Genomic DNA, 113,642 nt, shown 5'->3' with positions numbered 1-113,642 from the left:
GAGAGAGGGAGATAGACAGAGGGGGAGAGGGAGAGAGGGAGAGAGGGAGAGAGGGAGAGAGGGAGAGTCTGCCTCTCTCTCACTTTGTCACTGTCTGCCTGTCTGCCTCTCTCTCACTCTGTCACTGTCTGCCTATCTGTGTGTCTGCCTCTCTCTCACTCTCTCACTGTCTGCCTGTCTGCCTGCCTCTTCCTGTCTCTGCCTTATCCCTCGAAACCGCTTATTGCTGCTTGCAGCTACATTTTGCATTGCAATTGATTTATATATGGTCAGGGTGTGTATGTGTGAAATGGTGTGATCTGCATTACCATTGATGGAATGTGGGCCTTTCTGTTGATATACTTACTACAGTTGATATGGAGATGTTATATACATAAGACGCAATATGCCTGAGACAGTGTTGATCTTTACAAATGTTCTGTCCAATACAAACTATATAGTAGCTACCTTAGCCCTACAGCTATGAAACTTCGTTACACATATGCATCTCCTCATGAGGAACACCTTTGTCTGTCTGACCTATGACCTTTGACCTTTAGAGGTCTGTTGGGTTAAACAAGATAACAGCAAACACAGTCATACTGGGTACTCATGGTTGAGTTTATTCATTTATTATGTTTTAGTCCATACTGTATATGTGCAACTAAACTGCCAAACATTACAGCAATCAAATATCAAATTGTAAAGTCAAGTCAAAATGTGTATTTTGTAGGCCTACTTGTATGGGGGAGTTTCATTTTGTTTAGATGTGCAGGGACTTGAAGGGTTTAGCTATTGGCCAGTTTCTGTCTATTATTGACCCACACCCCTCCTCCGATTGGGGACATCAGACTCTCTCTGAGTATTAGCAGGGATCTGTTTTTATGTTTGGTGACACTTTAGTCTCTACAAGTTGTTAATGGCTGAACTTGCGTTTCTTGGTTGGTGTAATTGTCTCAGAAACTCAGAGAGCTAGCTTTGAGAAATTACGTTAATACACACACTGAAGTCCTTGGTCAATGAGCGACTATCTGCAGCAGTTTAAATCCTAGCGTGACCTCAAATGAGTCAATACCATCATAGTCAGCACCATAGTCAGCACCATAGTCATGTCTTAGACAAGTACGATAGTTTATCAATTAGCAGCAGTTCCAAAAGAAAAGAAAATGTGCAGGAATGTGCACATAGCGCCACATACATATCTAAATGTGCAGGTAATGTGCATATACATATCTAAACAATAGCAGCAGTGTATCATTGAATGTGCAAAGGAGTAGACTATAGAATGAGAGTCATTGTCAGTACCATCACTTATTATTAGGGGACCAAGCACGTAGTGCATAGTGTGACAAGGTGGAAATAACCTTAGTAGCCGACTACGCCACCTGGAGGCTATGGAGCCTAGGACTCCACCTAAAACCACAATTAAATCACAATTAAATCAACAGGTTCTTTTACCAGGGGTTGAGCAGAATTGAACAACAAACCAAGGGTGCAATTAAACAGGTTTATTACAAAATGTACAAAAAGGATTAAAACATGATTATCAGGTATCACAGTCTTACTGAAGTACGGTCCTTGTTAAATAAGTAGACAGTGTTCATACAGTTTTCATATAGTCCATATAGCTTAAATCAAAACCCCCTCTGCTGAGTTGATTAAGCTTCCCCTCTTTGACTCCGATCTCCACACGTCCAACGCTGCTCTGCTGGAGCGGCTCGGTCCATTTAGTCTGCATTCTTTCGGGCCTTCTCTCCACTGGCGTCCTCCCTCAGCCACCCCACAGACGGGTCCTCACACAGGCGGACAGGGCACACCCCGCCTGGTGCCAAAAGCAACCATTTCCCCGGTGTGATGAATGATGTAATCTTTACAAAAAGTAATCTTATAATGTAACTGTCCAAACATACACATGTCAACACACAGTGAGCAGTTACACAAATCCCAACACTTTATTCATCATTATTGCATACAAAATAAGTTACTGTTTAACTAACAGCTTCTCACACATGAATCCTCATCTGTTAGCTGTGTTAACAAAGTTGTGTTAACAAAGCCTTTACCACACACTCTACAAGTAAATATCTTTCCCCTGTATGAGACCTCATGTGTATATTTAGATTAGACATTTCAGTACAGCCTTTGCCTATTCCCCTGTATGAGTCATCATGTGTGTTCTTAGCATCTGCTTGCTAATACAGCCTTTGCCACATACTGTACAAGTAAAGGGTTTTTCCCCGGTATGAGTCACCATGTGTTTTTTTAGACTACATTTTGTAATAAAACCGTTGCCACAAACTGTACAAGTAAAGGGCTTTTCACCTGTATGAGTCATCATGTGTATTTTTAGAGTATGCATGGTACCACAGCCTTTGCCACATACTGTACAAGTAAAGGGTCTTTCCCCAGTATGAGTCCTCATGTGTGTTTTTAGATTACTCATGTCAGTACAGCCTTTGCCACAAACTGTACAAGTAAAAGGGTGTTCCCCTGTATGAGTCATCATGTGTATTTTTAGAGTATGCATGGTACCACAGCCTTTGCCACATACTGTACAAGTAAAGGGTTTTCCCCCAGTATGAGTCCTCATATGTGTTTTTAGAAACTGCTTGCTAACACAGCCTTTGCCACATACTGTACAAGTAAAAGGGTATTACCCTGTATGAGTGATCATATGTGTTTTTAGAGCCTGCTTGCTAACACAGCCTTTGCCACATACTGTACAAGTAAAAGGGTATTCCCCTGTATGAGTGATCATATGTGTTTTTAGAGCCTGCATGGTAATACAGCCTTTGTCACATACTGTACAAGTAAAGGGTTTCCCCCCCGTATGAGTCCTCATATGTGTTGCAAAACGACCCTTTTGATTATACACTTTGCCACAATCTGTACAACTAAAACGTTTCTTCCCTGTGTGGGTCGACTTAGATGATTTTAGGTCCTGGGACAGCATGTTGCTCAATCTTTGTCCCTCCACATTTGGTGTTGTTTGGGATTTCAGTGGGTTTAAACCTGACTGAGCTTCTATGGTCTGCTCCCACTCAGTGTCAGATTCAAAACAATATGAAGAGATGAGTTGGTCATCACTTGTTGGTTGTGATGTTCCATGGTCCTCTACTGGAGCTTGTGTTTTCATGTCTTCAGTCGAGGTGTTGGCTACATGCTCGGTCTCTCTGTTTTCATCAGCACCTTCAATTTTCACTGCTAGTAATGTCAACCCCTCCTCTGGTCTTAGAAGAAGCTCTTCTTGTTCCTCTTTAATCTGTGGAGGCTGCGGTTCCTCTTGAACCAGACTGGGGTTACTTTCCTGCTGTTCAGAGGAAACCTCCTCTTTACACAATGGGAGGAGCAGGCTGTCTATGCAAAATAAAAAATTAAACAAAACCATTAAATGCTTGAAATGTATTCCATGCAATGTTTCCTCTGTTTTGTAGCTGTGGTATTTGGAGGAACTTCTGCGGTTGGAACCACACATGTCTTTTTTAATTCTAGTGTGAGCTTTCATATCAATGATATTCCACTTTAAATCAAGCTATGTAAATGTTCAAATTCTAAACCCTAGAACAAATCCCCACAGAAAACGTCATCATGGATATAGCAACCACAATGGGATCTCACTCTTAAATACATTTAAACCACATGTCTACTTTATTCTGAAACTCATTTTCTTGTGTTTTTAAATAATTGTACCAACCTGCTCTCTGTAAATTGATATCCAGTAGTCTGCGTTGGCGGATAATTTCTTGCTTCAAGGAGAAAGCTTCGTCCTCATACTCTGTTAGAATTCGTCCAATAGTCCCAAATATCTCTTTCGCAGCTACAGATAGTCGCTCATTGACCAAGGATGCCAGTGCTTGTAGTAAAGCCATTGCTGAAAGCTAGCTCTCTGAGTTTTCTTGTGACAAATAGACCAACATGCGAAGCAAGCAACAAGAGAAATAATACGTTGAGCTCTTAACAACCTAACAACACAGATTGAAGTGTCACCAAACAAAACAGAGCCCTGCTAAATACTCACAGAGGGTGTGTCTGATGGCCCAATCAGAGTGAGAGGGTGGGTGGGTGGGTGGGGCAACAATAGACAGAAACTGGCCAATAGCTACACCCTTCAAGTCCCCGCATATCTGAACAAAAGTCCCTCAAACAAGTACAAAATACACATTTTGACATGACTTCACAATTTGATATGTGATTGCTGTAATGGTTAGCAGTTTATGTTGCACATTATACAGTATAATGAACCATACTGTTTTCTTCAGTATGGGCACTGTCTGCAAAACATTATTTAGCTTGGACATGTTTGTGTTGTGACAGAGGTATGGCATCAAATTCATTCATTTAGGTTGGAAATGGAAATATACTTTAAATTGTTGAGACATTTATCCAATTTAGTACTCTAATTGTAGCCTATATATGTGTGTTTTTTTATTCAAAAAAATTGGATAAACTCATCCATGAGTATCCAGGATGATTGTCTGTGTTTGCTGTCATCTGCTAGTATAAGCCTGTATACATTTCTATTTTTTCATCACATCACAGATTGATGAAACCTATATTATCATAGCAAAGCTTCTTAAACAAAAGATTGATTGTGGGCTAAGATTTAATTGGAATAAATGTTATTTGTATAAGCTTGTGTCCCAGTCAGAGCAGTTGACTAAATATATTATTAGTTTTACAGAATTAAAATGTTTTGAAATCTCTGGCCTGATATTGATCAGTCATCAAAAGCTACTTTAACATATCCATTTGAGTGTAGGGTTAGTGAAAATGTTATGTTATACTAACTTCAGCTACAGTACACTGTCAGTCTATAGGTTATGCTGTATTTGGATTAAAGCTATTTTTGCATTGCCCAATTTAGACATTTGATATTTGTTCATGTCAAATAAGTATTATACAGAGCGATTCCATGCCTCTATGCATACATACACTGTGTGCAGTGAACATCCCAGCAGGCTTCAAATAGGCCTGTGTAGTAGGGACAAATTTTAACTCAATCTATTTAACATCCAAATAATTGTTTGTGCTCCCCCTCCATGATGGTAATATTGATGTCTAGTGGTTCATTTAGCACTGACAGGATTATGCGCAGTAAAGAATGATGGTCTCATTTGCATTGCAATTGATTTCTACTTGGACAGGGTGTGTATGGGTGAAGTGGTGTGATCTGCATTACCATTGATGGAATGTGGGCCTTTCTGTTGATATACTTACTACAGTTGATATGGAGATGTTATATACATAAGTCACAATATAACTGAGAGAGTGTTGATCTTTACACCTTTCCCTCATAGCTACACAATGTATGAAATTCATGAAAACTGACCAAAGTTAACACAAAAGCTAATATGTCTTATAGTGACAGCACATTTGCTGTCCAATACAAACTATAGTAGCTACCTTAGCCCTACAGCTATGAAACTTTGTTACATATATGTGTCTCCTTGTGAAGAACACATTCGTCTGTCTGACCTATGACCTTTGACCCTTAGATTGTCCACCATTTTGAATTATATGAAAAACAGTCATCTCAGTCTATCTCCTTCTGGGAGTTTTTATCAATCCACACGAAACTTTCTACGCAAGTGATGGACTTTGGACTAATATCTACAAACCCAGTTGGATAAAATGGCAATGGACATTTACAGGGGGAAAAGTACAAACTTTGGCAGGCTACTAGTCCTACATACTTACACCTAGAACCCCCATTCAAACTTTGAAATGTTCATCTTCATGTGGACATGTTTGCCTGAAGGAATCTTTGAAATGTTTAATAGTTTTAGAATTGTACTCCTTTAAAAGTTCAGAGATTTATAATGGAGGCAGATGGAAGATTTTGGGACCTAAAAAAAACACTTTCACCTAGAAACTCCATTCACAGTTAAAACATTCCACCTTACTGTGGACATGCATCCTTGAGATGTTTTACTTTGAAATGATTTGTAGTTTTTGAAATATTTAACTTTAAGTGCCCAATGCATTGTCAATGGCAATGGACATTTAAAGGGGGGAAAGTACAAACTTTGGCAGGCTACTAGTCCTAAATACTTACCTAGAACCCCCATTCAAACTTTAAAATGTTCATCTTAATGTGGACATGTTTGCCTGAAAAGGAATCTTTGAAATGTTTCATAGTTTTAGAATTGTACTCCTTTAAAAGTTCAGAGTGTTTACAGGGGGAACAGAGTAGGCCTACATCGATGAGTATTGGCTTCGGTGCCTAGGCTGTTCTTGAACCTGCTTTGGCCCTGTTTACAAGGTCGCTTAGGTAGCCACGTCTGACCAGCTTGCCTATGGTACCTCCACACACTGACACCTTTCTTTAGTGCTTTTAAGTGTGTAGTGTAGTCAAAAGATTAAGTCTTCAGGGGCCAATGAATATTGCAGTTTTATGAAAATTATTATTCTGCCCTATATGAATGCAGTGTCATATTTATACGAAACTGTATGGTAGAGGATCATGCCAAAAATATATACGTCTTGAGATAGCATGATGTATTCCTCATAGTTCAACATGTCCTCCACATGACTACATTAATATATTTTTGCAAAGTGTAAATTTACGTTTCTGGTAGAATGTCCGAGCTACGGATGTATGGTATGGCATGGTCTGGACTTTAACCTTTTAAACATGTTTTCCATATTTTACATGCAGGAAGTCACTTTGGCCACTAGAGGGTAATACAGGCTTTTGTGTGGTTGTAGCCTATGATACGCCGAGACTGCTGCATAATACAGCTGTGATAATAATCATTAAAAAAAGGTAATAAGACAAAATCCCACAATCTCATGGAATGCACATTTATATTTCATTACTATTTGATATTGACTGAGGTTATGACTTTCTCCCAAGGGTCATCAATATGGCCGTGGTAAGACTTGTCTGTGGCACATTTTAGATTTTTTTGTTTATTACACACCATTATAATTTTCTTATTTTGATCATAACACCCAATTACTGGATGTCTCCAGGTTTTCTTCAGAATTGTATGACACTTAATGATTTACTATGACACGTATGGCCATAACTCTGAGTGTGTATACATGGAATTGGTTCCATTTGTACACACCATTACAGACCTGTAATGGTCATTTAGGGCTATCTCTTCATGTGTTTGTCTACTCATTTCGTGTGTCCATGGTAAAAAATAGAATTTTGACAAAAATGTCCACCATAAGCCAGCATGGTGATGACCCCTGCTTTCTCCTAGTAGCTTTGTGTCTTTCCAGTTACAGTGGTGTCTTTTTCGTGTTACAGTTACACAGTAATTGTAGATGAAATGGTTTTGAGTTCCTGACTCACGCTCACAAGTTCTATACTTGTGAGCGTGAGTGTGATATAGGAAGATGAGTTCAACACTTAAGAGAAGTAGCAAATAAGCTTTCCATTTGCCAAGTGTGTGTGTGTGTGTGTGTGTGTGTGTGTGTGTGTGCCATCAAACCTCTGGAGCTTGTTCAGAAAGCTGCGGCTCGCCTGGTGTTCAACCGCCCCAAGTTCTCCCACACAACCATCCTTCTCCGCTCTCTACACTGGCTCCCCGTAGCGGCTCGCATCCAGTTCAAAACCCTGGTGCTAGCCTATAGGGCAGTGAAAGGAACAGCTCCTTCCTACCTCCGGGCTATGGTCGATGCCTACACCCCTGCCCGACCACTTCGGTCTGCCACCTCGGGGCGACTGATTGCCTCGTCACTCAAGGGTCCTTCTGGCCGATCCACACGGTCACGACTCTTTTCTGTTCTGGCCCCACAGTGGTGGAATGAACTTCCCACTGATGTTAGGACAGCAGAGTCACTGCCCATATTTCGCCGCAGGCTGAAAACTCACCTCTTCAGGAAACACTACCCTTCCTCTCTGCCTGACCTACTTGTTGTTAACTAGTTGTACGAACGCTTGTTTTCTATTGCTGTATTGTTTATTGGATTATTGGATTGTTTATTGGATCTTGTTTAGTCGATACACTTATTTGTTTTAGCTCATGCTCATTTGATTTAGCTATTTTGTCTCATCTGTTTAAGGAAATAGGTAGCTGATATATTGCACTTTTACCTTAGCGCTAGGTATACTCTTGGTTGCTTGTTTTTGCAGAAAATGCACTAAAGACTTCTGGTGATTAGTAGTTTTCGTTCCCTACCTATGTTGAATACACTTATTGTAAGTCGCTTTGGATAAAAGCGTCTGCTAAATGACTGTAATGTAATGTAATGTAATGTGTGTGTGTGTGTGTGACGTGTGTGTGTGTGTGTGTGTGTGTGTGTGTGTGTGTGTGTGTGTGTGTGTGTGTGTGTGTGTGTGTGTGTGTGTGTGTGTGTGTGTGTGTGTGTGAGAATATTCCTAGTTCAAGCTCTACATGTGGGCTTCCCTCTATCAATAATGCTTCCCCCCAAATAAAGCTTTCAGTGAAAGGGATCCATTGACCCCCGCCGTAACTGACTGACACCCCATGGCGTGGAGCCAGCACACAAATGGTTCATTTGTTTATAATCTGACAATCACAGACGGACCGGTGGGGTCCAGTGTGTGGGTCACACACACACACACACACACACACACACACACACACACACACACACACACACACACACACACACACACACACACACACACACACACACACACACAATACAAATAGATAGATATAACATAATATATATTCTTAATGTCTAAAACATGCAAAAGTTGTTCTGAAGATGATAATAGACTCCTACTGAGTACATCAGTAAGTGGAGTCCGGGGACCCCCAGAGGCCCTTGAGGTGCTTCCAGGGGTCCCCAGCGAAATGAGGAACAGTTTAACTATACTTTGGTTATTTGAAAATAGACGTTCTACAAGTTCACAATGCGCCGCAATGTGACGCGTTGTGAACTTGCAGATTGTCTATTGTAAAAACATTTTTTAAAAATCGTGATAATAATAATAATTTATAAGATTTGTAACAACACAAACGTTCTCTTGGCACATAAAGTATTTTCAGATGGGCGTCCTTGACCAAATGCATAAGAATTTGGGCGTCCTCCTTGACATGGAAATGTTTGAGAACCACTGGAGTAGTACATGGTTCCCCTGATGGTCTGTCTCCAGGTGTTGAAAACATCTGTGTCTCTCTTGGCAGTCACTTCTCTCTCCATTCAGTTGTAGCTATCCTGTTGTCCCGCCTTCCATTGATCTTTATTTAGATCTGTTGGTTGAAAAAATTAACATCATCAAGCGTGTGTGTGTGTGTGTGTGTGTGTGTGTGTGTGTGTGTGTGTGTGTGTGTGTGTGTGTGTGTGTGTGTGTGTGTGTGTGTGTGTGTGTGTGCGTGCGCGCGCTCGTGCGTGTGTGTGTGTGCGTGCATGATTATCAGCCCAAACCATTATGCATCATGAAGTATAGGCCTCCTATCTCCTGTGTTCCCACTTCCTTAGCCATTTCCAAAGAGAAAGTGAGTCAGAAAGTCTGTGTGTTTGTGTGTGATTCACTTTCTAGCATGCATGCGTGTATGTGTGTCTTTCTTCAGAGTGAACAGGCTGGAAACAACATGATGATAGAAACAGATAGATTTTTGTCCCTGATGAGTTCCTGTGAGTCAGCGGATTATATCAGTGAGGGTAAGGTATTATAGCCCTGGGGACGTTTTCATTGTAAATATACAGAGAAGTCACTTAGCACAGCACTAATTACTATTATTCACAACGCTCCAATGACCGCTAAACTTGATGCAGTGATAATGGTCTCGGCGAAAGGAGCAGACACACGTTTGCTTATTTATTCAAGACTGTGAGGGATCGGCCAGAGCTGTATCAAATAAACAATAACATGTTGCTCTAGTAGTTACCACTGGATTGTGATTTCACCTCATCTAGAACAGTGGATCTCAAATATTTTCATGTCAAGGACCCCCAAATTGATATATATTTGACCACAGATCCCCATTTGAAAGGATTTTGGGCCAGGGACCCACAAACAAGATAATTTGTAGGACGTACAGACGGAGATTCATTGGGAAATGGACTGAAATCTGACTGAAAGCAAAGAGGAAGTACCACTTGCAGCCAACAAGTGCCACCATGCCAAAATTGTATAGTTCTGTTTAGTTTCAATCGCTTTCAACACCTATTTTTTCTCTTTAATACTACTTACTGTAGCCTATATAATTTCTACTCAGCCTATTTCACTTTTAAATGGTCTTTTATAGAACATCTCAACAATATGTTTGGTTTTATCATAAATATTATGGGTTTCCTTTCTCACCTGCACTTATTTCTGTGTTGTTTTAATAATGTTACCTATCATCCAGTTTTTATTGTGCGAATAAATAAATAAAAAAATCTAATCAAATGTCACACTTAAGGTGGGTATTTTGACATAGACAGCAAAATCCACAGTATTCTTGTTATTCTTGCAAATGATTTAGGACACACACGCACACGTACACACACGCACACGTACACGCACACACACACACACACACACACACACACACACACACACACACGCACGCACACACACACACACACACACACACACACACACACACACACGCACGCACACATGCACACACGCACACACCCAAACCTAATTGAACATTCTTCTGTTCAGTCTGTCTATTTGCGTTCAGTTTGGAGTTAAAAATGCACACCATTGCTTATCCAACATGATTTCTTGCTCGTAAATGAGCTGCAACATCTGTCAGCGCCAGTGCTTATAGGAGGGATTTAAAAGAGTGACCTGCACCTTTGTTTATTTATTCTGGTAGGGAATGAATGAGTGACTTAAGGGGGTGTTGTTGGAGAGGGATTGTTTTACATGGAACGGAGAAACAATCGATTTGTAGACTGTCAAATATTTAAATGATGTGCGTTTCGGGGCTCTGTTCAGTTTGCTTGTTCTCACTCTCTCTCTCACACTCACCCACTCAAGTTGGGCCAGATCTGGATTTGTACTAATACAGGTCATTACTGTTATTGTCTCCGCCTGGCCGAAGGCTAGCCGGAATCGATGTTTTCGGCTGTCAACTATGTCCGTCCATCCGTCTGTGTGTTTGTTTGTCCGTCCGTCTGTCAGCAGCTAATCTCCGGCACCGTTGGACCGATTGGCGTGAAACTGTGCACATACACTCCCTGGAGGCCAGGGCAGAAACAGGCATCTAACCGTTTGTGTTTCTCTAACCAATACACACCAGCAGCAGGCATAATTAAAAACACAATTTTGAAACACTGGCATGTCCTACAAAGTGACCCTCATATAGCCAATATTTGCTCTGATTCATCTCTTTTCTCTTTCAGACACTCTCGCAGCCTGAGAGACTTTGTCCATTCAGACCAGAACACCCCCCCCAGGCGCGTATCGTCATTGGGGCCAACGAGGCCATGGCCCGGTCTGTAAACCCAGCTTGTCCCTGTGTAGGGGCAAGATCCAGGGGGAAAAAACTAAAAATCAACATTAGCAGCCCCTCACCCTATTCTGTTGTAGCCGACCACAGAAAGTTGCCTTTGTTTTCAAGTGGGGCTCATTTGCATTCGGCCGAATTGTTAATGAGTGGCCATTAAAAAACAGTTTAGCCGTCAAACCGGTTCTGGTCCGGTCAACGTTAGACTCCACCAAACGCCACTGCCCCCCCCCCAAGTGCTTCTTCAAATGTGGCAATTGTGCCAAGTGCTTCAAATCCTCCAATACTAAATATTTCACCCACCCCCGTACTGGCAGAACATACAAAATAAAATCCTTCATCAATTTCAACTCAACCCATGTATCTACTTAAATGTCCCTGTGGACTAGCATATTATATTGGTCAAACCAAACGTTCTCTCAAACTAAGGATAGGGGAACATAAAACCGCTACCCGCACAGGCAATCTCGACTATGCCATGGCAAGACATCAAAGCCAACCATGGCTCCCCAGCATCCTTAAGATTATGGGGAATAAAAAAAAAACTGCCATGTCACGAGGAGGTGACTTAATTAAAAGGATACTATGCAGAAAAGCATAGTGGATTTTATGAGAACACTTTCAGTCACTTTAAGTGGATAACATATTGAAGATGTCTTACTTTTATGTGGTTACACCACTTGACATTTTCAGACACATTCTGACATTTTCTTTGTAAACATGGCATGAAACCAAAATGTGTCATCTTGCCAGCCCCATTTTGTCACTAACCCAAACACATGTTTCACGTTCAGACATATTCTGTCTTTTAAAACAGCTAATGCTAAATACATACTGTACATGTACGGTATCTACACTGTCCTAAGCATCAAAGGTACACACACCTGCCATACACCTTCAAACTCACAGCATTAGCAAGTCAAATCATTAACATACAAATAGCAGCGGTGGAAAGTCACTAAGTACATTATACTCTGCACATACTGACTGTACATACTCAAGTACTCTACTTAAGTACACTTTTGAGATTTTACTTTACTTGAGTATTCCCATCTTTTGACTTTCTCCTCCACTACATCTCAGAGGCAAATATTGTACTTCTACTCCACTGCAATTATTTCACAGCTAGTTACTATTAACTTTGTAGATTTTGATTATTAATAATATAAAAAACACATGAACCACTTCAGCCATATTTTATATTTAAGCTATTTTTGAAAGTTGGACAAAAATACATACCTTACCTGTAACAGAGTATTTTTTATACCAGTACTTAAAAGTAGTCAGAGTACTTATTCCACCACTGCCAGTTAGTCAATTAGGTCTCCTTTCCTGTTGACAAAACAAATAAATTAACTCTCATTTCCCGTATATCTATAGGATCAATTAGCTCTGGTTTCCTGTTTACTTTCTCCTAAATCAATGTACCCTGACAGAGCAGCTGCGTTGTTTGTGGTGGACCACATATGCACATCAAACAGTTTCTAAAAAGCGCCCTTATCACACCACATTAACCTCACATAAACACACCATGAACCCTGAGTCAGGGCAGGAGGCTGAGTGTGCGGGATACATGTGTCAATGCACTGTAAAATCCTCAGCGTTATTTAATCCATTTGTAACTCTGAGAGTGTAGTTATATGGACCCTTGCACTTCAGTTACATTTGGACACTCAGTGTTAAAAGTAAGCCATGATTTGTGTGTTTTTAGTCTGAGGTTTTGCTAAATTGTGATAGCAGTAGCAGTCTTAAATAGGCAAGATAGTATACACTGCATTTTGACCTGGAATAGTCCCTCTGTATTGTAGAAATACAGTCGACATTACTGCCTCACAGATATGGACAAAAACATACATACACACATACCAGCTAAAGAGAACGACTGTGAGATTGTCCTGTCCTACTCCACTTGCTTTATCCACGTTTCTTGACCCAACACTGCAATTTCAGGGCTCAATTCCCCTGTATTTATTAGAGAAAGAAAACTTTTTCAGTTTGACATTTAATTGCTCGAAAATTACTGAGGACACGGTCTGTACATGTCTCAATTTAGTTTCAGATATCTTTAAAAAGTATCATTCCCATTTGATTCCCATCAATCATTTACATTTTTTGGTCTTTTTTCTTTCAATAATATTCAGGTGCTTTTTTTAAACTAGTGGATATCTGTTTGCTTTGCTTTAGTATGGGACATTAAAGTACAAATAAGATTTTTAACTAGATAAATACTTTATTGTTTTCAACTTTATAGTAGAAAATATTACGATCATCTCACCACATAACTGAAATGTGAATCACCTACATGACAAAAGTAAAAACAGAAATACCAATACTTTTTTTTGCTCCATATGTGACGATAGCGATGTGTTTGAAAATGAATAAATTATTACTGCTCCCTTATTACAGAAAACATTAATAGTGATGCTCCTTTCACAAAACAAGATGGATTTTCAAATTCCATTTCAAAACATGCATAGTGTCAAATGCATGTCATTTGACACCATGGACAACAACGGAATAGTTACTTGCGAAACAAATAACATTAGGAGCGATTTATGTGGCCTACAACTACTGTATAGTCAAATAAATTAAACAAATAATCTCTATGTGAAAACAAAAACAAAAACATCAACATAAATTCTTTTCACAATGCCATACAGCAAAGCCAATGGTAACACTGATATAATACAATACAATCGCCTCTCCCTTCCAAACGATTCACTTTGGAGAGAGACTTGACATGGGCTATGGTGGTTAGTTCCTGATGTAATCTCAAAAATATACTGCATATCTATTTATTTATTTAAAAAAACAAAAACAACACCTTTTGATAATTTTCTTTTTTATATATTTCTACAATAATCTATAATATGTAGATACATTATGTACAATTTCCCCCTACAGTGTTATGCAAAACTAAAGACATTCTTCTAAAACAGAAGAAAGTCTGCAGAAAACATCGCTGTTTGCAATGGCAGGGAGTTAAGAGCTGTTTTTATTGCCACACACACACACACACACACACACACACACACACACACACACACACACACACACACACACACACACACACACACACACACACACACACACACACACACACACACACACACACACAGAACATACTGATATGGTTGTGGCATTTAGTATTGAAACAGCAACATATTTTAATGACATTTTACCTAAACTGAGTTTACCAAGTTCCATGGATGTCACCACTACTTATAGTCCATGAGCCAGAGCCCCAAAATTGAGCAATGATTATCGAAAGAGTGGGCAAAACCAAACTTATATTAAATTGTTCATAGGGTCAATACGAGTAAATAAATATATGATAACCTTACCACAGGAGCAGCTTTTTCATGGTTATCACACATTTTGTTATGCAAATTAGGCATTAGGAAAATATGCCCAAATTTGCATAACTTTCCAGAATCAACATTAGAACATTGGACAAAGCCAGAGTCAACATACTTATTTCATTTTGTTAAGATGTTGGAGTCAAAGGTTTTTAACGAGGGAATATTCAATATTTGGGGGCTCTGGCTCTGGCTCATGGACTAAATGCCTAATTTGCATATTTAAATATACAATTTCAGAAAACTTGTAATACGATAAATCATTGTCTTCATGTAAGTAATCAACTCAGGAAGTTTCATTATGATAACTCTTTTTTAAATTTTGTAATTTTTTCACCTGTCATGTACGTATGGGGAAAATAACAAAATGTGTGATAACCATGAAAAAGCTGCTCCTGTGGAAAGGTTATCATATATTTATTTACTCGTATTGACCCTATGAACAATTTAATATAGGTTTGGTTTTGCCCACTCTTTCGATAATGAAATCTTGTCTGGCTCATGGACTATTAGTATTGGGCGAGACCTGTGTAGAATAGTAAATGTTAACCAAGTAAAAAAAAATACTTGGATGACCGGGGTCCCCTAGGGCTCTATAGTTGGTCCACTCCATTTTTGCCTCTACACCAAATCTCTTCGCCAAAAATAGCCGATCTACGAGATCACAAGCTTGTAGATCTGCTATTTTCTGCCCATTGTTCACCCCGGAATAGGGTCGCTAGATTTCTTGTCATTAGGCTAACATCATGTTAGCATTACAATTCGGACCTTCTGTAAGCATCCCTGAATGATTTATTATTTCCTGCTCAAAGACGAAATTATTGAGAAGGACAAATTGTTATTTTGAACTTTGCGTATAACTTTGTTGTCTGACCTGTATCCCCAGATTTTGGTGTCTATGGTAAGATCTAATATTCTGAGTCATGCTGGTGAATGGTGCATTCACTGTAATATAATATTCTATAAAATAATTGGAACCGCATCCTTGTTGAAACCTCCTGTTGTATGAAGAGTCACCTTTCATCTCACAATCTTACATTTTATAATGAACCCTTTTAAAACCTCGGGTTTTTTCCATGTTGCAGGAAAAGCTAATCTTATGAGACCATCAGACCTCATTTATGTTGGATGCCATTTTCTGTTCAGACCACTTCTCTGCTTCTCGGCAGCCTTGGGTAAATTCTCTGAGAACAAACGTCCAATCGTCCATGGACAGTTCTAGCACAATCCACATATCCTAAACATCAGGAGAGTCTTGTGTCAAGTCCTGCTGTATGAGTGTTTCACTGCGATCTAGTGTTCTTTGAAAGTTATAGAGCGAGAGTTCTTGGAGAATGCATGAGTCCAGATCTCCGAATGAGAGGGTCAAAACATTACGAGGTCTGTTCCAGGAGACCTCTTGGCTCTCCGAGCTGACACACGAGACGTCAATTTGCATGAGAATCCATGTTCCGTGGGACTTCTCGTATCAGAAACCACGTTCTATGACATTGTTCGCCCCCACTAATGAGAGTGCAGGGATCTAAGGGCGGCAATGTCCGTTGGTTCAAACCACACTGGTTCAAAACAGTGTAGGGAGCAGCACGGCCTCTAGGGGCCACCAGCGGGGTTTGTAGAATATAAGTCTTAGTTTAGAAATATGTAACACTCCACTGCTGAGACCTAGAGCAGCATAGTTGACATCTGTTGGAGAATTAGAAGGAATGTGAAGAGGAGGGGTACTAAGGTAGATGAGGAAGGTGATGACGATGAAGGTCTGTGGTGGTAATTGTAGGGACCATGGACTCTGTCAGGCGGCCGCACTGTGATGTATCCGTTGATGATGCGTACGAGAGGCGGAGGAGGGGACTGGACAGTCGTGCTGGAGAAGAGAGAGAGACAAATAATTATTATATATACATTTATTTATTTTCGGTTTTACTTTGCACAAAGTGCTTGACGATGAGCTCCTACTGTCTTCTGTGGCTTTTATATCCACCTTTGTGTAACTTTGCTTCTCTAATGACTGCCTTTCTCCCTGTCGGATAAATTAACTGCTATCCAATCAATTAACTGCTATCCAATCTAATTTGCTCATTAGGGGAGTGACATATTTAAATAGACCGATAGACCTTTATTGATCCCGAGGGAAATTCAGTTGTCATAGCAGCGCCGCGGTAAAGACAAGATACAGGTATGGGTAGAGAACAAGTACAGAGTAAGTAGTAACGCCAGTGAAAATAGGATAACAGTATAAAGACGACTCCACATCCGACCTGGCACTCTGCGGGCTGGGCTGGTCAGGTGTGCATAGTGTATAGGCCACCAGTTGGTCGAAATATTGTGTGCGTTCTATCACTAATAAAAATGGCATATAAATAGACTAGACAAGATTTCAACCAAAACATAACATGACATTGCTCCAATCAGAGCTACATGTATTAACTGGGCTGAAATTGCAATGTTTCTTCCCGCATTTCAGATTTAGAAATAGAAGCTACAATATTGTGGTCCGGCAGACATAACTGCAAGGTCTTTTTCCCTTCACTTGGCTTCCTGTCACTCTACATTGACCTGTCAAAACCCTGACCGTAACAAAATTTAAGCAAAGATATGCGTTAAAATAATAAAAAAAGAGGCTACAAGACAGTTCTCACTCTGCCTTTCTACCTGTCTCTTGTGTGCTGCTCTGCTTAAAGCGTAATGGCATAACCATGTCTTTCGCCCGGTTTAAACTAGGTACCGTGCCGGCATTGCCACATGATGTGAGCTTGTATATTTGCAATTTTCTGCGCGTGACACCAGCTTGTATATATATATATATATATAATAAAAAAAGTATAAATCTCTCGGTTTCTGTCTGCCTTTCTTTCCCCTCGTTTCATTTTCTCTCCTGCTAGGTCTGTCAGTTAAATAGTTTCTGCCTCTCTGTTTGATGCTGGGCCAATGGGGGCTATAGTGTGGTTAAGGCTGGGACACGGCCAGGCAAAACAAACACACAGGTTCCTGAAGTCAGGAGGAACTCTCTGCCTGCCAGCGCTCAGGCTAGAATGGGCACAGCAACTAGGACGAGGATTATAGATTGAGACAAGGTTTGAGGAAAAAAACGACATGATAGCATGTTAGCATTTCGCATTAAACTGACAGGTAACAGTAACTGCCCTTTCCCTTTAGATTAGGAATGCTAGCCAAGTTCAGAATGAACTTTCTCTGCACACGCACACACACACAACTCGCTATTTCTAGCTGAAAAATAGCCAGATAAAAAGTGCATTTGAAACGTATTCCCCTTCAAAATGGTGCACAGGTCTATTATCTTCACTGTTGCGATGAGAAAACCTATAGAACATATAAGCATCTAAAACCCTTTTCAGTGCCCGAATCGTTCCCCGTGCAATTTCCAAATTAGCCTCAAATTCAAGTGTTTTCATCGCTGGCATATGTTTGCAGTTAATAATATTTACTTTGCATTGATTGGTCTTGGCTTATGGCTAAACCGGTCTGTAGCTCTTGGCCCCAGTTCCTTAGATGGATTTTGATGTTGATGATTAGTTCAGACAGGCTACAGAACAGGTATTTACAAGTTCTATTTTGGTGTCCTTTTATTTTACTGATTTAAATATCTATACTTTTCATAAACCACTGAAACCCAGATGTATTTCATTGAATGGAGTCACCCCAGGGCTCTAAACTATAGATCCACTCCTTTCTTTTCTGTCTACAGCAAAATCTCTTCACCGACAATATCTACAGCTTAGATTGCTATTTATGCTGAATGTTTGCCCCAGAATAGTGACACGAGGGTTCGTGTGGTTGAATTGGATATAGATGTTTGGGGAAGGTACCAATATCTCTATGTAAAGTAATTGGTTATTCTCTCAGAATGTAATTAATGGAGTAAAATTTGACTTGTAAAGATGGACCCTCAGAACTAAACTAAAGTATGACGGGTCGTGCTGCAAAAGTAGTCCGATCTACAAGCTCACAACGAGTCACAATGCAGCACATCTGCTAGCTTACAGATCGGCTATTTTTTGGGAGTATGAATTAAGCATAACACTGGTGATTTGTCTGTGCATGTATCAAAGAGTGTAGAAACAGGACTGTAGTGTCCAACTCTCTCTCTCTCCCTCCGTCTCTCTTTCTGTCTCTCTTTAACCCATTAAGGCCTGAGGTTCTGATTCTACAAAAATGTCCTCTAATTCCTATTTATTTTTTGAAAAAACTTATGTTTCTATGTCAGTGGTTCTCAAACCTTTTCATGTCAAGGACCCCGAAATGTTTATGTATTTGGCCGTGGACCCCCATCTCAAAATATTTTGTTCCAGGGACCCCCAGAAGCAAAGATTTGAGTTACTAACGTTCACTTTAAAAAATATATATATTCAAAGGTTTGCACACATTTTCTCGATTTTTCAAAAATAGCCAAAGTGTAAAATAATGCTTGTTGGCTCAAATAAAAAAGTGACACAGATGCGTTCCAGGTCTTAATGGGTTAATACAGACACAGAGACCCACTCAACATTGATCTCTCTCGCTCCCTCTCTCTCTGTGTGTGTTAGTCAGTCACTCTCTACCTCATCCATCCCTTCGCGTCACAGTGGAAAGAATTAAGCCTGGAAGAACGCCTCACACAGTACAGCGCGCTCTTGGAAAACACTGAATATTAATACTAGAGCAATACCTTTTCAGACATTAAAATATACAAACTAGGTCCACAGTGTACACTCAAGAGCATGTGTCCACAAACAACTCCTTTCCTTCTGGTTAAAGCCCTAGTCCGAGATACTAAAAACAACAAGGTTTTCAGACATAATGTATACAACCCACGGGCCATAGACCCTCTCTGTTCATTTGGGACCGAGTTGTGAATATACAAAGTCAAATGCTCGGTGTTAATTGAACCCTGAGAGTGTAGAAATTGAACCTTTATGGTCCACTGGGTCTAATTTTCAGAGCCGCAGAGTTCCATTAACACCGAGGATTTTATTACATGACTTGATTGCTTAATATTTTCAACTCTTTGCCTACTGCAAACTGACCACATTTCAAAATCATATAGGCATGGAAAATAAAATTAAATAAACCTTGCCTGTACACCACAGAGTTATCCACTTTCAACCTGACGTGCCTATTTTGAACAGGTCATTAAACACATTGTGAGCTTATAGATCGGCTATTTACGCCGCACGGTGAGTGGTGAAACGTTACTTGCTTTATGGGGGCTTCAAAGGATTCACCGGTCCACGCCCCTCGCATGTCATTACTGAACTTTATAGTGACCTAATACACAGACACAAACTGATCTCCAGCCAGCACTCCAGGTTTCTGTAAGTATGGACTCAAAATTTTCGGATCCTGTGTAAACAGTCTGAGTCTCCATCAGTGTATGATCGCCTGAAGCTAGCCATGGTAAATAAGCTTTATGTTCCTTACAGAGTGAATAAATGCATAAGAGTCTGGATGGCAGGGCATACCCTGGCACGTAAATACTTCGACACACACATAGGCACAGACACCTACACCTACATATCGTTGCTGTTGAGCAGAAACCATCTCCATATTTCAACATTTTATGTTTTTTCTTTTTTGAGTGTCACCCAACATTTGTGAGAAGCTTGTAGATCGGCTATTTCTTTTATTAGATTTCGCCATTTCTGAAACATTTTGAAAGTGAAAATGGTTAAGTGTGTCTTGTATCCATTGGAACACAGGTTATTTTTTACATTTCCTGAAAAGTTTTGGACAAGAGGTTTCCGCCCGTGCTCTCAAAATATTTAAATAGGGAGAACGTAGAGACACAATTGCTTCACAGGTTTAATGTTTCTGTCTGATTATGTAGTTTGATGATGGGTAAAAAAAAGATGCATCTTAGTATTTGATTATGATCCTACATTTTAACACATTGATTGCCAAGATCGCATTGATGCGTTCTTTCAAATGCATCACTTGATGGCCAAGATCGCATTGATGCGTTCTTTAATATTTTTGGGAAAATTCCGCAAGGGGCGACCTAACACAGCTTTGGAATGATCGATCGTCACTCAAGAGAAGTAGAATGTGGATGTGACGTCGTTTCAAAAAAACAGGAAGCCATCCGCTTTCTGTTTGGGATTTTCAGAAAAACAGCTGTAACTCAGTTTCTTTTTTTGCATTGAGAACCACTAGTTTTCAGCGGGCCAAAGCCCCAAAATGGCGGATCGCGGTTGGAACGTTGTCGTTCCTATGGATACACAGATCCCTCCGCTAACCCACGGGGACTATTTTGTTTGTGTTTTTGGGACACAATGTCGGTTCCACAGCGTTTTAAATATAATCGGATTGGAGGTAATTATACGCTGGCATGGGGATAGAAAACGATGTTTAATATCTTGGCGATCAATGTGTTAACACAGGATAATCATTACCTGGCCATTCGTCATTGCCCGAGGTTCACTCACAATCTTCTTGTCTTTGTGAATAAATAAGGCTATGGCTGTGATAAACACATTATGCATTATGTGCCCCGAGGTGAGGATTTAATAGTCATAAATCACTTTATCAACTACTGTTTTCCACAGGCACTACAACATAAACGACTTCAAATCAAATTAAAAACGGGGACTGCCTGCACTATAAACCCCACATCGCCTTGTGGTTGCTCAATCCAAACAAGTCAATAATGGAGAGCGTGGTTGTCGACAGAGCAGACCACACCTTGTGGCGAGGGTCCCTTGTTTTCCTCGGAAAGGTGAGCTTATTTTGTTGGCTGGTTAGTCCCTGCCTGGAGCCATCGAGAGACCAAAAACCGGATGCTGTCTAAGATTTCCCAGGCTGCTATCTTCATAGCCAAGACACTTAAACCAGGATGCAACCAGTCTGGGCCTATACCACACTGGAGGGTTTTTCTTGAGTGCGTTGCATACGCACATACATGTATGTGTTCACACACACGCACACACACACACACAGAGTACGGTGATGTGATACACTGACTGTTTTAGCCTGCAGCACAACATCAGGAAGTGTCAGTTGTGTTCTATAGACAGACAGTCCAGCTTCAGTTACTGCCTCGCACATTTCCAACGTGCCCTCTCCTCTTTTTCTCTTCCGCCCAACTTTTTTTACTTTGCTCCCTTCTTCTCTTCTAAGGCTCTTCCCATCTCTCGTCTTTTCTTTCATCTTGTCCTCTACATTTCTTCTTCTCACATAATACAGTGGCCAAGGGGTGGAAAGCAGCACGAATCACGCTCAACTCGTGTCTCTTCTAAAAAACCTCTCTCTCATCTCACCTCTCCTCGATGCGGACCCAGAGGTCATTGAAGTGCCGGTGTCGCTGTTTCTTCTGCTTGTTTCTCCTCTTCTTCTTCATCATCTTCCTCTCTGCCTTTTCCAATTGCTCCAGGCTGTCCGGGGGCAGGAGCATGTGGGGCAGCAGGGGCTCCGTGTCCAGGGGGTGACCCAGGTCGTCCTCGTCGTGGTGGGGAAGCTCATGGAGAAAAGGCTCCAGGGGAGGGGATTCGTCGTGGTTGTCCTCCGTTTCTGGGGAAGCAGGCCTGGACCTCCTTGCAGATGAAGGAGACAGAGAGAGAGAGAGAGAGACAGAGAGAGAAGAGACAGACAGAGATAGAGAGGAGAGTTAAACTTCGTAGAGGCATTTGGAGATTCATATAAAATAGAATAGAACTGTATCATTCAACCGAGGTCGTGAGAGGAGGAGTTAATGTTATGTATGAATGCAATATTATGGATGTTACAGCCAACGTGATGCTCTATGATAAAGTAAGGTACTGTAAGGTAACTGAACCCCCCCCCCCCCCCCACACACACACACACACACGCAAACACACACATTTGTATTGCTATAGTTGTGTTGTGAAGACATCAAGATTTCAGGATTTTAGATTTTAATGAATGCTACTTTTGCAAAATATTTGTCGTTTTTGACCCTAACCCTAAAGCTGAAACTAGCGGATCTACAAGCTCAGAACGTGTCGCCCTGCAATACGTTGTGAGCTTGTAGATCCTGCTATTTTCAGTGCGCGACACCGGCACGCATCCGAGTATCAACCCACACAACCCCTAAAGCCCTAAATAGCACAAGCACACACACGAATCATGGACTCACTAGAAACAAGCACATTTAAGCTTTTGTTACACGTGTAATTTTTGCACATGTAATTCTTCTTGTGCTTTCCCCTGAGACAGAAACTTCCGAATGATCTGCAGCTTTCCAGTGTCTCCTCCAATATCCAAACCCATTCATCCTGAGAAAGTGTGTGTGTGTGTGTGTGTGTGTGTGGGAGTGAGATGTTTTGTTGTATGTGTGTTGTACACACACGTGCGTGCCTGAGGGATTCACATCTGCTTGATGGATGATGGCACCAATCACCCATCAGCCATAGTTCCTTTTCTCCCCATAGCACATAGACACACATGCTCGTACAACCAGACACACACACACACACACAAGCACGCGCACACAGATCTCCACAGGGAGATAGCCAGCCACCCATGGTGTGTGATAATACAGTATCACGGTAGAATGCACCAGCCATTCCCAACTTGTTGGTCGTGAGGATATTGCACGTGGGTCCTGAAATAACTGGCAAAACACTAAGAACTTTATGATAAAATATAAAACATTTTCTTTAAAACCATGACATTATTAACACATTGAATGCCAGTCGCGTAGATCTACGCGAACCTATTTAAAGCCGCAGCGTGCCAGTCGCGTAGATCTACGCGAACCGCCGATTCCCATTGAAATTGCCCCAGGTGCACTTTCCGAATTTTTTTGATCCATTTCCGTTTCCGGTCGGAAACGGAATTATTCGGGTTCCGGTTTTTTCGATCGTATCCGCTTCCTGTCTGGGATCCTGTTTAAAACTCGATTTTCTCGGTTGTTGTTTTTCTCCTCGCTGATCACTGTTTAGGCGTTGATCGGCTGTATCTTCAAGATGGCGGCTCGCATTTGGAAACTGTTTTCGCTGGCCGTTTCTCACAGATCCGCTGTGTGTTTAGAACCAAATGAACGCGCACTTTTAACTTATTTAGCGAGGTCTGTGGCGACATGAAAAAAACAAAAAAACAACAATAAAACGCTGGCACTGGTGAGTACATTATGAGATTAAACTCTGGCATGGAATGTGTTAACCCATTAAGACCTGAGGCCGATTCTTACAAATGCCTTCTAAAACCTAACAGTTTTTTGAAAAACGTATGTTTTTATATCAGTGGTTCTCAAACTTTTTCATGTCAAGGACCCCCAAAATTATATGTATTTGGCCACCGACCCCCATCTCATAATATTTTGTTCCAGGGACCCCCAGAAGCAAGAGTTATGGCAATTTGAAATGTTAGACACCACAGTAACACTGCTGTAGTGCCCCATATACAGTATGTTCAATTTTTTTTTCTTTGGTGTGACTATTGTCATGGTAGACCCTTGAACAGTGTTTTTGTCATGTTTGGTGCAGATTGGAGCAACAGTATGCCTGTGGCCCCTAACATGGCCCTTGGTGTGACTATTGTCATGGCAGACCCCTGAACAATGTGCCAAGTTTGGTGCGGATTGGAGCAACAGATTGCGTTGGTGAACTATTTAAAGGGTCAGGGTGAGAGAGTATCATTTATTATCACAATATTATTATATTATTCACCCTTCATGATTACTGGACATAATAGCAAGCTACCTATAGCTAACAGTTGACCAAAGAGCATGGAGTTATTTAATTTGGTATCCAGGACTGCAATTCGTGGAAGCTTGTATGGAAAATAATTTCAGCCACTGTTTTACACCTGTAAACTTGTGATGTGACAATAAAATTGAAACTGAGGTGTGTGTGTGTGTGTGTGTGTGTGTGTGTGTGTGTGTGTGTGTGTGTGTGTGTGTGTGTGTGTGCGTGGGCGTGTGCGTGTGTAAAAACTTGCAAATGAGGAGTTCTAGTCTAGTATATAATGTTGAAATGCCTGCTCACAGAGGGCCTCTTGTGAGCAAAAACAAAGGCAGAGTCAGAGGTTTATGGGTTTATAGCCATTATATGCAGGGGCATTATAACAGTCCATAAATGTCCAATATTACATGGGTCATGCACACAACAAAATCCTAAAAAGTGTTAACGCTTAAAAAAAGAAAGGTTCATTTTGACACTCTCCGATTGTACTCTGCAGTATTTTCTGTGGAATTAGTTAAGAAGAAAGTAATAATCTAAGCCACTAATGTAATTAACAAAATGTATTCAATTGCTATACTAATCATGCTGTCTACCAATAAAAAAAAAATAGCAGTAGACAGAAGTGGATAGAAGCAGCAAATAAAATGTGTAAGGAAAGGAGGCTAATTGATTTAACCAATAAAACCATATGAATGGATGAGAAAACATTTGGCTGAGTAAGAATTTCTTAATTTGAGGACACATGCACACTCACAACACACTACTTTCCCAAGACAAGCCATGGGCAAGAAGTTTGATTTAGACTGGGGTTTACATGTGTCAAGGGGGGGGGCATGGGTCCATTTAGGCCCCTTTTCAATTACAACAGCTTAAGAGGCGTGCAAATCAAACTCTAAACTCCACACAGAACTCTGAAGGACTGTGGTGTGCGAGAACGACAAAGAGAACGATTGACTGAAATGAGGAACCCAAGGGACATTGTACGCAGTCAAATCCTCACTGTTAATTTAACTGAGAAGAGTGTACAAATGGAACCAAAATAGTGTGTGTGTGTGTGTGTGTGTGTGTGTGTGTGTGTGTGTGTGTGTGTGTGTGTGTGTGTGTGTGTGTGCGTGCGTGTGCGTGCGTGCGAGCCTGTGTGTGATGTTATGCAGACTATTAATACAGCTGCAGTATGCTAGATTTCTTTTCATAGTTTACGACAATTTGTTTGCTGTGAAATTGTAAAAAAAGAACAAACATTGTTTATCTTGAATGATTTTCTAATCATTTGATATAATGAGTCTACTCTAAAATGTATGATTTTATAAAAAGGATATTTTGCATCGTAAATAAATATCAAAGTAATTGCACACCAGCTTGCACATGAACTGAGGGTAAGCAAACAAGCATAATATTCCGTATACAGTAACCTACTTTTCCTAAACAAGTGATGTTTGTTCTATTTTGCAACTGTGCATTTTTATTCCTTTGTTTGTCCTGGTTTTAACCAGTGTGCCCCTGTTAGCTGCTTCCACTTTGAGGATATGCCAGTTTGTATAAATGTTCCTATTAAAATGCCAGAAATAGTTACAGTTTCTCCTCACTGAATATTGTTTTCTATCCTGTTTTCATATCTCAATGTTCTTAAACATTTTATAAGCCAACAGCTGTCTGTCTTACACCTAGAGCTGAGGAAGACAAAGTTGAACACTTTAACCAAAAAATTTCTGGAGCTAATCACTTAAAGATAAGTGAAAGAGGTCAAAGAGATGGCTAATATTTTGCCTATTGCTAAAGCCTAAAGGCTTATTTATTTTCCCCCGCCAACATCCACATCAAAACATGGCTATTACACAATTAGCAGATTACTAGCAGTCTCTGGTTAGGTTTAAGTTGTTAGATCTGACATTCTGTTCCCACCACAGGGAAATTAGTAAAAAAAAGTAATGTAATAAAGAGGTGTCAACATAACACCTATAGTGAGACATGGGGAGACATATAGTCCTTGAGAAAAGCATAATCAATGAAGGGATTATTACTGCATGTAGCTTTTGATTATTTGCAGATGGTACATGTCTTTTTTTTTTCACCAGGGCTTAAGCCTGAACTTAAAACATCTGTTTTGGGTCTGCAGGATGAAATTAGACCAAACTACGGAGTTGCGCTTACTTGGAAAATGATTTCCATTTGAAATCCAGTCGAGCAAAAAAAAAAAAAACGGAGAGACAAAAATAAATAAATAAATACCCCCACCACCAGGGCCGCGGGGCAACAGTTGCAGCCAGGCCATGAAACCGTACACCAATTTAAGTGATAAAATATGGACCTACCAATTTCACAGACTCGTGTTTTCAGAAGAAATCATAATGTGTAACAACTTTGTGGCGGAATAGGATACTGTCTGCCTCACTCACTCTCTCTCTCATCCCTCCGTCTGCCTTTCATTGTTGTCTCTCTACCCAACAGGTCCCTGCATACCTTTTCTCTCTCGATTAAGGCTGCAACCATTGATTATCTTCAAAGCAATTATTCCATCGACTACTTTTTTGAGTAATTGAATAATCACAAAGCGTATTTCTAACAAATATTTATATCAACAAATCGATTAACCACTTAAGCATTATTTTATACTTCATCACATGACACCGTTGTGAAAAAAAGTGAATATAGCCATAACTATTGCACTGCGATGCGTTGTGAGCTTGTAGATTGACTATCTTAATAATTTTAGAATTTTCTTCCTATAATGAATTGCCCAAAATAGGGATTGATTATTTTATTAAAGTATTGCTCATCGGTTTTTAAAATATAATCAATTAGTTTGATTAATTGTTGCACCCCTACACTCCTTCGCCGTCCTTTACTTAACCCCATATACTTCATTGTACACCAAATAGCCTGATCTACAAGCTATGGCTGTGCATCGGCTGTTTCTTGCATATCTTTACAGAATGTTCACCTATTACGACATGCCCAGAAGGACGCTAGGGTTCATCCGTTTAAAGATTATGACATTATACCTATCCTTTCCTTTGTTCCATTGTGTCTTTTTCTTTTTAAAAACACATTATTCCAAATCGTATTCACTCCCATGTGGTACCAGGAAATGAGGTCACGTCCACTCCACTCTCAAAACAACCAATACCACATTGCGTGGTAGTTCACCGACTTCCCAGCTCCAACACCTCTGGCTTGCTTTCATCAGACACCACCTCTCCATTCTGCTCAAAGTCCCACTACAATATCCCCCTCCCCACAACCCCTCCTATACTGTCCACGGCTTTGTTCAGCTCCGACCTCAACCTGTGATGATGACATGTACCCCACTGTGCCCAAGCCAAAGAAAACACAGCCACTTATATAGAATAGGAATCGTATTGTTCCGACTAAAAGTCTTAAAGCAAGCATTTTAAACGAGGGAACAATTGGCCTTCTATCGTCGTGGCTTTTGTTCTGTCATACATTTCTATCTGCCTCTCTCTCTCTCTGTCTCTCTTAATCCCTCTCTGTCTGTCTCTCTCTCTGATTATATTAACACTCTTTGTAGCCGTTTCTATCCACACTAGGGTGACCAGATGGTAAGGGGAAAAACGTGTGACAACTGGGGGTTGTTGTGGGTTTTTGAGCCGTCAGGAACCATCAGCAGGCTGGGCAGTGGCAGCCATCACAGCTAAGTCCCATCTGTAGTTCTTTTATTTAATGTACAGCAAACACAATCCCTTTTTTCAATACACACTGTTTAAAAAAATACTACACGCAGCCGTGTTTATGCTAGAGGAAAGATTAGGTGCTGACATGTCCGTAACTCTTTTGAAGCTATATGCAATAAAAGTGAACATTTCACAATGAACACTTTTTATGACTTGAAGCTTGAAAGCTTGCATTAACGCAGCGGTTCTCAAAGTGGGGTCCGGGGGAAAAGTTGTGTCAAATGGGGGGCCGTAGCCCAATCCATATCAAAGGGGGGGTCCTTGAAATGAAATGGGTAGTCTATCATGTACTGTAGGTCAGTGGTTCTCAAACTTTTTAATGTCAAGGACCTCCAGATTGACACTTGTTAGCCCGCGGACCCCCATTTGAAAATATATGCCAAGGACCCCCATAAGAGAAGATTTGTTTTGGCTCTAGGAGTGATTTTCAACCATTTTAATTTCAAGGACCCCCAGTTTGACATGTATTTAATGGCATTTCTAACTCTGGGACCCCAATGTATATTGTAAAATCAATGTTAACTTAACTCTGAGAGTGTACAAATGGAACCAAATGGACCCGTTGGTTCCATTTGTACACTCTCAGAGTTACAGACCAATTTCCATTTGGTTCCAGTTGTACACTCTCAGAGTTACAGACCCATAAGGGTTCGTTTGGTTCCTAACTGTCCAAAAAAAGAGAAAAGTTAAGTGAAAGAGAGAGAGACCTTGAAAACCAAGGCGAAGGGAAATAAATTAAGAGAACGGCAATGGCATTGCAAGCCGAAAATAGCTGACCTACAAGTTCACAAAGCGGCGCGAACGCTACGCGTGCTGTGAGCTTGTAGGTAGGCCGTTTCCGGAGCGCGCTCCGCCGCCATGCGGCGGAGCATAAATTTGGCATCAAGAGACATGGAAGACAGCGACACGGGACAAAGAAAGAGAGGTGGAAAGAAAGATAGAAAAACAGAGAGAAAGAGAGAGAGAGTGCAGCGGCCTTCAAGTGGTAAGCCCGTTTCCCACATTGGAATCCAGCGAAGGCCGCAGCATTGCTCTAAACTATCACCCTTAAGAAGTCTGGCTTTTGCGGTTTAACTTGTTTATCACTTCAAGACACGGCGCTCCACGGCCCAAGAATTAGTCAAGGCCACAGCGGAGCCACAATCCTTTCTCTTACACTCTCGAAATATCACTTCCAGAACAGGCTGGACCGCGCGACTCAGCAGACATTTGTTGTCATGTCCCGGAATTCACATACTGTACGCCCATCATCCCTCATTGACATCAGGATAATGTTTTGTTATTTTTAAGGGGGTGTTAAATATACACTTTTTTTGTGCTTGTTGTGTTCATAACAATGCGTGAAATTTACATTATAAACAGTGAGCCCACCAATATGTGAGCGTGTCGACGGGTAGCTGTGCTGTCGGGGGGTGGTCTTAAAGGAGCACGTCACCCATTTTCAACCTATCTTCATATAATTGGTCCTCACGACACTAATGCTCGTTATAAGACGGCACCATTTCTGTCTACTCACGCTGTCTCTCAGAGTTGGGCTGTGGACAGTTCTGAATCCCACCTACCAGTGACATCATCAGGTTTGATCATTTCTATTTTAGATTTTTCTTTTAACTAATGCAAGAACAATGGCTTCTATGTCAGCATGCTAACTCTCCAGGAAGAGAAATGCTGTAGTTTCTGTTAGCTTGGAATCCCCATTAGATGATGTCATTGGTAGGCACTGGGCAGGTTTTCTGAACTGCCCACAGCCCACCAATGAGACGTGAGAGTGAGTAGACGGAAATTGTGCCATCTTATAATCAGAATTAGTGAGGACCAATTATATGAAGATAGAGTTGAAAATGGGTGAAGTGCTCCTTTAACCCATTCAATCCGGGAACACGTCAATGTCATTTTTTATTTCAAGATACAAGCTCATAGAGTGCCACGCTATGAGCTTGTAGATCTGCAACTTGTGCAAATCTTTGAATAAAGCGAATATTTGTCAAATATTTTGTTCCAGGGACCTCCAGAGGCAAAAGTTTTAGTTACAAACGTTCGCTTTAAAAATATACATATTCAAAGATTTGCACATATTGTCACGATTTCCCAAAAATAGCAGAACTACAAGCTCATAGCGCGGCACTCGGTGCCGCGCTATGAGCTTGTAGATCTGCTATTTTTGAATAGCCCAAAGTATAAAATAACGGTTAAAGCTAAAATCTAAAATGACTCAGATGCGTTTCCCGGATTGAATGGGTGAAGTGTGTGCGTGTGTGTGTGTGTGTGTGTGTGTGCGTGTGTGTGTGTGTGTGTGTTTACCTGCTAATGGGCTGCCCAGCGGGGGTGTGCTCCACCTCGTATCCCTGGCGACGCAGCACGTCAATCACGGTGTTGTTGCCCAGGAAATGGCCTGCAAATCCAAACACATCGGTCACTTTATTATGACTGCCTGACTGACCGTCACTCATGTGAACTGTCACGTTCAGGGCTGTAACTAAAGATCATTTTATTACTGATTAATTTATCGATTATTATTATATACAGTATCAACGAATCGATTGACCACTAAAGCGTTATCTTATACCTGGTATTTCATACAATGGCGCCATGTAATAATACTGTTAATAGCCGATCTACAGGTTCACAATGAGCTTGTAGATCAGCTATTTTCACTATTTAAAAAGCTGACTAAAATTAGGATTATTAATTGATTTTTTATTACATTATCAATATATATATATATATATATTTTAGAATCGATTAGAACTAGTCACGTTTTCTGTTGTTTGTGAGAGGACCACGATGGAAATAGGTCCTGGACGTCATTATTAACACACACAGAGTTTCACGATGCTCATATTGCAGTCATGTCACATACACACATAGTACACACATGCACACGGCCATAGACAGACAGGGGGTCATTGTGTCACCGACTAGCGGAAAAGGTTTAAGTGCAGTTTTTTTAGTGCTTTAGGGCTTTCTCCCAGGGATACTTGACAATAGACGGTTGTCCATACTGGATGGACAGCAATGGCTCTACAGCCCGTATCAGGACTGCTTCACAACCACAAGGTGCATTTCACCTAGTAATACCTTTTTACTTTTACTCAAGTAAAAGTTTGAATTCAGGCTTTTTACTTACTTTTACTTTACGTAACCGAGTAGTTTTATGTTGTGGTATTGCTACTTTTTACTTAACCCATTAAGGCCTGAGGTTCCGATCCTACAAAATATCTTCATTCGTTTTCTGAAAAACTAATGTTGCTATATCAGTGGTTCTCATGTCAAGGACCCCCAAAATGATATGTATTCGGCCGCGGACCCCCATCTCAAAATATCTAGTTCCAGGGACCCCCAGAAGCCAAGGTTTGAGTTAAAAATGTTTGCTTTAAAAATATTCAAAGATTTTCAAAAATGTTCACGATTTTTCAAAAATAGCAGATCTACAAGCTACAATCCTGGAGTGTTATTTCTAACTCGGCGAGTGTAAAAATGGACCCTGAAAGGATCTCTCCTCCCTATCTGGTTTCCATCACATCCTATTTGGGTTTGTTCCTCCCAAACGCTCTTGGCTCCATGTTTCTACTCCTCCTCCTCCCCATCCCTTCTCTTCCGTCTACATCCTTCCATTCTTGGACCATTTGCTGTGGTGGAAAGTAACTAACATTTACTCGATTATTTGCTTCTGAGAGTAGACTAGTATGGGGTCGACGTATCAAGAAAAAGGGAATACTCAAGTAAAGTAAAAGTACCTTGAAATTGAACTTAAGTACCGTGCTTGAGTAAATGTACTTAGTTACCTTACACCACTGCTTTTGCTGCACTCTCTCACCCTCTCATCTTAATACATTCATTCTCACCCTTCTCCTCTTGTCATCCTGCCTTCCAGTTGGTCATACCCACCGTTCTCTCCACCATTACCTCCTCCACTCATCTCTTCACTTTCTCCTGCTCTGCTCTCTCTCTTTCTCTCTCTCTCTCTCTCTCATCTCCCCCCTTTATCTCTCTCTCTCTCTCTCTCTCTCTCTCGCCCTCTCTTTTCCCCTTCTTCTTTCTCGCTGACCCTCTCAGCTATAGGTAAAGTGGGGGGCATTGAGGATTCAGGTTGCCGTGTCAAGAGGTCTCCATTCTTCTCCTCTAGTCTGACAAAGGGGTAGCAGGGGTCCATTGTCCGGGCCCGCTCAGCCATGGCATCATAGAGCATGTGCAAACAAAAAGCTCAGCACTCTAATCTGGCCCTGAGCCATTGAGACTTTGCCCTCGTTGCATTATGGGTTGCCATGTTGCTGCCCCCTTGTCGACAACCTCTAACTGTTGACAGATAAATTGTGACAAACCCAGGATGGTCAGGGGGACGTTGTAATTTCCTTCCCCTCCCCCCCCCCCCCCACTTTTTTTGTTGTATTGTTTTAACCCATTAAGACCTGAAGACGCCAGGTTCTGTGAGAGGAACAAGCAACCAGCGTCATCTCGTTCAGCACGAACGGTAGCTCGTGCGCGACATTCAGCACATGTGTGAGTATCATGAGACTCCACGGTGAGTGGTAGTAGAAAAAAATAAGAAGTTTTCATCGGTTATAATAGACGATTTTCACTATTACACACGGCTCCCATTATGCCAACGGAGGGGGTCGCCAGACTGGACGACAGGGGACTCTCTGGAATAACTCAACGTCCCTTTCAATGTTGGTGAGTGATTAGCGACACATCAAAGATAACACTTAAAATGGCCGGATCTCTCCTTTAATGTGTTGTAAAACTGAATGTCATGAAACCTTTAAGCAAAAGAAGCAATACCACAATATAACACATACTCTGAAAATACTTTCCACCACTGGGTGCACTCAACCATAAAACACAAAGTCTTGTAGTGAACTATAGGGAGCCACAGAGAACTTGGCAAACCAGCAGACGAGAGGGATGAAGGGAGAGCGAGTGAAAGAAAGAGGTGCAGAGAGACAGAGGGGAGAAGGAGATAGAGAGGGTGCGATTGCGACAGAGCGAGACGTATACGCACAAAGATGTCCTGCTTTATCCACATCTAAAAAACAACGCGGTGTGACTGATGCAAGTTTATTTCAGGGGGATTAAGGTGGGACAAATGAAGCCCCCCGCCACACACACGAGAACACTAACACTAGGAGCTGAACCATCGGTCCTCTCCTGTCATCACACTGTTCCACTGTGTTGGATTCTTGCAGGAGAAAGGACAGTTTCAAACACGAGTAGAGGTCTGTCATGGTGGGGATATGGGAGTTCTACACATCGTCTACGGATATCGTCGGAAACCTCGTATCTCCGTATTTCTACTTTTGATTGTCATCTAATGCCCTACTTTGTCATACAAGCTTATGCGACACATTGGGAGCTTGTAGATCTGCTATTTTCACTATTTCAGAAAATAGTCGTTCCATTTACTGAAAAGTAATGGTTTTGGACATAAAAGGTTTCCACGGACAGCGACTTTATGCAAAATGTTAGATGCATGAAAAAGATGGACTGTTTAATCGAGCGCTGAATGAATTATGTAACTAGTTTGACAATCCTTTAAAACGAAGATTTATAAGATAGATTTGCTACCTTAATCACTTTCCTAAATTTGAACATTTTCAATATATGATAATTTCACTTACTCCAACGCACTGGCAGATCATTTTATATTCTATTTGACCTATTCCTTCCCTCATTTTCTTATGATATTCTTTATTTTTCTATTTATTTATTTTTTTCGCAGCACATATAATAGCTAAACATGCCAGCATTTCATATAAAAGGCCATTTTATAAGCAGTCCTCCTTAACAATAAGCCGTTTCACATAGGCCTAATATTAAAAAAATAAAATTAAAAAATAAACCTAGCCTGCCTGTGCTCCAAAGTCACGGAATTACAAACAAAAACAAAACGTAGACATCTCTGATTAAAAATGATTGATGCCCCTGTGAGCACTGGAAAGGAGAAACAGAAAATTATGTTTTAACAGTTTGAGTTTTTCCTGAAATTAGGCCATACATGCGATGTAGGCTTTGGCAGCCAGCAGTACACAGTAAAATCCTCAGTGTTCATTTTGACTGAGTGTGTAAAAAAATTGACCCAAATGGACGCTTCCGTTTTGGGTCCATGTACGTTCGAAGTCAGGTGGGTTATTTCCATCTCCTTTAGTTTCTTTACTTTATGACAGTGGATCTTTGAAACCTGCTTAGCAAAGAAGTCACACAATCAACTTGAAACGGGAAAGAAAAACTGAGAATTCAACAGGTCCCTGACACACTGCAGTCAAAGTGGAAAAGAAAAGTGAACCAGGAAAAACTGTGAAATTGAATCAGAAAAAGACAAGTGGAAAAGACAGCTGACAACTCTCATTATCACATCAACCTCAGTGAGCTATTACACAACAATACAACACACTAATGCTCAAGTGTTCATTTAAAACATTACGAAACCTAGGCGCCCCTATTCTGGGGATAACGTCCGATGAAAATAGCTGATCTACAAGCTTACAGAAGTGTGTCATTTCACCCACTCGTCTTTACGCGTGTAAACCTGTGACGTGACAATAAAGCCGATTCTGACATTGATTCAGATTCTCTCAACACTTGCTCCAAAATGACACAGGCACAGGGTAAATGTACCAGATATGCATTTGTTTATGTATTTTTAACGTTAATAATATAGCCCGGCACTCTGTGCCACGCATTGAGCTTGTAGATCTGCCATTTTAGAAAATAAATCGTGAAAATGTGTGCTAATCTTTGAATATAATATATACTATATACATTTTAAACTCAAATCTTTGCTTCTGGGGGTCCCTGGAACAAAATATTTTGAGATGTGGGGGTCCGACATCATTTCGGGTGGTCCTTGACACGAACCACTGATATTATAACATACAGAACTTTTTTTTTCCAAGAACAACTGTTAGGATTTAGAAGACATTTGTAGAATCCCCCAGAAGCAAAGATTTTAGTTAAAAATCTTCGCTTTAAAAATACTTTAATGTTCTACAAGTTCTTAGCGCGGCACCAATGCAACTAGTCGCAACTCCTTGCAACATGCAACTGCTTGCAACCATTCTCCCCAATGGCAGTTGCAAGGAGTTGCATTGGTGTGGACTGGCCTTAAAAACTGTTTTGTAGCAAGGAGTTGCGACTAGTTGCTGGCCTTTAGAACACACGCCGCCCACCCATCTGACCACTTAACAGTGGTCCCCCCAGAAAGAGTAAAAGCCTGAGTGTCATTTTGTGGCATATGTCCTATAAAGTTCAAGAACCCTGTTCCCCGAAATCATGTCCGTGAGAGCCGATACATTTCCACTGAATGTTTGTTTAGGCCATTTTCATACATTTTTAACCCATTCAATCCGGGAACATATCTACAAATGTCTTCTAAATCCCAACAGTTTTTTTTTTAAACGTATGTTGCTATATATATATATCAGTGGTGCTCAAACTTTTTCATGTCAAGGACCCCCAAAATGATATGTATTTGGCCGCCGACCCCCATCTCAAAATATTTAGTTCCAGGGACCCCCAACCCAGAAGCAGAGATTTTAGTTACAAATGTTTGCTTTAAAAGATATATATATTCAAAGATTTGCAAACATTTTCATGATTTTTCAAAAATAGCAGATCTACAAGCTCATAGTGCGGCACTCGGTGCCGCGCTATGAGCTTGAATATCTGCAATTTTTTTATAGCCAAAGTGTAAAATAATGCTTTTTAGCTCAAATGAAAAAGTGACACAGATGCGTTCCAGGTCTAAATGGGTTAAACCTACGAAATGGTCCAAAAGTACGTACACGGTAATGTACAGTATTTTAAATGTATGTCTTTCCAGAGGCCCAGGTCCCTGTAGCAGTTAGTGCTGAGGGAGAGAGGAGATGGCAGAGATAAGATGTAGGGACTGACCTGAAAGCTCTCATTCACAACTAGGCTCCGGCATGGGAGAATAGGACTACTCATACATATATATATATAAGGTCACTAAGCGAGCCGACTTCCCAAGCCATATAAAACTTAAGAGATCAATATAACTTCTAAAATGGTTCACTGACTTCTTGAAATGTTTATGAATAGTTAAGTGAATTTTAGTGCGATGCTGCAGGCTCGTTTTTTACGACCCCCCCATAAAACATAACTCCCGTTTTTTAATGTATAATTTGAATGGTTGTTTGGGCCTGACTGTACTCAGAGAGAGCCATTATTATACATTAATTATACATCCAAACAAACGTATATTACAGACTGCCGGTGCTACCGCGCCTTGTGCATTACGCTTCAAAAGCCTGGGTATACAAATTAACCCGCAGTAGCGGCAGCCCCTTTTTTTGGTTTCAGGACACATTTGATCCGGATCACCAAGGAAACCAGGCCAATATCATATTTATCAGCACACATAATTAAATGAAAGTGACTTCGGGGCATAGCTCTAATAGCATTAAAAGCAAGGCCAATGTGGTCTTCAATAACCACATTGTTTTCTATACATTAGAACAGTGGTTGTCAAACATTCTCATGTCAAGGACGCACACATTAATATGTATATGGCTGTTGACCCCAATTTGAAACAATTTTTTTTTACCAGGGACCCAAATCTGAACATATTTTGTGCCAGGGGCCCCCATCTGAACATATTTTGTTCCAGGGGCCCCCATCTGAACATATTTTGTTCCAGGGGCCCCCATCTGAACATGTTTTGTGCCAGGTACCCCAATACAAGATTTGTGTTGTTACAATGTTTCCAAAATATATTAGAAATAATATTGTTTTGAAAATAGCACATCTACAAGCTCACAATGCGTTGCGATCTGCAATTTTCAAAAATAGTCGATGTATATAGGGTTAAAATGGTTAAATACATTTTGATGCTTCAACTAATTTTGCTGGGGACCCCCCTGGAACACCCTCAAGGTCCCCTGGGGGGTTCCCAGACCGTACTTTGAGAACCACTGCATTAGAACAGTCTGGAGGCACACCTGCATGCTCACTCAGAGGCACATGAGAATGACACAGCACACAAGTTGAGAGCCACTGTCGTATGCTAGCTTTAAAAAAAAAAGGGCACCCAGTATCCTCAACCCTTCGCTGAAGTTATTAGAACATATGGTAAGCCTTAAATAGCGTTCCTTTTCCATACACAGCAATATTTACATTACGACGTGTAACCAGGGACCAAGCGGCAGTTCTCATAACATTATGGGATGTTGAATAAACAAACGTTAAAGGCAGAGCTGAAGACATTCTACCCTGTAGGTATATGGCCTGCAAAACAGCGGTTCATGTGCGCTCCTTGTTAGTGAGCTAGCCTACACGGCGAATAGTCACCGCTGCTAACCACAGGACAAAGAGTTGTATCGAAGAATGTGGCAATTGGGAGTCTGGAGCACTGTTATTCCTCCAATGATGTAGCTGTTACTTAGTGCAGCTGTTTTCGAACTTCACAGCTCACAACGTCATTAAAAATTAAAGAAAGAAAAAAGTGGTTAAAATATATGTATATAAAATATGTTATGGTATAGAATTTGCCTATGTATTGGGAAATGATTGAACACAAAATACTGATATACTGTAGTAAATTAAAAGATAATTCATAACTTTTTGTATAGTTTATATAATCTGTGGTTGACACAAAATGCGAAGACACACCGTTTGAGAGCGTTCGACAACAAAACTTTTATGAACTGACTTCTAGCAGTATAGAAAAAAAAATCAATGATTACATGCTCTTGCTCTCACGCCCACCCTTGTGTGCATGCAAGCACACACGCACAGTCTCACACAAACTGTCACAAACACAGTGCACGGAATCGCAGTATTTCGCCATTATTGTCTAAACTAAATCAAACTGGCAGCGGGCTTTAAGGATTTGACATTTCTAGGACATCGGAAAAACTGACCAGCCAACAATTTAACTGGAAAATCGCCGTTTGAGCTAAATGGGTGACTAACAGTGAGGGGGTAAAGTCTGTACGTCTTCAACGGTGAAGCTGAAGCTGCCGTCCACCATAGTGACAGTCACGTCACGAGATAAATAGCAGGAGAAATTACTGGTTTATCCACTGGCATAAAGATCACACAGGCATCTTGGTGTATTCCAAACACTGCCAGGCTTACATTGACACACGTATCAAGTGTCTGGCTACACAGGCCACTGGTTAAATAGTACTATTTTTGATCTATGGTAAGATCATACTGTTTTCCTCCCTTGATGGACGTCCAATTCCTCACTGTATTAAACTTAAAACCCCCATTCCTTTTCAGAGGACTGCAATTTGTTTAAATAGAACAGGACACTCCATCGGAAACTAGCTAGCCCCAAAAGAGACAATATGATTACATACTGTCACGCTAGTTGATGATAAATACATATGGCAGTATGATTTCCCTTATTGTTGAGAGTCTAGGCAATGAATTGTGTCATAGCGTCTTAATAGTGTACAGTCACATATCAGTGTGTTGTAGTAGCACCTATTGAGTGATCAGCGACATTTATTTAACCACTTAATACTTCGTTGACTGGCGTCTCCCAAGGTTCTATACTTGTCCACTCCTCCCCCCCCCTCTACATCAAACCCCTCCCCCGAAAACAGCCGATCTACAAGCCCACAACGTGTCGCAACAAGCTTGAAGATCGGCTAATTTTGCCAAATGTTTGACTTCGCCCCAGAATAGGGATGCTTTGGGTTCAAGTGGTTCAAGTTTATTTTAAGATAATAAAATATATCCTGTAGTTTTCAATAGTAGGGCAGAAGGTTAAAAGAGGCATATGTAGGGCCACTGACTTGTGGAAACACAGGAGGAAAGGTTATGTTGAACATCAATCCCATGCCAGCAGGGGAGAATATGGCTCAAGAGGCTATAGGACTTCACCATGAATGGATAACGGTCAGAGCTAATAATGCATGAAAAATAAACAGGGGCTGTTTTCTATTCACAAATGTTCATAGTTTGTGACATCTAGCAAACCGTTGAGACGTCAAAGTTTCCCTTTACTGGTTAAGAATATTATTTTCCTGGCACAAAGGTTTTGAACCTTTAAACATTTCCAATCTATTGTCATTCATGCCAATACCTTATTTCATTTACTGTTGGCCCAAACAAATTCAAGTCTTTGATTCACTTCTCTTAGAGAAAAAAAAACAGTATACTTCGGTCAAGCCCCTGTTATGTACACTTATGGAACTAATGTTGTCGAAGATAAGCTAGGCTAGTAGCTAAAAGGCTAGATATACTGTATGTATTTGGAATAGTTCAGAGAGATTTAGGAAAAGTAGGCGTCACAGGAAAAACTAAAAGGTCTAGTGTCAAATTCAGCCGATGATGCAGTATATTTCGAGTTAAATGAACTCTCCAGAAGTTGCCTTGCATCTTTTCAGTCTCTCCTACACTATGTCTAATAAAACAGAGATTACACAAAAGTCTCTGGTTTTTAAGACGAAATCCACCACCATAATATGTTATATTACACCCTCTTGTGTGGGTATTAGAACATGAAAAAGAACATTTGGTTCGACATAAATCCAAATCCTAAGCCCCGTTTCAAGGGTGAAACCACGGATTGAGCCAAGCTAAACCTTTGCATGTTGTTTTAGGGGTTTCCCACCGCACAGTCATTACCCACCTACTGTATAGCGCCTATTTGTGAAACTGATGTCATGATTTCCTTCAGAATTATGATGAGGTCGAGGAGAAATTCAGATCTAATTTGAAAGCGCACTCTGTCACAATGTGGTGCTCTCGTTCTGCAGCACGCTGGAGGAGAAAGCACACTATAATGCCTTTTAACCCATTAAGACCTGAAGCCGATTCTACAAATGTCTTCCTCTAAGTCCCAACAGTTTTCTGAAAAACGTATGTTTCTATATCAGTGGTGCTCAATCTTTTGTCAAGGACCCCAAAATGATATGTATTTGGCCGCGGACCCCCCTCTCAAAATATTTGGAGATGGGGTTATTTAGTTCATAGAGAGCTGTTGGTTGGTTCAAGGAGAGAGAGAGATAGTGGTTATTTAATAGAGAGAGAGCTGGAGGTTAGTATATCATTGCTGTGGCGTGGAAACCTTGTATGTCCAAAACTGTTCCTTTTTATTATCATTTAAAAAAACTTTTTATTTACGAAAAAACTTTTACGTTTAAATTATTTCAACTTTTTATAGTTGAAATATGAAGATACAAGGTTTCATCCTGACAGCGACGATATGGAGAGAGCTGGTGGTTATTTCACGGAGAGAGCTGGTGGTTATTTCACGGAGAGAGCTGGTGGGTGTTATATGGAGAGAGCTGGTGCTTATTTCATGGAGAGAGCTGGTGGGTGTTATATGGAGAGAGCTGGTGGGTGTTATATGGAGAGAGCTGGTGGTTATTTCATGGAGAGAGCTGGTGGGTGTTATATGGAGAGAGCTGGTGGTTATTTCATGGAGAGAGCTGGTGGGTGTTATATGGAGAGAGCTGGTGGGTGTTATATGGAGAGAGCTGGTGGTTATTTCACGGAGAGAGCTGGTGGTTATTTCATGGAGAGAGCTGGTGGGTGTTATATGGAGAGAGAGCTGGTGGGTGTTATATGGAGAGAGCCGGTGTTTCTATTTTCCCATAGTTTATGTATAATTAGTGACACGTCTAGCTGGAGTGCGATACATAAAAATGTGCAGCAATGGACCAGACACCGTGGCAGCAGGTACCATGCCACAAAACCAGGTGCAAAGTATTCATACAGTATAAACACACAAGTGGTGGTCCACATAACAATGTCCTGTTCTATATTTTAACCCATTAAGACCGGGAGAACTTCTGTGTCATTTTTAGATATCTTTGGCTATTCAAAAATAGCAGATGTACAAGCTCATAGCGCGGCACCGAGTGCCGCGCTATGAGCTTGTAGATCTTCTATTTTTGAAAAAAGAATTATGAAAATGTGTGAAAATCTTCAAAATATTTTCAGATGGGGTCCGTGACCCAATACATATCATTTTGGGTGGTCCTTGACATGAAAAAGTTTGAGAACCACTGATATATATAGCAACATAAGTAAAAAACAAAAAACAAAAAAAAATGGATTTAGATGACATTTGTAGAATCCCCAGAAGCAAAGATTTGAGTTAAAAATGTTTGTTTAAAAAATATATATATTCAAAGATTTGCACAAATGTTCACGTTTTTTTTTTAAAACATAGTAGATATACAAGCTCGTAGCGCGGCACCAAGTGCCGCGCTACGAGCTTGTAGATCTGCTATTTTTTGAATAGCCAAAGAAATCTGAAAATGACACAGATGCGTTCCCGGTCTTAATGGGTTAAAAAGCCCCCCAAAAGCCCCCAAAAACGAACGCAAAACAAACAGCTTCGAGAGCCAGTCTTGATTATGTATGGCTGGCAGGTCCCATTTTCAAGCCCCGGCTATGTTTTCCTTGAGGAGGTTTTTCTGTTTATGGAAAAATGTTTGTGGACATCGTCCATCGGGGGGGCATATGGTTGCTCCGAGACAGAGACACGTTTCACTTGATCGTTTCACCAAACACTGGACCATTGACCCTTTACCAAACTGAACAGCGGCAAGCGGCAATGCAGAGCGAGTGTTTCAATGGGAGCACTTTGTAGTTGTTGAAGGATATACAGCGAGTGGAGTGGAGGCATCCCCGCCGGTCAGTTATAGTGGTGGCCTACATGTACCAGATGGCCCCATGTGTGTCTGCTCTACAGCAATGGTAGGGCCGCGACCCCCTCCCCAAAATAATCATATTCGAACTCGGGGAAGGACCCCCCACCCTGACAAGCACTTTGACATTGTAGGAAGGAGTTGAAGCTTGTAGATCAGCTATTTTAAGTTTTGCCTCTTTCTTATATTATTTGACAATTTGGCCAATGTATGACCAGTTTTTAATGTAATATATATATATATATATATATATATATATATATATATATATATATATATATATATATATATTTTTTTTTTTTGGTATTAGGTATTATAAGTCCGTAAATTGTCACTTCACTGTCATCTGGGGACCCCCCCCCACCAAAAATAATGTGGGAAAACCACTGCTGTACAGCAGTGGTTTTCAAACCCTTTAATTGAAAGGACCCCCATAATAACTCTTTAGACTGTACAAGTGGAACACTCTCAGGTTTTATCTGTTACCTTGGAGAGGATGAGACCTGTAAGGGTCCATTTGGAGAACCCCCTCAAGGAACCACGTTGAGAATTATAAATAAGGCTAGCCATAGTTTTAGGATGATTTGTCACTCAATTCATTCAAAGCGACGTTACTTGGGTTTTGTTGTTGTCGTTTGTTTTTGTGTTCTTATACCGTCTGTCGCCAACAGATGGAGCTTTTAAGTGGACAAAGAAATTATGCCTTCAATAGCCTCTCATAAGTACTTTCTGCTCAGCATGGCGATGCATGGCGATGCGACGCGTTGTAAGCTTGTAGATCGGCTATTTTCAAATACAATCTTGCGGGGAAATTATAATAAGCAGATCTGGCAAACCTGGCTGGAAGGCAAGTGCATTTCTTAACTACCTATACTTAGTTGACCCGCAGGGCTCTATAATAGGCCCCCTCCTGTTCGCTCTACACTAAATGTCTTCACCGCAAAATACGCTTCACACTGCTGTGTGAACTTATAGATTGTCCATTTTTGACAAGCGTTCACCCCAGAATAGGGATGCTAGGGTTTAAAGGAGTAGTTCACCCCCAAAAAATACTTATTTTCTATCAATTACACACCCCATGAAGCATTGAATTCATGGAGATTCTTTTGTTTTTTAATCATTTGAGGACCGGAGCCTCAAATGCAGGTCAATTGAGTCTCCTACCAGAGACTCCACCGTCATCAAATTATTCTCTCGGGAATGCCACAAAAACATGAATTCAAGCCTTCGTGGGGTGAGTAATTGATAGAAAATCTGTTATTCTTGGGGTGAACTACTCCTTTTGGTGGTTAAAATGAACGATTTCAATGGGGGATTGGTTTTAATAGTTGTTGTTGCATTCTTCTTCAAATCCACCTGGATATGGTCATGAACGTGAGATAGGATTGATTGCAGACGGCGGTCATAGGAGACAGCTGTTACATGGCCGCGTGGATATGAAAGACTAAAGGCATCGAATCACAGAGAAATCAGCTAAGGCAAAACTTAAACAGCATGCCGAGAGCACAAATATCCCTGTTAAACAAAATAGGCCCTATTCTTAAGCATGCAGAAGAATGCTAACATTTCAGCCGCCAGCAAACCAATTCTCTTTCGGCTTCTCTCATGCATGGGCAGAGGCAGGGTTCAGGCCTGGGCTGCATTCTATAGGTCACTGGATCGCTTCTTTATTGGGAAATTGATAGCAATCAGCATCTCGTACACTGCAAAACTCTGGAGTGTCGGTTTAAACTCTCCGCGTAAAAAACAGACCCCCAAATGTACAAGAGACAAAAGAAAGAAGAAAAAAAAAAGGTGAATAAAAGAGCAGAGCAGTGATGTTAATATAATCAAATGAAAGCTGGTAAGAAAGGAAAACAAAACGAGGAGACAAAAAGAAACACGCATTCCAAACAACAGATGGAATGTTAAGTCCGTCAGATGCCAGACTGTGATAGCGGACGATAAGAGCATCCTGTAAAAAACCCTCAAAAGAAAAGGTTGGGTTCAAGCTAAAACACTTCTGCTATTCAGACTTGTCTTGAAAAGGTGCCCATGTAAAGTCTACTCTAGCACACTGGAGCCCTGGATACTTAAGGGGTATCTTAAGCTTTGGTGCAACATCATTCATGCAATCAAGGCAAAACGTGGCTTAACCTTGCATGAAAGAAACCATTGACATTAATGTGGCCCCTCGATGTTTTCCAAACATTTAATCCTTTATCTATCATTTAAATCGTGACTTTTTGAGATGATCTCTCGCTTGTCATTCAAACTCTCCGTCTTAACTATCTCAGAAACAGAGAGAAAAACAGTTATAAAATGTATAAAATAAAAAGGCCTTACACAGAACTGTTGGTCACTTAGGTTTGCATAAAATATACAGTCTTTTGAGAATGTACAGTCTTTTGAGAACGTATAGTCTTTTGAGAACGTACAGTCTTTTGAGAATGTGCAGTCTTTTGGGGAAAAATCAGAAGCGAGCAAGTGACATCGCCATGGATACCAGAATACCATAAAAATGACAAACGCTTAAACAGTGTGGGCATGGCACTAGCTTTCCTTCATCCAACTCTGGGGCCCCTAGCTCAATTTTTAAGACAGATGTTCGCCAAAAAGGCCTCTATTTGAAATGTGTTTTTTATGGCCCTCTACTTTAGTAAGACAGAATTCAGCGGAGAGTGGCAGGCGAGATTGGAGTTAGGTGGGATTGTTTAGTCAATAACACAACTGATGACCGAAGCAATGTGTGAAACAGGTTGTTGCTGCAGTTTTATGACCACTTCAGCTTTATAGATGTGAAAATTAAAAAGATGGATCATTAAACAACCCAGCATTCCAGTCCTACCTTGTGTGGCACTGGACCTTTTTTTTGTGAATTGAAGCGTGTGAAGTGAACTGTTTATGAGGAGGTGTGAAAAATGGCTGAATTCTCTGCTGGGCGAGAGCGAGGTTTGACAAGATGAAGTTTAGCAAGTTCGCCGACTTCAAAAGGATTTAAGACTCGCTTCCAACTTAGAATTTATGCAACGAACAAATGAAACACAGAGCCCCACAAGAGGCCCAGGGTGTGAGGTTGTTGTTTAAATAAGCCCTTGCAGAGAATTAGTGGTGGCACTAGGCACTCTGAACTCAAGCCATGTGAGGGATTACATATCGTGTCGCTGTCGGGCGGAAAACCTTGTATGTCCAAAGTAAATTGTAAACTGTACATATTTTTCATTGGTTTAATATTTATAAAAACCCACAGACAGACTTTCAAAAACGTTCACTTTCAAAACCTTTCAAGAGTTGTGAAAATAGCCAATCTACAAGCTCACAAACACTTGTGACACTTTTGCATGACAAAATAGGACATACATTTACAAACGTACAAAAAAAAACAGAAAAAACATTAAAAGTTGTGAAATATGGAGATACAAGGTTTCTGCTCAACAGCAACGATATATCATTTGGCTTTAGCGGCCCTTGTTTCCCAAGTCCTCCTGCCAAGAAATGACAGCACATGAACACACACCAGCCCCGTTTCCTGTGGGCAGTGGGCACATGCAGGATGATCAAAGCTAGAGGATTCTGTAAAAGTGAGCACTTTTGACTAAATAAACCAGCGTAGGACCAAATCTAAATGTCAAACTCCTCGCCGTGAAATGTCTCATTTTACCTATAAATGTTCTCTCGTCGAGTTTTCTTGCTAAACAAGCGAGTATAACGAGATTTTATAAGCAGCTTAAGAGGGACGCGGGGGGACCAGCACACCTGAAATTCAGATTGCTGCAACGTTTTTTACCACTGTCAAATCTGTTTAAAGTATCAAAATGGAAGTCAATCTCTTGTGCCAATACACTGTGTGTGGATACACTGTAGGAGACAGGCACACTGGGCTTAACTGAGAACAAGAATAACTTCCAAGACTAATGTTTTAGTTACAAAAACATCTCCAAAGTATAAAAATGAAAAACTGAAAACCTTTGCATGTATTGGTAAAAGTAAAATTAAACAACCTCAGAGAGAGAGGGCAATGTAGCATCAAAGAAACAGGATGGAAAAGCACTTCAAATGTTCTTTCTTTCATTATTATTATCCTACTACACATGCGCAAAATCTCTGTCCGTGTGTGCATCTGTAGTTCGATCCGTAGGCCACTGGTCTAGTTGTTATTAATATTAGTATTACTTGTCCATTCTGTTTTCCGTGTTAATATCCATTTTCCATTTGAGGATGTCTTTTCTTTTATACTTTTTTGGGGGGCATTTTTAAGCCTTTATTTCACAGCAATAGTGGAGAAAGAGACAGGAAATGCAAGAGTGTAGGGGAATGACATTCAGCAAATGGTCCAGTGGACCGGGAATCGAACCAGGGCGTCACTGATCAGGGCCATGTGGCATGCACCCTAACCACTTGGCTATCGGGTTGCCCCTCAATTTGAGAATATGGACTTGTGTTTCTAATTAAACTGGGGAGATTTTCACCATTTACTGACATCATTACTGCCCTTATTTGTTCCTGGAAATAAATGTTACATAAAGAAATAAAATACACCAAAAAAGCCTGTGATTGGATCATGCCAGAAGCTTCTCCTTTACCTAGCCTGCTCACTCCATTGTCGTCTCAGCCTTTAATCAATCTCAGTAAAGAATAAATTGCAGACTGGAGTCGGATGAAGTCTCAATGTAGAGAAAAATATCCCACATTATAGTTTTTCTTCAGAAGTTTTCTCAGAGAGCCCCACCGCCTGGAACATGTGGGTAGAAGTGTAATTTTGTGCCTATTTAGTTGGATAACTTGGTAGTATGTAAAAGAAGGAGCAGATGTGCATTGTCTCCATCTCTACCAGAGACCTATGGATCATGTCCTGTTTGTGATTTAAACAATTTAGCCTCATTTATAATTCGTCGTACGAGGGTGTCACGCTGCGAAAACAGCTGAATTGCAAGCTTGCAACGTGCCGGATCGCAATGTGTTGTGAGCTTGTAGACTTGCAGATCTGCTACTTTTGATGCTTTTGTGTAACGCTGTAGTATGATCAAGTAGGGCGTTAATTTACCAAAGAACTGTTAACCCATTGAGACCTGAGGCCGACTCTACAAAATGTCTTCTAAATCCTAACAGTTTTCTGAAAAACGTATGTTTCTATATCAGTGGTTCTCAAACTTTTTCATGTCAAGGACTCCCAAAATTGTATTGTATTTGGCCGCAGACCCCCCAGGGACCCCCCAGAAGCAAAGATCTGAGTTAAAAATGATGTTTAAAATATATATATATATATATTCAAAGATTTGCACACGTTTTCAAGATTTATCAAAAAATAGCAGATCTACAAGCTCACTCGGTGCCGCGCTATGAGCTTGTATATCTGCTATTTTTGAATAGCCAAATACATCTAAAGTGACACAGATGCGTTCCCGGTCTTAATGAGTTAAAAGGGTTAAAATTTGGAGATAAGAGGTTTTCTGCCCGACAACAACAAATGACGGCAGCACGTCAAGGCGGATAACGTGAAGATGCTCGAAACGGAATGAAGTCGGGAAAACTAGACACACCGAATTTGAGAGGAGTCATTTAGTCATGACGTTACAATTTTATATTCAAGCGGTAATAGCACTACTATAAAATAGTAGCCTAGTGTTGTACAAAGGAAAGCTCAAATAAGCTTTCATTCATGAAGGCAACCGGAGAACTTCCCCCCTTCAGCCCCAACAAAACAAAAAAGTATTCAATATCCCCACAGAGAGAGAGAGAGAGAAGAGAGAGAGAGAGAGAGAGAGAGAGTGGAAGCCACATATCACCCGAGCTGTGTTTTCCTCCACATGTCTATCTCTCACTTCCCCCTCTGGGCAGTTTGAGCTCTCCTTTATGTCTCCCGCCCCCAAAATGAAAAGGGACAGCTCCTTCATAACAATTCCCGCTCGGAGTCATCAATAGACCTCACTGCTGCCTGCTCACTAGATATGTAATTTTCTTTTTTTCTCCCCCCCCTTTCATATAGGAAGGAGCGAGGGTAAAGGTATTTGTGGTCCACAAATGAAAGTTTAGCCCCTGGGCTAAGCACCATAAAGAGCCTGTTCCAGGTGCGTGAGGGAAATACTGCTAGGCTTGAATGGGGTCAGGGGTGAGGAGTTCAGCCAAGTTCAACTCTTTCAATAAATCACAAACAGCCTGTTGTGACAAGCACTCACTACACGACCGAGAGAGACGCATGGGGTTATGTGAAATGCGTCTCAGCCTCGCTAAAGCCTAATTTATCATTTGTCGTACGACATTTGCCGTCCGCTGAAAATAAATAAGCTTTGTGACGTTGTAGATTGTCTATTGTCGGAGAGGGACACCACAGTATAACATTTCTGAACCAAAGTGCACAAAGTGTGTACCTGTTTAATTGCTGTTCAGTTGAGTTGATCAAATGAACAACGCTCAACCCCTGCTTCAATACCACACACTGAAGTGCCCTTTTGTACAGCTGAAAACAGTCATATTTATGTCCTACCTGGGATTTGAACCCAGGTCCCCCACGTGAGTGCCAGAATTTCTGCTTAGCCAAGACAGAAAACTATTTGGGCAGAGGAGAATGGAGATATTACGCTTTGAGCTTCATGCAATACCTCTTCAACCAGTAATGGTCGAAACCCATCCACAGAATCTACATTTCTCCGTAAAACAGGGAGATCAAATCCAGCCACTGCAGATGCACCAGTTTTGTATTAACATATTCTACCATAAATAACATAACAAAACAAAAAAAGAGCAACACAACTCTCTAATAGGCCATTTCCACAGCACGGCTGACCTACTGACATGCTCTAACATCCCATAAATTCAGAAAACCAAGAGGGGTTCGGCGAGTTCAAGAGTCACAATAAACACAGTGTTAATATGCCACTTTTCAGCTGTTCATGGGTGATTTCTTGGGATATTTAATATGCAACAGATTCGTTTTTTAGCATAGTCAGTATTTCTTTTTTTTTTTCAACAAGTCTTGTGTAAGACTTAAGACCACAGGCATGCAGATGGTCAGAAGAAAGAGGGGAAAGATGCAGACAGTCAGTCATAGTGACAGTTGGTCAGTATATCACATCCCTCAAAGGTTGAGACAGAATGGGGTCTGACAGGTTGGAGGAGTGGCCACAGAACGCACAGCCCTGTTATCTTCTGACTTTTAACGTTCTTCTGACATTTAAATGTGTGATTACCTCCGCCGAGGAGGTCATGTTTTTGCCCCCATCTCTCTGTCTGTCAGTCAGTCAGTCTGGCTGTTAGCAGGACGTCTCAGGCAGTTATGACCGGATTTGCACAGAGCTTGGCGGAAAGTATGCTCCTTAACTTTTCACACCGAAAAGTGGCAGTATAGGCAAAATGAACTATAACTTCTGAAGAGATATGAACATCTAACTACGTTGGGTTTATCAGGGGTCCAGGAAGAAGTGATTAACTGTTCACGTGGTTTTTGACTGAGACTCTCGAGGGGAAATCAATAGATAACCAATAGACAAATCTAGGTAATCGATAGGCAGCCGGAAGGGAAAACGAAAAAGAAAGACATAGGCAGAACGAAAAAGAAAGACATAGGCAGAACAGACAAATATAAGACAGATATGCAGACAGACAGACAGACAAGACAAAGTCTATCACATACCATAAATCTAGAGACAGGTCAAGGAGTGAACAGCTCTGTCATCATCTAAATGGTCCATCTGGTGCCAATGGTGTGCGTGTACTAAAAGGCCCATTCCTAATCGAAATGTTCCGGAAAAAAGGCCAGTCCCATTATGTATGTACCTGATGTTTCTTCAAAAATAAGCAATAACAAGGGCAATGAGAGTTTCAAATTGAAACAAGAATGTATGCTGACAAAATATCCATTGCCCGGACTAGATTATTTCAAATATTAAAGTTCATGTTGAAAGTAAAACTGATAACCTGGTTGAAGTACCGTACATCCCCGCACACACAGCTCGACTGCTGGTAAATTTCAAGCAAAAGATCTAGGACTGTTGGTTTAGCCCATGGCCAGGACTGAAAGTGTGTGGTCGGTCTGTCTTTTAACCCTCTAAGACCGGGAACGCATCTGTGTGTCAATTTTTAGATTTCTTTGGCTATTCAAAAATAGCAGATCTACAAGCTCATAGCGCGGCACCGAGTGCCACGCTATGAGCTTGTAGATCTGCTATTTTTGAAAATAAAAACATGAAAATGTGTGCAAATCTTTGAATATATATATATATTTTTTTTAAAGCGAAGAGCGAACTCAAATCTTTGGTTCTGGGGATTCTGCAAATGTCTTCTAAATCCTACGTTGTTTTTTTTTAAATCTATTTGGCCGTGGACCCCCATCTCAAAATATTTTGTTCCAGGGACCCCCAGAAGTTGTAACAGAGTTAAAAATGTTCGTTTTAAAAAATATATACATTCAAAAGATTTTCACAAATTTTTGAAAATAGCAGATCTACAAGCTGAGCTTGTAGATCTGCTATTTTTTGAATAGCCCAAAGAAATCTTAAAATGACACACAGCTTGCGTTCCCGGTCTTAAAGGGTTAATGGCGCTGTTTGACATGAGTGGACTCATGTCAGCGACTGCACCAAACAGTTGTAAAGTAGCCGTTTATGAGGCCAGGGCGCTGTCACAATGCGCCGTGTTTCTGAATTTCACACCGTCTGGGAGAAAACAAGAGACAGGGAGGCAGGGGCCTTGATCGTGTAGTGCTTGGAATGAAACTGTATCAGCGCCATCGAGAGGAAACCTTGTATGTCCAAAAAAAGGAAATGGGGGGGGGGGGGGGGGGAAGGTTTGTTCCAGTGGATTCCAATGTAGTTATTTAGTCACAAGCTCTTATTTTGTATTGTTTAAATATTTATAAAACCCTCAGACAGACTTAACTACTTTCAACCTAGCGCCCCTATTTTGGACATGCCACTATAGGTGAGTATTTTCAAAAACGTTAAAGAAATTTAATTAATTTTTGCATGACACAGAGGACAAAGTATAAATGAAGCCTATTTTATCTTGCAGTCAACAGCAAAAGAGATCCATATGATCTCACACGCCACATATCGACACAGTTCATAATATATAAATATCTTCAAGTTAATGATTCATTTCTCCAGTGCGCTGTATTTGACAGACACAGCTGTCTGGGAAAACCTGCCAACAACCACACGCTAAAGCAGTGCTGACTCCACACACCACAAGGCAGTTAAAAGAATCTATCACCTCTAATGCAAGACAGTGAGCTGTTTTCAACACTTTTAGTTTTGCAGTTAGGTATATATATATATATATACGCCTTTTGTGTTCCCGAGAAGCTGCTTTAACTCTGTCAATGCGACTCTAAAGTGTGTCTGCGCTGACCCTGCTCAAGGTAAACACAGTGGATTCGGCGAGCATTAAGTGACTATTTCCCCGCGCGAGACCCCAGCACTGGCCACACACTGACAAGTCAAGGTGCTCCGTGTGAGTTATGAACGCATGTCAACCTTCGCCTTTAAGCCGCAGCTCAAGCAGGCCAAGCCATCCATGTATTACTGCCTACCCCACCACACTAAACAGCTCACTAACCATGGGGTATTCACTTTAGCGTGGCCCTACCAGCCTAAATAGGGAGGGATCCAAAGGCAAAACTAATTGTCTGTGAAACGAGTCAAACATTTCAAAGTACAGTAAACGTTAGGGCCTGTCAACCACACTGGCAATTACACCGCCACAAATATTTAAATTTGTGGTTTGGGAGCAGAGTTTGAGGAGAATCATGATGTGCTAAGCAGTGAGGGTTGATGCCTGGATTTATACTGGGTTGCGTGCCGTGTGCCGTGCACCGAAAATAGCCGATATACAAGCAGAAGTACGGATCTACTAATGTAATGCATTGTTAGCTTGTAGATCTGCCATTTTTGGTGTGCAACTAAGAATACATCACAGATGAGACTGAAATGTACATGGATGCATACGGCCTCAGCCTCCATGATTCTAGAGGAAAAAGAAAGAAAGACAGAAAGAAAGAAAGAACTGAGAGAAAAAAAATGAATTTGTACGAGCCGGCAGAAATGGAGCCCTCAGCCCTCAGCGATATGTAAACACATCATTTTATTAAAGTCAAGAGTGCCAGGGTATGGCAGAGATTATAAAGGGAACATGGGTTCAGATTGTATACATGGATTGGGTTACTGTACCCATAGACCAAAGCAATAACCGGTTCCATATGCCTGTCTGAACATACAGCACTTTTTCAACATCATCATTTACTGTGAGTGATGGCCGTGGTATTTCAGACAAACAGATGGGGGGGAAAGACAAATTTCTAGGAGGTATTTACTTACAGCACAGTAATGTTCAGCAAGACATGGCAGTACGGCACCTCATACTCATGTAGGACCAGGACTATTGCCGTTTAGCATAATAGACTATGACCTGTCCATTGAAACATTCTTTATCCGTCTTTACTTGAAAACACTCAAGTCTACTTCAAGATAGATATGGGTTCTCCGAGTTAAAATGATTGCCCTTAATCAGAACCAAATGCTTCCTGACAAAATAATGAATGTTGACCGTCAACTCCAGCCAGGAAGTAAAGTGTGTTCAAAATATCGATATGCATGATTAGGTGAATCCAAATGGGAAGATCAAATTAATTGAATGTGCACATGTTATGACTTGAGCTTTGCTCTCCCTGCATGTCTCTGGAATCGCACAGATAGCCAAACTGGCATGGGATTGAATCCCGCCAGAACCGTCACTCATATTCCTATGCTGACTCTCCATCTGTGGGTCCTACTGTCTATCTCATCAAAGAAAACACAAAATCTACATGGAATGGACCACTCATGTTTGTATGTTTGAGCACGGCCTCAACAGCTGCAGCTGATTGCAAGACAAGGATGCAACCAGTTACACTAATTCAAAGGCACCACTCTCTTCACACTGGGTGTGATTTTTATATTCATACTGAAGGTTCCCCAACTAGACAAATCCACATATAAAGTCGTTTTGACTCTGTTGGTATACAAAAGAAAAGAAAAATCACCTTACACGGCACACTGAATGGATCTCCTATGAACGTTATCCAAAACACTCTCGAACTCACCACTGTTACAAGTCACATTTTTGTCTCTCTCTCCGCTGTATTCCATGTAACAAAGATGAGATGTAACAAACATAAGTAAGTCTGTGGGCAAGGGTTGCCAGATCTGCTTATTATAATTTCCCCGCACGATTTTATTTGAAAATAGCCGATCTACAAGCTCACAACGCGTCGCATCGCGACGCGTTGTGAGCTTGTAGATCGGCTATTTTCAAATAGCTGATGTATATGTTAAAGTGCTCATGTGGCCCATAGTCGCTTCTTTTGAGCTGGTTTTCCTAGACCTGGTTGCTTGTTTCTCTCACAGAATCTGGCAACACTGTCCGTGGGTAGTAAAAGGGTTGATCGATACATTTGTGAATCTGAGAGTGTACAAATGTGAACCAAATGGTTCCATTTGTACACTCACAGGGTGAACACTGAAGGATTTGACAGTGTGGATAGGATTACTAAGTAAGACACAGACAGATCTTAGGCAGATACCCTGAGCTTAAAGTGAGTGTGTGTTACTGGGACAACAAGCATCAATCTGTTAACCTCAACGTGTTCCGCCTGCCAGCTACAGTGCTTCCAACGGAGGCTAATGAATGGGCTTGTCTGTGTGTGTGTGTGTGTGTGTGTGCGCGAGTGTGTGTGTGCGTGTGTGTACACGAGCGTGGGTGCTGATTAGAGAGGAATATGGAAAGGAAGGAAGGTTTGTGAGTCTGTTAATTTCTCTGTTATAGTGTGTGTGTGTGTGTGTGTGTGTGTGTGTGTGTGTGTGTGTGTGTGTATGTGTGTGTGTACATGCACATATGTGAGAGAGCACATATGTGAGAGAGAGAGAGAGAGAGAGAGAGAGAATGAATGTGTGTGGCTCTGACTGAGCTGACATCGGGCAAAGGACCAGTGACCACTACTGACACTGACTGACCACCAGTCCACCAAACCACTGGAAAAACATCTCTAATACCTGGAAGCTAAGATATGATGGGTGGGTGCCATATTGACTTTTCATGCACTTCCATTACTCACAAGTGTGTGTGTGTGTGTGTGTGTGTGTGTGTGTGTGTGTGTGTGTGTGTGTGTGTGTGTGTGTGTGTGTGTGTGTGTGTGTGTGTGTGTGCGCGCGTGCGTGCATGCGTGCGCTCGCCTGCGTACATGTGTGCGTACATGTGTGCGTACATGGAATGAAAGTGCATGAGAAGTCAATCAGAGAATGGTACTTTTGGCTTGGCCTATAACAGTCAACCAGAATGTTTTCTCCCTCAACAGCTTCTGAAGACAAGAAGCTCTACATATTTCCCTCCCGAATGAAACCACATGAGAATGAAAAACATTAATGGCTTGTTTATCCAGTTTTGAGTTTTCTTTATTACCGTTTGCCTTGTCCAGTTCTGTGGTCAACTGTGAGAGTGGTATTCCACCGTCTATCCAGCCGTTTTTATACTTAGAATTCATCAGACTCCTATGCTCTCTTGGCCTGGTAATTGTGTGAATTATTTAGTTTATTTCCTTTTTTACTGAGCGGATTTAGCCAATTGGAAATTATTTGCATCAACAGCCTGGGAAATTGTAGAAAGTATTTTGCAACCTTGTCATGGAATATGGCTTATTGAATTGGAGGCAAAAATGATAAGCCTCAACAATTTTCACAATAATTGTCATTCAGGCATCTGTTGGCTAGCGCTCCGGGCTAATGGGCTCATTACTTGGGAGGACAAATATTCTAAATATGTGGTTCTGCTCTCAACAAACTCAAAACCAATTCTCCTCAATTGATTTTGATTTAGAGTGAAGTGTTTATTTTTTTTCTGGGCAGCTGATCAGGTTTTAACTTGTGTTAATTACTTTTAACATTCAAATAGAAAATAAGTGTCCAATACCCAACCTTAAACTATCGATAACTACTTAGGCAAGTAACTAGGTGTGCAGTTTAAGGACAACACTTCCTCTGTGTTATATATACAGACACCATTCAAATATTACTTTAGATGAGCAAGACTTCTCACTTTAATGTGGTATACATTCTGCCAAAAATGATCCTACTCAATCTAATCAGCTGTTATTATTAGTCAAGCAACTGGCAATTTCTGCACAGAGTGAAACCTACAGTATGATCTGAATGTTCATTCTTATTCATTACATGACATTATCTCATCTCACCTTCAAGCTGGTGAAATTATAGTGAAATTAACCACTTTCAACTTGGCATCCTTACTTTGTGCATGTCATTGGAAATAATCTTCAAACAGAATGACAGTAATATTATACCAGCTTGTGCCAAGCTAAAACCCTTGAAAAGTACTGTAATGACTCTTGCATCTTACTAACCATGTAAGAAAAAAAAACTCAAGAGTTAAATTAAAGTGCCTTTCACATCTAAAGCTCACTAGTGGATTTATTCCAGCACTCTTACAGGCACAAACAATCCAACATCTAACTGTAAACATAAACAAAAAATAACAACAACTACTAGGCTTCTAATAAAAACTGCTGTATTAAATAACATATTCAACTACTTTGAACAGTGTTTCAGAGACATAGCAAATTTCATTCTAATTAATCTATTATACGTAATATAATCCTGACCTGAGCGCCTCAATGCGGCTGCAGAGTTTCTAATAATCTAATAATTTAACTAGGCTATTGTATCAGACAGACCGCTGACAGGGTGCTCCTGTGGCGCAGTGGTAAAGTCCCTGCCCGCCACCACCACGGAGGTTGTGCGTCCGAATCCACTGTGGTGCATCCGGCTTTGTTGGGCGTCTGTGCTAACACAATTGGCCCGTGTTCGGGGAGGGAAGCCGGGGCGGGGAGGGTGATATTTGTCACATGTATTCCTACAGGCTGGGGCGACACCTGTTGGGCGGGAGGAGTAGGACGAAGACTCCACGTCCTCCTGGTGGGGGTGGCCGGCAGTTGTGATCCCATATCTTGAGAGGACGTTTGGGTGAACGTGTTGTGCTGACTGAATCAGTCACTCAGTCTTAGTAACGACGCGTTGAATTCTGTGACCGGAGCTCTTCCCCATTGGTCAGCCAATGAGGAGAAAGTCAAGAAAAAGTCAATAATAGCGCAGCGGCTGAATACAGACCAGCTTGCTCCACAAGCTAGTAAAAACAGCAGATCTACAAGCTCACAATGCTTCCCATTGTGGAAAAAGGCTACGCTGTGAGCTTGTAGATTGGCTATTTTTGCCAGTTTTGAAATAGTGCATGATGGTTTGACTGCTCCTCATTTTGCCGGGGACCTCCTGGTACCCCCTCAAGGATCCTGGGCTCCCTGGACCCCACTTTAGAAGCACTGTTGTAGACATCTAACATAAGATACTGATGTGTTTTGTTGTTGCAGTGTTTTTCTACATGGAAGTTTTTGTGATTGTCATTTTGGGACCTCTTGCCATTTGGAACTTAACTAATGAGCGAGCGACAGAAAAAATGTCTGCGGTGTAGTTCCACAGTAATTCAAGCCCTGGTATATATCGATACGAGAGGTTGGCTAGTCTACACAGCACTATGAAAAATAACATGGTTTTACTCAGCTGTGTCTAACTTCATTGCATAGCCTTTCTCCACACTGACAAACTTGTGGGCATGTTGACTAGTGTGGTGACAGTCTGTCTCCGTTGGCCAAATGGAAACATAGTTTTTTCATAAATGCATCACCAATAACAACAAAAGTTCCTCACAAGAACAATGTTGGTGTAACTAAGAGATTTGCCAAAATAAATACATTAGATATTTTAACAACCCAACTTTCCCTTTTTTCTCCACCAGGCAAGGGGATTCTGTTTTTTGACATAATGCTTGTAGTGGCATGAGTGTGACTGTAGAAATAAATATAATAAATATTGTACTTTTACTCCACTACATTTATTTGAAAACTTTAGTTACTAGTTACTTTGTAGATTTTGATTATTATTACAAAACCTACATTAACCACTTCAGCTCTGCATACATTTCGGCCATTTGAAAATAGCCGATCTACAAGCCCACAATGCGTCGCAGAGCTTGTAGATCTGCTATTTTCAAAAGATTTGTATACATTTGAAAACTTGAAAATGGGACATTCTGCATAATGAGTACTTTTACTTTTGGTACTTTAAGTACATTTTGATGCCAATACCTTAGTACCTTTACTCAAGTAAATTTAGAATTCCGGACTTTTACTTGCAACGGAATACTTCTACATTGCAGCATTGATACTTTTACTTAAGTAAAGCAATTGAGTACTTTTTCCACCGCTGGTTGGCAGAATGTTGAAATGTCAGGTTACCACCTCGGTTCCGGTTCTCTGACATTAAGACACGAGATTGGTCACTGATAAAACTCCTTTAACAGCTGATGCTTCCAGATCAGTCGAGGACAGGGACATAATGGACTCCATTGTAACTCTACGTGTGTGTGTGTGTGTGTGTGTGTGTGTGTGTGTGTGTGTGTGTGTGTGTGTGTGTGTGTGTGTGTGTGTGTGTGTGTGTGTGTGTGTGTGTGTGTGTGTGTGTGTGTGTGTGTGCGCGCGTGTGTGTGCGTGTTCTCTGACCCCTGTGGGAATAATTAAGGACACATTTTACTCTAGTCTGTCAATGGTTTGGGGGGCTGGCAATGTATGTATATATAAGCGTACATGCGTATATGCTGGCCTTTGTAATGTGTGTGTCTTTGCACGTGTGTGTGTGTCTGTGTGTCTGTGTGCGCGTGTGTGTGTGTGTGTGTGTGTGTGTGTGTGTGTGTGTGTGTGTGTGTGTGTGTGTGTGTGTGTGTGTGTGTGTGTGTGTGTGTGTGTGTGTGTGTGTGTGTGTGTGCGTGGGACATACGCTATTTAGTGCCTTGTATGTGGTGACCAGGCTTGCCCTTCATATGTCTATGGCTAGCACTTCTGGGCTGATTGGCCGTATCAGTTTCACACATGCACACGCACGCGCACGTATGCACGGCACACATGTACGCACGCACTCACCTTTTTAGACCAAGCCCTTGTAAAGGCAGCTCCTCTGGGACGTGCAGTGAAATGTACTCCTTGTTAGGACTTGCATGTGTGTGTGCGTGTGTGTGCGCACGCGTGTGTGTGTGTAAGTGTGTGTGTGTGTGTGTGTGTGTGTGTGTGTGTGTGTGTGTGTCTGCTTTTCCTCAGCTGTTTCCTGCTGGCTCAGAGACCAGCAGACTGTGAAGGCCTCTCTCCGCTCACCACTAGCAGCTTTTTCACTTCCAACTGACCAAAGCAACATTCAGCACAACTTGGAAGCCAGGAGTTTAGGGCTGCAACTATTGAGTATTTTCGTAGCGATTATTCCATCGATTCCCTTTTAGAATAATCGATTCATCTTGAAGAGCAGTTTTTTATTATATATATTTTAAGTATAGGCTACCAATGAATTAGCCTCGGAAACCCATGCTTTTTTTTTTTGTTACAAAAGAAAAAAAGCCTATGGGAGCCATGCAGGAACATGGTCTTAGGACCTTGTTATCTCCTAACCAATCAGAGTGCAGAGGGGCGTCGCTCTAAATTTGGTGACGTCAGCGTGCTCCGTGCACAGGCCGGGGGGGAGGGGAGGGGAGGCGGGGACATAGATTGGTGAAGCAATAGGAAGCCCCGCACGAATCCGTGCGGCTGAGTTTGGATCCGCCCTTAAAGACCATCGATTGGGCTCGGTCTCTCAGTCTACCAATGAATTGACGTGAAAACATTGTAATAGATAGTTTTTTATAATACACTAAATCAATTAGTCTGGTTAACCACTTAAGCCCTATTTTATGCATTGTCGTACAATGTTGTCCTGCAAAATACCAAAAATATCAGCTATTTTCAGTATTTATGAAAATCGATTATTTACATTCACCCATTCAAACACATGCACGCACCGATTGCGGAGGAAACCATACAAGGCACCGCCAACCTGCTCATCAGGAGCAGTTAGGGGCTCAGTGTCTTGCTCAAGGAGGTTTTGAGACTAACACAGGGGGATCTGGGGATCGAACCAGGGACCTTCCGATTTCCCAAGGGGCCGCTCTGCCTCCTCCTGAACCACTGCTGCACCCCTCAGAGAAAGAAGACAAGTTGTGAAGAGGGGACTTGCCATGCGAGAGTGCAAAAGCACTTCCTGAAGGTGTGAAATTAAGCCTGATTTATATGTAGTCGCACACCGGTGTCGCACACCGAAAATAGCAGATATTGGCAATTTTTTGGTGCGTGACACAGCGTGCAGCAAATGATAGATCAGGCATTACCTGTAGATGTCCATAGGACTGGCATTCTTCACCCCAGCTCTCATCTATACCAAGCGTCTGAGTAAATCATTACAACAAGTCCTTGGTTTCTTTCCTCAAGTGTCAATAATGGGACCAAACAAACATGACTCCAGGGCGAAAGACTGTCTGCCTTAGATACACATCAACACACACACACACACACACACACACACACACACACACACACACACACACACACACACACACACACACACACACACACACACACACACACACACACACACACACACACACACACACACACACACACACACACACACACACACACACACACACACACACACACCTGTTATCTGGTGTCTTTATTCTCACTGTTTTAACTTGTCGTCTCTTATCAACTGAGTACTACTAACGATGTGGCTATATAGTTTCAGGGGAATTCAAACTATTACAGTGTAATAGGTTTGAATTCCTCAGAGGACGCGTTGGTGTAATAATTACACCAACACGTCTTATCCGATCAGAAAGAGCCTGCAATGCTGCCAATGCATCCAAGAAATCTGATTAGGGAAATGCCTCGTCTTGCATGGCCAGACGATCAGAGATCAGAGATCAACTGATACATACTGGTGCCAACTAAACTCAAAGTAGTTGCTAAAAGAGCCATCAACACGGCTACTAACAAGCGCATTTCTCATAATTGTTCCTACCCAGTTTAAGCAACTACTTTGAATTTAGACGTCACCAGACATGTTGGTCAAGTGTAATAATTTAATCTCATCACCTCTCTCCACCAGCAAACAAAACCAGGCATTCAAGTTTCTTTCGGTTCTTCACGCCTTCATCATTGGGCGTGAAGAACCGAAAGAAACTTTTTTTTTTTTTTACTTGGAAGCACTGGTGCTCCCAATTTAAAAATAAATATAGTAACATGGTGCAAAGTACATTATGATTCTGCATGAGGTTGTATACATCCTTAAATTGGCCATATTGCGTGTGAGCACTTCTAATGTGGCATCGATCAGGTTTTTTTTATTGTTCGTTTTTTGAATATTCTTTGGGGAACACAGCTCCGCCTCTCTTTCACAACGAGAGACAGTTTCTCTCCACGATCAGCTCACCTTGTTTCTCAAATTGAACATTTGTTCAAGTTTCAGGCCGACCAGAGCCTATTTGACTTCCACTGTAAATTAAAAAAAAAGTAAAAAACGTGAAAAATGTGTACTTCTCTGGCCTACTGGCAGTGTGCACAAGAAATTGTGATCGGTGAAGCTGTTTGCAAGATTAGCTCCGGTGTACGTACGCACGCACGCACACGCACTCACACTCACACACACACACACACACACACACACACACACACACACACACACACACACACGGCTAGCCTCCTGCAGAGCCACGCATAAAAAGAAAGGTGTTTCAGCCATTTGACTTTTTTGAAATATTGCTTATCAAACCCAATCCCAGAGGGAGGTGGTGAACACTCAGGCTTTCACGAGTGATCAAACTACATTATGGCAGGATAACTTCCATCTCTCTAGACATGAGTTGCTTCAGAGTCCAATAAATCATGTAAACCCCCATTTCTTCCTCTCTCTCTCCCTCTCTCTCTCTCTCTGTCTCTCTTTCCCCCTCTCTTTCGACATCGTTAACGGGAAAAATGATGTAATCCCTCTGAAGTCTTTGGTTTCACACCTTAGAGGAAGACCGGCTTTAATGTCCTGCAGACTTTTATATGCATCTGTTACACACATGACTGACAAAAAAAGTAAGTGAGTAAGAGAGGTGGCAAGGGAGGTGAATCTGCTCAAACAATAATTTAACTTCACCATTCCTGGATTTGTGTGAAGGTGAGAGTGTGTGTGTGTCTGTTAGGCATCTTATGGCCAGGGAACATTCCAATATTCCAGGAAACATTTGTTGCCTTCGTGAGCATCAAGCGTCACAGACTCAAAATGTTCCCTTCGTGTCTTACTCCCCGTTCATACCACGTCCAACCACATCATCATTCAACTGCACACTGACTGTTTTTTCCTGGCTAAAAGTACTGAGTTTCAGTGATAGAAAACAGTGTGATTTGAACCTTTTGTTGTTCGGGGGTTGTCGTTTTTTTTTCACTTCTTTTAATACACTGATTTTTTGCAGTTTGGCCCAATTACTTTGTATTTATTTACTTATTTAAATTTGCCAAAGGACACAAGGACATACAGATGCACAGCCAACACATGGTTAGCAGCATGTTGCCCAAAAGTTGCGCTGCGGCCAACTTTCCTTGTGCCAACAAATGAGGAAATATGGTCCCATAAAATGAATGGACATCCAACAACTTTATTCTCAAATTGCTTGTAGTGTGAACAGGAGACAAAACAGGCATTGTCCTTCTCTCTAAACCTTATATTGTTAAGCCCAAACACGCTTGAAAATTTAAACTGGAGTGTCACATCGACACTTCGAAAGGGTCATGCCAAAAGAATTGCCTTTAACTTGATTTTCTCCATATCATCCCATTTGAAAGAACATATAAATATAGATGTAGACCAACCTGCTCCGAAGGCAAAGAAGAAACTCTTATCTGGATGTTCCTCCAACATTGTCTTGACTCTCCTGCCCATCCTCTCGTTGCGCTTGTAGATGAGCTCCTGTCGGAAGTAGCTGTCTATTTCCTGGGCTGTCACCTGCTCACTATGAGGCAGCGTCACGTTATTGAAGTTAGGCACCTGGAGATTGGAGGGGGTATAGGGTTGGGGTAGCGGAGTATAGAAGGTAGAGAGACGGGTAGATAGAGGGGATTTGAAAAATATGCACTTGTCAATTAACCCATTAAGACCTGAGGCCTATTATAAAAATGTTTTTCTAAAAAACGCTTTTTGAAAGAAAAAAAAAAAATATATATATATATCTCACAATATTTTGTTCCAGGGACCCCCAGAAGCAAAGATTTGAATACCAAATGCTCGCTGTATATTCAAAGATTTGCACACATTTTCACGATTTAGAAAAAAATGCAGATCTACAAGCTCATAGCGCGGCACTCGGTGTTGACATCTCCGTAATCATACCATCATTCAGGTGAGATGAAAAACAACACTCATCAGTCATAACAATCCATGAGTTAGTGTATGGAGTGTGAGTGAGTGAGTGAGTGAGTGAGTGAGTGAGTGAGGGTAGTATGAGATGAGAGATGGAGGGATGAAGAGAGATTTGGGGGGTCTCAGGGAAAGAGTGAAAAGGAGGAAAGGGAAGGGGAGACTGGAGGGTGGTAGCTACGGTGGAGAGGAGGAAAGAAGGATGGAGAGAAGAGTGTAAACGGGATGGCAGAAAAGGGAAGGGGGGAGGGGAGGCGGTGGGAGGTTGGGGTGTTGAGGGGGGGCTGGGGTCGGGGTTCAGGGGTTTGGGGTCAAAGGTGAAGGGTTATGTCACAGGGACACTCCTAAAGATCAAGAGGTCAAACTGAGCCGTAGCTTATTAACTAGACTGAAAGTGAATGGAAGTTTACCGCTACATAGAATAGAATAATGAACAGGTGCGTTGGATCAACTACTGTTCTTACGACATCAAAGAGTTTCTTATTGTCGATCGAACAGCAGAAAGTGTAAGAGATAAAGCCCAATGAATACTTTGACATACAATGCTGTCGCGTGCCAAAAATAGACGATCTACAAGCCATCGATGCTTCCTTGTAGATGTGCCATTTTCGACAAGCATACGGTGTAAATAAAACATACATTTTCTGTCTGGCTTTTAGGCTTCGTAAGCAAAAATGACACAGGGTAGATAATGAAAAATAACTTAAATACAAAAAGAAATTCCACAGCTAAATGATGGAGAATTGGTAACCAAATGGACCCTTATTAGATCTCTAACTCTTGAGAGCGTAAAATGAAACGAAATGGACCCTTACGGGTCCATTTCGTTTCATTTTACGCTCTCAAGAGCTAAATTATGGTTAAACACCTGCACCTGCTTAATTTACAAGGAGTCTACACAATTAGATAATGTAGAAGAATTGTTATTTTTTATCAAGGTTTGCCTGTCATCTCTCCTACCAACATCAATACAGCATGGAATTGTGGACGAAATCTTTTTTTGGGGTCTGAGAGACTAAATCTCATCAAATGGTGGTCTGTGGCTCAAATGCAGAATAAATAATGGACCTCGATATGGAAAAAGTTGAGAACCACTGGCCTAGAGACAGGTACAGAGGACAACCAACCTGTGATGTGTCATGGTTGAAGATGATGGAGTTGAGGTCTCCACAGTTGTAGTGTTTGATGAGGTCTTCAGTGGTGTAGGGCACCTGGAGGCTCCCCGCCCGCAAAGACTCCTGCTGTAGCAACGTCTGGTTCAGGGCAAAGATCACCTAGAGAGTCAAACAATGATGTATTGCATTAATGATAATTACATTATTTATTAACCATTTAAACCCCGACTTAGCAAAGTGGGCCCGAGTTGTATCTGTACTTTTTTTTCCTTGTCAAAAATGTTCCCCCTTAATATGGATGCTGGGGTTAAAGTGGTTAAATGGTAAATAAATGGTACATTTCTATAACGCCTTTATCCAAAGCTCTCTTTACAAGCCTTCTGCTCTCAAAAGTGAAACAATGAATACTAAAAAGTTGCTTATAGTATACAACTTTACACTGTGTGTTTTAAGGTTACTCTTCTTCAGGGAGATTTTTTGTAACTAGAAGTTACAGGGATATTTACTTGCGACCCATAAACCATTGTTGGTCCGCGACCCACTGTTTGGGAAGCAGTGCTTTAGGTGATGTGTTTTCAGGTTTGGAGTGGTCCGCAGCAGTGACAAGCCCCCTCTGGGCTGTCCTGTGGAGCAACAGCTATTGTGAGAGCGTGAAATCAGCCAGTGTTTGGTGAGAGAGAGCCCTGGTGAGCCTACAGCCTGTGATCCCAACCGTAAGCGCGCACACACACGCACACACATGAATGCACACACACAAATACACACAAATGCATGTGTGTGCATGCATGTGGGTGTGCGCACACACACACACACACACACACACACACAGCCTCTGATCCCCCCCCCCTTCACCCGCCAACCTGCATACATACAGATTCACACACACACACACACACACACACACACACACACACACACACACACACACACACACACACACACACACACACACACACACACACACACACACACACACACACACACACACACACACACACACAGTTTACTTAAGTCCATCAAAGTGAGGAACTCTTCTGTCAGCCGTGGAACAGAGTGTGTGTGTGTTTATTACCCATCATGCATCTTCTTCACGTTGGGACGTTTCACAAAAAAATGTGCGCACCTTCCTGCATGTGCGCGTGTGTGTGTCTGTGTGTGTATGTGCGTGTCTCACAGTGTGCCAAACGGCTTCGGTAGTGTGACCACGTGTACACGTATGCATAGGCGCGCGCACGCTGTATTAATATGCATGCCCATACGTCAACCAGCCAAACCAAGTGTTTTTTTCCCCTCCCTGTGCTCTTTCAAAAAAAAAGTACCCTTGATGTCACTCAATTTATGCTCCGTCGTACGAGGGTGTTGATCGCCCCCACAAAATAGCCGATCTACAAGCTCTACAACGCAACGCGTTGTAGAGCTTGTAGATCGGCTATTTTGGGGGCTGGTCCATCGACACCCGCGTACGACAAGATCGAAATGACGCTTTGGGGTCTCTTTAGGGCCGGTTTCCATTGTGGCGAGCGACAGCGTAGCGGAGTAGGAGGAGGAGGAGGAGGAGAGGGGCCGAGCAGCAGCAGCAGATGCCTTCTTGTCAGCGGACAAAAGAGCTCCCCACTGTCGCCTTCTCCCTCTCTCCTCCTCTGCTCTCTCCGCTCCCCTCCGGCTTTCATCGCAGCCGCGCATCAAAGTGGGCGCTCTGCATATGAAAAGGGGGTCCGCCTTTTATGCCGCGCAAATTAGCCTATCGCCAGTACACCCCCCCCCCCCACCCACCTCACTCTGTTCCAACAAAAAACGCACACACACACACGCTACAAACACACCCTCACATCTGTGCCGCGTCCTGGAGGAAAGGCCCTCATCTTCAGGGTCTCCCGTTTTTTTTTTCACAGCCCTCCTCTCCTTGCCTTCCTCTCCCTCTTTCTCTCTCTCTGCCTTTCAGCCCCTTAAATTATGGCTGGGAGAGGAGGAGGAGGAGGAGGTTGCAGTAGGAGTGGGCGGTGAGGATCAGTCATACTAACGGGGGGGTGAAAAGATAGAAAAGAAAAGCGAGGACAGAGAGGGAAGGGTCCGAGGTAGAAAGGTAGATAAATGCAAAGGGTGGCAGAAGAGAGAGAGAGGGGGGGAGGGGGGGGCAAGAGGGTCCCAGGCCAGACAGTAAAGCAGAACCTGAAAGACAGAAGCTGAACGAATGACATTTCTTCCTGTGACCCCCCCCACCCCCCCCCCCCACTTTCCCTGTTGTGTTTGTGTGCTGTGGGTCAGTGGGTGCATTTTCCCACTCGTCTGTTCACTCCTTTCATGGACCCCTCCTCCCCCCCCACGCACACACACACCCCTAACTGATATCAAAGCGAGCGGAGCCAATGAAAGTCAATAATTGCCCTTTGTCATGGAAATGCTCCACTTGTTGAAATCGAGAGTGTGTGTGTGTGTGTGTGTGTGTGTGTGTGTGTGTGTGTGTGTGTGTGTGTGTGTGTGTGTGTGTGTGTGTGTGTGTGTGTGTGCTCGCCCGGGCATCATGACTGGATTCCCACATGTGGAGATCTGGAGTGTTCAGCTGAAACACTCATTCGCTGTCCCCCCCTCGCCCCTGCGCCGTGTATATGTTGTTGTAGAATGTGGGCACAGCAGCCACACACACACATGCTTATGAGTGTTTGCAGAGAAAAGTTAGCCGTATTTACGTTTCTTTAAGGGGCGAAGCTGGCCGCGATGTAGGATTTGATAAGATGAAGACATGCCTCTTTCAACAGCCCCAAAGCAAACCAGAACCAAAGCAAATGAGACTTCTAGGAGCAATATTTTGGGAGGAAAGTGAGATAGCTTTAACGATTAATTAATCCATTAAGACCGGGAGCGCACCTGTGTCATTTCAAGATTTCTTTGGCTATTAAAACAATATAGCAATATACAAGCTCATAGCACGGCACAGAGTGCCGCGCTATGAGCTTGTAGATCTGCAAAAAAAATGTATCCTGAAAATGTCTGCAAATCTTTGAATATATATATTTTTTAAAGTGAACCTTTGTAAAATGTTTTTTTCCAGGGACCTCCAGAAGCAAAGATTTGGGTTAAAAATGTTGTTTAAAAGAATAGATGTATGTATTCAAAGATTTGCACAAATGTTCAAGATTTTTCATGATTTTTTCTACAAGCTCGTAGCGTGGCACTCGGTGCCGCGCTATGAGCTTGCAGATCTGCTATTTTGGAATGGCCCAAAGTATAAAATAATGGTTTTATGAAATCTAAAATGACGACAGTATGCGTTCCCGGATTGAATGGGTTAACAGCAAACTGTGCTCCGTTTTATGGGTCTCAGGAAAGGCACCGACTGAAATCAATGACACACTGGTAGCACGATATCTTTGAAAAAGTAATGGCGAGGTTTGCCATGAAATATGCTGTGAACATTCCTACTCCTAAAGATGAAGACGATTTTGGGTGACCGCGTCACCTTTCTTCTAGCACAGTGGTTTTCAACCTTTTTCATGCCTAAGGACCCCTAGATTGATATACATTTGGCCGCGGACCCCCCCCCATCTGAAAATGGTTTGTACCAGGGACCCCCAGAAGCAAAGATTTGAGTTTAAAATGTTTGCTTTAAAGAATATACATTTTCACGATTTTTCTAAAATAGCCAAAGCTATAAGTGGTTAAAATGATTGTGACGCTATGTTAACTAATTTCGCTGGGGCCCCCCTGCTAACAGCGTGGGCTCCCTGTCCAATCTGTATCTATTGTAAGTTACTATGTGTGCGGTTTGTGAACCAAACGATCACAATGCAGTGTTTCCTGTATAGTGCAAGATGCAGTGAAACCATAGATGGCATTATACCTGCATTGACAAGTTGGCAGCTTTGTGGGCGTGTTGACTGGTCTGGTGATGGCTCATCTGGCCAAATGGCAGATCTACAAGCTCGTAGCGTGACACTCTGTGCCGCGCTATGAGCTTGTAGATCTACTATTTTTGAATAGCCAAAGTGCTTTTTAGCTCAAATCTAAAAATGACACAGATGCGTCCCAGGTCTTAAGGGGTTAACTTTCACACTCTTCACGAGTTTCATTCTCCCGTCACCATGCATGTATTCCTGGTCGTGCAAAGACCGCTTATGCTGCACTTGTTTATGGCTAGAGTTGGTTCCGTTTCATGATGTCATGCAAGTAGCAAGCAACAATGAGCTGTGATGATTGGTCTACTTTTGAGGGGACAGACAGTTCTATACGGCTTGGACTTTGGCCACACCGTAAAAGCCTGAACAGAAAGGAGTGAAAGTCAAAAAAAAGAAAGAAAGAAAGAAAGAGATGGGGAATGCAGGTTATAATAGAGCAAGGACACCCAACAAGAGAGAGGAAGGGCAAACAGATACCATCCCCCTTCCCTAGGACAGACTTTATCAGTGAAATCTCTCAGAGAGAGAGAGAAAGCACACAGACAGAAACGGAGAGAATGCGAGTGCGAGGGGGAGGTACCATGTTCTCTTTATGAGCGATGTTATCAGTGAAATCTTAGACAGTGCAGTCAGCCCTAAAACAAGGCCTATCAGGTGCTCAGGAGAATGATCCAAGCTGTTCCGAGGCCAAGCTTTTACAGACCAGGGACTTGGGAAGGTTTCTGATGGAAAACACGATCGAGGAGGACAGACAAGGCTATGCGGATGGATGTCAACATGTAGACCGTTTCATCCTGTAAACCATTGATTCTCAAAGTGGGGTCCGGGGACCCACAGGGGTCCTTGGGGGGGTTCCAGGGGGTCCCCAGCAAAACGTGTTAATATAGCATCACAATAATCTTTTTTTATACTTTGGCTATTCAAAAATGCGAGTGCAGCGCTATGAGCTTGTAGATCTGCTATTTTTGAAAAATCGTGAACATTTGTGCAAACCTTTGAATCTATATATTTTTTTTTAAGCGAACATTTGTGACTCAAATCTTTGCTTCTGGGAGTCCCTGGAGCAAAATATTTGAGATGGGGGTCCGCGGCCAAATACATATCCTTTTGGGGGTCCTTGACATGGAAAAGTTTGAGAACCACTGCTGTAAACAATGCCATTTTCCAAACTTTGTGTTTGTATCCCAGGGGTATACCCTGGGATATACAGGACATGACTATTAGAGAAGCAGCTATTAGTTAACCACTTCATCTTCATACTTTGCCGTACAACGGATAGCGAGAATTGCTGATGTACAAGCTCACAGCGTGTCGCATCGCAACGATTATCAGTCATAACCTTTCGTAACGAAGGAAAATCACAGTGAATTTGGGGAAAACAGCCCGTGGCCCCGTGCAAGACAGAATCCTGAGACAAAATCAAGCTGTCATATGGGCGAGCTTGTGTGTCTGAGAGTGTCAGCAGCCAATGAGCTCTCAGGCGGAAGTTCAAAGTTGAACTCTACAGCTTTCCTCACGATCATGACAGTGAAGAAGCCAACCCACCCAACAAACTGTAGTCTGCTCCAGGCTTTGTTTTTGGCACATCTACGTTTTTTTTCCCCTCTCCGTACAAACAAAGGCACATACACTGCATAAGCGGTGGTGAATACCTGCTTGTTCCCCATTTTGTTTGTTTTTCCTGCACTTTTTCTGAAATTTGAGAAAAAGTGCAGGGAATTCCAATAACTGCAAATTTGTCAGGCTGTCTGACTAGAAATCATGTTAGAGTCTGATGTTGGCTTTATTAGCTGGCCACTGAATTGAGTCATATGTCTGATGTTGGCTTTATTAGCTACTGAACTTGATCATTTCAAACTGGAATGCATGGAAGTTGTGAATTGTGGACAAACTTTATCGTCTGGCAACTGCAGACACAGAAGAGTGATAGGTATTTGGGAGGCATTTAGTGTATTAAACCCTCATTGATTGTTTTGGAACTGAGCAGGTGGAACCAAAGCGAACCCGGCCAACACTGTGGTTTGAATAAGGAATGTCATTTGAATATCAGAGTAGACTGCACCAGGTGACAGCTCCACTGGATAAAAACTGTTTCCCAACTGTTGTGTATAGCCTATATGTTGCTGTTGCCATAGCTTTTGTTGTATATATATATATATATATATATATATATATATATATATATATATATATATATATATATATATATATATATATATACAGGCTGAGTATATACGTTATTTTCCTACTGTCCTTTTTTATTATTACTATAATTACTTTTGCTGCTACAATGTCTGAAGGACCCAAACAAAAATAAGCTTTACTGTTATGTACCTGTGTATATAAGATACATAAAAAACACTTTAAACAAAAAGTGTTTTATGCAAGTAAATATACAATAAAGTTCTAATGCCTTTGCCTAATCTCTATGGTGAATGGTCAGGCCACTGTGGATTCGTTTTCCTCAGACATACTGTACAAAGTAAAATGAATCAATCACTTCCACGTACATAAAAACACACATAAAAACACACACATGCGCACCCACGCAAATAAATCTTTCAGCCTGCAAACCCACAATTTTCAGCTTTTACGCATACACATACACAAGTTAGCATTATGTCTGGAATGTGTCATCTCTTTTACACTTCATCACTCCCTCTGCCTCCTGCTTCCTCTTCCTCTGGCACCAATCACACCTCCTCTTCCTCTGTCCTCATCTCGCATAATAATATATATCTCAAAATATTTTGTTCCAGGGACCCCCCCCACCCCAACCCCCCACCTAGAAGCAAAGATTTGAGTTACAAATGTTCCCTTTAAAAATATATATATTCAAAGATTTGCACACATTTTCCCGACTTTTCAAAAATAGCCAAAGACACCTAAAATGACACAGATACGTTCCCGGTCTTAATGGGCTAAACCCCCAGTGCTTCTCAAACGGTTTTATTTGTGTTCTGGGGTGAACATTCGCTATTTTCGGCAAAGAGATGATTTGGTGTGGACGGAAAGAAGCAGGGGGCTTAGCATAGACCCCTGGGGGACTCCAATTAATGAAGTTTAACCACTTAAAAGTTAAAAGTCCGGTCAACCAAGTAGAGGGGCTTAAGTCTTAACCCCCTCTACGTGGTTGACCGGAGTCCGTCAAAGGCTCTAGAATAGAGCCGTTCTACAAGCTCACAATGCGTCGCGATGCGGAGCGCTGTGAGCTTGTAGATCGGCTATTTTCTGCTAAAGTCTTCCCCAGAATACGGATGCTGGTGCTCGAGTGTTTTTTTAAGTGGCTAGTCCACACAGTAATATCCTCAGTGTTCATTTAACTCTGGTTAAGTGTACAAATGTAACCTTAAACCTTACCTGTAATGACCCGGAAGGTTACATACAAGGTGCACTCTCAGTTACAAATGGATAAATTAACACTGAGGATTTTACTGTGCACTCCCTCGCTCCTCCATCCCCTCTCTCTCACTTCCTTCGCTCTCTCTCTCACTCTCTTACACACGCTCAACCTCTTCCTCTCTCCTTTGATCCCGTCCTCCCTTTCCTCCTGCCTCTCTCCTTGCATCCATCCTACCATCCATCTCTTTCTCCCTTTCTCTCTCGCTCTGGCTTTGATCCCATACATCCCCTCTATCAACCAGGTCTTTTAAGATTTGACCCCGCATTCCGCGGGTCACTAATGACCTCCCTGCGTGTGTGCGAGAGCGTGTGTGTGTGTAAGGTCATGCTGTGTGCCCGTATTTTTGCATGTTATATGCCTGTTCATGTATGCACGTGTGCAGTGGTGGAAAGTAACTAAGTACATTTACTTAGGTACTGTACTTAAGTACAATTTTGAGGTATTTGTACTTTACTTGAGTATTTCCAATTTCCAATACTTTTACTTCTACTGCACTACATCTCAGAGGCAAATATTGTACTTTAACTCCACTACAATTATTTGAAAACCTTAGTTACTAGTTACTTTTCAGATATAAATTATTATATCATGAAACGTACATTAACCACTTTAGCCCTATTTCATACCTAGGCTATTTGAAAATAGCCGATCTACAAGCTCATAACGTGTCGCATCGCGACGCGTTGTGAGCGTGTAGATCTGCTATTTTCAAATATTTTAGTACTTTCACTTTTGGTACTTTAAGTAAATTTTGATGCCAATACTTTTGTACTTTTACTCAAGTAAATTTTTAATTCTGGACTTTTACTTGTAACAGAGTATTTTTATAGTGCAGTATTGGTAAAAAATGTAGTACTTTTTCCACCACTGGTTATATGCCTGTTCATGTATGCACGTGTGTGTGTGTGTGTGTGTGTGTGTGTGTGTGTGTGTGTGTGTGTGTGTGTACTCGCGCACCAGTGCGTTTGTGTGTATACGCGCGTTTGTGTGTACTTTGTGTGTGCACGTCCTGTGTGTGCGTGTGTGTCCTTGCGTGAGTGTGTCTGCATGTATATGCCTCACGCGTGTGAGTATGCGAGTGTGTGCGAATGCCTTATCATCATGGATTACAGCAGACTCTGCAGAGCTCAAAGTGAACCCATGCCTTTGAAGGCAGCTTAATTAATTTTCCAATAGCAGACAAAAGGACCACTTCCTTTGTCTGCCATTGGATATGGGGGCAATAATAGCCATGCTAGATTTTCCTACGTGACAACTTAATTCAAGCACGGGAGAAAGTGGAGAGAGACGGTGACAGTGAGAAAGAGACAGAGCGAGAGAGAAAGGGAAAGAGCGAGAGAGTGAGAGTGTAATATAGAGAAAGTGAGAGAGAGCAACAGAGAAAGAGAGATTTAATCAGGCAGGCATGTTACGAGAGAAAGCTATAAGACAGTAAAAGACTTGAGAGTGCTGCAAGAGAGTATAAAACAGTTATGCTTTGGAGAGCTGTAACATTAAAGACAGTTATGCTATCTTAGCGTTGTTAGCTTGTAGATTGGCTATTTTTGAATGTTTGAAGAACGCAATTGAAGAATCTGATTTAAGATTATGCCACACTTATGACAAGCCTCTCTTTCTCCATCCTTGTCATCCTCACTCTCCCTCTCTATCCATCATGTTTCTGTGCTTTCTTTCTTTCCATCCATCCTCCACTCACACACCTTTGCGGTTGTTTTCCTCCATTTTCCAAATACAACTTTGTCACGTCACAGATTTACAGGTGTAAAAGAGCTGCCAAGCTACCAACGAACGCCAGTTACATTTAAATATTAACAAGACCAGAGGCAAGGAATATCAACTTCCACTCTATCAAATGTTCCCTCTCCTCCTTCTCTCTCCTTTCCTTCCTCTTCACCCCCCCTTCTCTCTCTCTCCCTCTCTCTCTCTCTCCCCCACCTCACTCTCTCCTTGTAAAAACATTCTTGCGGGGTGCATTTACCTTGGTGCCCGGACGCGGCCAAATATTTAGGTTGTCACAGGGAATCAGCCTCAAACCAAAAGGGCTGGAGGTGTGTGTGTGTGTGTGTGTGTGTGTGTGTGTGTGTGTGTGTGTGTGTGTGTGTGTGTGTGTGTGTGTGTGTGTGTGTGTGTGTGTGTGTGTGTGTGTGTGTGTGTGTGTGTGTGTGTGTGTGTATATAGCGTGTGCAACTGTGGGTTGTGGTGATTGAAATGTCAAATTCTCAAACCCCTGCTCAACCCTACCTCACTCAACACCAAGACAAGCTCCGCACACGTCTCCCAATCCTCTTCTTACGCGCTCTTCCCCATTAGTGCACGCACACACACACACACACACACACACACACACACACACTATAACATCATCACTGTCGAGCTCACACTGTGTCGCAAGGTGCCAAATATATTGCGATGCACCGCGTTGTCGGCTTGCCTTGTAGATAAGCTATTTTCTTGAACTAGTTTTTTTTTTTTAAGTACACCTATGGCATCAGCTAAAATAGGGATGACAGGTTAAAAGTGGTTAACTCCGTTTGTGGTTTGATAAATATTTTTATAAATATTTAACCAAAGAAGCTTGTGGCTAATTATTGTATTTCATGTTGGCTCCTTTGGTCTGACCAGTACCAGGTGGTCCATACGTCATCCTGCTAAATGAACAACTTTTCAAACCCTTTCTAAATTTTTCAAAAATGTTCAAAAATAGCAGATGTACAAGCTTGCAGAGCGGCACGAAGTGACACAGGTGCTGTCCCGGTTTTAATGGGTGAAAGTAACTTTCCTCTTCTATCCCGGATTTTAACCTGGGTCTCCTGTGCAAGTGCTGACATTTTTACCATTGAGCTGATGAATTGAATCTTGACCTTCAGGTCAGAATTCGTGTCAAGTGAGAAACAGGATCGTGTCAAAGGTCATGTCTCACCTAGACACAGGATCTAAATGTCTCAATAGAAGAGCAGGGAGACTAAATTCAACCACCCCAATTGTATGAGTTATATTGTATTAACATACTCTACCATACGGATTGGCTAAAATTACATTTTATTCATTTAAAAAAAAGTTACTTAGTGCCGCTTTAACTCTGAGTGTACAAATGGTATGGCTGAAACATGTGGAATGGATCTCTTCAAAATATAGCCACTGCTAACGTTAATAGAATGAAAATCCGAAATATTAACATTACTTTTACACTGTACACAGAAAAAGGAACCAGATGGAAACAGATGATCCCCTGTGGCGACCCCGATGGGAATTAGCCGAAAGAAGAATAAGTTACATTACTTTTACACCAAACACTAACAGCCATGACATTTGCGTCAATTTGAAACACCCGTCACATATCATTTAATTTCAAACCTCTGAATATCAAATGAAAAACATTGATTAGCCTTTAGCCTGGGAACTTTTCTATGCACCTGGACACACACACACACCCCCCACCACACACACACACACACACACACACACACGTATCTGTCAATGTTCACAGTGACAAGACAGCGGAGCAAAATCTGAGTGGTTGCAACCTCAAAGCTCTTCTGTTCTCTCTCACACAAACACACACACTTGCACTCTCTTTTCAACATAGGCAACTCATACTTCCACAAAACCCCAGTGTGACCCAGAAGCCAGCCACCCAGTCCATCAGGCTATTGAGAGTCAACATGCAGGTCTTGAGAACACAGTGGGCCACAAGGAAAACACCCATCAATCTCTATGGCTGTCCGTGGACCAAGGGAAACACTGTTAATCTTCGCGACAGCGTGAGTCAAGGACAACATTATCGTGCCATTTCATGCTGGGATTCAAACCAACGCACTTGAGGGTACTTGGTGTAGACATAGCGGTGCGCGGGGCCATTCCAACACTTCATAAGGTTTCGTTGACTCGTGCAACAGGGCAAATCGTTCAATGTTTCTGTTAACCACTTAACCACTTAAACTCTATATATTTTGTCAAAATTGCAAAAATAGAGCTTTTGGATCTGCCATTTTCGCTGAATGTCGCCTATTTTTGACACTAGGGTTCATGTGGGTAATGGCGTATGACAAAGATGTTGGATGTTATCGTTTTTTCAGAGGCGGACAGACATGTAACAGATGACATGAGTGACGTCATGGCAGACTTGGCTAGGATAAATACAGAAAGCGATTACACACGGATGTGCCCGCCATCCATCTTGGATGGTGCCTTTGAGCTATGTCCGTCGTGTTTTGAGGCCAGAGGGGTCAACTTCTCCACCTTTCCGGGGTCCCAAAGGTCACTAATGGACTTCCGACATGGACCCCTTCTGTTACAAAGGTTGTATAAATATCATTCAACGACACACTGGAACCCTTGCATATACAGAGAACGGGCGCCAAATACAGAGTGTAATTTTATCCATTCTGAATAAACTACATGACATATTGATGTTATAGCATCCCTTTTGACTTTATACCTCAACACGCCAACAACAAGCATGGCCATATTTATCTTTTAATACTTGTAATGATGACCTATACCTTAATTCTACAAAATAAATAAATATACTAGACAGACAGACAGATACATACACACACTATAACTGACTAAAGCTGAAAACAGCACATTTACAAGCTTGTAAATCGGCTGCTGCATGACACCAGCAAGTATGAATCAACTTAACCACTTAAACCCTATACACTTTGTTGTATGCCAAATAGCAAATACAGCCCATCTACAAGTTCACAATGCCTCGCAAGCTTGTAGATCAGCTATTTTCACTGAATGTTTGCCAAATGTTCATTGATTTTTGCCTATGTTCTCCTGTTAGAACATGCCCAGAATGTCATCAAATCGTCAAAATCACAGCCCGAGATGATGTGGCTGGTCACTATACATTCATTATGTAGCGTGGCGCTCAAATATAATGATTGTGATCATAAGGGAGATCTTTGGTGACCCCGCTAATCAATTTGGACCCTTTTGGGTCCCAAATGCTGGCTTAAGAAACAACTGAGTCCTTCATGGCACGGTGTAACCAGTCTCTTGTGAACACATAGCGGTGCCGCGGTGGTCTGTCGGACTGTACCGTGTGATGGGTGGTAAAACAAAACAGCTCTTTGTTATGGCCATAAGTGGTTGGCATTGGAGGGGAAAACAACCGACAGAAGTGCCAGTAATAGATCTACAACGTTCGACCTTGTGGAAGTCAGCGAGAGAGAGAGAGAGAGAGAGAGAGAGAGAGAGAGAGAGAGAGAGAGAGAGAGAGAGAGAGAGAGAGAGAGAGAGAGCTGAGAACATAAGTAACCACACAGCACTATTTACTATACTACCCACAATTGCCTTAAACCGTTGGCCCAAACTCAGACCCAAAACATCCTGGCAACTGAAGTATGGCATGGAACAACACACACAAACACCCACACCCACACACACACACACACACACACACACACACTGATATACATGTACATACCACTTACATTCATCCGCTACTTTCTAAACAATAAACTTGAACAAAGGCATTCAACAGCTTTATCCCTCGTCGAACCCCTCCCCACCATGGATGTATGGATGGATCTATGTTTCTGTGCGTCTAGTCTACGTACTTCGTACTATATGTAATGTATGTGTATGTATTGTAGACTCATGCTCAGTTGCACACTGAATTAGAAGAATGTGTCTATGTCATGGAAAAAACAAGAACCTGGTGGGCCAAAACCATCCAAGAACCCAATCTGGTTGCGGTGGAGTACTGATCAATGGTGTGGTCAGAGAGAGAGAGAGAGAGAGAGAGAGAGAGAAGAACAGAGAGAGAGGGGGGAGGGAGATTAGAAAGTCAGACAATAACAATTCCTTTGAATTCTCTTCTTTCCAACGGTGAAGGAGAGAATGACGTAGAGTGAGAGATGCAGATGGAAAGCGAGAAGGGAACCAACAAAAAAAGACACAAAGAAAAAGATACAAGCATAACGGAGGAAACCAAAGTGACGTGGAGCGAGATTAGAGAGATAAAAGAAAGGAGGGAGAAGCTCCGACCCACAGCCTTGTCGACCACAAACTTATAAACACCAACACGAAACTATGATAAGCATCCAGTGGTGGAAAAAGTACTCAAATGTTTTACTTAAGTAAAAGTATCGATACTGCAATATAGAAATACTCTGTTACAAGTAAAAGTCTGGAATTAAAAATGTACTTGAGTAAAAGTACAAAAGTATTGGCATCAAAATGCACTTAAAGTACCAAAAGTAAAAAAAGCACAAAAATATTAGAAAATAGCAGATCTACAAGCTCACAACGTGTCGCGATGCGACGCGTTGTGAGCTTGTAGATTGGCTATTTTCAAATAGCCTAGGTATAAAATAGGGCTAAAGTGGTTAAGGTATGTTTTATAATATAATAATGTATATCTGCAAAGTAACCAGTAACTAAAGTTTTCAAATAATTGTAGTGGAGTAAAAGTACAATATTTGCCTCTGAGATGTAGTGGAGTAGAAGTAAAAGTATTGGAAATTGGAAATACTCAAGTAAAGTACAAATACCTCAAAATTGTACTTAAGTACAGTACTTGAGTAAATGTACTTAGTTACTTTACACCACTGCACAAAACTATGAAAAGCATCCAAGTGTGCTTGAGTTTGGTATTCATAAAAATGTCATCTTCCATTCCATGAGACTGCTGCACATGTAAACAAGCCACTGCCAATGTCATGTGAGGTTATGGACCCAAAACAACTTCTATCAGAAACTACTCGAGAGATATGAGAAAGATGAAGAAATGTCTACCGCAAGTGGGAACCTACACAAAAATGTTCTTGGGGTAATAAAATGACAGAAAGAGAGACCAAAAGAGAGAGACGCATGGATGGATAGAGACAGATGAAGAAGATTATTTTTGACGTTTTAGGTTTGTACGCCTTCTTGAACTCTTGAACACAGATTGACAAAGAGACGGACAGACGGATAGACCTTTAATTCATCATGAGCCACAGCCTCGTAACCACAGTTATGAACACCAATCAAAGTATTAAAAACATTCAACTATGTTGGAAGCTCTTGATTCATTCACTCTGCATTCCAGTTCCACTTTGTGGAATAAAACACAAAGTGACATTTTGCATGTCATACTATAAATATTTGACTAAAATGTCATTAAAATGTTTGTGATGAATTTGATCTCACACCAATTCAACTCACACAGTAGATACTAATAATATCATAACATCTCACTTCTAACAAAACTGCTTCACAAGGCAAAAGCACTGAGGCAAATTAAATCAATGAGTCTATAAAACTAAATGAAAATCGAATGAAATGACAGAGGGCTACAACAGAGAAAGACAAGACGAAGAGGCAGACCAACTGCAGCCAGACGGACAAACAGACAGACGGCAGACAGAAAGCCCACGACCAACAGTCAAAACAAACTGCAACAGTTTGTTTTGACAACACAAGATGACACAAAAAACTTAAGACACAGAGCGACAGAGAGAGAGAGAGAGAGAGAGAGAGAGAGAGAGAGAGAAAAGGAGGCATAGAGCAAAAAGACGGCGATGCAAAGCAAAGGGATTTGATGGAACGGCACCACAGTGGTCTACATGTTGTCAGGCCTCAACAGCTTTCATGTCAACTACCACAGTCAGACGACCCCCCCCCCCCCCTCCACCCCCACAAAATCCCCAAAAGACAAACAGTCGTTTGGTGTAAATGACCCTGAAAACTTTCATCCACCGAGGAGGGGAATTTACTCGCTGCAGGACAAAAACTAAACAATATACGAGGGCTTGGGTGTGAGAGACGGAGAATGTGCGTCAGAGTACATGTGATTGTGTTAGCGTGCGTGCGCACGTTTGTGTGTGTCCTTCTCCTCAGCGACTGTAAGACAGATGTAAGGCTGTGTTCTCAGCTCCATACTAACATGCATTAAGTCAACACTTCTCTGTCAGTTAGCTCTGTGAGCTGTACAGTGCAAAGTGGTCCATCACAGCAGAGCCTGATTCATGTTCCGCTAGCACAGGTGTCAGCTGACACAGTAGTCTCTCAAGGCAGGCAACTCTTCCACAGTCTTCTGCTATTCAGACTGGAAGGGTATTCGACAACTCACAACAAGACGGTGTTCAGGAAAATATATTTAATCATATATTTTTTTAATTTCCATTTCTGCTAAGCAGCAAGAGATAAAGAGATTTCACACGATGGCAAGGGCGAAATGGAAGTGGGTTGGAGTCTACATTTGAACATTGTCTGAGCCAACAATCTTTCTCAAGAAACTATACTGACAGAGTACCAACTATCCACTACTTTTTCACCAACACCGCTTGTATTCGTTTCAACACTTTTTGACAAAGAACTGATGTTCATTGGCCTCCTTTAGACATCCATTGGGGAAAGGGGGACTTGATTTAAGCTACTTTGATTGTATCGTGTGGCTCTGGGCATTGGGTTTAGAGTGAATCCCTCATTTACAGACACCCTATTTTAAACTGGCAGCATTGTTCAACAGATCTGATACCAGTGTTAATATTTCCGTGTATTGTAAATGTTTTCCCCCTATAACAGAGCTCTCCCATCAACAGAAGGTGACATTTATGTGTTTCTGGTTTCACAGTGTACTTCGAGGAATGCACTCACATACACATGCAAATGTATACAGACCCACATAGTTACAGAGGCAGACAAACTCACACATATTTACACTAATGTGCCCTGTGCGCGCGCGCGCCACACACACACACAAGTATGCAATGTGAGATATGACTTGCAGTTTTACTATCTGTCCTTTTGAGTTTCGCAACAAGTTGGAGCAGCCAGACCATCACATTTCTAGCTACGTCCAAACCAATATCAGTCATTCCAGAAGTAGCAGCTATTATTAATCAAAATGATGTGTTCCAAAAATGTTATCTAATATATTCATCATAATCTTTTCTTATCAAGAAAGCAATTTAAATCCACGTAACAGTAAAACTGAAAGTGACCAAACTGTCATGACCATCTCCATACCCTGTCAGCCATATTTACATAAATACATGTCCTTCACAGGTGTCACCAATGATACTAATTTGAATCAGAATAAATTTTACGTGGGTGAGATTAAATTGTGAAGGCTCATCGGTGCAGTTAAAAGATAGATAAAATAATTAGAGCATAAAAGAAAGGAGGGCAGGTGACACATACACATAATTTGCGTAATAAATTAAACACGTGAATTCTGAGTTGCGTTCCATTCAGGTCAAACAGAGTCAGGGTGCTGTTTTTGTGCATGTAGCTAATCTGCTACGCTAAATCTTAATTAGTATAATGTACGCTGTGAAAAAGGTCTAATTATTTTTGATGGTCCACATCACAGAAATGCGTCACGGCCGCCCTATGGGTCAGGCCAAGCTGTGCTTCCTATTGCATATACCGCATGTCTATTGAAGCAGGATTAATTACACAATTAATCATAACTCGCTGAATTGTCAACCAATTTCCATGGGGTTTGGATGTTACAAACGCCAGACATGTAGTTAGTTATGTGATGATCTTGGTTAAGTAAAAAAAAGTCACTGTAAGAGTAGAGTGATCGCGAGGAGATTTGCACTGTTGCAAAGGAAAAATAAATAACAACACCCACATAGAAGAAATTCCTGTTCGTGTTTCAGACAACCAGTCATTATAGGTCGTGGTATGCATGGAGATATGTAACACTGTCAGGATATTTGCCTGCCCAAGTCTAAGTTTCCTGGCAAAAATCTGAGGAGAACAGCAAAGTCATGCAAAAAAACCCAGTGTGGCAAGTACCTGTGAAATTCCACCAAACCCAGCAAAAATGAGTTCTTGGAGCCAGACATCTCGGTTAGAGATAAGTAGTACACAAAGAATGTGATATTGTGATTTTTTACATAATTACATATGATTGGGCAAATCAATTGTTCCGCCACTGTCGGGCAGAAACCTTGTATGTCTAGACCATTCCATTTCAGGAAATGGAATAGATAACCTGTATTCCAATGGATCCGGTCTAGTTATTAAATAAGTATAAAATAGGGCATTAATTTCTGAAAAAACTTCAAAAGATTAAACATGGAGATACAAGATTTATGTCCGACAGCGATGATATTCTCCAAAGCGAATATTACAATTATGTATTCACATTTAAATTGATCCATTAGCGCAGTAGTTCTCAAAGTGTGGTCCAGTGCCTTGAGGGGGTTCCAGGGGGTCCCCAGCTAAATGATTGATAGTTGGGAACTAAATGGACCCTTATGGGTATGTAACTCCCGACAGCGTACAAATGTAACCAAATGGACCCGGAAGGTCTATTTGGTTACATGGTCCACAGAGATAAATTAGCACAGAGGATTTTAGAGTGTAGATTGGTTTAAGATGAAGGTTCAGGAGCAGTGGTGTAAAGTAACTAAGTACATTTACTCAAGTACTGTACTTAAGTAACATTTTACTGAGTGAGTTTTACATGAAAAAGTTTGAAAACCACTGATATAGAAACATACGTTTTTCAGAAAACCGTTCGGATTTAGAAGACATTTTGCAGAATCGGAACCTCAGGCCTTAATGGGTTAAGTAAACAATTTGAGTACTTTTTCCACCACTGTTCAAGAGTAGATATTCTCATATAGTATTTCTCCATTAGCATGCGTGGGCCGGGCACACTGTCGCACAGAGCATACCAAGTGCCAGCCTACCGCTGTTCCCATGTCAGGAGGAAATATCACACCCTTTCTCCGGTTACCCATCAACAGTATGGCCATGTCTATATAACCTTCTGCTCAACTCTTTACACACTTCACGCGCAATTTCACGTTACTCCACCACTCCATTGTCCTCCAATGTCACAGTTCCCATTATCACCTCTACTTCTAAAAAGCCAACTCAGTCCAGCGGGGGTGTTTCAATGGGAGCTCTGCATGTTAAGAGGTCTTAAAGTCATACTGTGTAACTTAAAAAAAGAAAGAATTGATCAAATCTTTCGCAATTATATTTTTCACAATAACCATTGACAACTTCTCTAAACATTATTAAAGACAGTTTTATACGCGAGTGTCTGCACCCCAACACTTGCGGAAAAATGGCGTAAATGTGTTAGATTTTTGCAGATGAAACCATTTAAACCCTGTATACTTGGGCCTACGGTATGTAACCTTTATTTTACCAGGACAGTCTCGTTGGGGTATGAAACCTCTTTTACAAGTAGTTATAAGTATACTTGGTCCAATCCTTCTTTCCCTCTGCTCCTAATTTCTTGACCGAGAATCATCGTCCAGAACAATCATCTATTTCCACTGAATATTCTCCTATTATGACATGCCCAGAATAGGGATGCCAGGGTTCATGTGGTTAAAAAGATGCAAGAAAATATCACTGATACTACAATTTATGTTGGTGTAACTTTTAAGTGATCATGGAATCTTAGGAATGCTAACATTTTTGGACTGTTGTTGTGTTCCACCCACAGGCCGTCTCACGAGACACTTTGGGATGTAGCCCCTCAAATCCTGCCAGTCACATGCTAATTGAGCTACTGACTGGTCGTAGCTTAGTAAGGATGAGAGTCCTGGGGGTCTCTGTCCCATTCAGCCTGCAACAACCTTAACTTGCACAACAATACCCTATGATGGGCGGCAAACGCATTGAAATGATGTCCTAATGACTCCAATGACTCTTACACTAGCGTTGAAGAATCACAAAAAAAACGCAACTGTTGAGTACATGGTACTTGCACTTTGACACAGGAAGTAGTAGTACAAACGGGTCACAGCAATCATTGACCCACAGAATGCATAGGAGCTAAACAGTTTAAGTTTAGCTTTATTATGGGTAAATGTGTCCCGTGCATTTAACTACTTAAACACATCAGCATACATATTGAACTAAGCAAAAAGGTGGACGCGTCAGTCAAAGTTTTAAGAGGCATTCAGGGTACTGCTTTTCATCGCTGGTAACATTTCACAATCAGATGTTGTGGCTGGAAAATTGCTTGCTAAAGTTAAAGAGGCCAATGAAAAAACTGTGATAGAGCCATCTATAGTTTCAACGGCATTCATATTCATCATCACCATCATTTATTTAACTCACGACCATGGACTAAGGAGCTGAGCACAGATTCATAAATAGACAGCATACAATACAATATCCATACAGATGTAGCAAAAGGCATGGCATGCATTATTTGAAGAGAGTAAGAACGTTTTTCAGAAAAGCATTTACAAATAACTTTTGACGTTTGGATCAGATTGCAGTAATACTTTTTAGAGTATTATAATTTAGAGGGGACTCTTATTGTAGTTTTGTACTTTGATGTACAGTGCTGTAATCATGCTTGGCATAGATCACATCAAGCGAGGTAGGTGCCTTTTATGTACTCTCAGTCAACCTATTTTAAGCATGTGGAATTATTTGTATTTTTATGAACCCGCTAATTCATATCAGTGGTGGAAAAAGTACTCAAAATGTTTTACTTAAGTAAAAGTATCAATACTGCAATATAGAAATACTCTGTTACATGTAAAAGTACAGAATTCAAAATGTACTTGAGTAAAGGTACAAAAGTATTGGCATCAAAATGTACTTAAAGTACCAAAAGTAAAAGTACTCATTAGGCAGAATGTCCTATTTCATTAAAATGTATAAAAATCTTTTGAAAATAGCCGATCTACAAGCTCGTAGATCGGCTATTTTCAAATTGCTGAATTGTATACAGGGCTGAAGTGGTTAATGTATGTTTTGTGATAATAATCTAAATCTACAAAGTAACTAGTAATTAAAGTTTTCAAATAAATGTAGTGGAGTAAAAGTACAATATTTGGATCCGAGATATAGTGGAGTAGAAGTAAAAGCATTAGAAATTGGAAATACTCAAGTAAAGTACAAATACCTCAAAATTGTACTGAAGTACAGTACTTAAGTAAATGTACTTAGCTACTTTCCACCACTGCTGATGACTCCTCATGCATGTAGATACCAAAGACAGTAGGGTGGTCTATATACTGTACTGCCAAGAGTCTATAAAGTCCTCCAAATGCCAACTGTCTTTTGAAGTGACCAAAAACCAAAGGAAAGAGGCATTCAGTAACGGGCGCCAAATGAGAGGCAATCAGGTGCTGTGGTTGTCAAACCCACTGCCCGAACCTTGAAGTGCTGCATAGTAAAATCCTGAGTGTTCGTTTAACACTCGAGAGAGTAAAAATGGACCCGTTGGAGTCCATTTTTACTATGGGAGCATTTCCAAGCATGCAGACTTTACATTTTTTCCACAGTGTTTATTGTCTTGTCTTTATTAACTACAGATTTATTAACTACAGACTACACTGAAGGACTACATGCCAAATCTACTTCTGTCTTTTATCAACAAAAAAAGTTCCTTGCATACTTCACACATGTTAATACTGTATTTTGATAGCAGTAATCAGCATTGATCATGATGGTGTTGAAGTTTACACCACATGCTTAAATCTAAACATATAGCATGTGGCATGATTTTAAGTAAAATTTCATGGGCTAGTCAGTATATTTTCAATAAGATTAATGTGATCTGCATCATTGATTACTGTATATGGAAAAGAAGAACCTGTGTTCCAATGGATCCAGTCTAGTTATCAAAGAAGTATAAAATAGGGCATTAATTTATGAGAAAAAAAACATTAAAAGATGAAACATGGGGATACAAGATTTCTGTCCGACAGTGATTATATTCTCCAAAGCGAATATTAGTATTACATATTCACATCTAAATTGATCCATTAGCGCAGTAGTTCTCAAAATCTTGAGGGACAAAATCACAAAGAATGGAATTCGTGCCCACTAATAGCACCTTCAATTGTTCAATCTGACCCGACTTAACACTTATGCCCGATATAGTTTGTCGTATAAAAAATAATCTGTAAATGGCCTATCTACAAGCTCAGTATGTGTCACATCGCGACGTGTTCTGAGCCTGGCTATTGTCACTATATCGAAAATTTCGGACAATTAATGGGTCAATGACATGCCCAAAACAGGGACGACTAAGTAAGTATTCACAGTCTGATTCACGAAATACAGCCATAAAGTTTTGCAGATGATGAGTGCAGTTTTCCCTTGTTTTGCCTCTGAGAGTGTACTGTACAAACAGCAGAATAGCTCTGAGAGTTTAAATTAACCCTTAGCATTGTACAGTACACGCGTGCAAAGCAGCACCCGGACCCTGCAAACATTTTCATGACCCGGTGTTAAGTCAGAGAGACAAGCTATTAAAACACTATTTGAGCTGCACAAGCTTGTGTTACACAACCAGGAAGGGCCTCCGGCACCGTCTCTACTGTACGCCGGTACTGAATATGCCTTCAAGGTTCTCAGGCCTTTTCCCCTGGCATCCGGCTGCATCTGGCTCACTTTTCATTCGGTTACACACAAAAAGGATACTCCTGTATGTAAAATATGATTTTTCGACCCCGATCCTGACCCTGCTTCCCCACCCCCAACACGTGGCACTCAGTTCTCTCTCTCACACACACACACACACACACACACACACACACACTCACGCACACACACACACACACACACACACACACACACACACACACACACGCATACACACCTTAAAGGACCACAGTGTAAATAAGCTCCTGAGCTATTGACAGATGTACGGTACATATCTATTTGGGTATTTGCATTTTTGTCAAATAAATCAATCAAACAAAACAAATCAAGACAAGATCCTGAAATGCTGGCTACATATGAATCAAAATAACACTGGGTAATGAACTGAAGAATTTTTGTGAGCCAGTGATTCTCAACTTTTTTAATTTCAAGGACCCCCAGTTTCATATGCCACATGTCACCACATTTGGTACTTTTTATGTATTTATTTTATGTCTGGTACCCCAATCTACACTATAAAAATGTTTGGGTGTTTTGGAGAGTGTACAATGGAACCAAATTATGTTATTAACAAATCCAGCCTGGTTCATGGTCGTAGCTTTAACCACACTTCGTGCGTGACATGAACTCAAAATAAAAATAAAATGACTTCCAATTTGAACCTAAATCCCATTGTTCTGCTGCTCTGCATTTACCGGGAGAAATATACAGAATACATAGGGCATTTTCCCCCCCACACTATGTATGACCTACTCACATTAGAACAATGGGATTTAGGTTCAGGACCGGCTAAGTTTCCCTTCAAACAACTGCACGTTTGGTTATTGTAAGTCTCAATGTATGAACCCATAATAATGTTGGAACAGGGCAGATGATGCTGCAGCTACATCAACGCACTCTCATTGTGGATTGGCTGAGAATGAAGAGAAGCCTGCTGAGGATTGGCTGATTGAAGCAGAATAGTGTAGTCTTTAATGGAATGATATTTCAAAATGGAGAAATTTGAAGAGAGGTGTGCAGACGACAGTCATTAGTATGACTCGGCTGCAATAGATTACAGAAAAATGGCAAAATAACAATGGAATATCATGGAAATGGAACAGCTTTTTTTCTCCTCTTTGGGAGGTTTGGATAGTACATTTTACCCACTGTGCAATCTCAAGTATACCCACTGTGCAATCTCAAGTACTGGAGGTTGCTTTTTGTTTTTTTTACATATGTGGAAGTCAAGCCGGCACAAGGAGGGAACAAACAGATTTGTGGACGGTACGGGTTCAGAGTTTGAGGTTTAACACAGCTGTTGCTATAAGAATCGATGTCATCTACAAGATCTTTATCTAAGCAGATAGAAATAAGCCCATCAAATTCAATGTGATTAACTACAAAACCACTATGTTTATTAGCTAACCTTCTATTTCCACGTTAACCTGCCGGTCTGCAGACCTCAAGCTTAATTTCTGGCTATGGACCAGTCCAGGACAGTTCTGAAAGTGAGAAGATCTATACGTCTTTGTCTCCGGTGTCATCTATCTACACACATAATGCCTGGGGAAATGCCAGACATTTAATATGGAACTGTTTGGTCAACAGAGAGAATGAAACCAGGCACCTCAATGAGACGGGCAGCCAGGAACTGAAGGAAATAAGCCATGAAGTCACATTGGACTTAACAACTCTGATTTTGAAATGTGCTCAAATTTACACATTTATTGTATATGCAGGAGGATACTCATGTGTGTGCCCACATAGGCACAAACACACGTGCGTGCAAAATCGCATGGACAGTTTGGGCACAGATATACACTAAACACCAACACAAACCACAAAACACTAACACAAAACACACCCACACATGGGCAAAGCACACACGAAGCACAACCACTGTCAAACATGCACAATGTGGTCCTCTACACGTCTACACTAGTACACTCCCACTGTGATATCAATGCAGAGCATACCGGAGTTGACTACAATGTTTAGGGGTACAATAATTTAAAGTTTATGAAACAATGAACAAGGCAATATTATTACTATACTTCTACAATAATCAGCAGCTGTTCTTCCACATCTGGACCAACTGGAACTAGCTGAGTCCAAGGACACCTCAGCACTTTATCCAAATTTCAGGACTATTCATTTATTTGAAACCATAACACAGCTGACAAATCATTTCCACTGGCAAGAACAATTGAAAAGAGTCACACGCATCTTGCGTGGCGGGGATTTTTAGGGACATACTGTTAGATAATGAGTAAGTCATGGCTAGGCCTAATGGGGCCCTACAGTTGAAAAAAATATTGATCCATTGATGGCCAAAAGATACCATTCCATACCATACGCAGCTGCTCAGCAAAACAAATGTGTGCGTCGTTTAATCTCATATTCAAAATATATTGACTCAACTCAACACTTTTCAACCAGGTGTCCCTATTTTAGGCATGTCATCATTATTGGCAGAAAAAAAGTCAAGACAAAATGTTCAAAAAAAGTGAATAGCAAATCCACAAGCCCACAACACATCGTATCACTGCATTGTGAGCTTGTAGATCGGCTACTGTTGCTATCCATCATACAACAAAGTATATGGGGCTTAAGTTTCAACTTGAAATAAGTGAGGCTACAAGTTTCTTGTTTGAAAGATGTACCCTTTGACTATCCTTAAAACAACCCACATCATAAAAAAATATTACTATTATTATTATTATTACATTTTATTCAGCCAGTAAGAAACACTCCCAAGGAAGCAAGCTTTAGATTTGAATTGAGCTGATATTAAGATACCATCACTGGCTAAACGTGTCATCTTTTGCAGCATGCACGCATGTGGCTGTACGTCTAGAGTTTCCCTACGGTTGGCTGCTCAGTTGTCCCTGCCATGATCACTAAATCAATGGTTTGGATAGCCATAATTCTTTCCAGTGGGACAAATGAGATCTAATCGAATTTGCTGCCCATGCAGTGAAATTACAATGACTTATTGGAAACACAATGCATGTACACTTTCTTGCTCTCTCTGTCTCTCTCTCTCTCTCTCTCTCACAGACACACACACAAAGTATACACGTACATGAGCACACAGGACTGTTTTCCCATTTAGGCAAAGATTCTTGCGGATCTTCCTAATCAAGAGTCAAGACAAGGGAAACCTATCTTACTACACACATTTCCACACACACACACACACACACACACACACACACACACACACACACACACACACACACACACACACACACACACACACACACACACACACACACACACACACACACACACACACACACACACACAATCATCGTCATTGCTCATTTGCCATCTAACCTCATTACCAGGAGGATTGAGACAGATGTCCCTCTGTGGACAAACTCTGGAAAACAATGGCAGCTTGCCCAAAACGGTGCCCATCCTGGGTTGGAAAATAAGGACGCCCATTGTACTCTCTTGGATCAAGCTTCGGATTTCATACGATTTACATAACCAAAATGTTTTGTCGTCATTGTCATCGGAACGCCACATACTGGTGGAGTTTCGAGATGTTCACACTTTGTGACACAGGCTGTCCCCTCCAATGGATGTTGTACAAACCGGGCTCGTGTCTGACTCCTCAGACCTAGACAGTTTCCCACATACTGTATTTGCTGACTCATGAACACAGATACTGTCCATTATGTAGAAGATCGCTCATGATCCTGTGGTCAAGCTGAATTGTTGAAAAACTGTATACAATCAACCATACTATGTGAAATCCTCAAGAGTTAACTTTTCTGGAAATGTACGGCTTTTTGCAAGACACTGTTGATATGAGTCGTAAAACTTCGGTTTGGGTCTGATATGCTCATTGTAGCCACATTTAAAGAAAGGCATTCCTCTGAAATTGGGTATGGAAGTGCCTCGATTGCAGACAAAGAGGGGGATATGATAATTGAGTTAAAATCACCAGTGCTATTGAGAGTTCATGCTTGGTTTCATGTTAGGCAGGAGTTATGTTTGGTTTTGGTCAGTGAATTAACGTTCTCATATCTGAAACCTCTCCGTCGGCAGTGGAAAATGAGTATAATTTCACACAACAAGCGGCGTATAAAAAGATGCAAAACCTAATTTCTCATTATTGTTACTATTTGCTTTTCATATAATCGCAATTAAATCCATTTGGGTGCGGGTGTAGCATTACGTTTTGCTTCTCTGTAGTCACACTCGTACATTGCTCAGGATAAGCGCATCTTTAAAACGCCTAAAATGTTCATGTCAAAAAAGGGAGTACGGTGCAATTGTAATCATTGCATCGCATAAAATCTTACGTTACATGTAATCCAGTGAATGTCATGGACTATAAATACACTGTTCAAAGAAATTAAGGGAACAAATTGATCCCTTAATTTTTTTAGCAGTTTTCATGAGAAGTGTATATACTGCTCACGAAAACTGCTCAAAGAAATTACGGAATCAAAGAGTTCCCTTAATTCTTTTGAGCAGTATATTTAAAAATCAATCACAGTAATCTGTAAGTTCTATAAATACTGAATGTAAAGTTCTTGTACTTGTTAAGAGAATGAACATTCTACAGGGGGGAAAAAGTAGAATTGCTCTTACAAGGCTATCACTATAATGCTGTCATCATGCTTTTACTGGGCACACCATCATGACCTAATGAGCGTTCTGCACATCTACGTATGTCCGCAATGCAACCTTCACTGCTGTAGTCCCTCTGTAGTTCATGAATGAAGTATGGTTTCGAGCATTCCTTCCCGCTCCTCGTAGCAGTACACTGAGACCAGCATTCATCACCTCTCCATGCACCATTACTCCCAATGATGGGAGAGCAGGAAAAAAACACTTTCATTAGCAGGTCTGCTCCGCTGAGGTGTGGAATGTTCAGTGGGCTTCCATCAACAGACTCAGAGAAAACAGTCCTTCATACAGCTATTGTTGTCCTCAGCCAAGTCACTTAGTGTACTGGGCAAGGCCAAGCTTGAGGGGCTCCATGTTAGAATAACAGCAACCATGCTTAGCTGTGGAGATCTGAGCGAAGAAAAGATGTGTGTGTGTGTGTGTGTGTGTGTGTGTGTGTGTGTGTGTGTGTGTGTGTGTGTGTGTGTGTGTGTGTGTGTGTGTGTGTGTGTGTGTGTGTGCGTGCTTGTGTGTGTTGGCGTGCGTGTGCATGCGCGCAAGCGTGTGTAATTTACGTGCATGTTCTTTCAAAGTTTCAGAGTGGTTGAGGTGTGCCTCGACCAAGAGTTATCTTGCCAGACACTCGGATAGACTCAAAAATGACCGCACCACTTGCAGAACAGGGAAAATCAAGCACTCCTCTTTTTTTTCTTAGCCTAAAATAAAATTTAACTACTTTATTGCCTGTGTCAGACATTGACAAATTCAATGCAGCTGGGCAGTTCAGCCTTTGGTACGGAGCTGACTCAGTGAATTTAAGAGCACAAATGCACGTTTTCTGCAAGGCAATGCCAACCCCGTACAATTCGAATCAAGCTCCGATCAATTTGATTTGATGGGGCAGTATGAATGAAAATATTGAAGGATCACTACTGCAACTGTGATGCGATGGAGCTGTGTACAATTTCAGATACATGACATAGTTCAACCGTGCCTTCAAGATGGTTTACTTCAGCAATAGGAGAGCAATTTGTATTTTCACCATTATATTATCTTATAGCATCAAAGGTAGATCTTAAATAGAACAGTATGCTACTTGCCTCTCCTTAACAAAGGCCCCAAGCTGTCAGACGCCACACCACAGCAATTCATTAAACATTTTCCTTTCCCAACACTAAAATCAATCTCACAGCAGTTGCAAATGGAGTGTGAAAGTGCAGGCTATTACAGATAAGAAGATATGATTCTCCATGTGTAGATGGATAGAACACTGTATGTCATTGCCAAGCCACATTTTGGGGCAAGTGCTCATTTTGGTTCACCCAATGTCTATGGGTATGTGCACGTTTTTACAGCAAATTACTTTTTTTATAATTTGAGAACAACGCAGGCATGCCGACAGCAAGGCCTTGAGGCATGCGAGGCACGCCTCAGAAAGAGCTTCAAAAAAGCTACAACCAATGTAACTGCAGCTCAACATCCTCTACTTATATGTAGAACTAAACCTTGGCAATGATAATAAATTCAATCGCAATCACCAATGTGTTACTGTAGACATATCTGCTTTTCACAAGCACGAGTGCATCAGAAATAGCAGCAGCAGGGTTGTTAGGGGGCGGCGAATTATAGTTTTGGGGCTGACGGGGCCTGCTTTAAAATAACAAAAAGTTAAGCTTCCGTGTGTTAGGGTAAATGGTCAAGTGTAATCCCCTTAGCTCCCAACCAGCATTAGCAGAAATTCCACAATAATATGGAACATGATTTCATAGCAACCGCTTGCCTTTGAAAGACGTCTGGTAATTGCAAGGGTCAGAGTGGCATGGAGACAGGCGGCAGACAGACAGGGGGACTTGAGAGCGCTTGCTTGAGGAACAAGGTTTCTTTTTTCTGCCGATTTCAGCCCTGAGTCATTAGGATCCATTTTTCTTTAATAACAGATGACCAGCCGAGCACGGCCGACTGTTTGTACAGCTGATTATTAACACTCAGCTAAGCTCAGTCAACACCGAAAAAGTGGTTTAGAGGGCAAGAGAGAGAACTATGACTCTCTGTCCTCGGGAACAGAGCTGTGATATGCATATATATAACTTTTATTTCACGTTTCTGTGCAGCGTTGTTGAGGTTTTCGTACTGTCCTATCAAATGTCAGTTCATTTAAGGTTTCCACAGGATGCTGTGCATTGTGGAAAAGGCCTGATTCATCCTCACAGCACATGGTTTACTGGAAAATATGTCTTATGTGGTCTGTCTTTGAGATTACAGTAACATGACGGCTCTTGTAGTGAAACATACTCATATATGCAAATACTGTACACACGAGCTGATTCACACACTTATGTAATGGGGCAAAATATGCTCACACAGACACACACACAGCGGATATGGATGAAAGGAGCCACAGACAGAACTGACACACTGTAAAATCCATTCTTCAGAGTTAAATGAGCGCTGAGAGGACATTACAGTGCAGCTACAGTACACACGATATCTGTGAAAACAGAATCAATCTCGACGGACCAAAAAAGCACATCTTTGACATCGAACCTTCAAAAAAACCAACCTGAGAGAAGTTGAGTCCGTTGAGCGGGTGGCACTGCTCCTCCACTTTCTCCACGGCGCCCGTCTTCTTCCTCATCCTCTCCGCCTCCTGGGCCAGGTACAGGTCCAGCACGGGCACGCCGCGGGTCTTTATGTCCGCCTCCGTCAGCGAGTTGACCATCAGCATCACCCAGACGGGCCGCTTCCTCTCCCAGTTCCCCGCGATGGCGTTGAAGAGGTAGTCCGCGTAGAGGCCCTTCCCCCTCTGATCTGGCGTCATCCACGAGGGCATCATGAGCTTGACGTACTCCAGGTGCCTCTTCAGCCTCCGGTAGATGTCCCGGGGCAGGACGTCCTGGAGGTTCTCGCCCTGGGGGAGCAGCTGGCAGCTGGTCAGCGCCGAGATGGTGTAAGGGTCGGTCAGGTCCAGCTCGAAGAAGACGATGTTGCTCTCCTGGAAGGCCTGCTTGGAGTTCTCCGGGATGAAGTCCCAGACGCGCGTGTAGGGGACGTGGATGGTGCCGTAGAAGTAGGAGGGGGGGTCTCGTTTGATCGTCCACAGGAAGGAGTTCAGGTCGGTTTGCTGGGGGAATGAGAAGAACAAAATGTGTGTGAGAGGGAGAGAAGGGGAGAGAGAGAGAGACTTTTAATACATCATTACCGATGGTCATGAGTGTGAGAAACATGCAAGAAGGCAGGTCACAGCTAAATTATCGTTAATTTGATGAGAATCAGATGAATCCTGTTTTAAGATAGTGGATTACATTCACTAAGTAGAATGGCCGTGCTTGTGTGTCAGACAGACACATTCACAGGCCGTTGTTGTCTAATTAATATGATTCACTTTAGTGGTAGTAATCAACCACGGGTGACAAAGACGTTAAAAGGGCCTGTCTGGCAATGTGTTGACTAAACTGTTTACTGCGCAGACTGCTTGCTAACAGCATGATAATGACTTATTAACAGACCACTTAGGACCTAGGTGCCAAAAACCAATACACACACTTCTGAAAAAAGGCATGTTGACAGGTTTTGACCAGCTCTGCTGATCTTGGGTTACAAACCGAGACATGTCCTGTTTCTGCAGCATCTGAATCACACAATACACACGTATCTGAACATCAACTGAGTGACTTTTGACATAATGTGTCAAGACTAGTCTGACACTTTTTTTCCCCCACATGTCTGAATCAGATATGTGGGAAAATAGCTGATCTACAAGCTCATAGCGCGGCACTCTATGAGCTTGTAGATCTGCTATTTTTTTCAACAGCTTAAGTAACACACATCTCAAATGTAAAAAGAAAAAAACCTCAGTCATTTAAATTAGTTTTCATTTTACACCTGGTAAAATAGAATGAAGTAAACTGATTATCTCATTGTCTCAATGAATGGATGTGCATGTTATTTAAATAGCCTATGCTTAAAGCCATGTAAGGGTGTTGCGCATTATACATGGCACTTTGCATGATGTGCAATAAGTGTGTGCAACTCTCAGCATCATTCTTTTTTGCACCTTGCAAATCAATGATGTGATAATAATAATACAAAAGTTTAAACTGTAGGCCCATCTGTTACCTACAGTAAAAATCTAGCAGCATTGGTTCTCAAAGTGGGGTCCGGGGACCCCCAGGGGTCCTTGGAAGGTACGAGGGGGGGTCCCAGCAAAATGTGTTAATATATAGCGTCACAATCATTTTAACCACTTTAAATATATTTTATACTTTGGCTATTCAAAAATAGCAGATATACAAGCTCATAGTATGAGCTAGCTCCATAAAGAACCTCTCACTCCGCTATACAGCTCCGAGATGAGCTGTATAGCGGAGTGAGAGGTTCTATATGGAGCTAAGTATGAGCTTGTAGATCTGCTATTTTTTTAAACATTGTGAAAATGTATATCAAATCTTTGAATTTTGAACATTTTTACCTCAAATCTTTGCTAGGAGGTCCCTGGCACAAATTATGTTTGAGATCGGGGGGGGTCCGCAGCCAAATACATATCATTTTGGGGGTCCTTGACGTGAAACAGTTTGAGAACCACTAGATCTACCGCGTTCATTTATTTGTGACTCTGTGAGTGTACAGGATCTAAAATTGAGAGCAGTATATTGTGATCAATTGTGCACTTCTTAAACCATTGGTTCTCAAAGTAGGCTACTGCTATGAGCTTGTAGATCTGCTATTTTTGAAAGATCCCTGCCACAATTATTTATTTACTTTAGATGGGGGGTCCGCAGCCAAATACATATCATTTTGGGGGTCCTTGACACGAAAAAAAGTTTTTGAGAACCACTGTCTTTTAAACACCTACTTTCTTATTGAGCTCGCAGTTGGCCGACTCCTTCATCCTCCACTGATCGGTCGTCCTGACCAGATATACGAGACAAGCTGTGAAGAGAGAGCCCACAGTGAGCCGCATGATCGTAGATCTCCAAACGTGCACGGGGATCGATCGATCACAACAACGCGTTGCTCCTCCGGATCCCTGCGAGCATGTGTGTGAGGATCAAAGTCCTATGATCTCCTATCTCCAAAACGTCAGCTCCGTCAGATAATCACACAAGAAGACGAGTTGACATGATGTATAATCCGACAAGACGCCGCCGGACAAAGTCATGTTGGGATTGATCTCTCAAGACTAGATCGAGATTGTTTTAGATTGTCGCATCCTTTTCTCCACTCCTCCAGTCTGTCCCCCTGCGTGGAATTCACCACCGTGTCTCCCTTTTCAAAAAAGTCCACTTTTTTCACCTCAACTTTTGATCAAAAACTTCACTTTTTCACCTCAACTTTTGATCAAAAAGTTCACTTTTTCACCTAATCTTTTGATCAAAAAGTGCAGTTTTTCTCATCAAACTTTTCCACCGGGTTGGATCATGAAAAGGCTTAGCTCCGCAGCAGCAGCAGGTCCACGGATCACCACCGCGTCCACTACCACGCACCTGGGCTGAAGTCGCCGAAATAAACAAACTTTTTCCTCGTTTTAGTTTGTCAACAAAATCAAAACGTGCATCGGTGAGAAATGATGATGTTCAACACTGGTCTGACTGGTTGGAAACTTATGTGATCCCCGTCTCTGTGCGAACTGCGAAATGTTGTGGTCAGTCTGGGCTACTTCTTCCACCTCTCTCTCTCTCAGCATGGACTGAAAGTGTGTGTGGGAGAGAGAGAGAGAGCATCTCTGTCGGCATGGCCACTCGACCCACTCCTACCCCCTCTCTCCCCCTCCCCCAACACACAAACACAGGCACCAAGTGATTGAGCCTCAACAACCAGTGGGGTAAAGTAACTAAGTACATGTACTCAAGTACTGTACTTGAGTCCAATTTTGAAGTATTTTTTGGACTTTACTGGAGTATTTTTACTTCTACTCCGCTACAATTATTGGACAACTTTACTTGTAGATTTTGATTATTATTACAAAACATACATTAACCACTTGCAGCCCCATATACATTTCGGCTATTTGAAAATAGCAGATCTACAAGCTCACCACAATTGTGAGCTTGTTGATCTGCTATTTAAGTACAAAATGTGAGCTACTTTTCCCACCACTGCCCCTCCCCCCAACACACACAAACACACGCACCCGTCGCACCAAAGTGAGTGAGCATCAACAACAAACCTACTGTAGCCTAACACCAACACGCACGCAGCATCATCATGCGTGCCATGGAAGCCCGGGTTCTTGGTCAATTATCTTGACATATCTGTCACATCCCGTGCCAGCGCTTTATTTCCCTTTAAGATTAATGACCACGATAGACCTAGATTAATTTGAATGGCCAATTAATTGGTTAGGCCAATTATATGGCTTATTAAAGCCCAGCTATGATCAAATTGAAAGATAAAGTGCGTAGGCTAATTTGAGCCGTTATTTTCTCTCCAATGTCAGGCATTCTGACTATGCTAATTATTGATCTCAGGATTACTGTATCTGATCTGATCTCTTGTAGACAGTGGTGTAAAAGTAAGTCAATAAATGTACTCAAGTGCTGTAGCCTACTTAAGTACAATTTTGAGGTATTTACTGGAGTATTTCCAGTTTTCAGTACTTTTTCTTCTACTCCACTACATCTCAGAGGCAAATATTGTACTTTTACTCCACTATGATTATTTGAAAACTTTAGTTTTGTAGATTTAAATTATTAATACAAAACATGCATTAACCACTTCGTACCCTATACACACTTTTATTATTTGAAAATAGCTGATCTACAATCTCAGCAAAGTGACACTTAGTGAGCTTAGATCTGCTATTTGAAGAAAAAAAACGTATACATTTTGAACACTTGTAAAATGGGACATTCTGCATAATGAGTACTTTCTACTTTTGGTACTTTAAGTCCAATACTTTTGTACTTTTACTCAAGTAAATTCTGGACTATTTATACATTGCAGTATTGATACTTTTACTTTACTTTTATAAGTATAATAAGAGTACTTTCTCCACCACTGCTTTAGGCAGGCGCCCAGGAGGTGTATAGCATCATACAGCACACAGGGTGCCAGCTGTGATCCCGTGGCTAGATTGTCATGCCCTCTTAATTAATGCCTTTACAAACTGGCGACATTAACATGAGAAAACCCCACACCAGTGGTGTTAAGTAACTAAGTACATTTTCTACAGTACACTTTTGAGGATTTTTTACTCTACTGGAGTGTTTTCAAATGTCAATACTTTTACTTCTACTCCATTACATCTCAGAGGCAAATATTGTACTTTGTTGTACTTTGTACATTAGTTAGGCTACTAGTTACTATGTAGATTTGAATTATTATCACAAAACATGCATGAACCACATGTGTTGCTTTGTGACGGCTATTTTAACTACTACTAGCCTACTTAAACATTTGTTTTCTAATTTATGGATTTAAAAAAAAATTTTATTCATTAAATCATTTTACAAAAATCACTGAATTTGTTTTTAATTCATGAAAAAAAATTTAGTATACATGTTTTTGTTGTTGAAAAAAACAAATATAGGAAACAACATTAAGGGATATTTACTCGTGACCCATGAAAATGTGTCCGCGACCCACGAATGGGTCCCGACCCAGTGTTTGGGTAGCAGTGCTTCAGCCTCGTTCACACGGGGCAGTAAACACATGTTGATGTTGTTGTCAGACGTCTGAGTAAATACAAAGCGGTTTGTTGACTCAAAGAAAGAACTCGGGGGTTTGTTTTGTTTGCAGGCAAATAAAACAGACAGAAAATGTGCACGGGGGACCCCCCCCCCCCCCACAACCCACACACACAGTTAAATGGGTTCAATTAAAACAACCCACATTCAATGTATCTCATAGTGTACAAATGTAACCAAATCTGAACCAAATCCTTCCTTAAAGGAGTAGTTCACCCCCAAAAATACTTTTTTTTAATCAATTAGCCTACACACCCCATGAAGCATTTTTAGAGATTTTAAATATGTTTTAGTTTTTGTCGCATTCCTAAGCCAATCATTTCTTATGTTCTTATTGACAAAAAACTAAAAATCTCCATGAATTCAGGGTTCATGGGGTGTGTATATTGATAGGAAATACATTTTTTTTTAAAATGTGTGAACTACTCCTTTAAGGGTCTATTTGGTTACAGTTGTAGCCAGTCTCTCAGAGTTACATATGGGTAAATGAACAACACTGAGGACTTTACTGTAGGCTACATTAATTAGCCTATGATAATGTTATTTTAATAGCCAATTTGATGGATGCTGTTCACATTAAGCCAAAGTGACGTAACAAATGAGAGCAAAATATATTGCTCCCTGAGGATGAAAAAACAAAACAATAAAGTGTGTGTGTGTGTGTGTGTGTGTGTGTGTGTGTGTGTGTGTGTGTGTGTGTGTGCGCGCGCGTGCGCGTGCATGCATGCGTGTGTGTGTGTGTGTGTGTGTGTGTGTGTCTCAACTCTTTCAATTAAAGCTCCCCCTAGTGGATAAAACTGCTAAAGATATTTCTATCAGTATTGAGTAGAACGCAAGGGATGGAGTGAGGGACAGAGAGAAAGAGGGACAGAGAGAGAGAGAGAGAGAGAGAGAGAGAGAGAGAGACATCCAAGGTTTTTGCAGAAGCATTCCTTTTTAATGAACTCTCATCACATTCACTTCAAATCTACAGGCAGTGGTGGAAAGTAACATGTACTCAAGTACTGTACTGTACTGTACTGTACTGTACTGTACTGTACTGTACTGTACTGTACTGTACTGTACTGTACTGTACTGTACTGTACTGTACTGTACTGTACAATGTTGAGGTACTTTTACTTTACTGGAGTATTTCCAAATTTCTATACTTTTACTTCTACTCCACTAGCCTATCTCAGAGGCAAATATTATACTTTTACTCCACTACAATGATTTGACAACTTGAGTTACTAGTTACTTTGTATATTTTGATTATTATTACAAAACATACATTAACCACTTCAGCCCTATATACATTTCAACCATTTGAAAATAGCCGATCTACAAGCTTGTAGATCTGCTATTTTCAAAAGATGTGTATACATTTTATACATTTGAAAACTTGTGAAATGGGACCTTCTGCATGATGAATAGCCTACTTTCTACTTTTGGTACTTTAAGTACATTTTTATGCCAATACTTTTGTACTTTTACTCAAGTAAATTTTGATTACCAGACATTTACTTGTAACAGAGTATTTCTCCATTGCAGTATTGATACTTTTACTTAAGTAAAAAAATGTAGTACTTTTTCCACCACTGTCTACAGGTGCAAAACGCATAGGCCTACATCTATCAAGAATTTCATTGCAATAGCACACCATTGATCTATCCATATATCTGTCATGTAATTTTATTAAGGTGCTGACTATCAAGTTAAAAAGGAATGGCTATGAAGTCAGTTCTTTATATTGGCAAATGACTGAGACATGCATACAAGAAATATGTGAAAAATGTCATTTTATGACTTGGGACATATTTCTCAGCCACCATCTGGTGGTTTGTCCTTAGAATGGAAAAGACCAAAAAGTCAGTTATGCGAGTCCTTCACATAGTGGGTCGAGACCCATTTGTGGGTCATGGATCCATTTTTATGGGTCGCAAGTAGATATCTATTTTTCTTTTTTTCTTTTCTTTTTAAAAAAGGAAAAAAAACATTTCAAAATATTTTTGAAAAAGGAAATAATAACCACAATTGTTCATAAATTAAACAATTGAATAAATAAATAAAATAAAATACATTCTATAAATTAAAAAATACTTTTAAGAAGCAGTGAAAATAGCAGAGGATGTGGTGCGACGCATTGAGAGCTTGTAGATCTGCTATTTTCACTAGTTTTTTATTTTAGGTCTCGAGAAAAAAATGTTGGGAACACCTGCTTCACATCTATCTGTATACCCAGTATAGTCAGGGGATATTAAAAAAATCTTGGAATAAATTCCTTACCAAAAAAATTCTTCACCAATGTGTTTGTAAAGGTGTCTAGTAACACATCTCACAAAGACTGAAATGCAGTCCCCCTAGGAGAATTTTTGACAGCTCCTTAAAGTTGGGGTACCCACCATAACCGTGGTTAAAAATAAATAAAAATAAAAATCTAAATTTAATTCTGTTTTAAGTAGCATGTGAGGTGTCAAACTAGGGTGTTTTTATGATTCTGAATCCATTGCAAGCATTTGTTTTGCACCAAAACCACTCCTTGGGCTAAAAACGGCCCAATCTCAATGGGCTTTTTACACAAAAAGTATACCTGGAAAAGGATGGCTATGGCCGTTTTTAGCCCAAGGAGTGGTTTTGGTGCAAAACAAATGCTTGCAATGGATTCAGAATCATAAAAACACCCTAGTTTTACCCCTCACATGCTACTTAAAACAGAATTAAAATTTGATTTTTTTTTTTAACCAAGGTTATTGTGGGTACCCCAACTTTAAGGAACTGTCAAAAATTCTCCTAGGGGGACTGCATTTCAGTCTTTGTGAGATGTGTTACTAGACACCTTTACAAACACATTGGCGAAGATTTTTTTTGGTAAGGAATTTATTCCAAGATTGGAAAATATTCTGCTAATATCCCCTGACTAAGTAGGGGTGAGGGGTAGGGGACTGCTTGATGTCAGCTCCAGATAGATAGATAGATAGATAGATAGATAGATAGATAGATAGATAGATAGATAGATAGATAGATAGATAGATAGATAGATAGATCGATCTAGGCCAGTGGGTCCCAAACTTTATAGCTCAAGACCCCAAAAAGAAACTAGACGTTTGCCCGGGACCCAAACTAGTGAAAATATCAGATCTACAAGCGCACAACGTGTTGCTTTGTGGCACATTGTGAGCTTGTAGATCTGATATTTTCACTACTTCTTAAATGTTTTTATTTATGGAAATTATTTGATTTATTGAATTCTATTCATGAAATACTTTTGAAATATGTTGGAATTAATTTAATTGATGAAAAGAGTTGATTTTTTAAATTCATTTTTTACTCTTTTAAATCTTTTGGAATAATATATATATTTTTTTAAATGGAAGAAGCAAAAAAGGGGATATTTACTCGAAACCCATCCAAATTGGTCCGCGACCCAAACATGGGTCCAGACGCACTGTTTGGGAAACAGTGGTTTAGGCTGTTTCATTGGATCCTGATCCTAATCTGATCCTGATCTGATCTTCATGTGCTTGTTTAAACCCGGGAAGAAAACACACCACAAAATAAATGTTAATTTATTCATTTGTATCTCAGACATACAGTATTTCTTACACTTGTTCCCTGTACAAATGAAAACCAACGGTCCATTTTAGTCCCATTTGTACACTCGCAGAGTTAAGTTAACACTGAGGGTTTCACTGAGTGTCGTGTTTTCTCCCCGCTTTAAACAAGCACAATGGAAGATCAGATCAGGACAGGAAAAGGTTTCCAGTTCCTGCACAAACGCAGCCACAGATGGAGCTGCAGATACAGTTGTGAGGCGTTCCAGTGATCTCTCTCCAACAGCCAATGATCCAAAGACTTCGGTTCTGGCCGACCTGCCCCACTGTTTTAATAGCCTGGTTCTGAACGGCTGGCTTGGTCACACTCTGGAGTCTTTCCTAAAATATGTTGATGTCATGTAGATCCAAATCGTAAAAGCCATTCTTTTATTTGGTTCCTGTATTGAAAACAATGTAAGAAACCTCAGCTATAGGGAACCCCCCCTGGTGGGACTGGCAAGATAACATACAATATTTAATTCACTTTATCAGTACTGGGTCCCACGGGGAGGTCTGGGTCCTGAACAGAAAGCTTATGGGAATGGGAATTGCATGTCGCCTACTTTTATTTGTGCAAATAAAGACAAAGCATTCAAAGAAAGATAAAATAAAAATCTGCATCCAATCTCCATCAGTACACACCAACTCAGCCTCTAGAAAAACATCATGGCACTCTAAATGCTATGCATTGTGGTCATACTGGTAACAGTATTCATACAGCAATGTGTTAATCAAATAATAGATCTTCCAAAAACACAAAGAGATATTGACAGACGGCTAGGTATCTAGTGTAGATGGAAACAGAGAGGGGTGTGTGTGCATGAGAGAAAATGTGTGCACATTTTGTCTAAGAGTATGACAGAGATGGATATATGAGAGAGATTTCATGTGTGGGTGTGCATGCGTGTGCGCATGTGTGTGTGTGTGTGTGTGTGTGTGTGTGTGTGTGTGTGTGTGTGTGTGCGTGTGCGTGTGCGTGTGTGTGTGTGTGTGTGTGTGTGTGTGTGTGAACACCTGCAGCTGCCTTTCTTTAATGTCTGAAAAGGCTGAGCATCGGTGTGATTTGTAGAGGACCCACACAAGCCCACAAATACACACACAGACACATGCGCACACACACACGCACGTACACACCTGTTCTTTATTTCCATTATCCCCCCACTTAGCTTAACCGAGGCCATTCAATATAAATACTTATCCACCATACATCATCCTGCTAAGCTCCCTGTAACATCACACATGTCAGGGGTAAGGGCATTGTAAACCACTGCTGCTTATCATTCATTGTGCTTTATAGCCGCAACCCAAAACCACCATTATTTTAGCTTATCGGTCAAACTAGATGTGGGGCAAAGGGGCAGGAAGTCTCCGAAGGGGATGACTGGTACATCACTCCAGTGGTGGAAAGTAACTGAGTACATTTACTCAAGTACTGTACTTACGTACACTTTTGAGGCATTTTTTACTTTACTGGAGTATTTTGAATTTTCAATACTTTTACTTCTACTCAACCACATCTCAGAGACAAATATTGTACTTTTACTCCACTACAATTATTTGAAAACTTTAGTTACTAGTTACTTTGTAGATTTTGATTATTATTATAAAACATGCATTAACCACTTCAGCCCTGTTTAAACTTTGGCTATTTTCAAAAGATGTTTATACATTTTATACATTTGAAAACTTGTGAAATGGGACATTCGGCATAATGACTACTTTCTACTTTTGGTACTTTAAGTACATTTTGATACCAATACTTTTGCTCAAGTAAATTTTTAATTCCGGACTTTTACTATAAGTATTTCTACAATGCAGTAGTGATACTTTTAATTAAGTAAAAAATGTGAGTACTTTTTCCACCACTGCATCACTCCACCACATGTTACTTCAGGACAGTGGTTCTCAAACAGTGTGCCGTGAGACAAGTCCAGGTGTGCCTTGGGATTGTGTGACAACCACTGTTATTGCAATATATACCAAAGGTTATGAATTTGTTTTTATAACGATACTTTGTGCACCCTCATTTCCCAATACAGAGCCAAATTCTATTATATACCCTATTTTGTGAATGTCATTACAAATTATGTTTTGTTTTTAGTTTTTTTTAGCAGATCTACAAGCTCACAATGTGTCAAATTTTTGTGAGCTTGTAGATCTGCTATTTCCTCTGTGTGTCTTTGGCACAAAAAAGTTTTAAATCCATTGGCTCAAGTTGTATGAGCTGGTTAGCACATGTGGAATGCCTCCTGCACAGTAAAATCTAGTGTGATTCTAACTCAGAAGAGTGCTCAGCTCTAATGGAACGAAATGGACCCGTTGGTTCCATTTGTACTGAGGATTTTACTGTGTGCCTTCAAAGCTGGATGAGATGGCAACATGTGGGGGTGATTACTTTCAAGATAATTCAATTCCAAACAGGAGTATTTCCCTTTTTATTTACGCTGCTCTTGAGGAAATCCCGACACCTCTGGTTTTGTTGTCTCCGCCAGGCCGAAGGCGTGGCCGAGATATGTTTTCGCCCCTGTCCGTCCGTCCGTGTGTCAGTCAGTGTCTGAGCAGCTAATCTCCGGCACTGTTGGACCGATCGGCATGGACCTGTGCACTCATACCCCTCAGAGGCCAAGTAAAAACCACTGCCCCAAAATTCTCACATCGACCTGGAGCGCCACCAGGAGGCCGATTTTTGCTAAAGCTATTTTTTAAATAATTCTCCTACAGATTTTGTCCAAACGTCAAGCACATTGGTACACATTAATTTGAAGACGTACAGTATCTCTCAGATTTTGATTGGCTTCCAAAGTTTGCCGGAGTGGCCCATTTTGAACAAAATGCCTCAAAGCATGAACGCAGCGTCCGATTGCCGTGAAACATTGCAGGCCCACAATACTGCCCTGGTTGAGACCTGTTTTCCGAGGAGCAAATTTTTCTAGTTTTGTTATATTTTGACAAATTTTCCCATTCTTAGGTGTTCCAGAAACTAATTAAAAACAAGTTTATTTATTTATTGTATTTTACTTGCCTTGCTCTATTCCAGTGGATCTCAAATTGGGGTGTGTGGAACCCCAGGGTTCCTTGGGGGGGTTCAAGTGGGTCCCCAGCTTCATTTGTTAATAAAGGTAGGGTAAGTGATTTTCTTTGGTTAAAATAAGTGTTAAATAGCTCTATATTCTGATAGTACTCATTGCTAGTGTTTGTTCAGTAAAATGAGTCTCCTTGTCTCTCCAGCTCTTTATAAAACAGAAAATGCATTTTCGTTTCAGTTTCAGTTTCATTTCCAATTTTCCAATTTCCAATCAGGATAGAGAACTCAATCAGGATATAGATTAAACAAGTGAAATTGGAAGTGATGACACTAAGAAATGAGCAGGCAAAATTGGAACTGGAACACTATAAAAATGAAGCTTAAAATGGGTACTTTCTCCTGATTGGCTGAGATTTTGACACCTACCAGAAAATGTTTTTTCTGTTTATTAAAGAGCTGGAGAGACGGGGAGACTCCTGTTACTGAACAAACACTCTATAGCAATGATTACTATCAGAATATAGTGCTTTAACCTTTTAACAACATACTTTTTGTTTTAACCCAAAAATATCACTTACCCTACCTTTAATATAGCATCATAATCAGTTTAACCAACCCGTTTCCTAGGCTTTCCACTTCCTGTGTGTTTTCCACTTCGATTTGATCCAATGAAATCCAATGAAACTGGTCAGATGACTAATGATATCCAATGAAATCCGACAGGAAGTGGAAAATACACAGCTTAGGAAACAGGTGAATACGTCAGCTATTTGAAAATAGCTGATCTACAAGCTCACAGCGCGCCATGGTACAATAAGCTCTACACTTGTAGACTGGCTGTATTGAAATTTGTGGAATAATTTAGAAACACAAATCTGCTGTCCCTAACATATAATCTTTTCAGATGGGGGTCTGCACACATATCAATTTGGGGATCCTTGACATGAAAATGTTTGCGAACCACACCACTCTATTCCACCAAATTACTATTTAATAAAAATCAGTGGGATGTGTTGGATCACGGTAAACATTAATGCTACATCTGCACATTTCCACTACAAAGGGGCTCCGTTTGTGAAGATCAAACAAAATTGTGATCTTCTGAGGGAGTGCATTTCAGCAAACATTTGATTCTACCTCTGTGAATTCTTCAAACGGATTTTACAATATGGAAATGACAACATATGTTTCAATTTGGAAAACTGGTAGGTAGGATTTTATGATACTGATGAATAACCCACACACATATTATGTGTGTGTGTGTGTCTCTCTCTCTCTCTCTCTCTCTCTCTCTCTCTCTCTCTCTCTCTCTCTCTCTCTCTCTCTCTCTCTCTCTCTCTGTCTCTCTCTCTCTCTCTGTCTCGCTCTCTCTCTCTGTCTCTACCACTTACATTTATAATAAGGACCAAAGTATATCTTCCACACTCTCTGGCAGCCGAGGCTGAGGAGGTAGAGAGGCCATCTGATCTTCGGCAACTACAGGCTTCGTGCCGGAGTGTCCCTGAGCAAGACACTTCGAACTCAAACTGCTGCCCAGGTGCTGTTAAAAATTGTGCCCTCTGTGCCTAATAGTTACGGGTAAATGCAGAGGATTTATTTCAGGTATAGGTGCAAACATGTACTTGACAAATACCCCAACAACAACTCTCAGTCTATCTCTGATGTGTAAACCGTTGTTAATTATGAATATAAGGTTATAGAACGATGTGGCTGTGCAACTTGGTTACAATACTTGACTGCAAGCACCTGCAAGTAATAATATGCTAACTTTGTTTTTGTTTAATTGTATGTCTCTGCACATATAGTATTAGAATGTGTGTAATGTGAATATCATGTTATTTCAGCACTAGAAAATCCTCTTATAAATCCCTCATGTTTTTTTTTACGCCCAAAGACAGACCACATCAGACATGAATTCCAGTAAGTTGTGTGCCGGACAGATGAATCAGTCATTTGATGTATGGTCAGGCAGACAGAGGAGGGGGGAGGAGAGGAGAGGAGAGGAGAGGAGAGGAGAGGAGAGGAGAGGAGAGGAGAGGAGAGGAGAGGAGAGGAGAGGAGAGGAGAGGAGAGGAGAGGAGAGGAGAATCAGAAAGACAACCATATAAGTCCTCCAGGAGGCAGTGGTTTCAGTTCATATGACTCAGTCCATTAACACATGGTCAGTCATATGGACCATGGTCCACTTCCCCCACAGCTCATTACACCCTTATTGAAAAGAACTGGCACTGATTATACCTGGCTCTCTCTGTGTGTGTGTGTGTGTGTGTGTGTGTGTGTGTGTGTGTGTGTGTGTGTGTGTGTGTGTGTGTGTGTGTGTGTGTGTGTGTGTGTGTGTGTGTGTGTGTGTGTGTGTGCGCGCGCACGCACGTGCATGTGTGTGTGTGTGTGTGTGTGTGTGTGTGTGTCTCAGCATTCATCAGAAGTCCACCCCATGAAGCCAAGTCAGGAATCCTGCCTGCATGATTGAGTGACATCCAGAGTTGGGAAAGTTACACTTTTGAATGGATACCATTACTGCTGTTACTACTAGTTGGAATAAAATCATGCTCTTCATTTACACTCATTATGGCCTGTTATTTATACGTTGAATAATACTGTTAACTAAATTAACTGTTAAGTAAATAACGTCACCTACTTTGTCATAACAAAAGTATTGGGAAGGCCACTTATTTACGGTATATGTGTGCGTTTTATTGTAACCCATGTACAACTCCCTAACAATAATACAATGATTTGGTGGAGAGAAGGGGAGTTTTTCGTTGCAATTGTCTCAAAAACCCTTGGACAATGTCTGGTCTCTGCTCTATATGTAAAGTGTCTTGAGACAACTTGTTATTTTGGCACTAAAATGGAATTGAATCGAATCGAATCGAATTGAATTGAATTGATGGTAATGGTGCTGAGGGCTGGAAACGACTGGTACACACCAACCTTTCTAGATGTCGTATTTCGATAAGTTTTACATGCAAACCTTGCAGTGTGAGAGGGGATCAGGGACCACAGGATAGCTGTTTCTGCTGCTCACGACACAGCCAATTTTATCATTCTCATAAACATCTTTAGAGTCGGGTTTCAAAAACAAACATGACATTAATATGGAGCGACACACTGACCAGAAAAGGCATGACTACATGGCAACTGCGTTAGAAGTGGTTGTGACAGAAACATTAGTCACAGCATCAAAGTAAAAGTGTGAAAGTCTGCCCAGCATGCACGAAAGCTATTACAGGAAACCAGCGTGTTCCAGTGCCTTTGCAGGGAAACACATACCATGTACCTCGGATGTTGTGGGTTTGATTCAGGCTTATGGCTAACCCTAACCTCAATTATATGTTATTGTCCTATTTATTATTACCCTTGCTCGTAATGCTGGGTGTATGATTAACATAAATCTTTTTGTCAGATTTAGAGATGTCAGAATATGATTCATATTCTTTGTAAAGTTTGATCCAGGGGTATTTTCTTTGCAAAACAATTCCATTACCAGGATATAATAATCTCAAAATGGCTGTAAATAAATATTTTGAGGTAATGCAATTCCAGTTTTGACAACGTTTTTTAGTTTTCTATTTCTTTTCTTTTTTTTTTACATTCCACAGACTTGTTACCAAATCACCTGATGAAAACTATTCAAGTTCTACTTCAAGATATTCTTTAAGGCTTAAAATATTCTCAACCATTATGTTATAAAACCACCCACTGCATGGGAGCAATGACAGGTTTGAGTACCCATCAGAGCTAAGCCACAGTATCACACTACACATTGCACAATTGTCTTTGTCTTTGTCTGTCTGTCTGTCTGTCTGTCTGTCTGTCTGTCTGTCTGTCTGTCTGTCTGTCTGTCTGTCTGTCTGTCTGTCTGTCTGTCTGTCTGTCTGTCTGTCTGTCTGTCTGTCTGTCTGTCTCTCTCTCTCTTTCAATTTATGCATGAGAGATGAGAGACACAACTACAAGGAGGCGACTGGGCTGACGAACAAGTTTGGATACACATGTGCAGCATCAGAGTGCAGAATCCAAACTCTGGAATACATTTATTTCCAAGCCATTGTATTGTAGACAGTGGGGAAAAGATCTGTCTTTCGGGGGGTTATGAAGCCCCTGGAGATCATGTAATGGTAACTAGATCATAATGAGAACCAGTGCTCTGAATGTGTTGACATACATCAGAGATAGTAAAATGTGTACACTGTGGTGTGCAATGTGTGTTATATACAGTGTGATATGACTGTCACATCACATGATATGATTTGATAGTCCTGCCAGTGCCCTTGATCAAAAGGCACTGACCTGTTTTGTTTTCTGTTTTGTTTGTAATATAATGTTGAAATATTTTGTGAAAATAAAGGAAAAATAAATAAACATATTGTTGAAAAAAAAAAAAGGCACTGACCTCAGTTGATCACTGGGCACCGGGTCTGTGATGCCCTTAGATGTCGTGGGCTGCACCTGCGCCGCACTGAGCGGATCGGCATGCGTACCCTCAGGGTTGCCAGATCTGCTTATTATAATTTCCCCGCAAGATTCTATTTGAAAATAGCCGATCCACAAGCTCACAACGCGTCGCATCGCGACGGGTTGTGAGCTTGTAGATCTGTATTTCCAAATAGCTGATTTATATGTTAAAGTGCTCATGTGGCCCATAGTCGCTTCTTTTGGGCTGGTTTTCCTAGACCTGGTTGCTTGTTTCTCTCACAGAATCTGGCAACACTGCGTACCCTTCGCAGAGACAGACAGACAGACAGACAGACAGACAGAGAGACAGACAGACAGACAGACAGACAGACAGACAGACAGACAGACAGACAGACAGACAGACAGACAGACAGACAGACAGACAGACAGACAGACAGACAGACAGACAGACAGACAGACAGACAGACAGGACTACAGACATTCTACAATGTGTAACGGCCTAGCTCTCTCCCTGCCAATCTATCTCATCTTGAGTGAGGTGTGGCTCCCTGAGTGTGAAAAGAAATCTGTGCATCTCTGAAAGGAATAAGCTAAAAAAGTTACACCACAGAAAGAGAAAGAGATGCTCTAACAATCTGGCCAGACAGACTACAAACAGTGCATTTAATTTGGGTTAGTAAATGATCAAATGATCAAATGTCTCAGCATTTAGTAATAACAGTCTCTGGTCGTAAAATAGAATATAAAACCGCAGGGTAATTTTGACGGCATTCTGAGCTGTTTTTTAATCACTACGTTGGTGTTCTTAACAAAACAGCGATTTTTCCATGTAACAACTCTCAATACCACCAAAGAAAAGCATACTGTACATCAAAGTTTTTTTCCTGATCGTTAATTCACAGCAATACATTCACAGGCCTCATTGGTATAATGCAGTGGTTGCATGGGGGTATCAGTTCAAATATTTACAAAACCAAGCGTATAACCAAATCTCCAGACCAACTGGAAAAATATCTGAGGAGCTGAGGGGGATGACAGCTATTTTTCCCCTCCATTAATGATGACATTTGGTGTGTTTTTGATTGCGGCGCTGAGCCTGTAACTTCCCCAGTGAACCTGCACGGGGACCAAGGGTTAGAAAACAGCTCCTGGGTGTGACAGCGGGTCCGTGCCCTGCTGTTCACCGCTGTAAAAATATGAATATGATATTAAATCAAAGTTGTGCTGAAGACAGCTGTATTGAAGTGACTTTATGAAGCCAAAGAAACATTTCTCCTCATTTGTACTGGATATGACAAAGAATAGTGATTGGAGATTCTGTGCCTGAAATAATTATAGGCTATTGACACAATAGATCATATATCTGTGCATTGTGACTATGATGTCTCGTCTGTGTGGGTCATCATCGGTGACATAGAAATAGACAGCAATAATTTGATTAATTTAATTTCATAAGCGAGAAGAAAATACAGTGGTTTAAAGTGAACACGAAGGAGAAATGCTGTCATTATTGATTCTTGGAGACACATATTTGCAAAACATGCCACGACAACCGAATTGACAACTGAATTTGCTTTGTGGGATCAATACAAGTCAGTCAGTCAGTCAGTCAGTCAGTCAGTCTATTTCTGCATGCAGGTTAATGTGTTGTTCCAGATGTCGAGGAAGGGGAGAAGTGGCAATGTCACCTGTTAAAGACAATGCCAGCGGAGCTTATTCGGTTATTCAGACGTGACGTATGCAGCCGCGTCAGAACTACTTCCGGGTCCCGGTGCATGTTTTGTTAATATGCCACAGTGCTGTGTTCCTCGGTGTTTGAACAGATCTGAGACTAAAATAACAACTAAAGTCTCATTCTACCGCTTTCCATGCAACGACAAAGAGAAGAGGAAATGGTTGCAGTTAATAAGGTAAGTTTCAATTTGAAGAAATACTTAGAAAAACTAAGTTTAGCGCCGACTAGCGCAGACTAGCTAACCGGTATCAACGTCATACATACTAGCCAGAGATTTCATTTTTTTGTTAAGTCAACCGGCTACAAAAGTACCATCTGCCTCAAGGATCGATGTATTGTGCATTTTAGATGCTTTTCTGCTCAACACAGTTGCAATCAGGGCGTAGTGGAGGGGTAAAAGTCCATGGCTGTAAAGGGATGATATGAGTTACTGAAGGCTTTATGTCAGCTACACAACCAGACAATTTGCAATGGTTATCTAAAGCAGTGGTTCTCAAAGTCCAGGGACCCCGGGGGGGTCTTTGAGGGGGTCCCAGCCAAATGACTGATAGTTAGGAATAGGAACAAAAATGGACCCTTATGTTATGTATCTGTAACTCAGAGAGTGTACAAACGGGTCCATTTGGTTCCATTTGTACACTCACAGTTAAACTAACACTGATGAAATGGTATCATGGGGTCCTTGAAATTAAAATGTTTGAAAATCACAAATCACTGCTGTACTTCCATAAAGATCGTCTCTGGGGGTCCCTGGCATAACTTTTCAAATGGGGTTCCCCGGGCTAATGAGCGTCAATTTGAGGGTCCTTGACATGAAAAAGTTTGAGAACCACTGAAAGGACCCCCTCGAAAACGAGATGATGCATCTCAAGGGGCTTATCCTTCTAATAAAGGTACTATACAGTTTAAACATGGGTAATTGCATGAATAACCAGGTGTACGTTACAGATATTCCTAATGAATGTGCTCAGTTTATTTTATGCACTCTTGTATGTTTGATTTTTATTTTTGACTTTTATTTGTTTCTCTTTCCCATACATACTGTATCAAACAAAGAAATTACATATTAAACAAATTATATCATTTGGATGGAGTCAGACATTTCAGTTTGTCATTGTAATTGTTGTGCACATGACTAATAAAACTTTTTAATTGAGTAATGATGATCTCTCATCCCCCCTTCTTTTTACAGGCGTGACGACTTCACCCCAAACTGCAACTCCAGGGTGTGCAGTTGGCATTTCCCGAATGGCAAAGCTGCTGGGCCATCAAGATTTGCATGGAACGAGGGGAAGACTTTCCCAGGCCAATCACCCAAAAAGAAGAAACGGATGGTCCCACTCCCTACCAGTGCTGAAGATGAAGCAACTTGAAGTACACAATGCTGACATTGCGACTGCAGAGATCCCTAGTACTTCAACAGAGACCCCTAGTACTAAAACAGTCTTGTGGTGATGGAGATAGAGAATGACATGTTGAGAAGAGAGAATGAAAATTTGAAAAAGCAATTGGAGAAACAAAAGCAAACGTTTTCCTTCAGTCAAATTTCCTCCAATTCTGACAAAGTACAATATTTCACTGGCTTACCTGATGCTGCTACCGTCCTGTTTTTGGAAGCGCTTCTATCTAAATTTGAGCTACAGTATCATTCTAATTGGACAGTCCAATTCATGCCCCTAGTCGATCAGTTGCTCCTGACCTTAATGAAGCTTAAACTTAATTGCGGCCACGTAGACCTTGCAACCAGATTTAATTGTAGCACAGGCACAGTAACCAACATCTTTATCACCATTGTTTGTGTGCTGTATGACATTTTGTATGTAAATATGCTTGAGAACAAAATACCCTCCACAGCCAAGAATCAGACATCGCTGCCAGAGTGTTTCCGGCCCTTTCGTAACTGTAGAATTGTGCTGGATTGCACAGAGGTTGCCGTCTCCAAGACAGAGAAGCTTGATACACAGTGTCATTTATACAGCCAGTACAAAGGACGGACCACAATGAAAACTCTAATTGGTGTGGCTCCTAATGGAGTGATTACATTTGCCAGTGACCTGTATGGTGGAAGTGCCTCAGATAAGGCAATAACGGCAGATTGTGGAATTCTCCAACAACTACAACCAGGTGATATGGTAATGGCAGACAAGGGCTTCACAATTAGGGACATTTTGCCAGAAGGGGTTTTGCTCAACATCCCGTCTTTCCTGGTCAATGGACAGTTCACACAGGAAGAAGTCAACAAAAACAAACTCATCTCCAGGGCTCGGATCCATGTGGAGCGTTCCATTCAGAGGCTGAAATTGTTTAGCATTTTGGACCATATCCCATATCAGTTCAGATGTAACATCAACAAGATACTGAAAGTATGTGTGTGTCTTACAAACCTCCAAACACCCATTCGACTATTCCGTGGCTCAGTCAGTCAAGTAACATAATACACAACGTCTGGGGTATCATGATGCGGAACAATTACATCAAGGTGAAAAGATCACCACATTGTCAGCAATGACTCATCTGTGACACAGATGTATGGTTTAAGACAAGTCATCTGTCATGCAGTTGTCATCTCTCTATTCTGCAATGTTTTACAGTGTAAAACTGACTTAGCTTACTTACTTAAAGTAAGCTATAGCTGCAAAAGAGTGCATTTTCCAAACAGTTCTTCATAAGGGTGGAACAACAGTGTAGTAGTCGTCAGCGGTGTAAAGTAACTAAGTACATGTACTCAAGTACTTTACTTATACAATTTTGAGGTGTTTTTTACTTCTTTACTGGAATATTTCTAAATTTCAGTACTTTTACGTCTACTTCACTACATCTCAGAGGCAAATATTATACTTTTACTCCACTACAATTATTTGAAAACTTTAGTTACTAGTTACTTTGCAGATTTAGATTATTATTACAAAACATAAATGAACCACTTCAGCCCTATATACATTTCGGCCATTTGAAAATAGCCGAACTACAAGCTCACAATGTGTCGCGATGCGACGCATTGTGAGCTTGTAGATCTGCTATTTTCAAATGATTTTTATACGTTTGAAAACATGTGAAAGGGAACATTCCGCATAATGAGTACTTTTACTTTTGGTACTTTAAGTACATTTTGACACCAATACTTTTGTACTTTTACTCAAGTCAATTTTGAATTTGGGACTTTTACTTGTAACAGAGTATTTCTACATGGCAGTATTGATACTTTTACTTAAGTAAAGAAAATGGAGTACTTTTTCCACCACTGGTAGTCGTTCACAGCGCTGCATGCAGTGAAATAGTAAAACGTGTGTGACGTCTATAACAACTACAGCTGTACAGAGAGAGGGTCTACACATGACATCCTCTGTTGGTCTTGGCTCTTGTTTCCCGCTTTTTAATCTCAGTTATTCAGATCCATGGGAGCGACTAGGCACGGCATTATCTACATTAAAACCCCATCTTTTATCACAAAGAAAACGTCTCAGACCGACCAGTCGTCTCAGTCTATTTAAGGTCAGAGTAACCAGAACGCCATTGATCTGGCAGCGGAAGATGGGTTTTTAATGGAGACACCGTCACAGTCAGTCTCCTCTGTGGATGTACAACTCAGATTGCAGCGGGGGAAACCAAAGCCAAGGCAAACAGAAGATGTCATGTTGACTTATCTACATCTACGTTGATTCGGTGCGAAGTCATTACCTCTTCTTGTAAAAAGAAAACAGCTCAGAGTCATTGATAGAAGAGATTGTCCAGGTTGTGCATATGGCCGCCATGGTGCTCGACGTTGAGGAAGTTACTTTCTACGTTTAATACGTGCACAAAACGTGGCGGTTCGCACAGCATTATTCGGACAGCATTGTTCGCACCGTCAATCAGCGTGTTCAGGTTTCA

General features: G+C 41.1%; 1 protein-coding gene across 1 annotated transcript; it reads right to left on the bottom strand.

The window, feature by feature from the left end:
• Positions 1–14,857: 14,857 nt before the first annotated feature.
• Positions 14,858–95,009, bottom strand: trabd2a (TraB domain containing 2A). The gene is made up of 8 exons (XM_080419580.1): positions 94,738–95,009; positions 94,192–94,702; positions 91,900–92,460; positions 63,123–63,269; positions 61,452–61,626; positions 30,339–30,429; positions 21,961–22,233; positions 14,858–16,571 (listed from the first exon to the last, which is right to left on the bottom strand). The coding sequence occupies exons 2-8, from the start codon at positions 94,297–94,299 to the stop codon at positions 16,373–16,375; spliced, it is 1,554 nt and encodes a 517-aa protein (XP_080275706.1). The 5' UTR covers positions 94,300–94,702; positions 94,738–95,009; the 3' UTR covers positions 14,858–16,372.
• Between the last annotated feature and the right edge of the window lie 18,633 nt (positions 95,010–113,642).

The sequence above is a fragment of the Gymnoscopelus braueri genome (assembly GCF_963280865.1).
Source record: "Gymnoscopelus braueri genome assembly, chromosome: 22".
Taxonomy (NCBI): Eukaryota; Metazoa; Chordata; class Actinopteri; order Myctophiformes; family Myctophidae; genus Gymnoscopelus; species Gymnoscopelus braueri.
The sequence above is the reverse complement of the archived record's forward strand: the minus strand, read 5'-3'. Positions and strand labels throughout refer to the sequence as shown.

Coding starts and splice junctions, on each gene's coding strand:
- trabd2a (XM_080419580.1), bottom strand. CDS start 94,299: ATGCGGCTCACTGTGGGCTCTCTCTTCACAGCTTGTCTCGTATATCTG. Junction 61,627..63,122: donor TCAACCATGACACATCACAG/GTTGGTTGTCCT, acceptor TCCAATCTCCAG/GTGCCTAACTTCAATAACGT. Junction 16,572..21,960: donor TGGGTCCGCATCGAGGAGAG/GTGAGATGAGAG, acceptor TCTCTTCTCCAG/CACGACTGTCCAGTCCCCTC.